The 143774-nt window shown below is 44.8% G+C and overlaps 4 protein-coding genes across 4 annotated transcripts; 3 read left to right on the forward strand and 1 right to left on the reverse strand.

The window, feature by feature from the left end:
* Positions 1 to 16085: 16085 nt before the first annotated feature.
* Positions 16086 to 19096, forward strand: TMEM61 (transmembrane protein 61; the record flags this gene model as incomplete). Its single annotated transcript, XM_082483531.1, has 2 exons — positions 16086 to 16458; positions 18811 to 19096. The coding sequence occupies exons 1-2, from the start codon at positions 16109 to 16111 to the stop codon at positions 19094 to 19096; spliced, it is 636 nt and encodes a 211-aa protein (XP_082339657.1). The 5' UTR covers positions 16086 to 16108.
* Positions 19097 to 20729: 1633 nt separating this feature from the next.
* BSND (barttin CLCNK type accessory subunit beta) lies at positions 20730 to 23711 on the forward strand (the record flags this gene model as incomplete). Its single annotated transcript, XM_082483605.1, has 4 exons — positions 20730 to 20906; positions 22036 to 22115; positions 22513 to 22755; positions 23384 to 23711. The coding sequence occupies 4 exons, from the start codon at positions 20730 to 20732 to the stop codon at positions 23667 to 23669; spliced, it is 786 nt and encodes a 261-aa protein (XP_082339731.1). The 3' UTR covers positions 23670 to 23711.
* A 4896-nt stretch (positions 23712 to 28607) lies between these two features.
* Positions 28608 to 33540, forward strand: PCSK9 (proprotein convertase subtilisin/kexin type 9; the record flags this gene model as incomplete). The annotated part of the gene is made up of 12 exons (XM_082484070.1): positions 28608 to 28781; positions 28875 to 29063; positions 29211 to 29334; positions 29535 to 29668; positions 30288 to 30429; positions 30534 to 30730; positions 30883 to 31066; positions 31363 to 31533; positions 31784 to 31932; positions 32046 to 32211; positions 32901 to 33082; positions 33373 to 33540. 12 exons carry the CDS (start codon positions 28608 to 28610, stop codon positions 33538 to 33540), a joined length of 1980 nt encoding a protein of 659 aa, XP_082340196.1.
* A 3884-nt stretch (positions 33541 to 37424) lies between these two features.
* Positions 37425 to 102593, reverse strand: USP24 (ubiquitin specific peptidase 24). Its single transcript, XM_082483401.1, has 67 exons — positions 102182 to 102593; positions 90186 to 90351; positions 89152 to 89219; positions 87545 to 87688; positions 86913 to 87035; positions 85997 to 86032; positions 85343 to 85408; positions 83728 to 83793; positions 82666 to 82740; positions 81731 to 81889; positions 80279 to 80393; positions 79650 to 79753; positions 78349 to 78456; positions 77757 to 77852; positions 77473 to 77634; positions 75518 to 75625; positions 74696 to 74845; positions 73853 to 73984; positions 73262 to 73373; positions 72922 to 72998; positions 71905 to 72045; positions 71697 to 71750; positions 71387 to 71502; positions 70651 to 70717; positions 70409 to 70519; positions 69905 to 70003; positions 69653 to 69823; positions 68933 to 69018; positions 68695 to 68788; positions 68282 to 68437; positions 65837 to 65934; positions 64966 to 65061; positions 64582 to 64810; positions 63498 to 63657; positions 63052 to 63207; positions 62406 to 62476; positions 61485 to 61645; positions 60563 to 60624; positions 60017 to 60208; positions 59597 to 59714; positions 58116 to 58260; positions 57546 to 57665; positions 57179 to 57304; positions 56909 to 57007; positions 56615 to 56697; positions 56245 to 56386; positions 55707 to 55826; positions 55100 to 55320; positions 54543 to 54667; positions 53733 to 53874; positions 53232 to 53382; positions 51799 to 51894; positions 50666 to 50769; positions 50128 to 50241; positions 49266 to 49362; positions 47633 to 47749; positions 46913 to 47005; positions 46462 to 46564; positions 45197 to 45318; positions 44564 to 44677; positions 44220 to 44285; positions 43882 to 43948; positions 41677 to 41755; positions 40993 to 41068; positions 39867 to 39953; positions 39451 to 39561; positions 37425 to 39282 (listed from the first exon to the last, which is right to left on the reverse strand). Exons 1-67 carry the CDS (start codon positions 102515 to 102517, stop codon positions 39220 to 39222), a joined length of 7824 nt encoding a protein of 2607 aa, XP_082339527.1. The 5' UTR covers positions 102518 to 102593; the 3' UTR covers positions 37425 to 39219.
* Between the last annotated feature and the right edge of the window lie 41181 nt (positions 102594 to 143774).

Consider the following 143774-nt stretch of genomic DNA (forward strand, 5'->3'; position numbering starts at 1 on the left):
TCTGCGGTGGAGTTCACCCCACAGATGCTAGTGTAGCTGGGGATCAGGGAGCAGAGCAGGGGCCTCTCACTGACCATGCCGGAGCCACCCATCTCCTTGGCGAGAGCCGACCACAGATCGCCCTGCCGATACTGTGCAGGACTCTCTTCATTGCCAAGCAGGATTTAATCATAACGACGCAAAAGCTTTTGGACAAAGAAAGAATGAAAAGATGCAGTGGTTTGTCTAAGGAGACAGCTGAAAGGGACATGATAATAATGTACAGAGCATTTGAGCTGCAGACAAAAGTAGGCTGAAAAATTCTGTCTCTGTAAGAAAAGTATCAAGAGGCATTCAGAGGAAGCAAAGAAAGGCACTGAAAAGCGTTAGAAAGCCCCTTTTTTTTTCATGCAAGCTCTCATAGCCCTGGTACTGACTGCCACAGAGCTGCTGCTGAGTGGTACCAGGTTGTCAAAAGGATGGGCGTTTTAACAGTAATAGTTATGAAAACTAATCAAGAATTTTAGGAAGGCTGCAAGCCTTCTTAATTCAATAAACAAACAAGCCCGTGGTTACTAGGTGTTAGGAGTACATTTCCCTAAACTTTTGGGTTTCCCGCAGGTTGGTTTGGCACAGAGCCGGCGCTGTCAGAAATGGGACGTGCTCTCAGAGGGTTGTAGGGATGTGTTCAAACTGCCGTGTGAGAAGCTCCCTCTGCTGAGAAAACCAAAGTATATTCGGTTGCCTTGAAGGAAAAGCCCGTTGGGGGACGTAGGCTGGAGTGGGGCTTTCTGTCTGACACTGACAAGTTGACGTGTGTTGTTCTGGATAGGGGCTGAACAAATCTTGAGAGCTTTTGTACATCCAGCAATTGAAGAAAAATGTCAAATTACAGCTTGAGGGCTTTAAGGAAAAAAAATACAAGGGGATGTTATCAGCTGTTTTACCGACTGATGATATCAGAACAACTGCCAGAATATTCCAGAGGGATGACACATACCTACCTATTACCTCTGAAGGAAAAAAGTCACTTTGTGGCACAGCAAGATGGTCTGGGGAGAGCTCTGTGCCTTTCTGAGGTAAAGCAGGGCTGTACTGGGCAGGAGAAGCACGTACCCCACCTAACGCCTGACAGCCACATGTGGGATTGGGGTACGCTTCCAAGGAACGTGAGGGAGGGCAGCCAAACGCTGCTAAATCCTTCTGATGGTGTAAACCTGAATGGAAACTGGCTGGTGGGACGGTCCTACCTGTCTGAAGACTTAGGGACTTCGGAACTGGGGTGGCTCCGTATGACCTTTCTCCGCCTGGATGCACATTTTGGAGGCTCAGGAGATTTCAAGAGACAGCAGTGACATTTTTATTGATGTTTGATGCATCAAATGTGCCTGATTTACCTTAGAAAAACCTCTTTCAGAGGGTGTATGGGAAGAATGTGGTTTGCCTTATGTTGCTCAATTTCCCGGCTTCCAGAGGGTGTTTTTTGAGAGGTGTTTATCAATAGAATATCCAGGACCCGCTTCTCAGGTTTGACAAATATTTCATGTGAAGGAGTAAAGGTGCATGATGACTTGAGGAGGAGGAGGGCAGAGGGTTTAGTACAACAGCTGTAGCTGTGGTGGCTGTTGGAAAAATCGACCAAAAAAGGGACAATGGCATTATAGTTACTTTAGAAACTGCCAGGTAGCTCTCAGGGAAAGTGAAACGCCATCTGAAGGCTTAGACAAGGGTCTTTAGGTTGAGTAGGCTATTTTAGGTGTATGTGGACCCAATCTAATGTGGAAGGACTTGTTTAACATCTGTGATGGGGAAGGGTCTCCAGGTGACTGTAGCCCAGCCTGCTCAGCACACCTTGTCCTCAGGATGACTTTGCTTGTTCTTCCTTGCCTTCCCCTTGTCCTCTCAAGGCTGCAGTGACCGTGTCTGCACTGGGAAGGGCTTCACCAAGAGAAGGAATAACTCTGGTGCTGCAAAGCAGGACAAGGAACCAAGTAATGATGCCTGGGCTGTACCCTATGTGCTTGCATATTGACTGCGTTGGGTGGCCCCGCTCCTCCAGCAATGAGTTATCGGAGACGGCTGGTGGGACCTCAGTCATCGTCTTGGGAGGAAGCAGATGTATGGGTGTGAAGTGAAATCCAGAGTATTAACGATGGCTAAATGGGGCCTATCCTTTGGTGGCTGTGCACTGCGTCAGGAGGCAAGGTCAGCTGCCGGTCAGCACGTTCGCAGAGCTGCCGAAAAAAAAACCACCCCACACCACAGAACGTGCGAGAGCTTTCGCGTATTCTCTCTGACGTGTATTAAATCCAGCTTTACAACTGCCTGTGAAAAGACGCACTGTCTGGGATTTATAAAAAGAATCACTTGTCAAAACAGCAAGCTGGGTTGGGAAAGGAATTCAGCCCTCCCTTCATTGTCACTGGGGCCGGTGTCCTCAGCGGCAAAAATGAAGTGGCTGTGGCAAAGTAGCTGGTTGCTGAAGGACCTGGGGATCCAGCGCTGAAACTACAAATTGGGGGAGGCTGCACTCCTCTTGGATGAGCCGTGGAGGAGAGCGAGCTCATGGGCAACCATCAATTGGCTTCACGGCCCTTCTGGGCATGAGGCCGTCTGAGAGTGAGGAGGGGCAGCAGTCGGCGAGGTGGTGGTGGTCCTCTGTCTCCTTCCATTGGTGAGATCCTGGAGACACCGACTGTGCTGGGCATCAGAAAGGAGCTGCAGCCACTGAAAGGCAATAAATAGATTTATTTTGGACTCATGATATAGTGGACACGTGTACCAGTGGCCTCCAAGATGCCCAGGGTGAAGTTTGTCATGAAGGCAGTTGTGAACCACAGCTGGTGATGCGTGACCCCAGGGCACCCTCTCCCACCACTTGCCTCTGCCCTTCTCTTGCCTGGGGTGGCAAATGCTGTGGGAACAAGCGAAAAGCATTCGGGGCTAGCGTGACAGTGAAGGCTCGCCAATGTCACTGGAGGAAAACACTGGAAGTTATTTTTCTGTACAGGCCACATTTTTCTCCCGTTTTCAGCTCCCAGCAAATCCGTGTGAGTGTTTAACCTCCCGGTACCAGATGTACTTGCGGGCCCTTTTTCCTCCAAATAAAGCTAAGGCTTTCGCTGCCTTGGCCGTCGCCATTCTCCTCCTGGTGCTGTCACTCCGTCACCTGTCTGCTTTCATTTATTTCAACGTTTTAAAAATTTCATGGGCCCACTCCCAGATGACGTAAACTGATAAAACTCCAGGCCGTGCTCCAAAAACATCAGTGTAACTGTAGGATATAGCCCTTTGGGTTTACTTACCTATGCCAAAGAAAAACAGAAAAGCTGTATGCAAAGCAAAAAAGGAGAAGAACGGCTGAAAAAAAAACCCAGTTAAAAATGTTGGTTGTATAAGAGCTGTATAGCTACAATAGTTACCTCGCATATCCTTTTCATAAGTGAAGCAATCGCAGCCAGATAAGTTAATAATTAAGGGTGACAAAAATATACCATTGTTCCAATAATAAGGAACCGCATTAGTCTTATCGAAGATAAATGGGGGTGTATTAAATATGGTTCGGTGCTATGCTGATAGACTACCAATGCCCCTTTTTTGCTAGAAAACTCAGTACGAAATCAGGTCAAAATCTGATTGCTGCTCTCTGTTAAGCCATTTTACTTCCCTCCGAGTTGCCCAATGTGCTTTTGTGGCAATCCCTGTTGGGAAGTGACTCCCACGTGGACGGAGCTGAGCAGAAGGAAGCTGGAGGCTTTTAAGAAGAGGTTCCTGCCCCTTCCTATCAAGAGCAGCAGGATGTGCTGCCACGTGTGGAGCATCTCATGGAGATATGGAACAATTTCAGACCGAGGACTGAGTGGATGGACTGGTCCTCACCCCTGAAAATAAGTGATTTGCAAAGGTCTCTGCATGGGAAGGTGACGAGGGCGCGATTGTTCACTCTCTTTTAATACAAGACACTCCTGTAAAATTCAGTTTAGTGGTCTTGATTATAGCAATACCTCGGAAAAATGAGACAGCAATTCCAGTAGCTCCTGACACAATCAAACCCCAATTTTGTCATGCCTCTAGCAAGCGCAGAGATGCGGTGGCCACAAAGCTCTGCCGATGGGGAGCAGTGGCCTTTCCTTACCCACATGCAGAAACCCTGTGACTCTCAAAATAGACCTGAGAACGGGTAAACGCACAGATCCCGTCTCCAGCTCTCGTTAAAACCTAGGCGCGCTTCTCAAGCTTCGAGTGCTGAGCTGGAGACACACAACTGCTTTCTGTCTCCTTCTGCCCTCTCCATCCTCAGCAAGCCCTGTTTTTTTTCCACAAAATGCTTAAGAAGAAGCATTGGGCAATCAGGCAGCAATAAACCATTGTCATCCCAGAGCAGTTAATTACCGTTATCTCTAATATCAGCCAAGAGCCTGTAATAAGCTCTGAACTTTTATTGGGTTGAGGTGTCCGTTCACATCCAGAGCGACGCGGATGATAGGGCCGGGATGAGCTCTCCCTCCCACTGGAAGTGGCGCAGTGACTCACCGAGGGAGGAGAGTTTCATCCCTCTGCGAGGCAAAGAGTCACCCGCCAACAAGAGCTGACAGTTTTCTGGCACAGGAGTATTTACACCTCCGGGGAAGTGAAACTACGTTCTTTCAAATAAGATGAGTAGCCAGACTTTAGCTCCTAGCTAAAGAAAGGACCTGATACGTTTTGGAGAGGAAGATTAACTCTCTGGGTCCTGGAAGACTTTCCAGGGAGGTGAAGCAGGGGAGGTTATGTTCTCCATCGGGGATGGCAGATCTCTGTCTCAGGGATGCTTTCCCTGAGGTCCTGCAGCAGTCTGAGATGCTGATGGTAAGTCATCTTCATATGGGAGATAGAGACCTTTATTTTCAGTCTGAAGGTAAGTAATTTAGACAATGTCTTCCATCTGTTTCTTCATGTGCATCTTTATAAACGTCTGTTACTCATCTTCACGACCTTCTCTTTCTCCCAGACCAGTATAGGGTCTGTTTTTCTCTGACCCATCGAGTGAAGAGATAGGAGCAATCTGCTCCCACACCTCCATGGGAGAAATCTTCCACTGCTGCTGTTTCTTTCAGGAGTAAATCAGTAGAATGTGTTTGGATTGGAGCCTTAAACTACAGAGCTGACTGTAGCACCAGCCAAATTCAGCGTTGAGGGAGCCGCAGCGCTGCCCTTGGCTTCATTGGAGACAAGTGTCGATATTTGCGGTCAGCCTGGCTCTGCCACTTTTAATGCCATGACGGAGCCAAGTTGCAGCCCTTCATTTCCCAAACTCACCTCCTGTCATTTCTGCAGGACTTCGAAATTGTCTCCACCTGGGAACTCAGGTAAGAAGAAGTGAATATTCCAGGTTAAAAGAGAGGCAAGGTGTGCAGGCACAAGTAACGGCTTTCACTGGGTCAACAGACGACCCTGAGACAAGCTTTGAAGAAAGCAGACAAGCTTTTGGGCGCAGCCGTACATCTCTGCCGCTGGAAGGAAGAGAGTGACATTTGCTGTTTGAAACGGAGCCCATGTGGCAAGAAGAGAGGAGAAGCACCTACTTCCTAAGCTGGAATAAAAAACACACATCACCTTTCCCGAGCGCCTCACCAACCACCTATAACCCTCAGACACCAGGTGCTGCCCCAGATACTCTGTTTGGATTTTTTTTCCAGCTATATATATCCCTTAGACTAATAAAAAGTGCTCCCTCTCCTTTCAGCCATATCTTGCATTATCTCCTCCGGCTGTCACACCTGCAACAAAAGTTGTGCAGGGTTTTCTGGCAGCGTAGTATCCCTCAGTGACCTCCTGGCACAGCGCACTGATGTAGGCACATGCTCGTGGGCAGCTCGGTGCCGGATCAGGAGATGACATAGAATCATAGAATCATAGAATTGTCTAGGTTGGAAGAGACCCTTGGGATCATCGAGTCCAACCGTCTACCCTACTCTACAAAGTTCTCCCCTACACCATATCCCCCAACACCACATCTAAACGTCTCTTAAACACATCCAGGGATGGTGACTCAACCACCTCCCCGGGCAGTCTATCCCAATGCCCGACCACTCTTTCTGTGAAAAATTCTTGCACTCATGATGATCAAGCTGATGCACTCATGGGGGGCACTGGGAAAGGAAACCAGCTGTGGAGCATCTGGGAGGGGAGTGTGTCAGACACCAAGGGCTTCCTCATGGCTCCACACACGGTGGCAACCAGAAAAGCTAGATGGCTGCTCTGTCCTTTTTCTAAAAAAACATAATTAATGCTGCTTTTAAGCTTCTCTTTTGCATTTCTGTGCTGAAAAAAAATATTAAAAAGCCCATTAGATGCTCCCCGGAGTCCGCTGTAACAGCTGAGTGCAGCAGAGACATGAAGGCTGCCCAGGGTCTCGGGGATGCCAGCGTAGATGGAGTAACGCTGAATTTGCTGGAAAGCAAATTTAGCCAGTTTTGTCTTTGATTACAAGTGCTTCCTACTTTTTTTGAATATCAGCATTTGGACTGAAGGATACGCAGGAGCTTCAGCCTCGGATTATTCAACAGTGCGGTAAAGCTAATGCTGCTGCGTTTCAGCCGCCAGCGCAGATCTTCCGTAGCTCTCTCTGCTCAGGTCTGATGGCTGCGCTCACCGCTGGCACCAAGCTTGACTGAAGAACCTACAAGGCTGAAAATCGATGTTTCTTCGCCATGAGCCAAATGGCAGCTCGCGCTCCAGCAGAGCCGCGACATCTGCAGTGTGTAAAACACGCTGGGCGGTGGGTTACCACAGTGGTTGTGCCTCTTCCCGGAGAAATAAGCTCGGACCTGAAACATGCAGAGGACGCGAGGTGTCCCTAAGGCAAAAATCTCCAGGAGCTCAAGAAAAGTTTTGCCTGACTGAAGATTGAGCAGAGGCATCAGGATTTAACTCTTTCCCTTTCCCACCCCTTTTAAGGCAAATTTCAAATCCTTTGTAGGTTTTGATGGAAAGCTCCCAGGAGGCTCTTGCTGTCATAGAATCACAGAATCGCTGAGGTTGGAAGGGACCTTTAAGATCATCGAGTCCAACCATTAACCTGCCCTGACAAAACCACTTCTAAACCATGTCCCCAAGTACCACATCTACCCTTTTTTTAAACACCCCCAGGGATGGTGAATCACCACCTCCCTGGGCAGCCTGTTCCAATGTTTAATAACCCTTTCAGTGAAAAAATGTTTCCTAATATCCAATCTAAACCTCCCCTGACATAACTTGAACCCATTTCCTCTCGTCCTTTCGCTTGTCACCAGGGAAAAGAGGTCAGCCCCCACCTCTCTACACCCTCCTTTCAGGTAGTTGTAGAGGGTGATAAGGTCTCCCCTCAGCCTCCTCTTCTCCAGGCTAAACAACCCCAGTTCTCTCAGTCGTTCCTCATAAGATTTGTCCTCCAGACCCTTCACCAGCTTTGTAGCCCTTCTCTGGACACGCTCCAACACCTCAATGTCCTTCTTGTAGTGAGGGGCCCAAAACTGAACACAGTACTGGAGGTGGGGCCTCACCAGTGCCGAGTACAGGGGGATGATCTCTTCCCTAGTCCTGCTCACCACACCATTCCTGATACAGGCCAGGATGCTGTTGGCCTTCTTGGCCACCTGGGCACACTGCTGGCTCATATTCAGCCGGCTGTCCACCAACACCCCCAGGTCCTTTTCTGCCAGGCAGCTTTCCAGCCACTATCCCCATTTGCAACACAGAAATTTCCCTTGCAGGAAACCCACAGCTTTATCACCCCCGTTTATCTACCCGACAGCCTCAGAGGGACGTGGCACGTCAGCCCGGTACCCCTGTACTAACACAAGTCCCAAACGAAGAGCAGAGGGAATTTAAGATCATTGCTCGTCCATAAAGCTCTCTGTGGATGAGGGTATCGGTACTTCTCCCTTTCCAGGACTTCCCACCACAGCCACGTGCCCCAGCGTGGTGCAGCTTTACCAACTGCTGGTTAGGATACCATTATGATGCACTTTTAAGCTTTAAAACACTCAGATGTTTTGGGTCCAGAGTTTTGCTGGATGATGGACAGCTAGTGCAGAAACCCCTTCAGAAACTGATATTAAACAAGCGATGGAGCCAAATACACCTCTTGCTCTTCTGTTATAGTTCAAATCCAGCAAAAGCCATTGCAACTAAATAATAAGGGGCAAAAAAATAGCTGTCCCCAGAAAAAGCACATCCTGGTGCCCCTGGCCACAAAAAACGAACACCACTTTGTCCTCACGGGGATGATCACCTTTCACGTCCAAATCCAAACTTTTCCTGCTGGAGAGCAAGGATGAGGAGATCCAAACCCTCCAGCTGCTCATTCAGCAGAACTACGAAATGGCCAGCTGTAGGTTCAACCCAAAACAAGCCTAAGGACACTGGTGAACGTTGCATCATTTGAAGATGTAGGACAAATATTTTTGGCGCCTAGATTTACTTACTGGATTAGGTAGGAGTGCCGGAGCCAGTATTTCAACTAACGCAACTAACGAAGCATTTTAAGAAGATGCAAATGAAGGCAAAGATAAACAGCAGGAGGTTTCTCCCTTGCTTTACGTGTGCCGGGTGCAGGAACACCTTCCCATCTGCACATCCTCACGGCTACGTGCCGCAGCCCTTATCAGCTTGGCAAGCTGCACCCACCCCTGCCGTGCCCAATGACCCGCGCTGAGGGGACATACAAGGCATGCCAGCCCCTTGGGAACAGCTTCCCTACGGATCTAGACAACGTGGGCACCTTATGCCTGCTAGGACGTGTCCCCTGAGCCCTCACGGGTGGCTCTTTTGTGGCTCTGTCATGGGTGGCAGCACCCTGCCGAGCGGAGCTTGCCGGGGGCAGCTGGGTGTGGGGAGAGTGGTTCGGGTGCCAAATCACCGAGGGAGACCTGCGACCTGGTCCAGGGTGTCGACACTCCCGTCCCAGGTATGAGGGCCCTGGCAGGGAGCCTGAGCTCTTCTTTGCTGGGTTGGGTGCCCTGGTACACCCAAAGCCACCCTTGACTGGGTGCTCTGGTGTCAACCACCTTGTCGTGCTGGGGCAGAAAGTGCATCCGTGTGCCCCCACCACCACCACGCAGAGGTATTGAAAATGCTAAATTATTTAGCCTGATTATACAGTGAAATACATGATTATACACGTGATTTGCTGCAGCAGCAAAACGTGGTGAACGGTGAGTCAAAAAAGCAGCACTTTGCCGTGCCAGCAGCACGGCATCCTTACCTGGGGGAGGCAATTACTGGAACAATCTTTCTCCGTTCCTCCTTTGTTCCTGTTCTTGCAGGGGCTGTAACCGGCTTTTATATCTTCTTGTTTTCTCCACCGCGGTTTCACCGTGCATGGGGTGTTTTACATATTTCGCACAGATATTCTGTCTTTATTCTGGAGAAGCCCCTGTGCCTGTGCTCCGTGATGTGTTGCAGCACCTCATCCACCAGCAAGGGAAGTTCTCAGAGAGGGAAAATGAAGTTTGGCTAAGGTGCTGCTGAGCAGACAGAGGTGCTGGCGCCACTCGGCACTTCCATCCTCTACTTTGTTGTGGAATATTTGTCCTGGGTTTGTGGCTGCCTGTAGGCCAGCTCTCTGGGGAAGACAGAAGATCACAGATGGTTGTGGGGCTGGAGGACCAAAGGGCCAGAGCAACGCGTTGGCATGTAGCCACCTCTCTCTCTGCAGCCCGGTGCTGGCACATGCACACAGAGCCGTGTGCTAACGCTGCCGTGAAGTGCTTCAAAAGCCATTTGACAATCAAATTTCAGTTAAATATAACATCTGAGCAGGTAATGAGCAGCAGAAGATGTCTCATTGTCCTTTAATCAGGGAACTGGTGATTCACAGTGCCCACATCACTCAGGGATGGCAGGTGCTGGTAATAGGAGTACTCAGCACCGGCGTACCTGCGACAGAAGAATCCAGATGTTCTCTCCTGCGATTCCCAGGGCCAAACTCTGTCCTGCCAAGGAGGCAGGACCATGGTCTTTGGAGGACACCTGGGATTTGCTGTCAGGGATTGCACTCTGGGGTTTGAGGACCTTGCTGCGTCCCAGCCCAGGGGGTGAGACCATGCTGGGGCGCTGGCCTCGGGGACCCCTGCCCCACGCTCCTCTGTGACAGAGACCCAACCTGCTACCAGGCCAGCCCCATGTGAACCAGCCCTCCTTGTGCCTCAGTTGACCATTTGTAAAACTCCACGGTGTCAGCGGGTACAAGGGGCTGCACAGCCACACATTTTCAGCCAGGCTGAGTGGCGACCAAGTGTAAAGATGGGGACAAACTTTTCAGCAGGACCTGTTGTGATAGGACACAGGGTGATGGCTTTAGAGGGTAGATTTAGACTAGATATAAGGAAGAAATTTTCTACAATGAGGGTGGTGAAACACTGGCACAGGTTGCCCAGAGAGGTGGTAGATGCCCCATCCCTTGAAACATTCAAGGTCAGGTTGGATGGGGCTCTGAACAACCTGGTCTAGTTGAAGATGTCCCTGCTGACTGCAGGGGGGTTGGACTAGATGACCTTTAAAGGTCCTTTCCAACCCAAACCATTCTACGATTCTGTGATTCTATATATGAAGCAGATACGAATTCCGCGATGGGGCTTTGCATCGGTCCCTGCAGCCCGTGCAGGGAAACCCTGAGCTGGTTTTGAGCCAGCATGGCAAGGAGCTGCATGCAGCGCAGGAACAGCAGCCCAGGGTTCAGCTGCAGCGCAGATGTATCCATAGAAATGGCTTTTTGTCAGCGATGTTCAGCTGTAGCTCAAGAGCAGCGCAACGGATCTGTGAGAGTGCACAGCGACAGCACAGCGCGGCACGACAGCTCTCGATAAAATCTACCTCCACCTCTGTGATGAGGAACTATGCCTGAATCCAGGTGCCGGTCATACGAACCATCCTGGACCTCAGATTGGAGCATCCTCAGCTTGTTTAACATCCAGGTGCCCTCATGAGTGCTGCAGGGTCAAAAGATCCAGATGGAATAGGGGGAAAGGGGCGATATTGGCATTTGGGGAGAGAGGTGAGGAGAACTGAAGTGGTCACAAAGCAAGCTTGTGGCAGAGATGCCCCTCTGCTGCGGCGTGGGTGTCCCACCCATAGGACAGTGGTGTCCCACCCATGAGGTGATTGTGTCCACAGGATGGTGGTGTCCCTCCCATGGGGTAGTGATGTCCACAGGGCACTGGTGTCCCACCTGTGGGGTAGTGATGTCCACAGGGCTGTGGTGTCCTACCCGTGGGATTGTGGTGTCCACAGGGTGGGGGTGTCCCAGCCACAGGGTACCTCTCATGGGCTCTGCAGACCAAAGCTCTCTCCAGCTCCGTGGTATGTCTGTTCCCCGACTCCTGTGCCCCAGGGGTGACGGGGCTGTGTGCTCCCAGTCCCTTGGGAGCAGGGCCAGTGCCATCCCAGCCCAGCTCACCCACCACCACCCGAACCAATGCACCCCGGGCGCTTCCAGCCTTACCGACCATGAATTACCCTCCCCCACCAGCAAGTCGCCTCCTTCAGAAGCAGAATACAGCAGCACAGTGCATGCGGGGGGAGTTTCCTTTGCCTTTTTCTTTCTCTTTTTTTTTTTAGACTCTTTTATTTTTGTTTGTTTGTTTGTTTTTTCTCCCCCCCGCCCCCCCTCCCCAACACCGGGGCTGCGGGCCGGGGCCAACGGGAGCGCCTCGCCCCGACGGGACGGGCCCGGAGGGATGCTCGGAGGAGAGACCCGGCCCGCAGCCCCGACGGGCCGGGAGGGGAACGATGGGCTCCCTGCCCGCCCCGCCGCCCGCCCCCGGCCCCGCCCGGCCCCGGTCCCGCCCGCCCCGCGGGCCGGGCTCCGCGGGAGCCGCCGCTCGGCCGGAGCGGGGCTGGCGGCGGCGGGTGAGTACGGCGGAGGGTCGGGGCGGGGGGTGGGGGTGAAAGGGGGACACAGGCACCCCCCTACTTGTGGCTTTGCCAGAGGGGAGAGGCGGCGGGGGCACCGGTCGCGGAGGGGAAGGGTCCCCCGGGGGTGCAACCGGGTGACAGCCGGTTCTTTAGAGGGGACGTCGGGTTCAGGTATCGCCGCCGTCGGGGTGGCCAAAGAGGCGGCTGGCCTTGCTGGGGGCACAGGGGTTCGGGGGGTACATGTGCTTCGCTCCGCCAGGGCTCCCCTCCATCTCAACCCGCGTTTGGGAGGCTGACGGCACCAGAGCTTCTCGGATGCTCTTTCAAAAGCATCATTATTACTATGGTTAGGACGGGTACCAAACCCCTAACTAATACTACTACTACTACTAATAACAGCAAATGCAGTAAAGGCAGGAAGGAATCTTCCTAATGACATGCTCGCACTTTGGCGTGTCGCTCCCCGGCGTTCCTCTTGGCACATCTGTGCGTGGTTAAAGGTCTCCAGCCCGCCCGGTGTGGAAGGACAGGCTGTACGTGCCGTGGAGGGACGGGGTGTGGAGGTGGATTTCTGCTTTATGGCGGTGGGAGAGATTCAAAACTCTTTTCGTTTCTTGTGTCGCTGGAAAAGAGTGTTTTTCTGAGTAATGCTTAGTGGACCCTATGAATCACCATCTGCATAACTTTATATGGGGGATGCTATTCTCAGCATCTTACTGAAACTATGTAAACTATTAACATTCGTATCTGTTTGTCCATGCAATGTGCAAATCTATTTCCCTGGAAAGACTATTTCAGGGCAGGGCAAAGGAGGAGACAGGGCAGAACATAATGTCAGGGTGGCTCGGGCAGTGGAGATGGGTGTCCGGGAGCCGGCAATTGCCATCTTTGGAGGGGCAGTCCCTCCATGGAAATCTGTGCTGGAAATGCTCACTGGGAGATGCGATGCGCAGGATGCTGAGCGCCCCTGGAGGGGAGCCAGGGGTGGGCTTGGGGGAGCAGGGACTCGGGTCCTGCCCTGGCCTCCCACCTCCCCTCCCACCCCTGCTCCTGCGGCCTCTTCTTCCAGCGGTTGGTGCGCCGAGAAAAACATCATGGGTCTTTTAAAGAGTCTCAGGAGAGCCGTGCCAGCCCGAGAGGGGGTTTGGCAAGGGGACGGTGCGATGGCATTGTCACCCAGTGCGGAGGAGCCGCCCCCGCACACGCGCTGCGGGAGCACGTGCCGGGTAGGCTGGAGGAGCTTTTAGCGTTGCTCCCCGCGCTGCGCTGGTTTTGTCAAGAGAGAAGAGTTTATTCTCTCGAGCTGTCAATCCGTCACCTCCCAGAGGCTCTCCGCCTTCCCTCCACGTCCGCCTCCCCCTCGCTGCCACCGCTCCCAGATGTGCGCAGTGCCAGGGGCTGCAAAATTCCCCATGCCCGGGCAGGGGAATTGCAGCATCTCCCAAACCTCACCGAGGGAATTACAGCCATCTCCCAAACCGCACCAGGCTCACCCCAAAATGAGGAGAGTATTGACTGCAGGAGCTGAACACGTCAACTCTTGGTGCTGTTTCAGTCCAGGCTTTCAGTCTGGAGCGACATGTCGTTTCCACACAGTTGGATCGAGAGCTTTGCTGTAGGGTTTTTTTGGATTGTGAGTTTTGTTTTTTTTTTTTTTTTCTTTTTTTTTTTCCAAATAATATTGGCTGAACATTTTCCAGGAAAATGTGATGCTCTCAAAAGGAGATGGATTCATGGGTCAGTAGGGTCCTTGCGCTCTTCTGAACATCTACTGCTGCAAGGCAGCATAAGCCCAGCGTGTCTGCTGTGTCCTGCTCGCGTTCAGTGGTGGGCTGGAGGACGCTGATCCCTAATACAGTCTAATAGCATCTCTAACCAGTTTTTAACAGTCCTTTCTCCATCTCAGCTCAGCCAAGCCCCTGCTATTTATGAGTGAGCATCTAAACATGTCCCCTCGCTATGGGGGGAAGCTCTGCCTCCTCTCAGCCCAGGAGCGCCACCTCCTTCCCGCTGGGTGACTGCGGCTGCTGGTGAGGACCATGGTCCACCACCAGCCCAGGTAGCACTTTAGGCTCATGACCGTGGGACGAGAGCCGGAGCATGTTGTCGGAGCTCCCAGTCCTGCAGCCTTCCTGGCGGGTTTCCTAAATCCCACTTCTCATTGGATTCCTTCATTAAATGTAGATTAGATCAGGTGGTGTTTCTTTCACTACAAAGTAATTTGGCTTTCCATTTAGTGGGCCCATCTGATAAATAACGGCTTGAAATAATGTAATTCCACCCGCCCTCGGTCCCACCGAGTCTGTGCTGGACTTCTGCTCCCTGCCTAGCTCCAGCTTGGTGCTTCCAGATCTTGGTACAATTTAAGTCCCCGCTGTAGGAGGTGAGCCCTGCCTGGAGGAATGGAGACCATAGCCACCAGATTTCCTTCACTTTACTGGCATACAGGCAAAGTGATGAAGGCAGAGGTAGCAGCTGAGTGTGGATCATCCAGCTTTCCATCCACCTCCGCATTTGAGCCCTCTGTCCGTCCTGGTCGTCCCCTGGCATGCAGGTTCTCCACGGGCACTGCCACCACGAGAAACCCTCACAGAGGAGTCACCCGGGACTGAATCTGTAAGGTGGTGGTGGTGCTTAATTCCCACGTGGTCCAAAACTTTTTGTCTGTCAAGAAGTGGGAGCTGCACCTCCATCTTCTTGCTGGGCAGTGAGCAGGGCCAGAGGGGATGTGGTGGGACCTCTCTGCCTCCCTGATTGCTGGTGCTGTTTGCTTAATTGGGGGTTGGGGATCCCCCCAAGCCCAGGGAGCAGATGCTTGTTGTTTGCTGGAGAAAGCAAGGGAGAGTAAGAGTCCCATAGAGATCAGAAACCAGCTCCCCCCTCCCCAAGTTTTCCTGAGATGGGGATGGACGGTTGCTCTTGGTGTGTGACATTGAGATAAGAAGTGCCACCCAGCAGCAAAGCGTGGTACTGCCTCATCTCTTTAGGTGTCAAACCAACCCCAAACTCACCCTGGTGAAGGTGGTGATAACACCCGCGGGATCGATCGTGCCGGGCAGCTGAGAAGCTGTGCGCTGGAGCTGACCCGGGGGAGCAAGATTTGAGGTGCAAAAGCTCATTTGGATGAAGACTGAGCAGACTCTTCCAGCGACAGGGCATTTACCCCACCTTCAAAACAAACTGAAGCCCCTCTCTGCTTCTGGAGTGTCTCGAAGTGGGATGTGGCAGCTGGGTCAATAGAGCCTCATAGATCTCAGTGGCCTTAGTTGCCTTAGTCCCCCCTGACACAGCAGAAATACTTACTTCAGCGGTAGGTTGTACCCTCTCTGAAGGTTTAGCTTGCATCCAGCCCATTCCTGACGTTTAACTGCGATATGGATGGGGTCCTGCTCCCATCCTTGCCCTGAGCTTGGTCGCAGCGGGGAGCACAGCTATTGCGGGCTCCATCAGTGCTGGGAGAGCTCACTGGGGTCCCCGCTCACTCGGTGTCTCAGGAGCCATCCCTACGTGAGGTCCCCTGGGTTGCCGTCATCTGAGGTTTTATTTTTTTTCCCCCGAAAAAGCGGCTCTGTGACTTTCAGAGATGGTGCTTGGCTTTTTTCCCTGAGAAAGCAAGAGGCAGCGCAGCCCCGAATCCCCCGAGCTGTGGGCTTTCGAGCGGTGATGCCGGACACCTACTGTCCCCGCAGGACTGATTTACGTCCGGTTTCAAAGGAGAACACATGCGTGCTGATAATTCGGAAGCGATGACATCTCAAATTTATGTCCGTCTCCCTAACCTCTTCCATAAGCCTGGCTTTGATCAGAAACCCAGCTGGCGTTCCTCCGAGCTTGGAAGGAAGTCTGGAATAAAACCCAAAGACAAGAGCTATGCAAGTCCCCGGCGCCGTCTCCGTAGCTGCCCTGGCGGAGGTTTCCACCCTGCCTCCCTGGGAGCGCTGCGTTGTTTCTTGAAAATAAGGATGGCTTTACGAGGCTGTTGGGAAGTTTATGGGTCCAAACTGGTGGCTGACTTCGCTCTGCCCCAAGGGCTTCCCATCTGAGATGGTGGACATGCCCCTTCTGATGGTCAATAATAAGTAGCTGAAGAGCGTGCAGCCCCCAGAGGGGTCCCAGCTCAGTAGTTTTCTCCTCTGGCAGGTTTTCCATGACCTTGTCCCGCTCAAACCTGGTTTCTTTCTTGTCCTGCAGGACGTGGGCTCTCCCATGCCTTGTCTCACTCTTCTCCCCTCCTAAAACCTCCTTCCGAAGGATGGCAGCTGCCTCTTTCCGCTACGGCATGACCATCACCGGGGCCGTGCTGCTGGTGACGGGGACGCTGTGCTTTGCCTGGTGGAGCGATGGGGAGGTGGGGTCCCCGTCCGGCAGCGGGGCTCGCCTCCTGCCTCCCCGGGAAGCCGAGGCTGTTCCCAGCTCCTCCTCCAGCGCCCTGCTCCGCTCCGTCAGCTTCTTCTGCTGCGGCATCGGTGGCATCCTCCTCCTCTTTGGGCTCCTCTGGTCTGTGAAAGCCAACGCCAGGGTGGTCTCTCGCCGCTACCAGTACCATTTCCCCAGGGACCTGCAGTACTTCACCGCGGAGCCTCTGGAGAAGTGGAACTGCAGGTGGGTGCCACGTCCCCGCGCGGCGCTGGGGTGGGAAGAAGTCGAGGGTGGGTTTGAGTGTCCCGGCACGGCCGTGTGCCTAAGCCTGCTCTCAGGCTTGCTCGCTGGCGAGCTCAGATGAGCGGTGACGCCGCCGGCCGCCGCTCAGAGCCCGTGCTGTGCTCTCCTCCTGCTCCCTGAGCAGATGCTCTTGCTCATTAGTGTCGACCTTCACCCAAGCCCCCGCAACCTGCCCTCCCTGCAGCACCCTCCGTGCCCACGTGGGCTGCTCCCGCAGCTGGTTCAGCCGCAGATGGTTCTCCTTGCCCTGCGGGGCCGTCACCGGCCGAGGCAGACATCTCCTTAGCAGAGCCACTGAGCAGAAGACCGTGTCGGTTTTCCAGCAGAAGGTCTGGATTTGGGGGTAGGAGAGTCATCCAGCCTCCAGCTGATGAAACCTTCCACGGTGCCACAGGCCTGCAGTGCTCTCCGTAAGGATGAGGGGGGTTGTGCCATCTTTAATGAAAGAAAAATCTATATTAAAAGGGGATTAAAAGAAAAAAATAATAAATAATAAAAGAAGGAAAATAATCCTTGGATTGGCACTGAGATGGGAGCGCAGGTGAAGAGACCCGCCACGGAGCCCACTTTGGGGCGTGGGAAGACCCCTCGCCCCCCACCCAAACACCGCTGCTGCCTGTCGGGTCCCCAAACTCTTCCTGTGTGAGCCTGAGATTCATTCCCACTCCTTGATTTAAAAGTTTTTTGATCAAAAGGGTTGGGTTTTGTTTTTTTTTTTTTTCCAGAGATCGCTGTGGAAGCCGAGCCGGCCGGCCCTTCCCAGTGCTGTTTTATGGGGTCACGGCAGAGACCTTGGCTCCAGCGTAAATCGGGCTCTGGGGAAAAGCAGCACTAAAAGAAACTCTTAAGAACATAAAACCATAAAAATTCAGAGGCACGTTCCTCGTCCTCTCCAGGGGTTTCAGTGCCCGTCTGAATATCTGGGGGTAAGACCGTGAGTTGGTCTGGGAAATCTGGGAGGGTTTCCTCCTCCCATGGAGGGCTTTGCTGTGTCCCCTGCGGGGAATGTCCTCTTCCCTGAGCTCCTGGTTCCCATGCTGGATGGGAAAGCATCGCCTTGGCGTTGCTGGTGCTGCGGCAGCTCTGGCTGCACTGGCATTCGCACACCAAAACCCTCCAAAGCAGAAAATGCCCCTTTCCCAGAGCATCGGCGGGGTGACATCCTGCGCCGGGAGACACCTCCCTCTGCATTTCCAAGGCAGCATCCCTGTGCAAGCTGAGGCTGTCCGGCAAAAGCCACAGCGCGGATGCCCCGGGGGTGGTAGATCTGGGAAAGGGGGCTGCCGAGTTCGGGATGGAGACATCCCTGCGGACCATCTCAGCTTTCCCTTGGGACCAGCTGACACCCACAGCCTCCCCCAGCTGGGCTTTCATCCGCAAAAGCACGCGGAGGGTGGGTTGCTTTCAAAGCCTCCCCGTCTTTGGGGCTGCACCGTCGGGTGCTGAGCGGGGCCGTGCGCAGGGCAAAGGTCGGCGGGAGGATTTCCCTGTACACAAACCGTGTTTGCTCAGCAAAGCGCTGCTGGAAGTGGCACCAGGCTTGGCCGGCGCACGGAGGGCTCCAGCGGGCACGAGGGTGGGGTGTGACCGCATTGAACCGGGATGCCCGGCTCTCGCCCGGCTGCTTGTGTCAAACCGCTCACTCGGCTGCCGGCAGCCCCTGTGCTTCGGGGGGTGAGCTGGGGGTTAGGCAGGTGATGGGGATGTTCTCCTGCCCGTGGGAAGCAGCGTGGTGCAGAATGAAGGGGCAGATACCCCGAGAGCTGACTTCTCTGCTGCTCTGCGGTCGTTCACACCTGTAGTTGTAGCCCTTAATGCCGGAGGTGGCAGGTCTTCGAGGCTGTCTTGCCAGGCTGCCCTTCCTCTTCTTGGGCCAGGGGTTGATAAACTCAGTGGGAACTGGGCGACACTGCCTTGTCGCAAGGTCTGATGGATGGTGTCCTTCCTCCTGCATGGTTCCCTGCCCTCCTGGTGCCGGGAAGTGGTTGACGTGGTCTACCCTTGACTCTGGGCATGCAAAACCTGACCGTGTGCTGACCCCAGCACACATCTCCACCGTGCTCAGGGGATGCTCCAGCGGATGGGGTTGATGGGGTGCTGGGCTGCTCCAGTTGATGGGGCACTGGGATGCTCTGGTTGATGGGGTGCTGGGATACTCTGGTTGATGGGTGCTAGGACGCTTTGGTTGATGGGTGCTGGGATGCTCCGGTTGGTGGGGTGCTCTGGTTGATGGGTGCTGGGATGCTCTGGTTGACGTGGTGTGCTGCTGGGTTTCTTCTCCTTCCCTCGCAGCACCTGGGATGCCAGCGCCATCCCCACCTATGAAGAAGCCCTGACCTGCAGACCTGCCCACGGTGCCCCAGCCTACATCCAGCCCCCGGGGAGGAAGGAGGAACTCACGCCGCCCCTGTACCGCTACCTGGAGGAGGACGAGAGCTGGCAGGGCGGCCGTCGCCGCAGCTCCTCCGACAGCGCCTTGTTCCGCCCCAGCCCGTCCTGGCTGGAGACCCAGCAACCCGGGGAGCCGCAGGCAACGCCTCCTCCCAGCTACGAAAACATCAGTGTCCGGGGTGTCTGAGCTGGCGGTGGCAGGGGGCCGGGACTCGGCGGGTGGCTGCCCGGTCCCTCGGCTTTAAACTGAGCCCCTTCCATTGCCAGGGTGAGAGGAGGGTGGTTGAGAAGGGGGCAGGCAGAGGGGTCCATCTGGCTTTCCGAGCGATCCGTCGGGGGCTGTTGGGTTTGCAGGTCCTGTGGGCGATGCTTTCGGAGCGGTGGGGGTAACTGGCATGTTTGAAAGCCTTCGTATTTTTAATAAAACCACTGCTGGTTGCCGATGCTTTGCGTTCCCTCCTCTGCCCAACCTTGGGGAAGGTCCTGTCAAGCCAGGGGCTGCCCACTCAAAGCAAGATAAGAAAATCTGCAGCAAAGAACGAGGAATCTGGCCAGAGAAAAAACAGGTCCGTGCCACCCTGTTCACTCCTCTGCCTTCTCAATGTCCCTTCCAGCCATATCTCCATCCCTTCCACCTTGCTTTCCCCGCGTACTGACTTCCCATGCCTCGCTTCATTTGGTCTAGAGATGTTCAGTGGCTCGTGCGTGCGTTCAGGGCATCCGAGCGCACTTGGCGTTTCAGGCAGTATCCTATAAAAAGACAGCCCGAGTGGCTCACCCCCTCCCCTGCCCACCACGGAGGGGTTTGCAGCCTTGCCCAGAGGAAAGGCCAACTTCATCGGGGGCTGCTGCCGGTTACTCCATCCCACCAAAATAACGGGCTGCCCTGGACCCCCTGCGGACCTGCAGAGCTGTGAAGCCGCAGCCAAATGTAACATATTGTATATATAATATAATATATTATTTTTTGTAAGCCAAGTACACGCTTTCCTACACAGGCAGGCAAGCAAGGCAACAAACCGAAGGCTAATTGAAGCCACCGCTACCGTCTGGCTGTCGGATGTGCGGTGGGAAGGGGACACCTTTTCACACCCCTGCTCCGTCTCAAGCAAACACAGGGCACACGGACACTGTCCTCACTCCCCCTGGGGGGACCGACCCTGTTCCATCCTTCTTTGCCTTTATCCCCCCCGGTGGCTGCCCACCAAGGCAGCCCCACTGGTGGCTCCCCAGCACCCAGCTGGAGAAAGCATGGACTATTCCCAACCCACCACCCTCCAAAAAGACCCCCAGAGCGCTCCCCTCCTCCCCTGCTGCAGCCTTGCAAGACTTGAAAACATGCTGTGCCCCGGCGTCCCCCTCACCCCCTCATTTTGGGGCTCTGCCAGCTCCCATTTATGGGCCAAGTCCAGCTCCAGCCCCCAGGGCTGGGAAAGTCCCATTGGGACCAACCGCTCTCCGGGTCCCCGTCTCTGCTGTTGTGCCCCCCCCCCCACCTCCTTTCCCTCCCCGTCCCCTGCCCGGGCGTGGGGTCCGGCCGCGCGTGCCCGCAGGGAAGGTTACCCGGACACGTGCCGGGCGGCTGCACTGGAGTGTGAACGGCGGGGCAGTGTTTGCATTCATTACAAACCCGTTAAAAACTGGCTGGCTCAGCCCTGGGCAGGACCGGGCTCAACGCACAGCTGATCCTCAGCCCTTGGCAGCCTCCGGAGAAAGAAACCACTCCTCGCCTTACCCCGGAGGTGCGCTCAGCGGGCAGCAGCGGCGGGTAAACGGGCTTCCCGGCGGCTCTCCTCCCCTGCCTCTCCCACCCGGCGCCCATGGCCGAGGAGAAGACCTTCCGCTACGGCTTCATCATGCTGGGTTTCTTCCTGGTGATGACGGGGATGTTCATCATGAGCGTGGAAAAGCCCCAGATCTACATCACCTTCTGCGCCCTGGGCGTCCTGCTCGTAGCTGTGGGCATCACCTGGAGCATGTGCCAGTGCTACCCCAAGGTAGGGTCCATCCCGCTGCCGCGCATCCCAGGGGGGGGCTCGAGGGCTCAGCTGAGTTTGGGGGGGGCTTCGGCTGCTGTGGACGTGTAGCCTTGGGCTGTGCCTCAGTTTCCCCATGCGTGGGGTGGGGTAGCGGCAGATCCCGCGGGAAAGCCGGTTGGGGAGATCCAGAGGGGAAAGTGTTGTTTTGGGGGGCTTGTGCTCTACTGCGCCTCCCCACTGATGCCTGCAGGATGCGGCCCCGGTCCCTTGTCCCCCTGCACCTCCCCAAACCTGGGGCTTCGCTGTCAAGCACGCAGCGGGGAATAAACCCAAGGAAATCAGCTTGGGTTCATCTCTCCCATGCATCCCCCCCTCAACACCAGCCCCTTCCCTGCACCCGTGGGGTTGGGGGCTCAGCAGGACTTCAAAGAAGGGGTTGTTGTGGCCATGGAGGTCTGGAGGGGCCCGACCCCCCCCTCCCCAGCACAGCCCTCACCCGCCGGTCTCCTTGGCAGAGGGCACTGCTGGCGCGGCAGGGCGGCCATGCGTCCCTGCCCCGGGAAACCGAGCTGCCAGAAAAGGATTTTTTTTATTTTTTTTTTTCCCAAGGAGATGGCAGCTGTGGGGCTGACCTCCGTGGTGCAGGGTGGCCCGTCGACAGCTCGGCCGCACCCCAAAATGTGTTGCGGTAGATGGGACCCCAGGACCTGGGACCAGCTGGGACCCCCGGGACCGGCTGAGTCCCTCGGGACCGGGGTGAAGCTGACTCCAGGTCCCCCCAAAAGCCAAGCTCAGCTCCGGTGAGGAGGGAGATGTGGCTTTGTCACCGTGCTTGGGGCTCAAGGATGGGGCACCCCTGGTGTTGTCTTCAGCCACCGACCTCCTCCACAAGTCCTGGGACCTCCCTGGGCTTGAGGACATGCATGACCCCACTGGGGACAAGGTGCTGAGAGTGGGACCGTGCTGGGTTCCTTCAATCCCTTATTGGTTTCCCCCCCCCAAAAAACACATTTCCAAGCAAGACATACAAACATGTTGAGAAAAGACCAAAAACCCAACTAAAGGGACACTCTGACACTAACGAGGGCTGAGGGTCCCCGTGGTGCCCAGCGCAGCTCCCCGGGCTCTGCGTTTCTTTTCCCCCCAGATAACGTTCATCCCCGTAGACCTCGAGGCCGAGCGGTTCCTGGACCACAAACCCATCGTGCTGCCAGAGAGGAACACCCGGTAGGTCCCAGCGGCCGTTTTCCTTTTGGTGGGTGTTTTCATCTGTACGCACGGTTATCTGTGTGCCCCCGGCGACAAGGGCAGTGTCTGAGCACACTGGCACCGGGGACAAATACACCTATTGCAGGAAAAAATGAGAAGCAGGGAGCGGGGTGGGGGAGGCAAGGGCTGGCTGAGCCCCCCGCGGGGCTGGAGCTGGGGTGATGCTGGGGGGTGCAAAGCATCCAGCTGCCTTCCTGCGGGCATCCCTCTGCAAGGACCTGCTGGTGCGGGCAGTGGTGTGGCCTCAGTGGCCTCTAAAGTACCCGATGGAGTCCTGGTGCATGTCCCCGAGCATCTCCTGACCCCATAGGGTGTCCAGGTCCTGCTCAGCACCCCGTTCCTCCTTCACCCACAGCTTGATTGGACCCTGTCCCAACCAAGAGGCCACCAGCACCTATGAGAAAAGCCTGCCGTCCTACGAGCAGATCCAAAGGCAGGAGGTGGGCTCGGACCCTCTCCCACCCATGGCCCAGCCCAGACCCCGCAGCTGCTCCCAGTCGGCCGTGCAGGCGAAAGCAGAGGTCCACCGGGAGCTGGGGGGTGCTGGAGACCCCCCCCAAGAGCCGGTGCCTCGGCTGGAAATGGCAGCAGGCAGCTGGTACGTGATGCCCACGGGGCTGGGGTGGCACCGGCGGGATGCGGGGTGAAACTGGGAGGGGGTCAGACCTTCGGCATGGGGGGAGGGAGAGGTTGCATTTTGCTTTTATTTCATTATCTAAATATGAATAATGCCCCTCACCAGAATAAATCCCAAGTTCCTGGTCAGACTTTGATAGAAATGAGACACTCGGTACGCATCCCTCAAACCAGATGCCATGTATGACGCCCATGCATCGGTCCAGCGGGTCCCAAAAGAGCTTTGCAGGTGACGGGGGGGTCACCACACAGCCTCAGGGTGGTGGGACTCGGGCACCCCCTCTTCTGCACAACGTGGCTGCAGCTGGGACAGGGCGCTCGGCTTTCTCCCCGGGATGCGGGCACAGCGCGCCAGGGCAGCCGCTACTTCATCCCACGGGCAGGAGAAGAGACCTGGCAGGAAGGTTGTCCCCATAACGGCAGGCACCGGGGGCTGAGATAGGGTGTGCCTCAACCAGCCAGGAAGGGGACTGGTGACACTGGGATGCTGGCTGAGCAACGCTGAGCCCAGCGGCCACCGGTTCCGGGGGAAACCCCAGCTTCAGCCCAGCTGTGTTTAGTGTAACCCTCAGCCCTCCCTGTTCCCGCAGCCCCCCCCAGCCGTCCCCGGGGGACGCGCCGCTGGCGTCCCTCCTGGAGGACATGGACACACCATCGCTGGAGGGCTCCGTGCCCAGCAGCCCCGCGCCACGGGGCCGGCCACTGCCATCCGCCACCTGCTCCGGCTGCACCCCAACCAGCTTCCCGACGGGGGGAGAGCGCCCCGGTTCCCCCCGCAAAGGCACCAGGGAGGAGGATGACCTCTATTATGGGCTCCAAGAGGGGCCGGACACTCTCCTGGAGGATAGCGACCAACTTTTTGAGCCTGAAAACTGATTTCCTGGAGAGAACGGCCATCTGGGCATGGACCCGTCTCGTGGAGGGGACACAGCCGTCGCAGCCTGGAAGAGAGGGGGATGGTGCTGCCCCCCTCCACCCCACGAAAGCGCAGCGCCCGCAGCGTGGAGGAGCCCCCAGGCTCCTGCCCGTCCCCCGTGCCATCCTGCGCCCCCGTCCCGCAAAACCTGAGGGGAGCACCGCCACCTCCCGAATTTCCGCAGCAGAGGGGGACAAGACCCCTCCTGCCGGAGCCCTTTGGGTGGGCGCAGATAAGTGCGAGCGCCGGGCTGGGCAGGATGCCGGCTAAATAACGTGCTTGGGAAGGGAAAAGAAGATGAGTTTTGCTGCTTGAAACAGGATCGGCGTTTAGGGAGGTAAAGATGTGTTCCCCTCAGGTAGGTTTTACGAGGCGGAGATGTCCACAAAGCCTTTTCCCTCACTTATCAAAGCCCCCCCTGGATTTAAAATTAGATCCTGAGGCTCCAGCAGCCTTCATGTCTCCCGGGCGGGAGAAGGCTGATGAGGGGAACAGACTGCGCTGTCCCCCATCTCCTGCATGAGGACCAGCGTCCAGCGCCAGCGGGGACAGAGGGAGGAGGACTCGGCTGAGCCAAAGCCCCGGTGTCGGCTGTGGCTTCCTCGAGGGCTGCTCGAGGTGGTGGCTTCGGGCAACATTTTCTCTCTCTGCTGGGTCGGTGTCATCAGCCGCGGCGCTGCAGGTGGCTTTGCGTTGCCGGCGTCCGCTGCCCCCAAATTCCCTCTGAATAATAAGCGTACGTTTTGCGTCGCGCTGATGGAGCTAAGCCTGGTTTGTCACTATGACGGGGGCAACGCAGCGGTTTTCCACAGCCTGTTCGCCACGCGCGGAGGTGGGAGCTGCGACCTCCGCCGGCCCTTCGGCTGCTCGGGGCCGCGGGGATCTGCGTGGCTGAGCACCCCCCCTTCCCCCCCCGGGGCAACAGGGTTCGGATCAAAGCATCGGCGGATCCAGCAGCGTGGGGATGCTGAGAGTCCCTCGCCCTGTTTTGGGAAAGCTGGGCTAGATGCTGCACGTGCCTGGTATGGCCCCAGGAGGATTGGGAGCACGTGTCTGCTGCCAGAGCGGCTCTTCAGCAAATTTCTAGCCCAAAAGTAGGGGGAAAGCTGTCTTCCGGCACCTGAGGGGGATAGAGCATGGGAGCCCTGGGAACGATGCTCCCTGCGCTCTCCTGCCTCCCAGGGAGCGCTTCACTGGTGCAAGAAATCACAGGATGGTCAGGGTTGGAAGGGACCTCTGGAGATCGTCCAGTCCAACCCCCCCGCCAAAGCAGGTTCGCCTAGAACAGGTTCACAGGACGGTGTCCAGGCAGGTTTGGAATGGCTCCAGAGTGGGAGACTCCCCCACCTCTCTGGGCAGCCTGTGCCAGTGCTCTGCCGCCCTCACAGCAAAGAAATCCCTCCTCGTGATAAGATGGAACTTCCTATGGTCAAGTTTGTGCCTGTTGCCTCTTGTCCTGTCACTGGGCACCACTGAAACAAGACTGTTCCCATCCCCCCGGCGCCCTCCCTTTAAGGGTTGATAAGCATTGATAAGATCCCCCCTCAGTCTTCTCCAGACTAAAAAGCCCTGAGTCCCTCAGCCTTTCCTCATAAGAGAGATGCTCCAGTCCCCTCATCATCTTTGTAGCCCTTTCCTGGACCCTCTCCAGCAGTTCCCTGTCCTCCTTGAACGGGGGAGCCCTGAACTGTGGCCCCTACCTGGGGGCTTCATCCCCCTGTGACACCCCTCCTGGCGTGGCCGTGCCCTTGGCTCACCTTCGCGTCCCCGCAGCAGCGAGGGGAGAGGGACAGGCAGCGCCCCGCGCGCTCGGGGTGTTTATGGCCAAGGGTGCCGTCAGCAGGGTGGGGAACGAAGACGTCGGTGTTTGCTAAATATTGCCGGCGGGATTGCGAGCGGCCGGCCAAGAGGAAGCGTTATCCGGCTGTTTACACTTGCTCCACTCCTGCCTGTCCTTCCTGGTGGGGTTGGGGGGGACCATGATGGCTTCGGGGACGCTGTTCAGATGGGGTCACATCTCGCTGGGTTCCGGAATGTGCCTGGGGGCAGGACGTGGCTCTGTGTCACCGTCTCACATCATGGAGCGTAGGAGTCTTGTGGAGACCCAAAAGCTTTTGCCCATCTCTTGTCCTGAGACTCACAACCACTTTCGGCAAAAGAAACTCAATTTTCAAAAGCATTTTCGTCGGGCAGGGACAGAGGAGGGGGCTGAGATGGGGGGGGTTGAAGCCTCCCCCACCTCCTTCCCCCCCTCCAGGAGCCCTTTGTGCAGCTGGATTTGGGTCCCCGCATCCCTCAGCGAAGCATCCTTGCCGTGCCCCACGCGTGGGAGGAGGAGCCCGGGTACCGAGGGCTGCCGGAGCCGAAGGGTTCGGCTCCCCCGGCTGAGGTTAAACATTGGGAGAAACGGGACATTCCTGCATGAAATTAAGAGCTCCGCGGAGCCCAAGGCGCCGTCCGCCCCGCTCGGCTTTTCCACGCGTTTCACCCCACCCGCGGCTGTGGGGGGACGCCCACGCCCCGGCCATGGAGCGGAGGGGACCGCGGCTGAGCGGGGACGGGGAGGGGGTCCCCCGCTGCCCACGCAGCCCACGCGGGAGGGGTGTGGGGGGGTTGGGGGGGTGGTGTGTCACGCCACGTGGGCTTGGCAGCACGCGGGGCGGTGCGGGACCAGCGCACCAGTGGTGTAGTGGTATCATGCAAGATTCCCATTCTTGCGACCCGGGTTCGATTCCCGGCTGGTGCAGAAAAAACTCTTTGATTTTCTACGGCTTTTAAATAACTTAAACGAAGCTCAGCTGCCCTAACTGTATGTGGTTAAAGTGCGCTTTTTTATTTTACTTTTTTTTTTTTTTCCCATTATTTTATTTTGTACCAACGTCTGACGCTGCTGCAGTCACAGTGGGATGTGGAGGGGGGCCCCCATCACCCTGCCCAGCATCACCCCACCAGCACCACCCCAGTGCTCCGTGCCTGTCCCAGGCTTGGAGGGCAGGAGGGGATTTAGGAACTCTTTCCCCTTCATTGGCGTCTTCGCTGTTGCCTTTTTTGCTCTCTCCTCCCCCCACCCCCAAATAGGACCCCCCTCCTTTACAGAGACACCGCCGGAGGGTACCTTTGCTCTCAGCAGCACACAGCTGCTTGAAGCTGCCCTGTGTGCCAGGATGGGGGACGGATCTTTTCTCTACAATGTGCAAGTTTTTGGCTATTTCTGAATATTTTTTAATGAAAAAAAAAAAAAATCTTTCTGCGGGTATCCACTCCTTCCTGAGCGCTCCAGGCCTGGGCATCTCTCTCACTGCCTGCCCAGGCTTTGGGGTCGGATATTCATGCCAAAACCTCCCTGTGTTGCTCAGCATGTGGGGCCGTGCGTGGGGCTGGGGGTGCTTGGCCAGCCCCTCCTCTGTGGGCTCCCCCCCTCCTTCCCTCGGACACGGCTCTTCCCCGTGCAAAAAGTAAGGGAGCGACTCTGCAGGGGGAGGGAAGCTGTGTCCCCATGTGTCCCCCGTGCCCCGAAACCGGGTCCTCCAGTGCTCGGCTGCCCTGAAGGTGTCCCGAAGCATCAGTGCCCTGTTGCAGGACTTAACGGCGCCTCATTAAGCTGAGCCAAAAATCAGGGGGGGCACTTGTCCCCGTGAGGAGCCTGCTGGACACCAGGACCTGGTGATGGCAGCTCACCGCAGCAGATAGTGGGTGGCAAGTGGGGTCCACTGTCCCCCCAATTACCCAAACCACGGTGCAGGCACCCACTCGAGGTGTCATTAGAAATAAAATATAGAAATCCATATAAAACATGCACATTCATATGAAACATATACATCCCTATAAACCATATACATCATTCTAAAATGTACACATCATTATAAAACATACTCATCCATAGCAAACATATACATCCATATAAACCGTATACATCCATATAAACCATATACATCCATGCAAACCACATACATCCATACAAACCACATAAGCTCTGAGGAGCTTATAAATAACCAGTAAAAAAAAAAATAAAAATTAATCCCTGTTTCCCTCAAAGGAGGGAGCAGGGAAGGGGTTTGCCGAAGGTCACTGGGGGCGTTGGGGCCGCGCGGGAGGGGAGAGGTGGAAGGCAGCGGTGGGAGCCATGGGAAAGCACCAACCGCATCCCGGAAAAATAACATTTGCGATGTGTGACGGCTCTGTAAAAAATGCCTAAACAGGATTAGAGGCTTTCGCGGCAGTTTATCCCCGAAGTAAACCAGCAAGAGGCACATAAAAGCGTGCAGCCCTTTCTGAAAATAGTCCTTGAGCGGCAGCGTTGCGGCTGGGTCGCTCCCGGGGACGGACGGGGGGTCCCGGGGGCAATTGGGCGCTCGCTGGTGAGCGGCGGCTGCTCCTCTCCCCGCGCCCCCACCCGCGCCCGCGGCCCCGTTAATGGTTAACCCGCCCCGGTGGGACGATGGGGCCGGCGGCGGTGGCGTGATCCCCCGCCCCGCCGCGCCGGGCAAAGCTCCGCTCCTCCGCGGGCGCGCAGCGCTCCTCCGCGGGTGCGCTCGGGCTCCTCCGCGGGTGCGCTTCTGGTCCTCCGCGGGCGCGCTCGGGCTCCTCCGCGGGTGCGCTCCAGCTCCTTTGCGGGTGCGCTGCGGGTCCTCCCCGCGGGTGCGCTCGGGCCCTTCTGCAGGTGCGCTCCAGCTCTGTCTGCCCGTGCGCTCCGGGTCCTCCGCGGGCGCGCAGCAGTTTCTCCGCGGGCGCGCAGTATCTCCTCCGCGGGTGCGCTTCCAGCTGCTCCGCGGCTGCACTCCAGCTGCTCCGCGGGCGCGCAGCGGCTCCGCGGTCCGGGCTGCGCCGTGCCGAAGGGGAGCTCGCTCGGAGGTCGCAGCATCTCCGCACCCCCCGCCCCGTCGGGGGTGCGATCCGGCATGTCCCCGCGGGGGCTGGCGCTGCTGGTGGCGCTGCTGGTGGCGCTGGTGGTGGCGGGGGCGGCGGCGGAGCTGGCGGAGGAGCTGGTGCTGTCCCTGGGGGCAGCCGAGGAGGAGGCAGCCACCGTCGGGGCCGAGACTTGGGGACCCGCTGCCTTCCATCGCGCCGCCAAGGTGAGGAGCGTGGGGCGATGGGGGCGAAGAAGGTGACCGGGTGCGTCTGTGTGTCCCCAAACTCAAAGTTGGTGGTTGCGTCCCTGCATGCAGGCGTCGTGGCGGCTGCCCGGGCGCTACGTGGTGGTGCTGCAGGCGGGCAGCGGCGAGGCCGAGGTGAGAGGTACGGCGCGGCGGCTGCAGGCCCGGGCGGCTCAGCGGGGGTACCTGACCGAGCTGCTGCACGTCTTCCACCTCCTGCCCGCCTTCCTGGTGAAGATGAGCAGTGACGTCCTGGACACGGTACGGGGAGCGGGCGGCGGGGCCCTGGGCGGTGGGTCGTGGCGGGGGGCAGCAGCGGAGGTGGGCACTGGTGGAGGGTGGCAGCCCCAGTCCCAGAGGGGACAGGAGTTTTGCCACTGCGCCGGACACTGTGTCTGCTCCCCGCAGGCACTGAAGCTGCCACACGTGGTGTACGTCGAGGAGGATGCCTATGTCTTTGCCCAGAGCATCCCCTGGAATTTGGGCAGGATTGTGCCGCCGCAGCTCAGCTCGGGTGCCTACAGCCCTCCCAGTAAGCGGTGGGGTGCAGGGGAAGGACCGCCGGGGTTTGGGGAAGGGTCAATGGCCCCATCCCCTCTCCTGATCTCGGGGGGAAGGGATTATCCCCCCCAACTCCACCGTGCTGCGGGTCTGGAGCATTTTGGGAGCATCCCAGGTAGCCTGGGCTGACCCGGTGGTGGTTGCCTTTCCCCCTGTCCCTGTCCCTGATAGATAAAGGTGACCTGGTGGAGATTTACCTGCTGGACACCAGTGTGCAGAGCACCCATCGGGAGATCGAGGGCAGGGTGCTTGTGACCGACTTCGAGAGCGTCCCCGAGGAGGATGGCACCCGCTTCCACAGGCAGGTGAGCTCTGAGGTGCCGCACGCTGGCAAGAGCATCCCTCTGCACCCACCAACCCTGGTCAGGCTCCTGGGGCTTCCCAGGAGAAGAGGGACACTTGGCTCACAGCAAAATGCTGGGCAGGACATGCAGCAGTGGGAGCTGTGGTCCTGGGGGATGTTGGGACCCTCAGCGTGGTCTGTTTGGAGCTGTGGCTGAGCGGGACGGGGCTTCTTTTGGGGGACAGCAGTCTGGGGGGGGGGCATGGGTGCGTGTCAGGGTGGTGTTGCAAGAGGGAATTGAGGTTCACCCCGCGGCAGGTGCTCGTGCTGCCTTGCACGGCTTTATCGCTGCTTGCGTAGAAGTTCCCAGCGGTAGAACAGCCCCGGGGAAGGCTGCCTGCATCCCCCATCCTTTCTGCCAGCTTTTCTCCTTCTGCACAAGATGATTATTTTTTTTTTACCTTCTCCCCACCCTGAAATATTTTTCAGGATTTATTCCGTGGCGGGATTTAGCTGGTGTGAAGCACAAGGGGTGGGATGGGGTGGGGTGGGACGGGATGAGGTGGGGAGGACGTTGGGGGGTTGCAAACCTGCTTGGATGCAATGGGGCCGGGGGCGTAAAACCCCGGTGCCTGCGCCAGGCCAGCAAGTGCGACAGCCACGGGACCCACATGGCCGGGGTGCTGAGCGGGCGCGACGCCGGCGTGGCCGCCGGCGCCAACATCCGCAGCCTCCGCGTGCTGAACTGCCAGGGGAAGGGCACCATCAGCGGGACCCTCACGGGTGAGTCACCCCACGCCCCGGAGAGGGGCACGCTCCCTCCCGGAGCCCCCCTGCCTCGTCCCCCTCCTGCGATAGTTTCCTGTCCCTTGTCTTGTCCCTCCCAGGCCTGGAGTTTATCGAGGCGGCACTGAAGGCTCAGCCCCACGTGCCACTGGTGGTGCTGCTGCCCTTCGCCGGCGCCTACAGCCGAGTGCTGAACGCCGGCTGTCGGCGGATGGCGCGGATGGGGGTGGTGATGGTTGCAGCTGCTGGTAACTACAAGGATGATGCCTGCCTGTACTCGCCAGCATCTGAGCCGGAGGTACGAGCTGGGGGGGTTCCCCGAGGTGTGGGGACACGTGGGGACACGCTGCCACCTCCCCGGGCGCATCCGCTCCAGCACCAAGTCAGCCGAGCGGGCTGGGGCTGCGCGTCCCATCCCTCCCGCGTCCCCCTCCGTCACCGCCCCGGCAGGTCATCACGGTGGGCGCCACCAACAGCGAGGACCAACCCGCCTCCATCGGCACCCTGGGCACCAACTTCGGCCGCTGCGTGGACCTGTTCGCCCCGGGGGATGACATCATCGGCGCCTCCAGCGACTGCAGCACATGCTTCACGGCGCAGAGCGGGACGTCGCAGGCGGCTGCGCACGTGGCAGGTGAGCTGGGCTACCGGGTGGTGGGCAAGGGCTGGCCCTCCCCTTGCTGGTGCTGGGCACGTGTCCCCGCAGGCACAGGGCATCAGGGCTGTCTGCGCCGGGGACGTTTTTGCATGCCACGGTGCCGGGGTTTTGGCATGTTTGGCTCATTTGGGTGCTGCGCATCCCGTGCGGGGGGATGATGGGCTGCAGCGATTCCTCTCATGTCTCTCTGGAGCTGCGTTGCTCGGGGGGAGTCGTGCGTAGGTGTCTGCGCAGCCCCCGGTTCTCACCGCGTCCCCCTGGGCTCTCGGCAGGCATGGCCGCCATGCTGCTCAGCGCCGAGCCCCAGCTGAGCCTCGCCGAGCTCCGGCAGCGCCTCCTGCGCTTCGCCACCAAGAATGTCATGGATATGGCGTGGTTCCCCGAGGAGCAGCGGCTCCAGACACCCAACAGCGTGGCCGGGCTGCCGACCCGGCTGGGCGCAGGTAAAGACCTCGGCTGCCTGCTGGGCGCCCGGCAGAGCTCTGCCCTGACCGGGGACAGCGGTCCCTGGGTGAAGGCACGTTCCTCCCGGAGCTGTGCCGGGGATGGCTGAGCCCGAGCGCGGCTGTTTGCACGCAGAGGGTAGCAGGGAGACACGCCACCCCTCATCGGCATCCCGGTCCACGCCGTGGGCTCTGGGTGCTGCTGTGGGTGTCCGCCCCGTCGCCGCTGACGCCATCTGCCCCCTTGCAGACGAGCAGCTCTACTGCCGCTCGGTGTGGTCGGCGCGCTCGGGGCTCACCCGGCACGCCACCGCCGTGGCGCGCTGCGCCGACGCCGAGGAGATGCTCAGCTGCTCCAGCTTTTCCCGCGGCGGCAGGCGGCTGGGGGAGCACATGGAGGTGAGCAGGGTGCGCGGAGACACAAGTACCGCCCCGGGGGTGCCCGCCGGCCTCGGAGGGGTGTCCCCAGTCTCCCGAGCACCCTCGGTGACGCCGTGCTGTCCTGGCCGCAGGACAAGGACGGGCAGAAGCAGTGCGTGGCCCACAACGCTTTCCGGGGTCAGGGTGTCTATGCCATCGCCAGGTGCTGCACGTGGCCCAGGGCTGAGTGCCGGATCAACGCCAGCTCGCCGGCGGCCGAGGGGGCCGGCTGCTCCCCAGGGGACCACGTGCTGACCGGTAACGCCCAACACGGCGGGTTACAGAGCCTTGAGCCCAACACGCTGATGGCCGAGGGTGTTTCTTCCAGAAAAACTCTGGGACTGGGGGGTAAAAGGGTGGGTGTGAGCACTGGGGTGACAGGGAAGGGCTGGAGCGGAGCACCTCTGCTGTGAGGACAGGCTGAGAGAGTTGGGGTTGTTCAGCCTGGAGGAGACAGGGCTCTGGGGAGACCTTATAGCCCTTTCAAGTATCTGACGGGGGACTACAAGAATGCTGGAGAGGGACTTTTTACAAGGGCATGTAGTGACAGGACGAGGGGGAATGGTTTCAAACTGAAAGAGGGGAGATTTAGATTAGATATTAGGAAGAAATTTTTCACTCTGAGGGTGGTGAGGCACTGGCGCAGGTTGCCCAGAGAGGTTTTGGCTGCCCCATCCCTGGAGGTGTTCAAGGCCAGGTTGGACGGGGCTTGGAGCAACCTGGTCTCGTGGGAAGTGTCCCTGCCCATGGCAGGGTGTTGGAAGTGGATGAACTTTAAGGTCCCTTCCAACACAAACCATTCCATGATTCGGTGATTCTATGACGCATGCTGCATGCATGGAGGCAGGGAAGGCTCAGGGCTCAGCGGGGACATCCCATAGCGCCTGTGTGTGCACTGGGATGATGCTGCGGCCGCCCCACGCCGACAGCCCCTCTCCCCTCGGCAGGCTGCAGTTTCCGTTCCCCTGCCACAGCGCTGGGTGATGGCGGCAGACCTGTCGTGGGGCCGGGGAGCAGGTCCAGCCACTGCACTGGCAGGATGGAGGTGATGGCGCACGCCTTGTGCTGCCCCGCGGCCGCCATCGAGTGCCGGGTGAAGGAGCGTACGTCCCCAGGCTCTGCGGAGAAGGTAGGGACGGTGCAGGCACCTCCACCATGGTGGTGTCCTCATCTCTGCTCGACCTTCTGCCACCCTGGTGGTAGGGTTGGCTTCGGCATCTCATTGTGGCCACCCCAACCTCAGCCTTCACTGGTGTCCCCAGTTGCCCACCTGTATTGGGATACACCCCCCTCTCAGCTGGGGTCCAGTGGCTCAGTGTGACACTGGCCACATCACCCTGAGCTCTGGGGACCAACAGGGATGGGCAGACCCCTGCCCCTTTGCTGATCCGTGGAAGATGACCTCTTCTCCCCCGTTAGGTGACGGTGTCCTGTGATGACGGCTGGACACTGACGGGCTGTAACGCCCATTCCCAGAGCCCCGGCATCATGGGAGCCTACGCCGTGGACGATACCTGTGTGGCAGCCAGTGTCCCGGGCAGCAGCGCGGCCGTGGCCATCGCCATTTGCTGCCGGAGCCGGCAGTAGGAATGGGCTGAGCCGGAGACGCGGCCACCCTGTCCTGGCGTAAGCAGGGACAGCTGCCTCGCTGGACCGCCGTGTCACCAGTGTCTTCCCGGGGCTGAGCTGCCGCTCCCAGCACAGTCCATGCTCTGACACGTGGCTCTGATGACCTCCACGCTTGGGCTGCCGTGGTGGTGGGGTCCAAACTCATCACCTTCTCACACACGGTGGGGCCAAGACCTCGGGTGGCTCTGCCCCATCACAGGAGCCACCCCAGCATCACCGGGTCTTTCTATAAACACCCTGACTGTCCCAAGGCCGTTTGTTCGTGTTGTCACCCAGCATATGACAAACCCACCACTTTTAAAAAAAAAAAATAATATTGTGGTGAGGATTGCTCTTTCCTGGCTAGTTGCTCATTAGATGTTAGCTAATGCCGCTTAGCACCTGGAAAATGATAGTTTAGACATTTTTGGATAGTTTTATAATTGCCTCTCTCAGCTAGGAGACTTCTTTACTTTTTAGTCAAGTGTAAGGGCTGTAGTTTAAACAGTCCGCTTGTTTAATTCGATTTTAATCTGCATTGCTACAGTCAGCTGCTGCTTTGTTAGTGTTTTTTTTGTTGTAAAGTTAAAGTTAATGATCTGCTGGTGGCATGCGTTGCTTTAACAGTTTCCCTTTCAGCTCTTCCAGAGACACACAGAACTGGCTGTAATTCCTTTTAAAAAAAAAAAAAATACGAAAGAAGAAAAAGCTTTCATAGTACCTTGGTTTTTACATTTGTACCTTAAATATTTATTTGGAATTTTATAAATAAACATTTTATAAATGTCTTTTTAAAATAAAATTCACAGACCAGTGTTCAGTAGGTACAATCCGTCATCTGCCTTTGTGTACATCCCCGCGGGGAACCGGTCTGGAAGGGGGAGCTGGCACCCGTCCAGCAGGGACGCTGCTCCCCCAAATGAGCTCTGCTTCGTTAGCGAGCCAGCCGCAGGGCTCGGATCCCTGCCTCGGGTGCGAGCTGCCCCTGTCCGGCCGCCGGCGTGCTCAGAGGTCGGGGCAGACAGCGCGGGCGCCCTCCCCTTGCCCGCAGCTGTCCTGAGCTCTGGGACTGGCGCAGAGGCCGGGGGCTGAGTCGTGTTGTCCCCACGCACTCGCAAGAGCAGAAGTTTGTTTTTAAAACAGTGGTGGAGGACAAGAGCTCCCAGTTACGGAAACAAAGCGGCACCCAGCTTCGGGGAACGTGCCCTTGTGCTTTTTGTCGCTGTTGCTAGTGACATTGGGCTTCACCCGATAAGCATCGAAGCCCCAGAAAGGAGATAAAGCAGAGATCCTCAGAGAGAGGCACAGCAGCAGAGGAAGGCTGAGGACTACCAGAAGCCACCAAAGCTGCCTCTCACTTTTTTTTGGGGGGGGTGATTATCTATTGTAGTACCAGGAGGCTGGTAATGTGTGTGGTGCTACCTGAGGACAAATGAAAAAACAAAGCTCGATAGTACAAGCACCATGTTAACCTGTCAAACTTTGTCTATTGTGGGTTGGTTATTTTTTCCCCCATCAAAAAGCCCTGTTACAGAGGTGTTACTCCAGCTTTAATTGGCAAGAGAAGACAGACCCAGTAGGAAGCACCACTCTGAAAGGTCTAAGCTATTTCTAACTTGTTACCTAAAGACGGCAGAAGCTCAGCCCAAGTCTAAACATGTAAATTACATAACGTGTATAATTACAGCCCCTAATTTTATCAGCTATAATCTGAATTTTGCACAAAGAGGGGGGGAAAGAAAGAAGGATGTTAGCCTAAGAGTTCCTGCATAGCTCTGACATAGCTGGTAATTTTTCAGCAGACTTACTAGGCTGTAACCTCGCAAAACACGCATCAGGTATTTCACCTCTGCTGCCTTCCCTGCCAGAGGGGAAGATCACAGAATCATAGAATGGTTTAGGTTGGAAGGGACCTTAAAGATCATCTAGTTCCAACCCTTCTGCCATGGGCAGGGACTTCTCCCACCAGCCCAGGTTGCTCCAAGCCCCGTCCAGCCTGGCCTTGAACACGTCCAGGGATGGGGCAGCCACAGCTTCTTTGGGCAACCCGTTCCAGTGCCTCACCATCCTCAGAGTTAAAAAATTCTTCCTAATGTCTATTCTAAACCTCCTCTCTTCCAGTTTGAAGCAATTCCCCCTTGTCCTATCAGTACATGCCTTTGCAAAAAGTCCTTCCCCAGCTCTCCTGTAGCACCTTTAGGTACTGGGAGGCTGCTATAAGGTCTCCCCAGAGCCTTGTCTTCTCCAGGCTGAACAACCCCAACCCTCTCAGCCTGTCCTCACAGCAGAGATGTTCATCTTTGTGGCCCTCCTCCGGGCCCACTTTAACAGGTTCACGTCTTTCCTATGTCAACATCCTGCTGCCTGCTCACCCGCCGGTTCCCAGCAGAAGGTGTGAGCACATTCCATGCACAGTAAGCCAAGACACAGCTTTCACGGCTTAGTTCAAGCATACATAAGCCTGGTGGAAGGAAACAATATTGAAAGAAGATTAGCCCTTGCTTAGTATCTTGTCTGTGGGTAGGCAGAAAAGCCTCTCTCATTCAGGAGAAAGCAGCGTTGATCCCAGGTACGCTGCAGACAGTCTCATCAGCACCTGGTTTGCGATACCCAGTCCGTGTGCCCAGGACTGGCACCACCCATGGACATCACAAGCTGGGTCATGCTTGAAATGTAAAAGTCTTTGTCCTTAGACTGGAGGACGAAGGCACCTGCCAGGAAGGCAAAGTCGGGAGGGCTCTAGGGTCTGTACCTCCTAGTTCCGCTTACGAAGGCAGCGGGCAGGTGAGTAGGGCAATACCAACGCCGTGGCACTGCTGCACGTCCAGCTCTCTGCACCTCGCACCAACAGAAAAGGCAGTATTAATTCAAGTCCAGATCACCTGCAAATCTTGCTATCTGACACACAAAAGCTGGTCTAATCCATGACTCCAAGCGTAGCCAGGGTAAATCGTTCTGCTAAGAAGGTCAGGAGAAAAAACTGCACACAGATACAAATCTGAGAGCGCAGCAGAACGTGCCACAGCGTAAGGATATACAGCGGCGCAGCTACAGGGGCCATTCAGCCGCTTTGATTTCCTCTGGACAGGAGCCAAAATGGCAATCAGGGCAACCTCTCAGAGCTTATCATCTGCAGGACTGGCCTAAGAAGTTTCAAGATAAGAAGATCAATAAAGACAACAGCATAGCAGCATATGCACAGTCTAAAGATTACACTAGTTTTCTGTGAAAGGAATAACTTTATTCCATTGACCAGGAATCCCAAGACTGTTCATCAAGACTGCCTATTTTTTCAGTGCCAAATGTCTACATATTAATCGGACAATATCTCCCCGAATGCTCACAGGCAGGCTGCGGCTGCTCTTCACCGAACATTTTGTAAGCTGTATAAAAACATTTTCATCCAAAAAGATTGGCAGTAAAAATTACAACATAGAAATGCATCACAATTTACACAAAAACTAGTTTTGTTGAACTCTATTTTCCAAAAAATAATCTTCAGCAGGTTGAAATGACAGCAGCTGGAAACAAAAATAAGTGACCAAGTATCATCTTATTGCAAATTATAACCATTGACTTTGTACAAGCGTGAGCAGAACCATGAAAAAGTTTGTATTGGTTTCAAGTATACAGTGGTGATGAGCCATCCTGATGCAATTCTCTTATCAATGCTTCTCTGGGCCTGCGGTAATCAAGGACGTTGTTTCCATAGGAAATAACAGGAACCTGAAGTGACAAGTGGTGCCAACCCATAAGAACATTACCGGCTTCTTCCATCACCATCACCGCTGTGTACTGACTTCTTGTGATGATTTCTGACCCATTAACAAAGTATTAGGGATGGGGGAAGAAAGAAGGGGGGGTATCTGTAAGAAATGGTTTATTCAAAATTAATTTAAAACATCACATTTAAAATGTCCCAGCACATTATCAGAAACATTTATAAAATGCTAACTCTGCCATGTGTCTATGAAGACATTGTTTGGAAAAGAAAAGTGAGAGATTCACTACAATGCCACCCTTACTTCTTTGCACACGCAATTTATGACAACGGCTCTCTTAACCCGCAATAAGTTATAAAGCTGTACAGCTGAAATCAGATCAGATGTTTACTTTTGACAGTGAAATGACTGGTTAATTTCAATATTAGTGCACAACAGTGAAAAGAGCTGTCTGCTGCTTCTTGTTTCGGCAACAGTATGTAAAAAGAAAAAAAAAAAAAGGCACTTTTTGGCTGGTTGTGCCTTTAACTTGGCAAATTTATCTATTCTGGAGGTACCCAGGCACTCCTTAAGATGTCCCCCATTTCTGTGCATGTTTGTTTACATAATTATTTTTTTTTTAAAGTAAGGCAGAATCCATAAATAAAGGCAAAAAGCAGTGCAGAAAATGTGACAAACGCAAAATGTACAAAAGATGAGTTAGTTGGCACAAAAGAAGCTAGTAGCCAGAGCCAGAAATCACTGAACTGCACTTGCCACGGAAAACAAAACTGTGCTCAAATCATCCCAAGTGGTTTCCAGTTGTTTATGAGCAAATCAAAAGAGCTGTGATATTTTAAACGTTGCCTGGTCAAGTGAAAATACAAAGCCAAATCATTCTTTCCCCGTGTTAAAACTGCTATAAAATCCGCACAACAGTGTCTCCAACTCACTCAAGGAGTTATTCATATACAACCAATACCAACTTTCTCAGTAATTTCAAAGCATAAGCAAGTGATTGCAGATCACATGATTGAGACTACATTTTATTCAATATGTCTCCAAAGGTTAAAAAAATGTAATGAGTAAAACTGCAACAGAATTCCATCTTAAAGTGCTTTTTTTTTCTTTTAAACTACTCATTAACTTTTTTTTTTTTCCAAGAAAATCCACCAACATCCTTTAATAATGAACACTTGCATACCTAGAGAACAAAGCTTTTCTTTTATTGCCCTTCCCAATTGTCTGTGGTTTTCAGAAGGGTACCAGAAAAGACGACCCATTGCAGAGCTCCTTGACCAAACCATTCTGTAAGGAATCGCTCTCCTTACAGAGCAATCTTGCTGATCCTTCTCATAACGAGCTTTACAAATTAGCAGGGAGACATATTAAATACAGAAGTCCTTATGTAAACCCATTCTTTAACTAATATTTTACAATGAAATGTAAGTCATCACACATCTTTACAGAAATTTGAATATTCCTATTCAATATTATCAGAAAGATTAAAAATTTGCCCTCCATACATAAGGGCAAGTCTGTTTGTTTTTTTTTTTTTTCTTTTTTTTTCCTGTATAAAAACCAAAAGAATTTTTTTGCAGCATCACAGAAAAGCAACAGTTTTACATTCACTCATTTAATGTTCACATAAAAATTCAACCACTAGCGTTTGTGTATTTGATAAAATCTTCTTGACAAACTGTTTTCGGTGTCTGGACTGTCATAAGCTACTGGAGGTGAAGCTGCAGTTTTCTAGAGCATTTATTGATCTGAAGCCTTCGTGGCTAAAAATGCTTTTAGCTTTCAGGGAAACAACCTCCTCCATCATGGACTCCGGTCCTATAAAGCCACTTCTCTTCCAGACTCTTCTAATGGCATAAGCAACGGGACTCCAGTTTCAGTAGGTACCAGGCATTAAATGTTTGAGTTGATCTGGTTTTGTGTTCATAGGTATCCTCTATGGGTCAACATCATCAAGGTCACTTTTAGGCTCACCAATCATCATAGGAGACTCTGAGCCCTTTCAATACACACAAGAGATGGGGAGAGAAAGATACAGCACGTTATTTTTGCAAGGGGCACAATTACTGTGTCTACATTCATTGATGGTTCTGACCCGAGCCCCAGCAACGAGGTGTCTAACAGAGCAATGCAACAGAAGATCAACATGCCCTTATATTCTTGTTACCTGCTGCAGATGTCTCTCTCCGTTCTCGTTGGCTGGACTACTTTCTGACCCATTACTGCTTCCAGACTGATCTTTCTCATTCAGCAAGGCTGTGGCGTAGGCCAGCGTGTCCTGAGTTGGAAACAATCCAAAAGAGTGTCAGGGGCCACGGTGATACCTTCATCTCATAATCATTTTTTTTTTTTTTTTAAAGCTGATTCTGAAACAATACAGCTGCTGTAGTGAGATAGTTGAGTCACCACAGGTAATTGCGAGGTACTGACTAACATCATTTAAGGGTTAGTTTTTTCAGGAAGAACCACAGGGTCCTTTCTCAATGAAGAATGGTCTTAAGTGCACTGGAAAATGCTAAAGTTGCCAAAAGCAAAAAAGGAAATAATACAAGTTTAACATCATCTCCCGAGACTGTGACATACCTGTGCTGAAATAGTGCGCTGGAAGGTTTTTGCTGTTGATGTTTCATTGGATACGTTACTCTGTGGAGCCCAGTAATGTTCAGACATCTGCATAAAAAGCCAAGAAAGCCACAAAATTACCATATGAGTTTTACATGCACAAAGCCTCATGCACTTGAGACAGGAGGTGAATTAATAAGTCTGGAGCAAGTTTCCTGAACCCTTTGGCAATGAGCTGGAGATCTGGGGCACAGACAAGTATGTACTTTTAATGCAGCCAGAACAGTCAGATTGACTATTGCCCCTCAGATGAAAACTAGCAACCGACTCCCTTTATTTGGTAACTGTACATATGTGCAAGTTACTGGATGCCAGCTGAAGAGTGGTGGATTCAGGGTTTACGTAAGCCAGTACAAAGCAAAAATGGGTACTGCAGGACTATCCAGACCCGTCAGTTCACTGTGTTTCAAGAGAAGAGATGCAACAAGTTGTGCCAGCTGCACTGCAAGCATCCCACTAATTCTGCTTCCAGTATTCAGTACAGTACTGGTTTACGCATCTGACATCTGCCTGGCAGCAGCTGCCGGGACAGGAAGGCAGCCTGGAGCTGGGATACTGTTGTGTTGTACGCGTAGTGCTGGGAGACCAAGATTTGCCGTTTGACTCCAGGCAAACTTGGGCCAATTCTGCTGAGCTTCAAGTTTCTAAAGTGTCCTCGAGTATTTATTAAAGATCTGTTGGCTAACCTACGCTAAGGGAGGGAAGAACAAAAAATACATGTGTGGGAGGAAAAAGCCGTATCTGTCAACAGCTATGTTTTGTGCAAAGCTGCAGCGATTCTGCAAGGAATGCACTCATTTACGCGTTCCCTTGCATCGACACGCAGGCAATGGAAAATTGTTTTTTTAGAAAAGGGAAACCTGCATAAATGCAGTGGCACTGAAAGCTTCCCACATGGCAAGGAATAATAATTGTTACGACCATTCACACTTTGTTTTATTCACTGTACATACATCTATGCCCGAAACATGTGGGGGCCTCCTGAAGTTCTTGTATGCATCAGAAATTCGTAAATTCGCATCAGAAATTTCGTAATTCTCACTGTAAACAAAGTAGCAGTCTTTCTGTAAAGTTACAGCCAAACTACCTTTTTCTGTAGCCACTGCACAGCCCAACTCCAGTGGTGGGAATTCTCCTTGAAATAATCTTTCGCAGTAGGGCACCTTGGAAATTGAAACTACATTAATTAGTCATGAACAAGGCATTCTGGCAAACTTAAAAAAAAAAAAAAATAATCCAAAGACTTCTTGTTTTGTGCTGCTGCCCTCTGTATGCACTGTTATTATTGCAAACTCTGACCTAAAAGGTACAGCCCTGTTATTAACTGAATTAGCCAGAGCAATAATGCCTAGTAAAGTTTACATGAAGTAGTCTACTACACAGATTCACATATGTCAGAGCTATGCTTTATCAGGACATATGCCAAGTTCCAAACAAAGAGAATTTATGAATCATAATATTTAAAAAATCTGGGACAGTTTCCTTACACTTATCTTGGTCTTAATGCTAGGCTCCTGCTCTACAGAACGTAGCTGACCTTTGCCTTTATATAAGCAGCAATTATCAGCTTTTATATGAAATCCATCTCAGGTACTTATCAGTAAAGATTTCGCATCGTACAGAAGTGTGTAGTATCAAGACCTTTGATCACCACTTATATCACAGTAACAAAAGATAAAGCTGATCAAAAATAGAAAGAGTTGCAGCCTAAATAGTCATGGAGGAGGCTCAGGTAGGGATGAGGTTCAATTTTGAAAACCATATTACTCACTTCTGAGCCAAAGTAACAAGGAACTTGACACACTGGTAACAACGGCTGCTGTCCACATGGTTGCTGTGGTGCATCAAGGCTGTGGGGAGGAATACGTGGATTAAAAAACACAATTCAGATTTCTGTGTACCAGCCAGTCCAAAAACATAACAAAGATGAAGCTAAAATTTTAACTTAGGTGGTGGGAATTATTTCTACAGATGTTGGCATGAGTATTTGTGTAAACACACTGCTGTACTGCTGGCAGTTTTGAGTACTTCCACAACTCTATTGGATTAAAAATAGATCAAAGTGAAAATGCAGTAATTCTTTCAAATGCGGCACCTGAATTTTAAAGAGTTTTCTCCTAATGCATTTGTTCTTCCCCTATAATCCATTCTATGTCAGATAATCGCTATGGTTACATTTATCTGAAGGAAAAAATATTTGTTTGAAAGCGCTATAAATGGACCAGATCACCGGCTTCCACCTGGATCAAAACTTGCAAAGCTAGAAGAACATTTAGAGCTTCTTCACACAAACAAACATAGCAAAATTCAACAACTCTGAATCTCTTCTATGGGAGACTTAGGCAAAACCCCAGGCCATTTCTACTGGGAAGTTTTCTACACTGTGAATTTCCACTTCCTGTAACAAAACTCTTTGACTGAGGAGAAGCACAAAGATTTCCATGGAGCTGCCACAATCAGATTTGCTACTCAAAAGCTGCTCTGTCCCTGGAAGTCAGTGAAGAACACCTCTAAAGTAGGCAATCAATTGCTAGGGAACTGCAAATTGCCAGTTTTTTCTACCATGAAAGCAAAGCAGATGATTAAAATTACAGCACTGGTGTAGTGCAAATTATGCACAAACATCCTGTTGGGGACCACAGAAAACTATTTTTTTGCTGATTACCTTTCTTGGAGTAAAACTAGCCAATGCGACTGACAGGACAGTCCACATGCAGAGAGACTGGATGCTGTTCAGTGCTGTTGCAAGGGAACTCCAAGGTAAAACTACAACCTTTGCTCCCAAAACTCACAGCAGTTCTTGTAAAATATGTATGATTTAATAACATTACACAAAAAGCCTTCAACATAAAGATCCAATTGAATAATTGCACCTTTCCTCTGTAAAGAAGGTCACGTATTGCTCAAGTTACAGAACTGGATCGGTCCAAGTGGGACCAATTTGTTCAGAAATAAAATAAACACTTAGCTATTCTCTTACACTGTTGCATATTATCTTCTCTATCAGTCATACATGGAAACTACTAAACAGAAGAGCACTGAAGATATGAGAGAAGAATAAAGCTAAATACTCCTTCTCACTAAAACAGAATCCAAAATAACTTCAGGTGAAAGCCACAATCTGAGGCAGCTCCTCATCCAAACAGCTATGAAAGAGACACCTAAGCTGCACTAACTCATCAGAGATGCTCTTTGAGCACCATGTGGCTACCCCACATTTCTCTTGCACACAAAGCATCTTCTCCTGATTCACACGAAGTAAGCTCTCTTCACTTCTGGGACTTTTCTGTTGCTTTTGAATGCTTTAGTAACTCCACTTTGGTGAAGTTTCTGTATCAAATGGAGAGACAACACTTTGTATGAGCAGCAACCTGCTCATACAGGGAGCCACCTGTCAGATTACGAGGCTATCCTGCAGTTAGTAGTATTAGCATCCTTCCACGCTGAAGCAGTTTCATTTTATGGTAATGAGGACGCTGGCAAAACACAAAGATTGGCAATTTCTTGAGATACGTAGGGGATAAAAATTAATTTTTAAGGTTACAGAATTCATAGAGCTACTCTGTTATATTTATCCAAGGTACTTTTATTTCCCCCTCACATTATGTATACACTCTGATCTGCTTATTTCAAAAAGTTGCTCTCTTGCCAGCCTCTTTGTTAAGGTCCCTTAAGGTCATTTTTTAAGTACGTAAATACCACTCTTCTCTGGGTTCACTGACTGCTGTTGTTGGAGATAATTAATTTTTCCCAGTTAAATTCCTTTCCAGTTTGCTGTTACCATCATATTCTAATGCTTATTTTGGATTTTCTTAGAGCATTTTGTGGGGTGGTGGTTGCTAAATCAAATAGCATCCCCTTGTTTTCCCTGAGAAGTAAAACAGTTTAGAAGGATTAGAAACTAGGAGATGATATGAACCATCAACAACATAAGGGTCAGCAGGAGACAGGAGCGTTCACCCACTGGCTTACTTGCCTATTAATCCATTTTCAGTTTCAAAGGCAAATTTGATGCGCTCTACTTGTAATGGGTCTTCAATAACCTGTTAGTAAAGAAGATCATCAATATAAGTAAGCTGTGATACCTGTATCTATTCTACAAAATGGTTTTAATCATCTTAACATGAAAAACAAGTAACACTTCTAAAGTTTCATATAGCACCCTATTATCAAGACGGCCATTTAAAAAGTAATAAAAACTCCAAACTGAAAGATTAAAAGATATGTGGATGTTGAAAACTACCAGTGCAGTCCTGACTCTTTTCATTATGCATCGATACAAAAATCTATCCTAAGTCTTTACCCTTCACCTACCAGTATCTCATGGAGTAACTGGAATATGTTTTTCAGTTCGTGAGGTGGAGCAGTTTCTAGCTGAGTCTGCATGTAAGAAATATAAAGTTACTTAGATAGTAAAATATGCTGATGGTGCAAAGAATTACAAGACAGCTTTAGAGACTTTTGAAAATTTGTTGTTTTAAACAGTAAAAGCTTAAAAAAAAAAACCACCCCAAAGCCACCAACCGCCGCCCTCCAAATCCAATGAACTGTACTGATTGTTCTGCAGACCCCTGAGCCATTGTAACCCATAAGACACCATATGACCAAAGCACAGGAGAAACACTTAGGCAAAAAACTTATCTTGATTATCTCCATACCTTGATGAAGTGTAGCACAGTAAAGGAAAAGTGCTCATTACAAAAGCAGCAGTACACCACCATCTCAATGAGAACCGACAGAGATCCAGTGAGCTCTCGTAATGCGTACATCACCTAATGGAAAGGTGCAAACAGTTTCAGACACAGCCATATGATTATTTCTAAGCGATAGATCAAGTTTATTATAGAATAGTCTTTTCCAGGGAGGGTGCTGGTTTTCCTCCCAGCACGGCCGAGTGAGGCGAACTCCCTGCCCCCACAGCACTCCATCCAGCTCCTGCTGCCCACCTCCAAGGGTCTGCTCAAGCATGATCCATTAAGTCAAAGCAATTCAAGTTAGTGCCTCCCGCTGACATACGGTAACTGACCGCATGGGCACATACAAAATGTGTTCGGCTGTCTTTGCTAATTTCATAAACTCTCTAACCAGACCCCTAAGTCTAGAGATACACTGGAAAATAAAAAGGTGTCAAGAAGAAATGAAAGCTGCCTTCTTGTTTAGGCACAAAATAATAACCACATACTCCTTGGCTGGCTGCTTTTTAATATGCAGTGTTTTTCATGTAAGAACACTTCAAAGAAATAACATCAGCAGCTTGTTGGTTCAAGCAGGGCAAAATTTAGAACCGATACCTCCATTAAGTAAGGTTTTCCCTCAGACAGGAATAACAAGGCTTCCACTTCTTCATGGAGCGTCAAAAGTGGACCTGAAGCGGCGATGCTTAGAGGTGGACGCTGCTTAAAGAGACCAGGAGCTATAATAGCAAATACAAAAACAATCCACTAATAAATCAGATTGTTCTACACACCTTTAAGACACTGCTACTCATTTGGCACCGTGCCATCTCTACTGACATTCATCTCAACTAGCTCACAGCTCGAACGGTACCACTCCAAGTAACAATCTCTTGCACACCAAAGTGTCTTTTACATCAATGACAACATAGGGAAACAAACTGCAAGAAGATCAAAGCAAAACATTTGTATTTACTACCACTACTTTGAGCTTTAGTTTCACTCCCAATCACTGTTGCACGTTCATTACATTCAGAACATTTATCATCCTTCTTTTACTTTATGTTTTTTGACTGCTTCCTACTCCAGAAACTTTTAACTCTAGACAGAAATCAAGTTATTTTTTTTTACAAAGACAACTTTAAATTCCTTCTTCAGGAAACTTGATATTTTAACTCATTCCTTTATCATCTTTATTTCAAAGAATCATAGAATACCAGGTTGTAAAGGACCTCAAGGGTCACTTGGTCCAACCTTTCTTGGCAAAAGCACAGTCTAGACAAGATGGCCCAGCACCCCATCCAGCCAAATCCCAAACTGTTCAATGTTGGGGAACCCACCGCTTCCCTGGGGAGATTTTTCCAATGGCTGATTCTTCTCAGTGTGACAAATTTTCCTTTGTATCCAATGGGAATCTCCCCAGGAATAACCTGTACTCATTACCCCTCATTGGATCTCTGTCTATTGTAAGAAATACCTAGGAGAGTATTTCACTGCTTGTTATTCAGTAGCTCTGTCTACTCCCCTTCAGATTAGCAAAAGGCATAACAAACCTAAGCAAAATACAGCCTGTTAAGCTGCAAATCTGTCCCAGCCAACAACAACACAGCTCAATTTACATGAGGAAAGAAAGACCTTGTAGGCATATGGAGGAGGGTGCAAGGCATAATAATGCTAATATCAAGATTCCTGCCCCCCCCCCCCCGCCTGTAATACTATGTTTACCACACAGAGCCTCTCAGTTCATTTACAGAAAAATAAAGAGGAATCAAACATATGCCTTAAATTCAAAGTGACTGTATTTTTCCTCACTGATATTAAGTTACTCCCAGTCAAAGTAACTGAAACGCAAAGCCACCAAAATATAAAAATGCAATTCTTACCAACATTTCTTTGTGAGGAGACATCAGAGTGCAAAACAAGTAGTGCTACAGTATTGTGAAGGTACCCAAACTCACGTGCTTGTGCTGAGCTCCACCTGCGATTCTGTTTGAGCCAAAAGGAGAGAAATAATTAACCTTTGATTGGTTGATTTAGTCAACTTCTGCTAAGTCAAAACAAAGCAATGTCCTTAACAGTCCACCTCCATGTTCTAATACTTTGAAGTTGGTGAAAATTTTTTTATTATCGAAAGCATGATGCTCACTTCTGCCAACACAGCTATTTTCACGTTAACTACATATAGGTAGACTAAAACTTGCATGAAGTTTACAGAATAATCTAAGGAGTAGCCTTATACTAATACATGAAAAGTATTTATCCATAATTTAAACATTGTAAAAACACGGGGATGGACAAACTAAAGCACAAGAACACATGCTATGCAAGGTTTACCTGATTACTCTGCCGGTTGGGGCCAAGGAGAAAGTTGATCATGTGCCTCAAAGCAGAGTGTCTGAGAAGAAGACTGCTAGCCCTTATACCCTGCTGTTTAGACAACAGTAAAAAGTTACATTCCTGCACAGGTAAAAAATGAATGCTCTAGAAAACAAAAGTAACATACGTAGGCTAAACACTGCATTTCCTACTGTAAAAGAAAAAGTCACACAAATCAACAAGCTACACTTCTAAAACCTGTCTCATTAGAGCACATTATGTAAACCAGACCAGAATCAGCATTGCAGAATAAGCGTCATGTAAAAAAACAAAACAAAAAAAGAACAGGGGAACAGAGAGAAACCATACTGGGGTGAACAGCCCAGTCCAGTCAGTTATTTTGTTTCCTACAGGACAAAAATCCTGAACACTGATTTTTTTGTTTTGTTTTTAAATACCAACAGCCAAAAACACCCTCCCAAAACAGAAACCCAACATTCAGACTTTGGAAATGACATCTTCAATAGGTATACTTTACTTGCATGTTTTTGTGTGATTTTATCCTATTCCAGTGTTCAAAGTCATTTACTTTTCAAAAACAGGAAAAAAAAGAATAGTCTAATAAAAACTCTGGAAGAGTTTCACTGGGCTGCTTAAACCTCCAATGCGTATGGATGATTAGCTGTTCTACTATTGTCCTTTAAAATTAAATAACATGAAAAAATAATGGTTTCTTACCTTCTGTACAAAGTTGTTGAATAGCAAAAAGTACTGAGCACAGTTTTTACAGTTTTCAGGTACATCTTTATCCAGTAGAGCTAGTAGCACCTCCAATAATTGATGTAGACTTTTTAACTGTGAAAACAATTAATTTGAATTTGAACAGTCACCTACTGCTTAAAAACAAATGAGTTTCACATATCACAGTTAAGGCACGGTTAACAAAATCACATGTATGGTCAGATATGCTTGCTGTGATGAATACGAACAGCTAACAGGATTGCAGCCTTCCCGTTTTCAACTCTCCTGAATGAATGCTGCACATATTAAACAGGAAAGTAACGAAAGCATTGGCATGTAAGTTCCTTGCTTAAAGAGGTGGAACTCAGCAGTTACGCAAGTTTGCAATATTTTTAAAGCAATTCAAATTACTCCTCAGAGTGAACTGCTGTGCAAACGTTCCAGTCATTACAGTAATGCAAACCAAACCAGATTAGAAGAAGTAAACTGTCACTTGAGGTCTCAGCGTACTATCACACTCAACTATGCAAAAAGCAGTGGTAGCAGTTATTTGGCAAAGCACACTAGAGGTATACGCACTGGTATATAATCTATTACATCTCAGTTAACGGATAGAAACTAACAGTCAAGAAGAAGAAATCCAAAACTATCAAGCTGTATTGTAAATATTCATCTCCCTTACTACTGTACTCAGCTCATAGGACCTCATAGCAATCTTCCCCAAAAGCTCTAAATAAGATAAACTTTCTTAACAGAAGCCTATACAACTGTAGTGCCTTCCGTCTATGACACTGGATGGAAAGAAATACAAACCCCATAAACTGGACAGGAAAAACAAAAGTCTATTTAATCAAATATTAAAATCTGAATTATAAAAAAATATTATTTCAGACTAAACAAGACTTAGACATTTAAGTGTTCAAGCTCCCACTGACAACTTACAAAAATACGCCAGAACACAGATAACACTTCTGTCTAAGTTCTCTTAATACAAATTAATACAAATGATTTGGTGCAGGTATCCCAAGGGAAATAAGCGAGTGTCAGACATTTTACAAACGACTCCTTTTCACAGATTTCCTGCTGGGTTTTCCTACAATATTAAGATCGGTCAAATGTAACAGAGCTGCACTTCCTGAACTTACTCGCCAAGATTTTCTAACAGAAAATGAAACCTTTGAACAATAACCATAGCTATGGTCTCTCTCTAGAACAAGATAACTCAGTTACTACTGCTACAGGCTTCTCAGTAAGGAAGGAGAATCAGTTAAAAATTAAGCTGATTTCTGGAATGTCTCAGTTACAGAAAAAGAGAATAAATCTTAAGAAAACACTGTTTCCAAACTATTAAAAGAATACGTGCTGTCAGTTTATACGTCAAGCTGATATCAGGCAGAATTGTTTATAACTAACACTTTGAACTTAAATTCTGAGAATTACAGAGCGTGTTACCTCCTAGGGTAAGGACAGACAAGCATTAATCTATTCAAGAAATGAAAAGCGACAAGCATAATCAAGACAAGAGCCTTTCCCCTTGTCATTTACAAATCACACAGCATTGTCTGCAAACACAACAAGAGCCATCAGGGTAGAGACAACCAACAGGATCATGGGATGGGGTGACACTAACCTTCTCCTGATAAAGCAAGGCACTGTCAAGGGTTTTTTCAAGAATAGTGGCTACAGCAACTCGCACCTCTCTTACGCTGCATTCCAGGAGGAAAGTTCTGGAAGATAAAAGGCGAAGCTGCAAAGAGAACTGGAATCAACGTGTACACACAGTTACTATGATTAAGTGTGGTGGTTATTATTTTAGAAAGGGTAACAGTCCGGATACTTCTTGTATTGCACTTCTGTGGATAAGCTTTAACTTATTTTCCTGCACTCCTGCTTGTCACTAGAAAGGCCTATAACACTACTTTATGTTTATTCATTCAAATAACAAAAGAGCTAAAACTAAAAGCTGTCATAGGATCCTGTATTTCAATACAACTTCAAAGATAAAATTTTATTTACATTGACACATGTCTAACTTTGTCAGTTCTTCAAGAATTTGCCTTGGGTGTTTTTAAAAAAAACATTATCTGATCTTGAGCTTGCTGAGAAAAATTCTTTCCAGTTTATCTGTGATCTTTGTCAGGTAAGTATCTATCTTACCCCAAACACTTTGACCATGTTCTCCTTTCCCACCACTTGCAGGAGTGACCAGGCAAACTTAAGCACATTCCAGTGCACTCCACTGAATTAAACATCCACATCCTCCTCCACGTACACTGCACTATTTTATTAGATTTTCAGAATTACTCAGAAAGCTGCACAGTCAGAGAAAACACTAGAAATAAAAACTTAAGTGAATGTCTAGAGTGTCTGTTTAAAGAATGTGCACACTCAACTCTTCAGGAATACATCAGTATAGGCCAGATCATGTTACTAGGAAGCTTTATCCATCCATGAAACACAAAAAACCCTAAGACAAAATCACCAGTACTTACTTTACAAGCTCCCGGCCCTCTGGCCCGACGAAATACCCAACTAACCACTGACAAGCATCAATGCTTTTGGAGAGCAGTGCATCTATGGTGGCAATCCATTCTTCTGTATCAGCCCTTTAACAAAACAGGGACAACTGTTGGTAATGAAAGCGAAAAACCACCTCCAAAACCTAAGCCATGTTTCTTGTTTGCCAAATAGAGAGAATTTTGACTAAGTGAACATACATTAGATGGCTTAAGACAAAAACACTTACAGAACTATTTTGAAACAACCTATTGTCATTAAATCCATTGAAGCCTTTCCATGCCCAAACCACTACCACCAAAACGATGGACAGCTGGGAGAGGCAGTAAACCGGCAGGTTTTACATGACTCTCCTTCCTCAGATTTCTTTACAATGGGATTCCAATGCAAACCAGATGTATATTGCTACTCTTGTGAACGTCTATGCTACTGATAGTATTTCAAGGTGCTGTAGGTATGACAAGCGCAGAAACCTCAAAATGTGTTGTTACAGCACCCAGAACAAGGCCTCACCTGAGTTTCTTCTTGGTTCGGAGATAGGTTTGGAAGAGGAATTGGACTGCCAGCTGTAAGCTCACCTTTGCCATGCATGGATAATAAGGATGCTTTACCTTAGTCTGAAAGAAATGTCAAATTTACTTCACAGTATCACAGTATCACAGTATGCTAGGGATTGGAAGGGACCTCAAAAGATCATCTAGTCCAATCCCCCTGTCGGAGCAGGAACACCTAGATGAGGTTGCACAGGAAGGCGTCCAGGCGAGTTTTGAATGTCTCCAGAGAAGGAGACTCCACAACCTCCCTGGGCAGCCTGTGCCAGTGCTCTGTCACCCTCACTGAGAAGAAGTTTCTTCTCAAATTTAAGTGGAACCTCTTGTGTTCCAGCTTGAATCCATTACCCCTTGTCCTATCACTGGTCGCTACTGAGAAGAGCCTGGCTCCATCCTCATGACATTCCCCCTTTATATATCTATAAACGCTAATAAGATCACCATAAACGCTAATAAGATCACCAAAGCTCACTTCAGAGCAGAAGTATGCCTGTAGCATATATGCTGTCTCTTAAATACATCAACATGTTCTATTCAAGTAATTTACTTCATTTGGAAAAAAATAAAACATTTTTCTGTGTTAAAAACAGTCTTCAGTGCCAATTATGCTAGTTAACGAATGCGCTAAAACAGGAACAAACTTGCTGTAAGGCCCGCTAGATCTGTGGATTTAATAAATTTAATAAATTCTGGTTTGTTTATTACTCCATTTAGAAAAACTTAATTAGTAAACTGTATTTCCAATGAAAGACTACTGACTTTGAGGTGACTAATACCAGCTTTTGGATCTTCCATACAGAGAGGAATTTCTGTCCCTTTAGAGCTCAGTTTGCATTATTAAAAAAGGTGTGTGTTATTTCAGAAATTTTACTATGGCACAACGATGTTTCTCCCACTACTCGAACAGCAGCTTTGAGTCAGATGTTATCAGTTGGAGTCAGCTTTGAGACAGTTGTTATCAGTGTGAAAAATTATTGGAGACAATCAACGTCAACCCTTCCCTTTCAGTTTTGCTGGTTGTGACATAAATAGCTTCTGTGGCCCTTTCTACCCAACATATTCCAAATACTCTTAAGATTAAATCTAGGTACTTACAGCATTCAGTGAAGCTAATGACAGAACAAAACTGAAGTAGTCACTACTGTACACATCTCTGTTCTTCATAAATTTCAAGTTTTCATCTCTCACCATCTGTAAAAGTAAAAGAAGGCAAAAAATTAACATGTTGTCAAAGTACATTTCTCTAACTAAAATTGCATCTTTTATGTAAATATGTGTGGTGTTTAAAAACCAGTGTCAAACCTATTTTGCTAATGCTCTGCATCACTACTTCAGCAGAGGGAAAAATACATACAGGAGATTTAGAAGGTTTGTATAAACTAGTGACTTTCTTCCAAGGATATTACAAAACGCAAGACAACAGATGACAGACTTAATCATTTGCCCACTAAGGGAAAAGAAAAAGGAAGAAGTTGCTAGCAAGTTCTAATTTTCGCTTGTTTTTAATAAAAAAGCCAAGAGAACATCCTTTGAACCTGAAAGGCTTGCTTAGCAAATTTACATGTACAGAGCAAGGAGCCATGGTATAATTACAAGCTGCAGCCACAATAATGTACTTAAATGCCAAGTCCCTCTTTTTACAAATGAGATTTTGCTGAAAGACTCTCACTAAATTCGAGCCAAGTTCTGTTCATTGTAATAATACAACTCTGGACACAAGAAGGCCTAAAGTGACTATGAATGCCCTAACACAGCTCATGCAGAGGGCCATACATAGCTCGCACAGTTTATTCTGTGTATGTGACATAGGCTCTCATGCACATGTGCAGATCAGCAGGAAGGTGTGTGCTCAGAAGTGTTCATACGCAAGACTGGTAAGATATATATCCTCTCCTGTATGGAGGACCAGAGCTGCAGGGCTGCAGACTGAGAGCTGCCCGAAGAGAAAGGTAACTGATATCCAGGTTCTACCACCCTCTCACTGCTCTGCCAATGCCATCACACCTCCATTTTCAGTCCTGACTTGCAAAGTTGCCTTCAATATCCTTGTTTTCCCATTTGAGAACATATTCAGTATTACATAAGCTAAGAGACACGAACAGAATTGAAGCTGGGTTTGGTTTCTCTTCTCCCCTTTTTACATTCTTGTGAACTCAAGAACTAGAGGATGACTGTAATTTGCCATCTTCTCCATTCTTCCTCGTGTTCTTCAAATGAAGCACCTTCTCTGCTTTCATCTCTCCCTGCTTGCATGCTGACTGCTGCCGTTATCTCATGTTTGACTAACTTGCCTGCAGTTTCTTCAAAGCAAAGAATGATGGGTCCGTTTTGTGAGAAGGGACAGCAAAACTTACAATAATATACCACTGAGCAGCTTGTTAATAACTTTATGTCAGAATCCTGAATTATCTTCTAGCTTTGCATTCAAGAAGGGAATTGCTTCATGGCCACCTTCAAAGGTGTTCCTCTTACTGTGTGCTTAAGTTTCCTGTGAGTAGGATTTAGTTGCCACTTTCGGAGTGCTCTACCTGATATATCCGCACAGGCATTTTCTCTACAAAAAGTCCCTTTTTTTCTCCCTTTCGAACCAGCTTGGTCAGGATGGAGAGGCGGTCACTGTTTGGCCTGTGAGGTCGGGGTGATGACTGGGGTGAAATTTCTGGTGAAGATGGAGCAGATCTGAAATATATACAAGCTCAAGGTGAGCGATGAAATCCTACAACAATTCTACAGGTCAAGTTTAAAATATCAGCACAGCCAGTATAGTCTTAAGAAAAATTTAGATGACAGTCTACATACTTCTTGTAAGTCAGCTTCATCTTCTTACTGCAATAGTGACAGCAGTATGGAAGAGGAAATTACAAAAGCAATAAAAAATATTCATTAAGCAGCTTAAAAAAAAACAAACCAAAACAACAGAAGGGTCAGTATATTCCTTTGTCAAACAGGAATTATTAATTTCTTAGTTCTGGAGATAGGGTCTAGATATCAATGTAAGAGAAAGCTTTACAGATCCAAGAGGAACTTACAACGAGAGGTCCTCAGCTTCTTGACGCACAACACTCACTCGACTTTTCTTTGGTAAGACTGGAGAGTTCTGATCAGACACTCTCTGGTAAAACAGCATATAGGCATTCCAGTAGCGCCGACGCACATCAGGGTAAGGGTTAGCTGAGGGGAGAAAAGGCATTCAATGAAGGCCTTTGAAGGTCTAGTACCTTTTTCCTTCCTACAGGGAAGTGAAACTGGGTGTGCAAGTAATACATGCCGTGGCAGTATGAAGTTATTTGTCAGATCAAAACCTCAGCCAATATTAGTTATTAGCCAATAACGAAAACCCAAATTATAAAATATCTTTGCAAAAGGCATATGTACTTTAAAAAGATAATTATCAGTATTATGAAACAAGTGCATATTGGTGGAAATGTATTTGGAACTAATTCCTTAAAGCGTTGAAAAGTTTAACTATATGATGCCACACCATTTTCTATGCACAGTCATTTCCACTAGCCTAAAATAAGGCCTGGTTTGTGGGTTTTGTGGTTTTTTTTTGTTTTGTTTTTTTTATTAAACTATTTTAACAAGGTGCCATTTTACTTTTGAATCTACTCTGCCACTAAGTCTACAGAGCACTGAACAGTGAATAAGGTTCAATCAATATTAGGCCGTATACAAGCTGTTATGTCCTTCAGTAAAGAGAAGACTTTAGGAAAAAAAATGCTGTTGAATGATTATTAGACCAAGTCACTCAAAATAGATGCAATGGACTGAGTTCTACCTCTACTGAGAACCAGTACGAAACATAAAGCTAATATAAATCAATCAGTACTTCTGCTTACATTGATCATAGACTTTAGGTCTATACTCTCCACCAAAACATTCATATTCCAAGGTTTCATCAGTTAAATCAAATTCTTCGACAACGGTGTCATTAAATTTATACCACTTTCCTTTTCCACACCCCCTGTGATCAAAACAGAACAGAAACACAATGGAAAGTTACTTAATTGTCTCATAAAAAACCAAACCACCCTGAATACCCTAAAAATGACAATCCTGAACTCACATTTGTTTTGACAGGAAATAGAAAGCTTAGTTCAATTAATGTCAAAGGTACATTTTAAAAGAATAAGCTTGATTAAAAATATGAGAAACACATCACCTGCAACTAAGTGTCACAGGAAGCCCTCAAACTGCAATACAAGGTATGTAAGAATTCCTGAGACTTTTTTAATAAGGCATCCCATGTTATTGTGCTATCGTCTTGACACCCACAATGTTAGGCATTAAGAAAGAGTGCTTCCAATAGAGCTCCGAATGGCTCACTATACCTTCCCAAAACAAACAGTCTTTAGACTGCTCTCAAATCCACCACGCAAATCCTCTCATCCGTTACCTCCTGTCCTTTATAAAGGAGTAGTAGTGCCCTGCATGTGCCTGGCCACTGTGAACAATCACACCAACAAGCTCATAGTTTTCTGTAGGGGCAACTTTCTTCCTCGGGGAGCCTCCGCCTCCTTGATCTGTGTTTCTGCCATTGTCCCCCACTTCTGAGGATGAGTCCTGGCGAGCCATTCCTGACACAGTGTAAGGTTCCATGTTCAGCATCCAGGGAAACTGTTTGAAGAGATATCTGAGATTAACTGAGTGATACAATTAGTGTAATTTTATGAGAATTATATTAATACTTCCCACATTGGGAACATCAAAGGAAAACATGGTACTTTAAGATTTTATTCTTATGAGACAGAAGTTAAATAAAATGTCTTTACAAAGGTTTTTGCTCTTGCTTTCTGAAAGGACCCTGAGAGCGTTGCAGACAAGGAAAACTCTAAGGAAAAAAAAAATATTTTCTGTAGTGTGATCACATTGTAAATGTACCATGTACTCAAAATCCCCGTATCAAAATGTGGGGAAAAGAAGAATGAATAGGAAGAGTGAGAGTCTACTCCACTAAGCAGTGGGGTGGGGGGTGGGGGTGCCATACAGAAAAGTTTTCTTACCCTTATTTGTTCATCATATTTAATAGAACGTCCGCTCTCCCAGTCAAAGCCAAATCTCATCAGGTGAATCACCAAAAGGCTAGGTAACACCTTAATGCACGTGCGCTTCACAGTAGTTCTCTTAAAAAGGAAAAAAATACCACCTCTATCTATATACCTCAAGCATTCTGTAGGATTATTCTACAGATGCACAATTCCAACCATCTCGAACTGATGTACAATACAGCCACTAGAGGCAGGATGACTATAATATGTACAGATAGGGTACTATTACAGATATTACAGAGTTTGTGTAGTGGGCTGCTACGTTACAGAACACTTTGCCACCCTGCCATCCCTCTAGGTGCTCAGCCTACAATACGAGTTACAGGGAACAAAGAATGCTATCTGCATGGATTTATGCATTTAACCTTTTGATTATATCTTCAACACAGAAAGTGTTAAGCAGTACCTAAGCGTGGCTTCTATGACCATGTAATGCTTAAGAAAATATCAAGCTACATCTGAATCTTCTTTCACATACATTAAGAATTAATACCTTTTCTTTGCACTTTTCACAGTAGTATGCATTGCTTCCTTCCAGAACTTCTCCTCTAACAAACTGATCCAATGATATTTCCAGACTTTGACATGACGTCACACCTAGGTTGAGAGCCATGAAGGCTTCCTCACGCTCATACCTAAATTCAAGAAGAAAAATAGTCAAGGCATTGACAGAGTAGAATCTATCCAACTTGCATTAACAAGACATACGCTTAGGAAGAATACTGCATTTACCCCATAGATATCAACAGTTGCGATACTCACAAAGGCATATATGTCTACTTTCTTGTATTATTTTGACCTACATATTTTAATAGTTATGGGAGCACGTAACTTGGTAACTATTGCACTAAATTTAACATTACCTGTGCGGACAGTCCTTGCAGATCTTCTGATCAGAGAAGATTCCTTGAAAAGTATTCTTAAATATTTGGTCTCTTCCTATTTTCTGTTGGAGGTGTAAAGTTAGGCATAAGTTGGATATATTGCAGAGTGAAAGACCACAAAAACAACAGGAACTTTAAAATTCTGAATACTATGAAGATTATAAAATAAGCCAAGTGGCTCTCTGCCTTCTTTTCTGAAGAACAAAGGAGAGAGAGAGAAAAGGTACCAAGGAGATCAATATAAACAAGGAAAGAAATCCTTGAGGTTTTTACCTTGAGATACTCATCCATTTGATCTATAAGACTGGTGAAGAACTCATAAGCATCTTGTTGCTCTCTAACATAGAGTTCCTTGTTCCACATCTTGAAAATCTATATGAAGTATAAATATACATAGAAAAGGTGGTTGTTCCATATACATATCACTAAAGAACGCAATTTTTTAAAGAAAGTTGTTATTTTTACATGTTTCGACTTTCTGAAGTAGAAATTACTTTATCTCTAGAAATTCTGCAATGAGAAAAGGAAAAAAAAAAGTAATACCTTCCAAAAGTTCTCAGGTACATAATACTGTAGTTTGCTTTCCATCAAATGACCAAAAAGAGACTGAACTTGATAGAACACATTGTCATCTGGATTGTCTGTATCATCATCAATGGAAAGCAAGGCCTGGAAGGAAACAAATAACCTTATAAAATTGGTTCTTGGCAAAATGATTACTGTACGTTGTCACTACACACAGCACAACAACTTATATATTTATCATGTCTATAAATTTATGCATACACATGTACATACACAGTTTTATTTTTATTTAAACAATTCATTTACAAATGGTGCTAAGGTGAACTTGCAGTTCAGGTGACAGTAATTCCAAAAAGACTACTTCGCTGGATGTTGAACCAATTACCTCCGGGAGACCAGGCTGCATATACAGCTGCTGGAAGACGGCATTCATGTAACAAGTAGCACCACCGTTTTTCAGTCCCACAAATCCTGAAATGGAGCGACTATCCACTGGTGGAAGATACTAGAATGACAAACATTTTTTGTACCAGTAAGTTATAAAAAGCATAAGACTCCAACAACATACTATAGCTTTTATAATCACCTTTATATCAGCTGTTAAGAGCAATTTATTCGAAACCCAGGAATATAAATTCTGAAAGATCGCAAAAGGGCTATACTTGGTCATTTATATATATAGCACTTTGCACAAAACTGTTAAACATGGCCTAAAATGTATTTAAATAAAACTTGATATTTAGGAAATACTTCTTTCTTATCCAGATAATAACTGAGAAAGACTCGCTGGAGTATTTGCTTCTGAGGAAGATCAAATGGGTCTGCATTTACCCTTATCTGCTTTTTGTCATTTTAAATCGAAGACCATGGAAATTTAACGAACGGAGCAGTTAAGCAGATCATATGCAGTACTCCAAACCACGCTAATACAAATCAAAAAAGGCTGCTTACTTACATCAAACTCCTTGGTAAGTGCAGGGTCACACTGGTGATGCATAGAAAGTAGCTCTTTTGTAATAAGCTGGAGATTGGAAGGTGAGCTATCAGCTAGCATTACTAACACTTCATAAGCAGCTAATCGGCTATCTGCTGTACTGCACCTAAAAAGAAAACCACATTTGAGATCTATTTTGTAGATGACTCAATTATTTCTAATTCCAGAAAGCCATATTACTCAGAACAAGTAACAATTAATGTTCAAAAGGAACACTTTAAATGATAAAACACTCCTGAGAGACTGCAGAATGCTTTTTTTTCTTGGAAAGGAAAGAATCAGAAGAGCAGCACCAGAAACACTCCTTTAAAAAGGCCTCCCTTACTGACACAGAGACACCTGTTGTTAACATTCTGTAACAAGGAAAATTAGGTGCCCTAAAAAGAAGACACAGAATTGGTTGTATGTCTGAGGACAAACAGACAGATAAACTCTATCACTGTAACACTGGTGGAGACATAATGACTTCTTTGTAGGGAGATAAGCTTTGAAAGAGCCAGACCAGATAACTTACTTGCTACAAGAGATGACCTTAGACCTAAACTGTGCTAGACCAGTACAAACCACTTAACTCTTTTCAGTGCATCAAACACACTAGCCCTTTCTTCTAAAGGCCAAAGAAAAGGCTCTATTTACTTTAAGCAAACAAAAGAGCACGTTTGAGCTGAACTACAATGGAGGAAAGCTGGAGCAAAACACTAAGGTGTAGCAAGTCCCATTCAATTCAGGGATTGCTAAATGCTCCACTGGAACTTTCCTCAGGGTTTGTGGAAAGGCAGTGCAGATATGCCTGATTCAACTCTAACACCAACTAGTTAGTGTAATGTAAGCAATCTGGCTGCAGAAGCACAAAGCTCCACATGAGCTAATTTACCCACCCCTTCAGATATTGTATGGCAATAACAGAAGGCAGGTGTGACAGGAAAGAGAAAGCTCTTTTTTCCCTTTTTGATATATTCTGGGCTATGATCAGCTATCTCAGGTGCAAGAAGACTTGCTCAGCATTAGCTTTTTACAACAGGCAATTCTTTTGAAGGGAAAAAGAAAATAGCAGAATTTTTGAGGTTCTCACTTACAAGGGGCTTGGAAAGTTAATTTTCTGCTCGTGCTCCAATTTAGCCAATTTTCCAAGTGATGTTGAGCTAAAGGAACACTCTTTGGACTCATGAAATCAGCACTTAAGTTGTGCTTGCACATTCATCATTGATGTAAATCTAGGCACAGACTTTAAAAGTACAGAAAATCAAAGATTTTTGGGTCACACAAGAACTCTCAAAAATGCTACCTGGACACTTATGTAGGAAATGTATAAATTAGAAAGGTATGTCCTGGAGAAATGCTCCAACATGTGTATTAACTCCTAGTATCTGTAGCCCCAGTATGACATTTGCATTCATAAGAACTAGGACAAAACCTGACATGAACAAAAAAGCAATTTTTACTTTGGATGAAAGTCTTGCTGACTGATTGCAGCACTGCCTGCTGGAGAATGGCTATTCAGAATAATCCTGGATGCTCGGAAAAGGAAATCATCCAACAATGGCTTAATCAAAGACGAACCTGTAACACAGTAATCCACATCTACTGTTAAATGCTTACATTATCACTGCAAATGTCCAAAGGTGCTCCATAACAACAAAACCACTTAATAGCACCATATCAACAAAAAACATATCCAAATATTTTATTGAATGTCAAAGTTACAACAAAGGTACTCCTAAAATTATTCCTTATAGTTCTGTATCACTTCTGCTGATGTATTATAATGTCTTCACACATAGTGTCTGCTGATGAAGTCATCTGTTAGTGCTATGCAGAATTCACGCTAGTCTAGTCACTTTAGAGTAAAAAGGAATACTTACCAACCATTTCCTTCTCTGCCCCACAAAGTGACAGAAGAGTCTTGATGAGCCTCAAGTGTCCTGCTAACAGGATGTTATCAGCTTCACTAGTCTCACACTCAGCTGTGCGGTTGGGTTCAAAATTGTCTAGCCAGGTGATCTCATCTTCTAACATGGCAGCTGGGCTTATCTTTAGCTGTTCCATTTCTGACGCTGCAAGAGAAAAAGCAAACCCCGAAAAATTAACAGTTCTATAAATGTAGAATGTAAATACAAAGAATTTCAAACAGTTTGGTAATGGTCTTGTTTCCACCACAATGTGTACAAAGTCTACTTGCACAGAGGAACTCATTTCACTTTCCAAAAGGAGTGAGCTGCCTTGCTGTTACTGAATGCCAAGAACAGTCCATGCCAGGCACTAACACGGGACAGCCAGCATGCTGCCAGGTCACACTGAGTTCATGGTATAGTAACCCTTCCATGAAGGCAATTCCACATCTTGTCTATGGAAGACAGACATGCTTGGAAGCTGCAATCAGCATGACACGTGTGCCTGTATATACTTACATGTGAGGTCATCCAATAACTGACATCTCAGGTCAAAATACTCTGTACACTGGGACAAAAGTCTGAAACAGGTACAAATAGAAGAAAGGTTTAATTTAAAACCAGAAACTTTTTTTAAGCAGTTGCCTTGAAGACCTGTGTGCTCTGTCCATCTAAACCAAAACAGCATATCTATCTAGGTATGCTTCTGCATGCACACGCTGCAGCTTTAAAACAAATATTCCTTCCCAATGGCTACTTCTGAACATTATGAATAACATTTAATCCAGCTTTCTTCCTTCACCTCTTAATTTTATTTTATCAGACAACAATAAAACAACATGTTTTAACTTCTCAGTTAATCCTCCATTCAGCTTCCTCTAGAAGTTGCTGTTTAAAGTCACTCTTAAATTCAACAACCTTTGGCCAGTCAGGGACAAGTTAACAGGACTAATACCTACAGTCTTTACAGGTGTAATGGGTAACATAAGCAATAAGAAATCAGGTGAAGTCATCGGTCCAGACATCACTGAAAAGGCTGGAGCCTTTAGGATTGGTTTCTGATATGGATCTATGCATTACTATCAAATAAATTCAATGTACTGTCATACGCCCTATGGCCTCTATGCCTCATGCAGGATTCCAGCCAGGTTCTGACTGCCGTGACCACATCCTAGGAAGAGTGGGACCGTTTAGCAATTACCACCCTCCTGAATGGAAAGTCAAATAAGCTGAACTGTAAGAGTTCCCAGACGTAGAGTTTCGCCTTGAGAATTCAGTTTCATTTCCCTTTGGTTCACATACTTACAAAACTATCTGGGGTGTGACAGGGATGCCTACTTTCGACTTGCAAAGTCCCACTTCTCGTGCCTCAGAGCTTCCACAGCTCTACTCATTTAAAAACACGAGATTTGCTTCCTCAATAAACACGCATCTGACTTACCTCTGGTTGATTCCTCTCATGATGCTGGTTGGTGACCAAAGAGGCAGTTGGGCACCAAGAACAACACTCAGGAGAAACTGGTTTGGCTTTTGAACATCTGGGTGAGCTGATGTGTCTGTCTGACTAAGGGTGTACAACTGGTCGCAGGCAACACGACGAATCTGAAACAGTGTCATCAAACACTAGCAGCTGAACAAATGTTGCAAAAAATACACTTCTGTTTTGTTAGATTTCTAACAGAAAACACAGACATTGCAAAGCTTGTGTAAACCAGACAATGAGCTCTGCTCCTGCCAGCCAGGGTTTCTCTATTTATAGGAATTTAGCAATCCACTTTCATCCCAGAGCTAAAATCTCTGATGCTTTATCAAACACAGATTATAAATTCAGATAAGGGGAGAAAGATGCAATGACTTCATGCAAAATATATGAGATGCAATGAAATGAAGTAAGTGTGACTTGAAAATCTCTAGATTTTAGAACATCCAGAATAAACTTAGATCAGAAAGAATGAATTTTAGTAGGGTTCTGACATTTGGAAGAACTTTTCCAAAGTTCAGAAGAGTCCATTAAATCTTACCCAAACCTTTTGAGATAAACATTACTTGGAACTTTCCCTAAAGTACTAGTTTTACAGTATTTGTCTCACCAAAATGAGAGCATTTTCTTTAGACTAGCCACACCACAGTCCTGCGTGACTCATGGATTAAACAAGCCTAATGAATGTAACACTTCAGCATTTTCTATCAACACATCACTAGATACTGGAATTACTAACAATTATACAAAGGTTATTCATTCAATACAAAAAACTCTGCAAATATTTGTAACAAAATTTTATCTTCAGACCATATTAAATGATCAAAGTGCACACATTTCAGAAACATAACATTTAAGAAGTTTTCAGAGAAAGACCCTCACCTCAGCACTTGGTGATCCAAGCAGTATGTCAATGATGAAATCGGCAACGCAAGGCAAATTATAAAAAGATCCTAGAACAGAAGAGTGCCAGGTTATCTTTTAAAAAATAATAATTACTTAAAATAAGTCAGTTACAGTCTTGCATTACAATACCATAGGACCTAGAGGACATCCCCCATCAACAATGAAAAGCAGTAATGGCTATCTGCATTATTTCCCCATCTCCTTCCCGCCTCAGAGGCTCGCACCTCGTTATTATAGCATTTTCCTTTGCCTTCCACCACCCTTTACACTTCCTGTACACAAAGGTTCAAGTACTAAACAGTAGCTATGCAAACAGCAGCACTTAGGGAACTACATACTTCAAAGCCAGTGCAAATATTTATATACTGGCAGTAAGTCAGCTTTCCCAAAACATTTCACTAAGGCACAGCACTACATGCCTTGTTTCATGCCACCTGTTCTTCAGTCCTGGAAAAAAAAAATTCTGTACTTTTTAATGAAATTTTGTGGTTTTACCTTGAGCTGTCTCAGCTTACAAAACTAGAAGTTTCTCATGATTTTTTTTTGTACTTGGCTGTCTCCAAAAGCCTTCCCCCACCTCACTTATATTCCAAGTAGTGAGTAATCCAACGCTATTTCATACCTAGTTGCTGACTGCGTAGCTGAAGGCAGGTTACTAAGAGAGACAAGGCTTCTCCAGCAATCAGAGCATCTTTGGTGGATACGGACTGCTGTCGCACACAGATACCAGCGTGCAGTGCAGTTGGCTCTCCTTCGCTTCCTGAACTGCAATTACTTCCTGCATTAAGAAACGAACAAGTGCTTTCATTTTTCAGATGTTTTCAGCTCCTGGTCAGTTCTCTGCAATTTAAGAAACTTCTCCAAATGCCATGTCGCCAAATGCCACACGAATGTTCAGCATTTTGCTCAGATTTGTGTAATTCAATCATAGAATATCCTGAATTGGAAGAGACCCAAGAGGATCATCATGTCCAACTCCAATGAATTCAGCTTCAGGTTTCAAAAACGTGCAATTAAGAATAAACCAAATGCTTTCTTTAGATAGGTTTAGAGACACAGTTAACCTACCTGAGCTGCTAAGTCTGTTTCGAATCCCAGCAGGAAATAAAGTGTTGCTCTCTTTTATTGGCTGACTACTTCCCACAAGGTCCAGTCGTCCTGCAGCAGCAGCCCAAGAGAGTCGCATGAAGCAAGCCACTGTAGAAGTGAAATCATTCACCTCCATAGTCTGAAGGAACAAGAAACAGCAGTTACTTCTGCGATATTCAACAGCCTTTGTTAATCATAGGGATAAGAGGAATGTATCTTCTGGATCACGTCAAATTGACATTTGGATTTGTATTCCTCTCTTCTCTAAGCAGGCTCAAGGATACAAGAGTCTTTTTGTTCCCTTAATAGGAAGTAATTAGTTTTTACCACTAGGGTAGATACCCTTTTCACCTATCTAGAGTTAGGCATGCTGATTTCCATCATATCGATCCATTTGGGAAGCACTGCCCAAGAGCCTAACACAGCATACTCTGTTACATTAACTGTGAAGTTTCTTTCAACTGGACTCAACTATCAAATGGGCTGAGTTCTTGTCAGAATAGATTGTTTTAGTAAATAGCCAGTCTCAGATTAATTACACTGACAGGCCTATAAAGGGGGAAAAACAACATTTTCTTGAAGTACTGAAAATAAAAATTTCCTTTTTCCCTCAGATACCATCAAGCAAATTTAATTTTTAATGAGCTATCTGAAACAAAAAAACTTGCCCAAAATTTCTAATTCAAAGAAACATGTCTATAAGCCACAAGTTCAAGCAGGAGCCTTCTCCCTTCTATCAACAGAAAATTAGTAAGAGTAAGACCTTAGAGTTAAGTATGACTGAAAATAAATCACAAGTAAGATTTCTGTGTAGATCTATTTCTGGTAAGCACTTTTGGGCTACTGCTTCCCTTTGTACTGCCAAAACAATTTCTGAGACTATGTTAAAATTCAGATCAAGATCAGGAAGAGACTGATGGTCAGCATTTTCAGATGCTTTTAAGTGAAGCCTGGGCAAGAATCTGTATAAAAGGCAGACTTTTGATTAAAAATCCAGGAGTTACACGGCTGGCACTGGAGACGACACTGCTACATCACCATAAATCATCAAACACTTCCTTACTTGTATGGCAACTCTTGCTGCTGGTATAATTTCTTCTACCCTAATGGAGGATCTATCAGACACAGAGAGCTGTCGGTAGGATGACTTCTCAGGTGTTCCACAAATGGACATCTGCCTACTCGCTTGTCGGCTGACATTACGGAAGGGGCGTGAGGACAATGCTTCTACCCCATCTTTAATGAAATCCTCATCCAGTAACGTAGGCATTGTCTGGCCAACAAGCAAGAACCTACATTCACAGAGCAAAAATGTCAGGCTCATTTTTGAATGTTCACAGCAAGTGAATGAAACAGAACTCAAAGTATCAATTAATCTTAAATATTACAAGCCGCACTCTAAAAGCCAAGAAAGCAGCACTTTCTCTAATGAAAGGCAATTACATACCTTGCAAGTTGCAGGCAGATTGAATAGACTCCTTGTCTTGTTTCATAGTCTACTTCTGATGGGATGGAATCTCTCTGCATCACGTTCACCACCAAACTTAAAAATAAATCAATAAGACAGACTCCGTTTGAAAATATTTTACATTAGGAGAGAGCTGCAATTAATTTACCTCTATCCTTCCCTCATCCTATTCAGTCAGCTGAGTGCCAGTTAAAACTGCCAAACTGGTGTCTTCAGAGACTAACATCCCCATTTTCCCCTCCTGCATCTACAGATGGAAGTTTTCTGTTCCTGCTGGAAAATGTTTCAGGATGTGTGTGTGGGGTGTGTGTGTGTGTGGATAGAATTACTAAGAGCAACATATATTTGACAAATCTGACACAAGGACAAGCAGTATTGCCAGGTCTTCTAAACCACTCACACTGTGCCTCAACTCTTATCTGAAGGGTCTGAATTTTGGAGACTGTAAAATTTAATTTGGTTCCCACTGCATGATCTATGCTTTAACTGCTTAAAATTTTAAGTATCTATGCAGGACACAGTGTAATGTACACACTTGCAAATTTGAACAGAAACACTTACATGCTAACTATTCAAATATCAACTACCTTAGTAAAAGCTACAACTTCACATGCTATCTGTGCCTAACTTTATTTTGGGGTTTAACAACATGCACTCTGTTACATTACTATGGCAGCTACAGTAGCTTTTCAGACACTGGGTAATGAAAAAACAGCTTTGGGTGGATTTTTTTACTCTGAAAGAGAAGCTGACAGGTGTAATAGTGTGCTATAGTGTGGAAATCAGAAACCACATAAAACTGCTAACTAAATGAAGTGTTATAAATTGAGTCAAGATTTTGAAATCTAACCTCAAACCTCCTGCTCTGAGGAAGTTTTCACAGAAAGACTTGGCACAGTTTCTTGCCATTTCATCATCTGCAGTTGGCATCAGCTTGGAGCTCAGTACCTATAATAAATAAGCATGTATACAGACCTCCCCTTAGTATCCTTTCATCTGCTGAAGGTTAAAAGTATAACAGAAAAAAATCAATTACAAATGAAGCAATTAACAATACACTTTTGTGAAGTTGTTGTCAGTAAAGGGAAATCACATTAAAAATGTTCAGGGTAGTATGGCTATTACAGATATTTATTCTGTATCAAAGTGCTTTTTTTTCTCATTTCAGTTTACCTGTTAAGGGAAAGGATAAAGTACATACTCTAGCACATGAAATGTTGTCTTTAGGCTCAGTTGGTGCTCCTTAAGAGCCCAAGTCTTTCTCATTTCTATATTTTCAGTTGATGGTATCCCATAAAAAAAACCTACAGATGGCTTACTTATTGATTCATGCCTTCTGAAACATAACCCTATTGCTATTACTGGGGGTTTTGGGTTATAATTTTTTTTTTTTTGTAAAAGATAGTCCAGGTAATTCTATGGCCTTATGAACATCATCACTGTATCATCCCTCCTGTTTTAAGTCAGCACTAAAGTTCACAGAATGCAATTACGCTCAGAAACATGGCCATAAGGAAGTCTGTGGTTTCTGTGGGTCAGATCTCATGTACATTTACAATCAATTTCACTTCACTTTACATAAAGAAAAAACAAAAGAACACCCAAACAAAGGAACCCCGGCCCCTCCCAAAACCTCAGTAAACCCCCAGAAGTTATATTATTTCTTGAAACGTCCCTTTGGCATGTACAGCCAACAATGCTGCATGTGGGAAAACAAAATAACTCTTTTTCAGGTTCACGGGTCAGAAGAATGGTTTACAGAGTTCCTGGCATGAAATCTGATCACAACACTGCATGATACAACCCTGAACATCTGCAACATTTAATTTTCATCTCTTTCATATGCTCTGCAAGTTTCCTGTGCACATTTTTTCAGAAAGCAGTTCAGACTGGTTCCCATATTTTAAACAGATCACCAGTTGAGGGGATAAAAAAGCACATCATCCTTTTCCTGACAGAAATCATCTTCCAATTGGCTTGATTGGACTTGAGGAGCAAGTACACTCATGTAATCTACACTTGTAATCTAATTTACTACTTCTCATCCATTGCCAGAAAAGCACGCAATTTATTACTTGCTTTTATTCTTTTCTCTGGCATAGAAGCAGCAGATAACTGTCTCGTCATACAGTAATATAACCTACCAGTTCAACAAGATACCCTTGCTGTGATACGCTAAACCATTTGCTTTCAGTTGTAGAACTTCGTAACATATTTCAAAGACATCATCAAGTATCTTACGTTCCAGCCATACAGAAAAGGGGGGAATCCTAACGCTGCAGTGTGATAACAGTGTAGGAAGATGAAGAGCTAACAATTAGACCGCAGAGACCCAAAGGAAAGCAACTACAAGAGAATTCCTACGATAATCTTGGCGCGCACGGAATGAAAGAGAATAACTTTGCCCGCTGTTTTTGTAGCTGCTGGCAATAACCCCTCCAACTTGTTCAAACCATATTTGTAATGAGTCCTTATAAACAGTGGGACCTGTGAGTAGAACTAGAAACTGTCCAGCTTCCTAGAGTGTGCAGATTGCAGTGTCCTAACGACATCAGCTGAACTCTCTTATACTCTTTAAAACCCATGAATTGAACACTTGGAAAGAACCTTTTTACAGAGTCCAATCCAGAGTTTTGGCTAAAGAAGCTACTCAGGAAAACACTTAGGGGTAAAAAAATTGTATGTATTCCACTCACTTTGCATGCACAGCTAAAACAGGCCAGAAGTGTCTGGGTAAAAGCCCTGCACATTTGGATAGTGAAAATTCTTCACAGTTGAATGCTTCTCAAAAAATATTCCCCCTTAGCCTCCACAGGCAAAATACGGTAGACTTACATAGAAGGGAAGTTAGCATTCTTTTTTTTTTCAAATTGAATTGAGCAAACCCAATCAAACTAAACAGCTCGCATTCATTTTTAAAAGTGCCAACTTTTTTTTTTTTAATATATTCTAAAAAATCACACAATCAGAGGTTCTGGAGATTCAGGCAGGAATTTTATCTAAACAATAAGGATTTGATGTTTCTTTGCTCCTCTCCATTTACTTCAAAACACTCCTTCCGCCTTGCAAATCACAAAAAGTGGGGCCTGGCTTCACAGTAAAGTCTCTAAAGTGGAACTTTTTACTCATTTCATTCTGTGTAGAATTTATCACATACATGAGAGCAGACTATGACATGACATTTGCATTTTGTGTAATGACCCTGTCACGGTGGACTCCTGCCCAAGAAACTTAGAACTACTTCAACCTTAGTGCTCAGAAACACGAGTAGAAAGTAGTAAATTTGTTGTCTTACCTCTAAATTGTAGAGCACTCTGAAGGTGGACATGCCTGGAGCAAAAGATCTGAAAAGACTTTCTAGTATTGAACTAGCACTGGGCTGATGTTGGTGTTTCGAAGACAAGGACGGTGATTTTGAAGACTGAGAACTTGATTCTGATAGCAGTGTTTTCTAGGAGGAGTAAAACACAGCAGAAATATTTTGAGACTACCAGATTTTGTTGAAATTGGCAATGTTTCATATAATCCCTGTATTAACTCTCTCACCTCCAGCTGCTTGGAAGTAAGTCAATAATCCTTAACATGAGCATTATTTTGCAGTAGAGTTTCAAACCCTTCAGAGATTATAATCTGACAGGGAATTTAAGAAAACTGGTAGTAAAATCCTTTTTGTAAGATGACCAAGATTAGCTAGTGTTTAATCCATACCTTTCTTCCCAGGGAATCAAGCTGATCAAGAGCCTCCTGAATAGCCGGGTCAGTGGGAATCAAGAGCAGAAGTTTCCTCACTCGCAGTGTTATCCTGAAAAATTATCAGAAGTTACTTGCACAAAACAGGACTCAGCCACTGCGTGGCCTGGTGGGTGCCTACACACTACAAAGTAAGTAGCTATTTAAACTTCGCAGTGTATTTCTTCAATATTTAATAGCCATTTAGTTTGTTTACCTTGGCTCCTCTAGATTGGCAAGCTGGTAAAGCATATCAAACACATTACACACGAGAGCCATGACTACTCCAGGGAGGGATTTCTCCTGAGAATTAAACAGAAATACAAAGGTCTTTTTCTCCCCTCTCTGTTGCAAGCAATTTAAGAGAGCTCTTTGCCAAAGCAACTGACCCAGATGCCAACCTGGCTCACAGAAATCCCAGCTACTTTCTAGACTGAGACAACATCTGAATTTTTACATTACCCCATTTCCCTTTTAACAATCAATTTTTGAAGCCAACTGTTAGTTAGGGTTGACATACAAAACAGACCAGGAGTGTTCTGAACATGCTAGTTGATGCTTCTTAATTTTCATACTGCAGCTTTATTAATAGCGGAAATCTCTCCCCCTGACAAATACATCATCTAAAAATTAAATTATATGGGTCTTGTTTGTTTAAAAGACCTTGTAGAGATTAATAAACACCAAGCAGGCTACAGTAGGTGACAGAATACAGATCATAAAGTCCAATCTGCATGCATAAGGCAACTGTGTATTTAAATGCTTTGTTTCAATTGCAATTTGAAAGCAAAACCAAACTACTAAACACTGGATACTCAAGCTGATGTGAACAGCTTCTGTCTCATCTTACTGTACCTCTTCCAGCCCAGCTGTGTCATCCCCAACTACCACCCTCCAGGAAAAATCTGAGGGAAGGTTTCAGGCTATTATGCTGTACCTGTTCCATTGCATAGGATGAACTAAATACACTGCCGCTGTTGCTGGAACTGGTTGAGGAATCTGCAGAGCTCCCTGATGGAGTCCCACTTCCTGATGTTTTTACTGTAAGGACTTGTTCATCAGAAAAGCCCAGCTGGTGGAGTAGTTTCTGATCTTTGTTTACAGTTAGCTGCAAGAAAATATTTGTCATTTAGTTCTGGAAGAGAGACTCAAATTCATGCAGAATTAGAATTCTTTGTAGCTAACATACCAGGCTGTCATTGGCAAATATCTGTATATTATCCACAGGCGAATTCAACATCTTTGCTATCTTCCACCTGACGCTCCCTACAGTTTCATTGCTATGAGCCTGCAAAATTAAATGACACTGGTTCAGTAAATCCACTCAAGTAGTAAATTCCAAAAGAAAAATAGAGAAATCTTCCGTTAAAGTCTTCCTGCTCCTCTGCATAAGCTGGTAAAGGTATTGTCCACAAAAGAGACTGACAGGGTAGGACAGCCATAGAAATGCTCCATCACTGACAGTAAGCAAACAACTTCTTTTTCCCCACCCCGGAATGATGATCAAAATACATTTAGTCTACAGACACTTCCATTACAGTAGCCTTATAAATACTTCTAACATTTTCAAACAGTTTTCAAGTTGACTGGAGTCCCTAAAACCAGCTCACTCTGTTCAGTTCAGGCATCCAAAAAACCTAAGATTAGCTATGTCATCAACACCACATGACACACATAACCTGCGCACACATACCTCTATGGTGAAGGTATCTTTGGTAGACTCATACGTGACATTAAGTGTTAAAAGATGTCCGTGGAAAGAGGCACCATGAGGTAGAATAGTTCGGGGAACAGAGTAAAGGTCCTACAGGAAGAGAATGATGACATTAAATACCACCCTTGAAAACAAAGACTTTTCTACGATGGTATGTAACAAAGTTACAAGAATTGCGTAGGTTTTAATAACCTTGCCTAGTAAGAAATTACAGATCTTACCTCTATTGTTATCACATAACGCTCTGCCAATAGCAGCAGTCTCTCAATTATTACAAGTTTAGTTGACCTAGAGATAAACATTGAAAACAAGAGTAACTTGTCTCAGAAATTAATTTTAAACGCCCACCGGCAACTACCATGAATTAGACGTCTTCAAATATAACTCCTTAAACTTGGAGTTAATTCAGTTGAAATTAACCAGGAAAACAGGCCAAGGAACTTGTGTTATACTGCTTGAGATGTAGCCAGATCCAGAAGAAGCTTCATGTTTCTAAAGGTCCCACCCTGCACACATATATTTAAGCTACATACATTTAGGTATGAGTAAGTTAAGCTAGAGGACGAAAACCCACCGTTTTCTCTCCCAATTAAAAAAAAACCACAAAACCAACCCCAAACCCTGCTGCCCCAGAAATATAACATGACTAATAGGCTGGTAATAGTTTGTGGGTTTTTTTTTGTAGGTGGTGGGTTGGTTTTTTTTTGTTTGCTTGGTTTTGGTTTTTGGGGGGTTGGAGGGAGGGTGTTGGGGTTTTTTTTGCTTGCTTTTTAAAACACAGGTTTTTCTAAGTCTGTTTGGAACTCAAATTGCATTGTAATTGGAATATTCAATTGAGAAACCACCAGAATATACAGCTACCTATACTGAGAATTTCAATAAGCGCTCAAAATCACAGGAGAAGTAGCTGGGAGCAAACGTCTACTGTGATATGTATTCTTCTAAAGCCAGGCCTACCTGTAAGGAGACTGAACTGATGTTGCTACCGTAGGCATAGCAGTTGCTGTAAGCATTTTTGTAGCTCTCGTAACAGCATGTGTTAACGTTGGACCACCGAGTGCAGAGCTGGCTGCCTAGAATAAAAAGCAGAGTACAGGTGCTGGTTTACATGGACTATTAGTATGTCCTGGAGAGCTAAAAGGACAAGAAGTATTTGTGGAAATAAATTTTTTCTTTAAATAGAATTACTGTGGTCAATTATTCTAATTCTAACATACAAAACTGAAAAAGGATATAGGTACAAGAACAATTAAAATTTGTCCTATACCTCTAATCGTGTGTAGCAATCAGCAATGAATTTCTTGTGCAGTGATACAGAATCCTGAAGATAAAATGTACAAATGAATTAGAACTTAAACCAAAATCATGGGAATTACTCATAAACTGACAGAACCCAACAAATTACATATTTTAACATGCAGAGTATAAAGGCTCTACGAATGTCAAAGCACTTTCATGTACAAATATAGACCGACCTTTTTCAATCTAGGAGTTAAATTAATGTAGCTGTAGTTTATTATCAATTGAATAGCTTCATTGGCAATTTCTTCATCAGGTGACTCCATTGCAATCTTCCAAATGAAATCCATTCCTATTAATTCCAGTTTTTCTACACTCTACACAAGAAAGAACAACAGTAAAACATGACTGGATTTACACACTAGTGAGTTAAGCCACAGCAACAAAACAGTCTTCCATCTGCTGGAAAAGCATCTTTTGACTGAATCTTAAACATTTTCTTTTCCAACACGCTGCCAAGCTTTGGCACAGGGCAGTCAATAGCTGCGGATTTGTGTATTTAAACTAGAAAAAAAAAAAATTGTTTACAGGTGGGTAAACAGGTTCCAAAGAACACTCTCAGTCAAGCCAACTGAAAAATGAAAAGCTTCAAAACCACCGTGAAATTTAATTGGGAATGGAATTTGTTTCACTAAGGTCAACATGGTAACTAACCACATAATAAACCATCACAAAACCTACTATGATATTTGGCAAAAAATTATGCGTTTGAAGTAAGTTAACTCTCTGTGATAAAGATCTAAAATGCCTATGGAAAACTACTTAACATATAACCATTCATTTAGCAAAAACATTGAAGGATCAGAATTAAAAATTATTGTAGGTTAGAATTTGAATATGATAAGCCTAAATCTCTTGTAAAGAAGAAAAATAAAAGAAGGGAGTATTTCCCCACTAGGGAGAAGCAAAGAAATGCACACTAGAATTCATGATTACTAACAAAACAGTGGCCCACTCATTTGTCCTGCAAAGGTTTTTTTACACCAGCTTCCAGCTACCAGTTATTGAATTTTAACTGTTGTAATTATGGAGTTTGAGCTTCGGAATTTAACAATGTTAATGCCAGAAGGACGATCTGCATATTAATACAAACATGACCATGTCAAACAGCTGCTGAAGAATCCTTGTCTCACCTCCTCCCATCCCCAAGAGCTACCGGTAGTACAGAAGAACAAACTTGCCAGAACACTCACCAACTGAGTTCCTTGCCTCTTTAGTCGATGATCACACAGGTTCACATTTTCAAAGAAAGTCTTAAATAAACTAAAACCTGAAAGTGACAAAAGGTGCAAGCTTTTTATTCAGGTCAGGCTAAGTTTCCATGTTTTTTTGAGGGAAAAAAAAAAAAAGAAGATATCAAACACAGGAGACAACCTTTTTCCTCTACAACTATTAAAACTCAAAATGATAGAAAAAGACCCCTGTATTATATTGATTTATGGAACTGTTTGGATATTTAATTTGAAGGCTTAGGAAGCAAATTTCTGGTATACATTTAAAAAACAAATCTGTTGACCAAAGCCATTTTATTACCATTCATAGTAATTTCATATGACTCCAGTTTAAGAATTTTCTCTTTGAAGAGCTGCTGCTGTACATCACTCTCTAGATCGTGCTGTCCTTTTGTGAACCACTCAAAGCACATCTGTGAATGAAAGGCAGGTGTATTTTTACCCTGTTGTCATGGCAAATATTTTAGGTTTATATAGCATTGGCAAACTATGTCAGATACTACAGTAACTCAACTTACAGAAGTTTTATCTACAACAAGAGGTTCAAAATCTAATCTCCTAGTAACCTCACATATATATATGTATATATATACAGACTTTACTGCAGCATTAGGGTACTTCATCTTCATAGCCATCTTTCACCCAAATAATGCTGAATGTCTCTCTCATGACTCTGCAAACTTGCACGTACTGCCTTTTCAAACCAGCATCCATAAACCTGCAACCAACCTCCTGGCCAACATCCCTCCTTCAGTCAAATTTAATGTTAAAAAAGCATCGTTAGTTTGTGTTTGCTACTTATGTTTCACGTCTCAACAAATACATGTGCTATTCATGATCCATTAAGCTTAATTCTGCAACCACAGACACCAACTTTTCAAGTTTTTCTTACCTCTCGATCTAACTCACAAACATCCTGGCCAGTTACAAGGCATTCCCATATCTCCCTGGCACGATTCCAGCCCAAATAAAGGGTGGCTTCTTGCAGAAAAAATGCCAAAAATTTTAGATGTGCCTCCAAGTACTGAGAAAAGAAGAAACAAAAACTCAAGCTTAAGACTTTTCTTTCCGAAACAAGTACTCTGAACATTCTTTTTATTTTTTGCAAACTTAGTTGTCAAATAACAGTACACTTTGCAAAGCCTGGAAAACAGAAATCGTTTCTGCAGTGAGATTTATTTGTATTTTACACAATCTTTAACATTACTTCTTTTTGATTATCTTTCAAAAAGGAACATTGAAGTCCCCTTGGATTTGCTATTACTTTCTGGATATTGGTATTATTTGATGTTAGTTACTAAGTCACAACTAGTATGGAAAAAATAATTATCAAAACCTTCACACCAAATTCAAAGGTATAGTCTCTACAAATGTAGCTGAACTGAAGCTGGTGGAAAAGCTGGAAGCTGCACAAGCTTGGACACAGGAGGTCATTGGGTGGGGAGATCCAGCTCTCGACCAGTTTAAGACTTTGCTAAGAAACTTGTAGACCGTGATGTTCACCCACCCATACTCTATAATATAACAACAAGGCTACAACAAGGCCTAATAGTTAAGTGTCAGAACTATGTATGAAAACTTGTGTAAAACTCTCTCTGGTGAATACACCAGAGAGAACATACATACCAGTGAATTGCAAAAATGAAACATCATCTAATCTTATGCAACTCAGTCAGTGATACACTACATTGTATTTTCAAAAACCTAAGGTAGTAAGAAATTCAGGTTTCAGTACCTCTCGGTAAGTGTATCGGCCATCCACTAATGTTGCTCCAACAAGCCCTCCTGGACCGGCCACAGATGCAGCCAGACGGTGGCACGATATTAAGCTTCCTGTCACCAACTTCACTATTTCAAAGTTTTTCTTTAAATCTTGAATAATGCTCTTGGCAAAAAAAAAACCCAAAACACAAACAAAAAAACAACATTGAGAAAAGAGGTTTTTAAGAAAATACACAAACAGGCACGTGCACATAGCAGTCTGCTCTTCTACAGACACGTCTCTTATCAGGAGGACTAACTTTCCCCCCTCACAAGAGTCAGCTGTATCCCTTCCAAGCATCCAAAGCCCCCTGACATTAGTGTTTTCAGCGTGTGCTGAAATACATGTGCTGCAGGTTGCAAACAAAGTCCCAGGCTGCCACTCAGCCACTGTAAAACACGTGTGACTTGCTGGTATTTTAGTCTGTTTTCCAAGAGTCAATGTCAATTCAATTGCAAAGCAGCTAGTTTAAACGTTAGCCATTGTTCATTTCTTAATGGAGACATGCCTGTTAATTATGCTACAAAAAGCTCACAATAAAACAAATTAGTCCTGAGAGAGCAAACAGATTTATACACATATATATGCGCGCACAGAAACGGACAGCACACAACACAGCATCTCTACCTGAACAGTTCATTTATGGTACATCACTGAACTGTACTTGTCAAAGTGTTTTTTAGTTTGTTCCCTCCCCTTCCTTCCACTTCTAAATGTAAACTTCCATATTCTACAGAAGCAGAGCCACACAGATGTAACAAGGGCTTCAAAAATCATCCCAACATATATTCTTACCTTGTCTTGTTTTTGGTAAGTTTGCTTAATAAACGAACGTGTGATTTCATGGAGCTGACGTAATGCTGGCACCACCCACACAAACTGAGGATTATTGTGCTGGGATGACTAGTAATAGGAAAGGTAAAAACAATTACACATGTGTACATGCTCAACAACAGATTAAATTTCTACTTAGACTCCTAGAAGCCTAACGATTTTTATTAATGCCGCTGTTTCACAACAACAGCTACTAGCTCTGAAGGCTCCAGTTACTTGTTCCTGGTCCCTTTCCAAACACACTTGAAGGTGCTCTTCTTCACTTTCTACAAGAAGTCCTCTGACCCACAGATATGCCATTTTGCTATCCGTATTATTAAGCCCAAAGTACCACCTCCTTGCTAGAGAACATGCAAATTAAGTAGACAAAAAAGAACTCAGTTGCACCAAGGAGAGATGATAACCACCACCGTCCTCAATTATGGGAGATAAGCACGCCTGTTAGGGCATAAAAGGGCAAATCCAGTCAAATGATGTTACTTATTGCTAAAGCAAGAATAATAGAAGAACAAACCTGAAATACTACCGAGGGTTAAGAGACCAGAAGAAATTTCTGATTGGTGCTGCAAGGAGCCCTCTGATAGGAAGCAAAGGATACTTAAGCTGCATTTTGAAAGAGAACCTGCAAAGAATAACCCTCCTACCTCATTGTTAGAACTGCTCATCACTTTTCTGGGAGGCTTCATTTTCTGTAAAGTTTGACCACACAAACCAGTACTGAAGTTGCTTGTTCAGAGAAGTGATGTCTGGTTAAATACTGACAACAACCAATACCACTACACTCTTAGAGAGATTAAAGTAACCTGCCCATAACGGAGAGCTCCCTACTGAAGACTCCCTCGTGTATTTGAGAATGCTGCCTTAATATTACATTTCCTCCCGGTTTATGTCTTAATTTGCCCTAATAAAGGGAAATAAGAAAATCATGTATTTTTCAACATCTGCTGCATGGTGAGGCCAATCCCTTCCAACCTACGATGACAGCTTTCCGTTAGTGTTCCCCACTGCAGCACCTCTGTTAAGGCCCTGGCCAGAATGTAATTAAAAAGAATGCAAGAACAGGAAAGGACAAGAGAAGATCCAAAAGAAAAGACTGCAAGTTTTACAGAGACTGTGTTTATGAATACGAATTTCAAAATTTGAGTTCTCACACACAAAAAAGCACGATCAATATCAAGAAGCAACATACTATGCCTCCTAAACAACTAAAATCCTCAACAGATGCTGCAAACCAGACCAAACTTAATTTACCATGAAATAAATGAATGGAAAATGTACAAGCCTTTTTCTTTATTTACAGTTATACTGCAGACTGAAAAAAAAGAAGACGGGAGCATTCCTGCAGACCTCAAGAAAAACTGCCTGCTATGTTAACAGTGCAGGATAGAGTATATGCAGTCTTAAGCCATGCACATCTCAGGTGCTGCCAGGAAACACCTTAGCTCAGGCAACTGAAGGAATGGCTTCTTCATGTTAGATGAAAAGAGTTTAAGTATTTAATAAAATACAAAACTACCATGATTTAAATACGGATTTGCATTTTGAGACTTAATGGCCATGCCAGAACACATGCTTAACTAAAAGAAAACTAATCTAGGCTTTCACATGAAAGGGACAGTTAAAATACTGACATACCTTTATAGTGGTTCCATTTGCAAATTCTAACCTTGGGCCCGTCCTGGTAGTTTCCCATAAACTGATCACTCCTTGTGCTGAAAATTTGCTTAAAACAAAGGCAAGAGACTTACTATGAGTCTCATGGTCAACAAAGTGGCTCACACAAAGCCTACCCCTCTCGTGGACTCCCCAAGGTAAGAACTTACAGATGGGACGCACAATTTGTGCATCTTGAAAGAAAGGGCAACATCAAGGCTAGATAACACTTCATTTTGGAAAAGATAAAATAATAAACCAACCCTCTTAATATCCTCTATGCATTTGATGATATAGCTTCTTTTGATTGCCTCTTTCACTGCATAGGCATCACTGAGGATTGTCAGATGTTCCTCCAAGGCCTGCTGAATAAGACTACATGGTAATGTTGGAAGATGAGCCAGCTCCCAAAGTACCTCCAGAACCTAGAGGAAGACGTGCAAGACTAGTTAGGACCTAGAAAGCACAGAGACTAGCAACCCTACATTTAATAAAAAAAAAAAAAAAAAAAGAAAAAAGAGAGATCTTTTATTTCGCATTCACATGCCTTTCCAGTGGTTGTCTCCACCCGTGCTTCTCGACCAATGCGCCCTATCAGGCTCAACAGCTTCTGTCGCACTCTATCACTCTCTGTCTCCCAGCTCTGTGTGGCAAAGAAATAACATCCACTATTACAGCAGCAAGCACTGTCAGTCTGTTAAGTCTCAAGTGTATACAAAAATACAATTTACAACTGATTCACTGCAGGAAAATCAAAATACGAACAAGTATATGTTTCCACAATGCCTATTTCCTTATTTTTGTTACCAGGAGTTACAGTAATAATTTGTACAACTCTTTTTCAAAAATAAACTAGAAGAGATTAAATTTAATAACAAAAATCTCGTATTTTAAGCAGCTTAGCACTACTTATTTAATGTACTTAAAATCTAAGTCAATTAAGAGTACCAGTAGCAGATCAGGCTTTTTGAACACAAAAACCCCAGTATTAAAGGTGTTATTTTATAGCCAATTTTTTATACTTTCTCTATCAAAACATAAATATATGTATCAATGCATTTGCCTTTTGGGAGGCTGGATGCACAAGTACATCTCACCAATTCTCTTCCTAAGGAATGTAAACTCACGTGAAAACTTACCTTTTGGATTAGGACAAATAAATGATTAAGCTGATCAGAGCTAAATTTCACAGCAGCTGCAGCAATAATGGTATGTATATTTTCAATCACAGTGGAGGATTGTCCCGACTGAAAAGAGGAAGGGAAACACACGAAGGTAGGTCTTTATCCCAAATGAGATAGAGAAAAACCTTAATGTAAATATTATGCTACTATTCATACTAATGAGAATGAATATCAGCTTTTGACACGTTAGAAACACAAGGTAAGAATAACTGTCTCTGCTCCTTACTTTACTGGCACAGAGATCTTTGAAGTAATTCTAAAACAGGAAAAAACAAGTTAGTCTGCCTTGATTACAGCAGCTTCAAGATGCTGCAATGGCACATACCACTGTAAGGTGTGGTGACAACAATGCAAACATCAACATTTTTATTGCTTGGTTAAGTTCATGTGTGTGGTGCTCCAGCTCTGACACTCTTTAAGGCTTTACTCAAAAGTGAGCAATACAAAATCTCCCACACTGATGGGAGCACCATGGTAACAAGAGCCAGAAGGGGAGAGGAAGCATTGCATTTTATTAAAGAGAGTAACAGTGAGCAAGCTAGAATCATACTTCAGCTCTACTAAGCATGCAAGACTTGCTACCATGCCCGAACATACTGCAGATCTGCCAGCGTCCAATGATTTTAGTCTAAAACTTCAACATTTAGACAGAGAAGAAAATGATTTCCTGCAGCAGAAGGTTATGTTTCTGGTCAAAATTTCCACGTCATTTGCATTAAGCAGTCAAACCACCCTTCCTACACAGCAATAAGCTGAATATACATAAAGTGAATGTGAAAAGATGACTTGTCATTCAATTATATGTATGTACAGGAAGTTAAATGGGAATTCATACAATTTGAGCCCACTCTTTAAAGTCACGCTGTAAGCTGCATTCAAATTTATACCTCCAGCCATGAAAATTAATATCCTTAGGCATGGTCTTTGGTCTAGACAAACACTCTATCACTTATTTCAGGCTGACAACTTCTTATTCCAAGTCAAATATTTTTGCAGCCCCTTAACCCTTGTTGCAAAGAACTGTACTTCATCATAAGATTTAACAGCTGTGTTACAAGACATTGGAAAAACACGTGATTTTATCTCGTAAAGGAAGAAGTAGAAGAAAGCCTTCGCGTTAATTATACTGTTAAAATCTCAACACCTCCACTTTGCAATAAAGAGATGCCTATATTACAAACCAAAAAAATCCCACCACTAGAATGTCTGCTTTTGTAAGACAGTCTAAAAGCACCTGCCTAGTCCTGGTTGCTTACCTGAATTCTCCAAATTTTAGTGAGCTCATCTAAAGATAATTTACTGCCCAGCAGTTCAATAATTCCCTTTATACGATCACAGTATTGAGCTTGGTCTATATTACCTATGAAACAAAGGAAGGCAACTAAATTAATATATTTAAAGCAATATTAGATACACTAAATGCATAAGAATTAACAAGCTCTCTTAAAAGGCAGGAACAGTTACCTTTGAAAATTCTTCCTCTACTGTTACAGACAAAACTATTAGTTCAAAGAAAAAGAAAAGCCTCCTTCCATTTTTATTTTGTTTCACTTCATACATCTGACAGCAGTTCACGCCTATAGGGTCTTACTACCTGGAAAAAAAACCCAAACCCTCTGTCTTTTCTAGAGGCTAACAACATACAAAGATAAACTGAGAGTAAAAACCCCAGGTACAGCAGAAGACATCTGCACAGTAGTCGAAGGGAGGACTAGATGATAGTAGCAGAATTTGCAGGGTTTTCCTTACTCTATTTTGAAGTTGACAAAAACCTTGAACTCCTTTGTTAATAATATTCCATTAAAATCTATAGGAAAGGACAGACAAAATTTTTAAATTCAAGACATTCAAAGCACATGCGAAAAGTCTTTGCAAAAGTGCTTACCTTCTAGAGCAATTGACAGGACAGAATTTTCTACTAGCCAATTTAGTAATCTGTCTGTATCTATTGCGTTCTTCACTGACTTGGATACAGTGCTGTCTTCTATTAATTTCGTTACCTAGAAATTGAAAAACGTGAGATTCTAACAATAATGCCCACATGCATTATACATGCACACAATGAAATCTATTCAAAAGGCTTACTGTGAAGCTTAAGTGCAAATCCTGAAATATTTTGAGGAAAGGAGGCGTTTGGGGTTTTTTTTTGGTTGGTTGGGTTTGTGGGTTTTTTTTGTTTGTTTGTTTGTTTTGGTGGTTTGGGTGGGTTTTGTGTTTGTTTGGGGGGCTTTTGTTTTTATTTTTTCATAAGCTATTTAAAGGCAAATTCCTAATCAGAAACACCTCCTTGTCATCAATTGCTGATGCAGTGGATTCTTATTCCCCGTGTGACACAGAAAAGCTGTCCTGTGCTGCCAGGTATATTTCTGCAGATATACCAGAAGTAGGTTATCTCAGGCTCTGCTTGTTACACTCAAATCAGTGTCCTATTTTTTATCCAATACAGAACCAATGCAGGCTCCTCACTCTAGGGAGGAAGAGTGCATTTCTGCTAAAGCCTTCAAAAGTCACAGTTTCATACTTTCACCAGATACATGTCATTTATGATTAAGAACCACAATGAGGTTTAACTTCTCTATTTTCCCATAAATAAAAGAAGCAGAAAGCACAAAAAAGGGATGCTAAAACACCGTACAATGTCTGCATACTAAAAAAATGCCTTTTTTTGGAACACTGAAATTGTACAAGTTCTGGAAGGAAGAGATGAATGGACAACTCTGTACTTAAACCACAACTCCCATGAAAAATTAACTGTTTTCTGCTTCTACTTAGATATAAGATTCTAGCATAAAGAGCCCTGGTCCATAAACTCCAGCTCCTAGGTGCTACTAAAGTGTCCATGTACAACCATAATAAAAAACATACAATTACATACTGTAATGATCTGATATAACTGGACTGAGACATCAATCTAGGATTAAGTCCCGTTTGGGTGGTTTTTCCCCTTTTCTCTCAATGCGAGGAGGAGAGAAAAGAGATATCCTATAGGATGCTCTGAATTACCAGGGTTATCTCATAGTGAATATTCAATGAATAGGATAGAGCATTGCTTATAAATCAATCTGAAATTGAAGTTCTTAGAAAACGTTCAAACTATGTCTAGTTGTTTTCTAATTGGGAGGCCATGGTCCTTGCAGTGGCCACTAGTGTTACAAACAACTCTTGTCATATTAACATGTTTTAGTGTTTATTACAAACTAAGCTTTTGCCAAGGCAACATAATTTGTCAGGAAATACTGCACCATCTCTTTTTTAAGGTTGTGGTTTCAATGACGTGCTAACAACTCATCCCACCTACACACATGCACACGTACAAACACACAAAAAGCAAACCTACTTCTTTGAGGGAATTCATTTTTGCACTGAAGTGAGGAGATTTTAACATGCGCAACAGAATGTCCAGACGTAAGTCATCTACTGCAGTTACCAAATCAGGTTGGAAGCGCATACATAGCAGTTTGATACCAGACAAGAGTTCAGGGATACTGACTAGTCTCTGTTTAAAACAAAACAAAACAAAAAATAGGAGAAATAAAAGCACTGCTATTTTTGCTATTCTGTTTCAGACTTCAATGATTCACAAAGAGTAGGTTTAGAGACCCAATAGAGTGTTTAATCTATGAAATGCAGTACCATGTACATCTGAAAGTATTACTTGTACACTAGAAAATCTAAGACGACAAAACCTTTGGTTAAAGTGGACTCTCCTGCTACAGATTTGGTACACTAAATCACTCCTCTGTCGTCACACAACCTATGTGTACTTTCCAGTTTAAATTAACAATTTAAGTCTAAGTAAAAAGTCAATGCTCAAAACTTTAATAGAACTGAGTGTCAAATTCAGGGTTATAAGGAAGTAGTCACAAGTTACGCAGACATTTTATCAACAATTACTAAATTCTCAGAAGGAAACGCTAATGCAAGTTGTATGCACACAAATTAGAAGAATTTAACAGGCTGCAGGACAGTAAGCATCTTCAAGTCAACTAGAGAAGTGAGCATTCTGTACACTTCAGAAGGGGACCAACAGAACAATATTTGATCGCAAAAGTAGCAAAATATTTTAAAAATGGTCATGACATCAGATATCTACTGAAAAGGGTATTGAATGGAATGGAGTAAATGTATTTTTTTTTTTGTGTCATTCAGTCAGAATTCAGAACAGGCTGTATTTTTGCCAGTGAAAATAAAGCTATTGTTCTAGTCTACATTGCCAGCATTTCCAAGACACACATTGAGTTCTTCCTAAATATTTAATATATAAAACATTACCTTGTCCTTCAAGTCCTTCTCTTCTACGTTCTGTACATATTTAATCATTTTATGAATAATTGGATCCAGCATGGGCTAAAGAACGTGAGAAAAGACATGACAATCATTTTATGTTTCCTGAAATCAGTTACATTACTCAGAAGATCTGGCTGCAGCAAAGTGAAATACATAGCTGAAAGCTCACAATTATCTTAGACATAAAGCAACACCTACAACATACATAAAACTATCCTGCTAGGTGCATCCAGAAAAAGAAGCAATTAGAGCAAGAAGCCATTTCAGACCATCAGAATACAGTTTAAAAAAAAAAAAAAAAAAAAAAAAAAGAAAAAAGAAACAGATCTTTCAAAAAGCATCAGTTATTTGACACATATGCCTCTCTGACTCCCAGTGGCTTCTAAACTACCTCCTCTTCAAATAAAGACTTTCAGTTACTTATTAAATTGATAGCTTTTGTTAGTGAGTGTAGGTGTGAAGCCTGGGGTATATTTGCACATACAAATACGTTATGGCCAATTCTTTTTTTCTGTACCACTATTTTTTTTCCAGTGTAAACTCTCATATATATGTGCTTGACCTCAGCCAGAAAGCTAAACTTAAAATAAAATCCATCCATCAAGCCACTTTCTTTTCCCACATGCTGTATATGCTGATGAAGCTTACTAATGGCAGTGGCAAAGCTGCTCACTGTTGCAGATGTAGATAAGTGACTACAGATCACCGTGCTTAGAAAATGAATCTGAACATTGTCTGAGCCCTCTATCCATCACTCTCAGGATGCTCAAAATGATTCTTATACTTTATGCAAAGTGACTTTTGAAGGTTTTTCAAATTAGTCACCAGTTTCACACCAACACAGTTGTAAACGAATTTTCAGTCCTCTGTTTTTTCAAATTCCTATGGTAAAAAGAACAGGTTCTCATACAGTTGCCTTTCTGATACTGTACTGCCCAAAGATCTACTTTAATGCAGAGGGATCCATCTAAATTTGAGCAAACTACTACAATCACATTTCAAGGCTTTTCTGTTTGCTGAAAAGAACTCATACCAAAGGCATTTTACCTGTACTACAGAAGAGTTAAGATATTCGGCACAAACTCCAAATGGTTGAACTAATGCAGAGATTGCCTGAAAGAAATACAGCCAGTATTTAGGTGCACATATAAGAGATCTTTTCAGAGCTAGTGATCTATAGCTTAAAAGGCAAATTAGAGTGAATAAGTATTATTTATCTCATATGACAATTTCCAGTTATTTGCTACAAATTGATTTTGGTGGGCAACACCCTTACAACAACACATGGTTCAGGAAAGAGATTTACTCTACGCCATACAGTACGTGTTATATATTTTTGCCTGAAATAAGAAATGCCTCCCCAGTTTTCACTAATCCTGGTCCTCTCATCATTCTGCTCAGTTTTCTCTGCCTAATCATGCCTCAGTTACAGAAGTAAAGAGACGGAAAGGGACACATCACATTTTGGTTGCTCTCTACAGAAATGAGAATGCAAGACTTAAGGTTAAAGCCATATGGCAAATTACTTCTCCAAAGCATTAAGCAGGAGAAAGCTTTTGTAAATGTGTCATATACATGTCAAGATCTCTTCAATGAATGATTTTATTCTTATTTACTTTATACTCAAAATATACACCTATACTACCCAAACTATATTTGGGATTAGGTACCCAAACTATTCTGTGATTTTCAAGTGATATCTATCATCAAGAAATTAAATATATGAAGACATTTGTTTGCCAACAAATAATATCAAAATTGGTTACTTCTCACACTGGATCAAGAACTGTGAAATAGAGTATGTACCACTGCAATCAAAGGCCTAAATTAAGTAATGCTGAACCAGACTTCCTTTCTAAGCAAGCATTTATTAGCCATTAAATAAAGTAAAAGTTTCTATCGCAATATCAGGATTTAAATTGAGTTTCCTTATTCTTCTGTTATGGTCATACATGAACCTATCTCTTTACAAAGTAGCAAATATCAATACCCCAAGAAAAGAAGCTGAATTCTCTCCACATGGCATTTCACTGAAAGCAGACTGATTTTATACTGAGGGACAAGATTCTAAATGACATGGCTTTCCCTTAGCCTCCTTGTTCTTCAAGCCTTGAAAGAATATGAAGTCTCCTAAATATAGGTTAGGAATCTAAAACTAAACAAGTTAGGCTTTGTCACCAAAAATAGTTTAGAACTGTTGAACCAGTCAGTTTTTAGACACAGCTCTTGAAAAGTTGCTTAGGATTAGACAGTGTCTGTCTTCCTAAAGATTTTTTTTCCTTAAACAATGATTTCTGTAATAAATGACTGAACTCAAGTACACTTCCAGATAAAGGCACCTACAGCTGAAGTAAAACGAAAACCAGGGACATACTTGTGAATTTCCAGCAAAACTAGACTAGATTAATGTCTAACTGGAAGGCCAAATGTTAGCCAGAAAGATACACTAAACCTTCCTCTTTTCTATGATGTCTCAAAACCTCTTCCATCAGGATTCAAACGCACAACCTCATTTGACCTCCAGTCTGACTGCACTTCTCCAGGGCTCTGTGGGAATGTTGCTCTGGTACCAAAGCAAAGGTACGAGCACTGCCAAAAGGGACCCTACTGGTTCTACAGAAAGTAAGGGAAAGGGAGAAGTCTCGTGACAGAGAGAACTCACCCCAAGTTCAATATCTTCTGAATTGAGTTTGGACTGAATTGCTGAAAATCCACCCAACTCTGCAAACTGAAATAAAATAACCAGTATTATGTGAAGTGAACTACAGTATTTTATCTTTAAAATACGTTATAGAAAATACTTCATTGAGAGTTGCTGTGTTGCCAGCAAGTATCTTTCACTGTGGAACATCACATACAACATAAGCTTTGTTTTCATGGAATTCAGGGGCACGTTGGGGAACTCAGTTATACCCAGTACCAGTTTAAACAGCAAGCTAGAAACTCTGTCTTAGGTGAAAACAGATATAGGGAAGAAAGCTAGACCACATATAGAATGAGCTGATTGGCCCAGCACGTTTGACTGGGAAACAGCACTGAAGCCTAAGCTGAACTCTCAACTTCCTCTAGTCATAGCTATCAGGTTAGGGTAAAGGTGCTCAAGGGAGAAGGCAGCAACTAAACAAGATTTGTGTAGCAAGGCCCCTTCTCTACATGTAGACACGATTAACATTTGAAACTATTTTTTTTGTTGTCGTCACAAAAATGAAGAGTGGAAAAACAAGGGGGGGGAGGGGAGGGGGAAGAAGAAATTATCTCTGAAGCCCAATGAATTCAAACAACAAATAACAATTCTGCTTGGTTTACATTTACCTACCCTGTTTACCAGATCCACCAGCCACCCATGAGGTTCCTTGAACAATTAAAATATTAACAAATTAGTAGCTGCAACAATCAATTCTAAACATTTATCTTCTGAAACAGAGACTTGGACAGAAACATTCAGCTCATTAACCCACACCCCAAATGCATGCACTATTATTTCAAAGAAAACAGCAATTTGTTTGTAACAGCTCCTTTACTAAGCGTGTAGCTGGAGCTCTGGGAGGTTCTCATCAGCATCATCCTTTTTTGGACTCTGCTTGACATCACTGACCATGTGCTGTGGCAACAGTACGCACTGTGGCTGCTGACTCACAACCAACTATATTTATAGCACATTAGCAGTGTGGAACATTACTAAAGAACATTTCCTAAAGCAGCTGATGTAGAATTTTCTTTCTACTGCCACAAACTTGTTTCCTGAAGGAGATATCAACACCACTGAAGCTCCTTTTTTAGACCCACCCATCTGGAACAACTGCAACAAGACAGTGCAAACCTCAAACTGCCTCCTTGCCAATGTGTCCGACTTGACAATATCCTATCCTTGGCTGTAGAAAAGCAGGAATTCTCTGCTAGAACTGTATGCTTTGAGTTCTCCTGATCATTTCACACTCAACAGCCAAAATGACCTCACTCCTTAGATACAACAAATCTACCTGTCTGATTGTTGTGATACATTAGACATTAAAGTACACCAATGTCTAAATCTAGCCACCAATAGAGATTTGGGACAATTTGAGAGGACAAATTAATTTCTACAGTCCAACATATACTGAAGATCTATTTGCTGTAATTCTTGGTGATACATTTAAGCCTCCTTGTGTCATAAATACCTACTAATCAAACAATCTTTTCTGAAACAAACATATCTACACTAAAAGTAGGTTTTAGGGCATGGCCATGCTCACCTTCTGAAAAGTGGATACGGGCGAGACAGCATGCATGTTCCCCTCCCCGAAGACTTCTGCCCAGTTTCTCTGGCATACCTTCATTCGATTCTTGAAATGATACTCATTGTCGGGGTTAAATGCCTTGAAAGAAAAGCCCATGGCAATGAACAGCATGGCCTATGCCAGTCTCAAAACTTATCTTGATAATGTCTGACTATCAGTTTAGCATTCTCCTGGTCAACAGTTAAAGATCTAGCAAAAAATAAAGTTTAACAGAAGACCCCTGCTCCTGCGTCTCAGTTCTCACTGTACAAAGCATTCTGAAGTTCCCATACTGTATAGACAATATCCAATACCCATGCAAGTCAGATATCTGTATAAAGTGGAAGATGAATTCAAAAGTACCAGTTTTAAAAAATAAATGAAGTGATCGCAGATATGATTCTTTTGAGAGCACTAGTTTTCAAAAGTTTTGAACAGCACTCACCCCTTTATAAATTGCATACTAGATGTTAAAAATCTGCAGCAAGCAATGGCTGCAGATTGTAAGATAATATATTGTAACTTAAATAGTTAGGAAAAGCAGCAGCAGCATAAATATGAAATAGCAAATACCCAAATATTAGAAACTGCATCAAAGAGTCAAATACCATTGTAAGCACACTGAGCAGGCCCACAGGAATAGGATCTTGTTTTACTCTTTCTGCAACCAGGTCCACTAGCAGCATAAGCATGTTGTATATTCCTTCATGGATTTCAGTTCCCCATTTGTGAACAGCACTCGATGTCAACAGCTTAAAAAAAATATATATTTTTTTTAAAGTTTGAGTACAATCACAAAACAAAAGAACTTTATCAATCACTGCATGTTTGCAAATCATGTATTTCGTTAGAGTGTACTGAACAGTCTGGTGTGTTTTTCAGATGCTCTTCCTGCAGTAATGGCTTAAGAGTTAATTAGATTTGTAATTTCATTGAAGAATACCTTAAATCACAGTTTATGACAGAAAATAAAATGTAGCAAAGCAAAATGTTGTCTATTTCCACGCACCAGTAAAGATTGTAACCTTTGCAAAGAGCAAACTAATTTGTTTGCGGATTGAGCCCACAACTATTTAATCTCCAAGTAGGCGTGCCACAAAGCTGCACTGATTCAGCTGTAATAACGATTTACCAATTCACACCATTTGAGCACTTTCTATTGGAAAACAAAGAACGTGTACCAGGAGGAGAGAGGTATTTAATGCTGCCTTCCCACCTACTGAAACATGCTCTCTAAATCTGGCGTAATGTGATTGTTTATAAAGGACATGAAGCTTCCATCTGCAAACTTCATTTAATTTCTGCTAGCTCTGTCTGAACATAAGCAGTTAAAAAGCTTAACACTTTAAATACAATTACCTTTTGTACCATTTTAAGAAACAATAGAGTTTCTTGCAAATATCTCAACATATTGTAATTCAGCACATTCTGAACTTAGATTTCTACAGAATATCCTTCTGGAGGAGCAACCCACACTGTTTATTTAATATGCAAAAATATATCAAGTGATTTAAAAGCATTATATGTAAGGTTATTACTCTAATAACCAAATGGAAAAAGATTTTTTCCCCTTAAATTTCTGTCTTCCTTAAATATATTGTCAGCATTTTAAGATTAGGACTGAGTAACTTTTTAAAAGGTGTGGATATATTTTATACATATGGTCTAAAAACTGTGCAAGAAATTAAGCAGTATCCAAAATGGACAGAATAGTGAGAAGTAAATTGGTTTTGGGAGCTCTGTAGAGAAAATTCACAATAACACAGAGAAGAACAGCCAGAGAGGCACATCAGGCATAAAGCACTGAGGGGAAAGACAAATTCTAAATAGATCGTGCAAAGAGGCAAGAAAGAATTTAGCAACCCTCCAAAGAAGCAGCAGAAAGAACAGAGCTACAGGAAATCTGATTCTGAATTTGCCATTAATGGCTGTATCAAAGGGTCTTTAAACCTGTCTTTAGGTTCCGCTAATTACTATAGAGCTCTTCATTTAAGAAAAGAAAAAGGCTATGTGCTAGAGTTGGCCAGAGTTGCAGAACTGGGACATTGAGTGATTTTAATCTAAGTCTATGTATGATTTTGAGCTAGTAAAATAATGATTTTAATCTAAGAACACACTCAGCGGTTACCAGTTTCTGAAGTCTGGATTACAAAACACTATTTTCCACCATAAACATGACAAAGAAACATTGAATCGATCTATTGTACCTACTTACCTTTTTAAAGGCTTCAGGCATGCATCTGTCCATAAATCTCTTACAATTCTCATCAGAATCAGAAAGACCTTTACAGAAAGAAGAGTGCTTTTTTAAAGTATTTTTTTAAAAAACTTTTAAAGATTACCTCAGGGAGCTCGTTGCAAGTTTTTGAGAACACCACTGAAAACCAGCAGTAATAAGCGTGCACTGTTCATTCATAACTAGCGTGCTTTTTCAGCCACAGTAAGACGTGAGTCAAGAGAACCTGCCTTTTAGAAACAAGAAGTTTCCCAATGTTCCACTTTTTACAAGTTCTTCAAGCATTATTAGCACCAGAAGTATTTCTCCCTTCAAAGTTTATAACTTACACTAACTTCAGATCATTTCTGAGGCTTCACAGCCTCCACCCAAATCTAAGAACAGACTTTTAGGACAGGTTAGAAACAACAAAGCAAACTAGAACCACCTCACAACTTCCATTCTTCCTACAGATTAGAACATCCCTTTAGTGTGCCATCAGGCATGATGGAAAAAACATCTTACACTCTTATTATATACCAGTTGATGGGCATGATCCCTCCATAACACTCTTAACCCCAGCCAAAGTACTGAATACAGAAAAGTCAAATTCAGGTCTAATGCAGTATAAGCATTTCACTAGGGAAAAACAACCAGTTATACAAGCGTGGTACAGTGTGGATTTAGATGACAGCTTGTTTTTACGAATGGAAAATAACCAGCACAATGAAAAAAAGAGTCAGTAATTCAGCTTTGAAAAACAGTAATTCCTACAATCATCAGAACATAAAGAAACATGTGCTCCATTTTTAAAAAAAAAGCTTAAGTAAACAAATAACTTTAGAGGGGAAAAAAAAAAAAAAAGAGACCGACATTCTTTTTACAGCATTGGGTAGAACTGTTCACTGTTAACCACTTTCACAGAGATGTGATCATTCTGCAGGGTGGTAAGTAAACAACTGCAAGATTAATATGAAAGACGTAACTGAATCCTTTGAACAGATAATCTTTATATGGGTAGAAAGAGAACTTACCTAGTCTTGCTAGGTAGGTAGATGCAATCAGGCACTTGCCTAGAGACTCTTCCCGCTTATAGGGTATGGACCAGTGATCTGTTAAAACTCTGCTCTCCAGTTCATACAAGTTAGTTGTTGGAAACTCAATACCTTCACCGGAGCAATTCCCATTTTCATCATTTTTCTGTGAATAAAAAGGAAGTCCAAGTGAAACAACTTTTATCTCTGTCTCCTAGACACTTTAAAGGATTTAGTAGCTTCAGAAAAAGCTGCTGTGCTCGTAACAAGCATGTCAAATTCTCAACAACCCTGAGGCTGCTTGTGTTTTTCAAAGCAGAACTTAATATTTCAATTTGAATTGCAGGGATTACATACCTTTATGTATTTCGTGTAAGTGATAACAACTATGTTTACATAACTAATTGCTAACTAATTGCCTATTTAAGTGGCAAATCTTGTTCCTTAGAATATCAGATCCTAGAGCCAAGTGATAAGTACTTCCAGTCCCTGTGAGACTGCAGAGTACAATCCTTGATCTTCATAGATCTGCATATTAATCCTCTGCCCAACAACTGCTGTAGAATATGGAATAGTTTATTCTAAGGGAGGCCAATTTCATCACCCTCTCACCCCATCACATTAAGAAACAAAAGACACTATACAGTGCATTTTTTTTTACTAGCTAATAATCTGAAGAAAAATTTACATCTCAAATATAGTTGTCCAACAAAGAAACAATAATTGTCCTTCTCCTGAAGTCAAAATGAGTTACTGGAAAACGTTCTGGAAGGCAAACAGGGAAAAGCAAGCAGACGTCTGCAGCTAAGCTTTAGTTTTCCTTGCTAGTGCCACTAAACAGCAGCTATTGATGTGTACCGGCAGAACACAAAATTAGCCCCATGTTATGTGCTGAGTGCCACATGACGTAACTGCCTCAGTAGCGCCAAATGAAAGAGTAGACAAGTTATCCATTTATTTTCTTTTATTTATTTTTTAACCTCACATAGATCCTAGCTACCCAATACATCAAAGAGATCACATGGACTAACTTTTCCTGCCTTCGCAAGCGCAGACAACTCAAGCAGGAGCAAAGACAGAATGTCTGGATCAGGCCTGGCCGCAACCAGGAGCAACTGTCAGAGACAGAGGAAAAAACAAGTTCAGTGATGGTAAAACGATCCCCAAGAGAGAAGCCAGGGACCCACTGGGAGGAAGGACAAGCAGGAAAAACATTCAAGAGTGAAAAAAAAAGTTTCAGAAAAGTGAACGGAACAAATAAAAAGGAATAAAGCAAATGAAAGAACTGAACTCGGGAGGACATGGGGATATAAAGAATGGAATCAATGCATGCAGACAAGCACGCTTCCAGCTCTCTCACTGCCCTGGCTATTTGCAGGATTAGACCTGTTTATTAAAAAGTAAGTGTGTCATATTAACTTTCATAATGATTCAAAAATATTAAGCCAAGTGCAGGTGACGATAGCACACAGCAGCTGGACTTACTAACAGGTTCTAGAGAGCAGCAGTGAAATTTACAGAAATGGAACACAAAATAGTGTTCAAGAAAAAAAACATGTCAGTGTTTGGGAAATAACTTGCCACCTTTCTCCAACCCTCTACCAAACAAGTTTGTCATTATGGGAAGTTGTACTTTAACAGACCCGAATATCAACTCCTGAAACTGTAGTCATCTGATCCAGTACTGTGCATGGAAGTCTAATGTAATTCACATCTAGGAAATCATGCCCTGTTTAAATACTTCGACTTTTGGACATATTTGAAGGTCTAAATGAAAAGACACTGAAAGCTTTTAAAGCAAAAGTTTTCTAGGAAATATTCTGTTGTATTGATTAAACAAACAACAGTTAAGTTTACAGCTTTTGTAAAGGACACTCACCCAGAACAACAACAACAAAAAAACATTTCCTGTAGAAAATAAATGTGCAGTTATAAAGAAAGCCCTTGCAGTAACAGTAGGGGATACAATCATTAGTCTAATAAAAGTAGACCGAGTATAATAAAAACACCTAAATGCTAGGTGTTCAGCAATTTCAGTTCAGTAGCAAAGGAAAGCAACGTTTCAACAAATGATTACAGTAACTGAGCTCTGGTTGCTCCATTCCCTGGAGGAAAGTGTCAACGTTAAATAAAAGTAGTGTTAGCAATGGATAGTTTAAGAGGCACAGGCTAATGGCAGTGCTGACCTTCAACTGCTGCTGAAAAACCCCCCTTATCGTTCTGCCTCCCCACCTGCATCTAAGCAATGTTGCTCTTTATTTACCTCTTTCCACACAAGTGATTGTCAGTGTCCATAATACGGGAATTCATAAGGAATGAGTGAAATAACACATGTTCTTCACTGTACACTCAGCTCCCTCAAATAAGGACATTATCATAAATTACACTAAGGACACATTTGGCCTATTGCTGGATTGAGTCTACCAACGTCGTAAAAAGATGTTTTTTTTTTTTACAGAAGAAATAATGAGTGCAGTACTGGGAATATTGCCCTGATAACAATGGGAACTATTTGCATTGAAGGAACACATCTTTGGCACATGCCACTAGAGACAACAAGTCTTCTTGCTTGTCGGTCTTCTGCAATTAAAAACCTGCCCAGAAAGTATCAAGTTTAATTATTTATTAATTTTGGAACACATCACATACAAATAGCTTCACAGCTACCGTGAAACTTGCAACAGTCTCAAATAAATGCCCAGGTAGTTTAAAACTCAAATTCCCCATCAAAGCATTAATAAATTTAATACCATGCACTTTTTGGAGATTACCACTAAGTTCAGTTTGTATTACCACAGACTCAGTCTCATTTCTTAAAACATATCTAGTATGAGTGAGAGTCTCTTTAAAGACTTATTGCTACTCTTTCATAATTAGTGCCCTTCCACACAAGAAACGCCCCAAACCATTCACCATCCAACTTTTAAATCGATTGTGTACTACTCTTTAAAGCGAGGGGTTTATTAATAGCAGCTAGCAGCTGCTCTAGCAAGGTGCAACACCAGCTCAGCTCTTTCGTAATGTTATGTTGGCTCGCTAACCAGCACAGGCTGAAGATCCTACCTGCTCTGCTGACATTCACAAATGCAACACAGCTCTGAACAGGTAGCCACAATTAATACATCGTGACTGAGGCACGAGGAATTGTCACTACAGACTCTACTGACACAGGTCCGCAGGCGAAATAAAAGCTTTTATAGAAAGAGTACGCTATACATAAAAGTAAATAATACACAAGGCTACGTCAGCCTCCCCAACAGTGGTTTTCTGGGTCTCTTCTCTGGGGGAACTACATGTTTGTGGGTTTGGGGTTTTTTTTTAAATATATATAGAAATTACTTCCCTCCCCTCAAATATAAGACTTAAGAATGGTGGCTGTGAGTTGTTGATGACCTAAGTCAGGGCTATGCAATTCTGGCTGAACAGACTTAATACTGGACTAGCACCTGACACGTTAAGGATTTGTAGGGATATTCTCCAACAAAAGAAGAATAAAGAGCAAAAGAAAAAAACCTATTTCTGACAGTCAACAAGTCATCCAAAGATAAACTATCTAAAAGTCTGTAAGAATCAACTGTTTTCTGAAATAGAAAATCATAGTGCACATCACACATTCTGTGACTCTTCCCCCTTTGGCAGTTTTGAGACCAAAAAACATTTGGAGGTAGACCTTTAACATAATTTTCCATGCCTTCTGATATCTCTTATTATATAAAAGCACTGAAGATTCCCCCATTCTTGACTCTTGGTTTATTTTCACGGTCTGAAAATGCAGTTATGTCCAAACATACACACACAGGTTCCCAACAGAAATATCCTCACATGAACAGTCTCGAGCACTGATTCAAGATTCTCACTCTGGGGACCTGGCACCTCCCAGAGATGGTTACAAGGCTGAATAAACAAAAATTGTTAAATGTCTGATCAATAAAGCATTGTGCAAGCCTGTAGTATAAAACTTTCCATGGAAGATTAACACAGAACAAAGATTAGCCTTCACACACAAAGTGAAATATAAATTAACTTTAATTGCCAAAAGGTCACAGTTCAAAGCTTCAAAATGTATTCTTGCAGTATTCAGCTAATTAACTCAAACACTATTTAACTAAAGCCAGTGATGTTTACCATACCAGTCACTTTACATAAAATAACAAGGAGTTTAAGAAAGCGTTTTGATGCTAATTGGCAGTCTTAGTAATGAAATTACAGTCAAATTAAAACTTAAATTTGTTAATTTCATTTTGATAGAAGGCTACCGGCAGAATTTATCACATTATGTACTCTTGAATGTAGTATAACTTACAAAACAGAACCCCAAAGTCATGTTTCTTTCAACAAGCAAAAGGATCAGGTTTTCTAAGATACCAGCAGATCAAGCAGTTCCCTTCACTCTCATGCCTCTCCAGCAAGTGATTTTCAGAAAATGACCACCATTTTATAGCCTAGAAAACACATTTTTGATGCTTCACTGTTTTGTTAAAAAACAAAGAAACCGTATTTTGCTACTGTGTACCTACAAACAGGACCAAATACAGTTGCTCCGAGAAGCAGTAATGAAAAAAATGCTTAAAGCCAGAATTAGAAGCCAAAAATTCTAGGTCCACCTTTCAGTTTTTATCACAGACATACTAAGCAATAATGAGGAAATAAGTTTTTCAGTGCTTCAGCTTCCTCAGCTGTAAAGTGTCTACAGTGATCCGCCCCTATGCCACAGCATGCTGATGCACCATTCACCAGTGTTTGCAAAGCACTGCAAGATGCTCAGGTAGAGGCAAAGTAAGAGAAATATATCAAATACCCATAAAAACAGACAGAGCATTTCTCTGTCCTCTCATCTATTATGTCCATCAATTTGTGGGAGAAGATATGAATACTGAAGTCATGACTTGACAGTCCCCCTATCTGCCAGACTACTGATTAAAGCAGCTTTTACTTTCACGCCTGGATATCAACTCTCTTTCCTTTTAATTAACTCCTAAAAGGAGGACATTCTGTTACCTAGAACTGAAGCACAGGGGTAGGAATTTAAAGGCTTTCAAATAAATCAAAGCTACCACCTTGCACTTATACTTGAACACACTAAGCATGAGGTACTGAATGTTTAAAAAAGTTACATTTTCATACCTGTAACCTACTTGCTTTTTATAAACTGATACTCCAGGAGGCTAAAGAGCTTCTTTAAACTCATGTTAAGTGGCAGATGAGGGAACAAAACTGAAGGAAAATACCCATATGCAAAGTTTCTGAGTACAGAAATAGATAGGAATGCTTTTTGTTATTTATGTTCTACTAAGAGAAAGTAAGCTAGTTGGGGAGATATATGGATGTTTTATTCTTTTTGTGTAGAAATTACGCTCTTTAGTTCAAGTTTTCACTATGCACTACTTTACACAAGCAAATGTAGTCCTTGTCATAAGAAAAAATGAGTATTTAATCATGTTAGTATATGGGAATGATACCAGTCTATCACTAAAGGAAAATAAGTCCTATGTTACAGACTGTACCTAACTGAAGCGGATTGGACTATCACCTCACCATAAAGACATCCTAAGAAAATTCTCATTTATTTTGTGAAAGTTCTCCCGTAAAGTTTTGGACGCTGACCTTAACTAAGAGTAGTACAAGTGCACTATCAAAAATGCATGATTAAACTAAACCCTTCCTCACAGTTGTAAGGGATTATAACAAAGCAATTACAAAAATCCTATGACTTCCCCTCCTTCCCCCATCTCTCACAATCAAAAACTGTATAAGACTGGGAGTAAGAGCACAATATGAATTTAAAAATAAAAATAAATTCAGTAAAGCTAGAAATTAACTAGGATTTTCTAAAAACATTGCTTGTACTGGTCTCCCTGATTTCTAGGGTGATGGTGTGATGCTACTAAGCAGTATTCCCCAATGTACTTGCCTAGTCGTTCAGAGATAAACACAGTACTACGCATTACAGCAAAACAAAATAAATGAGGCTCTGTAAAAATCACATTTGAACTAAAAGATTCATTTACCTTAACAAAATTTAATCTTTGCCCTTTAATGCTACTATAACAGTAGATTCCACTACAGTGAAATCTGAGACTACAACCACTTTTGGCAATGTATTTTAAAGTTTGATAACTACTTTTAGGCCAGGGAGAGGTCATGGAAAGCACTGTTAAGAATGCCATTCATAGGGAACCAAGGAAAACACACTTATCTTGCACGTGTTTTCAGTATTGTCTGCGGTTATATTAAAAAAACTTATTCCGTTAGCGTAACTACAAACAGCTAGACTCTAAGTTGATACCATTATTCCTCCCAACCCTTGAGTTTTCATAAGCACAAAACCCCATGCTTATTTCCAAGTAACTCAAAACAACTTTGTGTAGTATCTGATAAACATCGTGCTTTAATACAATAAACAATGAATCACAAATGCTTAGCATTTCAGTACCTAAAACTAAGTCAATACTTCTACCTCTCTTTGCCAAAACACCAGGCATTAATAGAGAAGTGCTGCAGAAACACTAGATAAAGTATTTATTATAACATTTTAGTGACACTGCTAAACACTCATCTATACTTCTGTTCTACGGATGCATACTGACGTATAGTGAGACAGAAAGCAGAACTGACAAAGCAAATGACGATGAGTTTGAATTCTGATTCTACAATGTATTGTTACAAAATTGTGATTAACTAATAGGAAAAATCTTTAAATGCCTCTTGAGACTGTTCTGCTGGGCATCAGAACAAGAGGAGTCAGAACTGCTGTAAAGTAGTGAGCAGGGAAGATCAAGTGGCAAGAAACATTGTGTACATTAGCTTTTTTAAATTTATTTTAATTTGGCCCATGAAGCATAGCTGAAACATACACACCAAAGGCTATTCCTACGGCAGCACAAATACATGGTTTTTTTTTCAAAGTAAGAGCATAAAAAAGAAACAGGCACTTCCTTTCCATCTTTGCCCTCCTCATACAAAGAACTACTGTTCCTTAATCCAAGAGCAATCCAAATGATTTGCTGGAATTAACTTCTAACACTGGCTAATTTGTTTTTATTCTCGTTCTTCCTCAGTATTTCACTTCCTTATTAAACAGCTGCCACAGAGTAGCACTGTAAACTGGGAAGATGACCAGAAAATGCCTCCCGAGAACATTATATCAAAGACACTTCCTGCCCAGCTGAGAAGTTGGCTACAGAGCCATCTCCTACCTCCACTGACCCAACAGACATCACCTTCACTGATGAACCAGTAATTATAACCTGCTAGTCTGAATCCGAAAATTACTCTGACAATCACATTACATGATAATGGGTTTATAAATTATTCAAAACAAAGCTTACTTTTAAAATTAACCAACTGCACCTCCCAGTATTACCCCTATTTTCTCTAATTTCATGTAGCATCTCTATTAGTCTGCATTATATCGAGAATGAAAACCAAGATATTTTCTTTCAAAATCCAAGAAAGCACTAGTGTAACCAGAATCTAAACAGAGGTTCTACACCAGGACCACTAATTTTTGAAAACAGTGATGCCGAAAACCAGGAGTGCTAAAATACTAATGCCACTTGACATTCTGATGGCATCCAGCCAGGGATGCAATGCCAGAATCCACCACAGAGCTTTATTTGATTGCTTAATTGTTTTATGAGGCCAATTCCTAGACAAGCCACACTGTAAAACTTCCACATGAGAATGCCAGAAATATTCCCTTTTGCAAAGCTCAACACTACTTACAAAACAGGAGACTGACTTTAAATTTATAAAATCGTAGTGTGAAATCCATCTAATTTGCTTGAAGGCTAAATACATTTTTTTGGGGGGGTATTTAAATACAGCTACTTCCATTCCAGGATCAAAGAATTTCCCAAGCCTGATGTCCATGGTACTCCTAATAAAGAACACACCATTATCCCCATTTTACACACTAGAAGCTAAAACAGAGGGCAAGTTACACACCCACTGTGATGCAGCACATCTGTGGCAGATCTACTTTCAGTACTGAGCTCTAATAATGAGGAGAGATAGGGTTTTGAACACAACAGTTCTGCAGCATGACTAGTGAGAATGTTTCTGGCACTGTTACTCACTACAGTCGCTGGCTTGTTTCTTTTATAAAATCCCCTTCTTTTGAAGTCAAACAGCATCTCTAAAAGCTATCTTGGACAAGTTTTATTATAAACCTTATCTAGTAAAATCCGGCGTATATGAGCTTTTGATTCAGTTCAACTAAAAAAAAAAATAAATCAAAAGAGCACATGCTAAAGGAGACAGGAATAGCTAGAAGGTAATATAATCCGTTAATCACAATTTACCCAAAAGGTCATAGTAATGACTCTCAGAAGCTGTTTAAAAACAAATCAAGATAATTTTAGTAAAGGTTATACAAACCTTTGTTATATGTTCAGTAAGTCTAAGTGAGTTCCTACCCCTTACTGCAATTTTAGGTTCTCTGTTCACAATCCCCCTGTTCACTTGGCCTGCTCTTCTCCATCCCATTCCCCCTCACCTCATAAAAGTCAGCACTTGTGCCTCTCATGCAATTCATGGACAGACTGACAGACATTGTCATCATATCCATTTATAGTCTTATCTTAAATTATAAGGATTTAGCAGCAGTTCATAAGACATCTTATCTGTCAGTCATACGAAAAGATGAGTATACCATCCTTCCACACCCCCCACTCGGCAAAGAACTGCACCATAAAAATCTGTATGTTGTCTAAGGAATAAACACAGAAATCCCAGATTCTTGCCAAAATGCACTTACGAGATTTACTTCGGTTGACAGACATAAACATTAGTTATGTCAAAGAGGCAAAGATATTTCTTGCAAAAGCAGGTGATCTCAGACTATCAAAGTGGTTTGGCACTAGACAGGGTAAAACTCCAAACCAACTGTAAACCTAAAGCTGAACTTCCAGATTTTTCAGGAAGACAATCGAATGTGAAAGCCACCTTCGCATTTCCAAATTTGTCTGGTCCTTTTTCTTTTAATGAGTTAAGCATGGTCATGCTAACAGCATCAACTCCAGAGGCACACCACAGCTATTAATGTAAAACTGAATCAACTCTATGCTCTTTGGAAGATATTAACCTGCTGAAACTAAAGTTTCAGCCCCCGTGAAAATGGATTTACGTATGTCTTCAGCTCAAGTCTCACAAATAAAGCATCGAGCGTGTGTTGAGACAGCTCATAGCAGCTATCTTGCTTCTGGGCCAGTTATTCCAAATTTAGGCTTCTATAACACTTCCAGACACCCCTGAAGACCAGCAGTCTGGACCCCTGAGAGAGGATTCACACTGGTTTTACTATCTTATCTAGAGAAAGAAAACATGTTTTTACTAGTATATGTATCTGGTTGCTGTGCTATTCTCAAAGAAAACCAACAGACAAGCCTTGCTTTGATCAACATGCTTACTGAGCAGAACAGATTCTAACATTATGTAATAGAAACCAAATAAGCATATGCAAACATAATGGATTCATTACTGATTAGGGAAAATGTAAGTGTTTAATCGTTCATAAATCTGTTCTTATATGCATGGTAAACTGTACTCAGCCAAAAAAAGAATGTAAATACAAAGTACAGACCTGTTACACACACGTCTTTGAGAATGGCTAAAGCTTTCTTATTTTTAAATTAAAAAAAAAATAAATCTAATTCTAACTTTTGTTCATGAAGAAGATTACTAGACCGGAAATTTTTTTTTGGGGGGAACATTTCTAATAATTGTGCTCTTTTGATTTATATGTTCATGTACATTGCCCATACATAAAATCCAAAAATGAAACCAAAAATCTAACATACCACTACCTCCCCCCTAAATAAAAGTTCAAACTGGTATTATGAGGACAAGGAGGAATACACACTCTAAGAGCTGTTAGAAAGAGAGATCACACTGAGAGGAAGATAAGCAAGATAACATCTGAATTATCACAAGGTAGAATGGGGTACAATATGTTTCAACATAATGTATGTGACTACAATGAATAATATAGCTATTTGTGCAATGGCTTTCTGTACAGCTTCATATGCCATAAGCTTGTGCTGAAAACTACTTACTGATGAACCACCTAAATAATAGCTGTAGTTTATTAAATGTAGTTCTAGATTCCAGTTGAAGAATTAAAAAACCAAGAACTGATCACATGTGATAAAAGGGGGAAAAATTATATATGTCAAAAGCTCTTAAGTTGTACTGTGATATTAGAGAAATAAGTACAGGCAACAATTCCAAGTCTTCAGATTTTTACAGGTATAACTCTTGTGTTACAAAAATATTGTTTTGCATACACATGCAGGAGTTGACTGATGCTCATGCAAATGAATCCAATTACTAAATTGAGGCCTGAATTTATACAGTTTCATGTAGCAAGATACTCCAATCCTTCTGAAACGCCTACTTTGTGGATTCACAGTCATTTGCCTATATTGAAATGTTTTGGTTTCCCTCCTGCGGGTTAACAAGAACACAAGTCAAAGCAAACATGAACATGAATGGCAAAGGAAACTACAATGCGTAAGTAAGTTTGATCAAACACACAAGCTGAAATAACAGGGGAAAAAATCCTCTTAGTCAGAGTTGTCAAAGTGTCGTTTGTAATAGGAACGGGGGGGGGGGGGGAAAAGTGCTTCTCTGAAGTTTACACTGACAGCTTCTCTTGAAATGTCACACTGACAACCCAGATTGTCCCAACCGTAACTATATCTGATAGGAAAATCCACTCACTTGATGGCTACAGAGATCTGAACGCAAACAGGCAGAACTCTCATTCACTCCCAAACGTTCAAAGCAAAAGTTAGAAACCAGTTCCCTATTGCTTCAATCAGTGAAATTAAACAGCGACTCCTCTTCTGCCCAGCACGCATGCTGTCCCACAGATCACCTTACTCCACAAGCATACATCATCAGCTTATACGAGCTAAGGATCTAACCCAGTTAATTCAGTAAACAGGATCACGCATCTTTATTCTGCAAGACCGGACTTTGGTATACTTGAGACCATGGATGCAGATGATCTGTGCAAGTTTAGCGATGTACAAGAAGATATGTGCATGTATTGTCCATATACATTCTTAGAGATACATACACACACATCATTTTATTCACGTGCTTAGGCATCTGCCATTGGCCTCTTAGGACAGAGGCTATGCAAGGTGGCCATTTGGTACCACACCGCAGGGCTGTTGTTCTGTCCTCATCCCCATAGGTTCCATAGTCTGGACACTATTAATTAGCTCTTTTCATACGAGCACTCTGAGAAGTTTTGGAAAAAAGACCTGAAGGAGGAGAAGGCTTTACAGGTAAGCGCTATAAGACTGTTCCAGGCAGCAGGAAAAGTGCCATGAGCATATATGCTGGCTGAGTTCAGAGTTCTGGAAGAAGATGGAAGAGAAAAGAGAAAAAGGCAGACAAGGAGGAAGGAGAGAAACTGGGAAAGGCTGGCGTTCTCCAGCACTTCTATCTACTTCAGGGCCGTTTTCAAACACAGCTATAATTTATGAGTTAAAGCCTTTGTTTTGAAAATATCTGAACTCACTGTATTTCTACTTCTGAACTTAGCTTAGCTTACCCAAATAAAACTGCGCAAAGTAATACCCCGATTGCACTTTCCTTCACATTGTGCAAACAGTCGAAAAAATTGACAGTCATTAATCACTCGGATTATGCAAGAAGGCATGAGGGGGGAGAGGGGGGAGAGGGGGGAGAGGAGGGGCGGGGGGGAAAGTCCTACGGTAGCCACACATTCCTAGAATGCCAAGGAGAAGCCCGGGTGCTCTTCACCTTGCAGCGCTGGCCGGGAAGGGGAACGCGGTGGAAGCGCAGCCCCCGGCCCGCGGGGTGAGGGGGGGAGCCGGCCCCCGCAGGGACACCCCCCCGCCGCCCGCCGGCCACCCCCGCCGCAGGGGGGGGGGGGCTCCCGGGGCCCTTCCTCTACTCGCCCCGCTGCTGACCGGAGTCCGGCCCCCGGGGCAGCCCGCCCGGGGCAGGCCGCGGCTCACCTCGGTCTCCACCACTTCGTGGTAGGCGGGCGGCGGGTCGAAGCCGCCTCCTCCGCCGCCTCCTCCTCCACCACCTCCTCCTCCTCCGCTACCGTCCCCGTCGCCGCCGCGGGGGCCCTGCCCGCCGGCGGGGGAGCCGTGCCCGCCCGACGGGCCCTGCCCGCTCTCCATGGGCTCGTAGCCGCCGTAGTGGAGGCCGGGCCGCTCGTTGGTGAGCAGCGCCACGGCCTCGTTGATGTCGTTCTTGGCCAGGCGCAGGGCCTTGCGGATGGCGGCGGCGTCCGAGAAGCCCATGCAGAGCAGCGTGGTCATGTGCTGCTCCTCCTCGCTCTCCATGGCCGCGCCGGGGGAGAGGAGGGGACCGACGAACCGAGCGGGGCGCCGGGGCTCAGGCGCTGCCCGCCCCGCCCGCCGCCATGTTGACGGCAGCGCCTCTCCCCTCAGCCGCCGCCGCGGCGGCCGCCCCCGCCCTCCCCCCGCTCCCCGCGCGCGCCCTCACACACACACGCGCGCGCGCGCGCGCCCCCACCACGCTCCGCCCCGCCCTCAGCCCGGAAGCGGCGGCTGAAGCCCCGCTGGGGAGCGCACGCCGGACCCGCGTCATGTGAGGAGGGGGAAGGCGGAGCAGCGCGAGCATGAATGGACTGGCAGGGGAAGCGGGGGGCGGGAATGCGAGGGAGCGGCCGTCGCCGTAGCAACAGGAGGCGTGGCCAGCGAGGGTCACGTGAGGGGGAGCGGCGTTGCCAGGGCAACGGGACCCCCGGGTCGGGCCTGGCTGCGGCCTGGCGGTGCCTCAGCGGCCGGGTCGGCCTCCTGCCCTGCCGGTGGTTTAATCACGGCTCTCCTTAGTGAATAAGACCCGCCGGGGCGGTGGCTGGGCTGTTACAGTGAAACACGAACAGGCCTGGGGGGAGCTGGGCGAGGCGGGAAAGCCGGCGGGGGCTAGGGTCGGTGGGCAGGGAGGGAGCTGCTCGGGCAGGTGTCCTCTGAGGTGATGAGGATGGGTTTTAAGGCAAAAAGAAGTCTTGGCCCGTGCCGAAAGCTCCTACCTTGCCTGCAGTTGTGGGTGGCAGCCGGACAGCGAGCCGTGGGACAGAGGAGGTGAGCAGCAGCGTTTTGGGCCTGCCTGAGTGGAGGATGTGCTTCACAGGAATAACCTAGAGGTTACTGACTGACCGCAGGGTTGCCCTCGGGCCTGCAGATGATTTCTCTGCAGAAATGTGTTCTTTAGGCGTATAATACAGCAAACAGAGATGCAAATCCAAACAAAACGAAGCAGAGTGTGATCAGCAAAAGAAAAAAAAATTAAAATTGCCCGTGTCCAAAGCAGAAAATAAACCGTCTATGTTTCTTAAACACATTTAGTGAACTCTGTTACTGTACGAAGGTCAGTAGATCTGGATCTCTTGGCAATCTCCTTGGCAAAATTTATCACCATGTTTTAACAATATCTTTTCAATGTCCAGAGAAAAGGAGGAAAGAGGAAACAGATAAAAGATTTGTCAAGATCAGTGCTGATATCTGCAAATATATATGTTTTTGGAGGCTTGTGTTTTCTGGCAAGCTATTTTGTCTTAACAGTGGCTGACATCACTGAAAACACTGGGGTTAGGAATCTAAAAACAGCTGTCTGAAGTCTTAGATACAAATCACGTTCAGTGTAAAGGAAACTGTCAAGTGTACGGGACACCCAACAGTATTTAGGTGTCTACCCTACATGAACTTTAAGAGCTCAGTGTCTGTCTCTGCTCCTGAGTTTGTAGAAAGAGACAAACCAATGGATTGGTCTGTTGGACTGGCAAGGTTTCAGGTTAATTTTTACAATGCAGTATGCCACCAGTGGTCTCATATTCCTTATACACTGACTCAAAAGACAATCACGACTCTTTAATCTTGCTCATTCCTCTCTGATTATTTTTTTTCTTCTTTAGGCTGACATTCAGTGGAATGGAGGTAATGTGCATATGAGTCTCAACTTCAGCTTCTGGATCAAAGGAAGGTCTTTCATTCATGCTGATCTCCAGTTATAAAATAAACTGTTATGGCTCAAGCTTGGCAGGCTTCAGAAAAATTCCAGCCCTTCAAATGAATTCAATTAATATGCTGAATATTGACTCATTGCTTGCTCACGTGACCAACATTTAAATTACACTTTCTCATTTTTGAAGCATAAATAATGGTTTAATCCTCACAGCCTGATGAAGTCAGTTGGCATCATTTTCCCCTACTAATGGAAGAAAAGTTTGTAGGAAAAAGTAATATATTTTATTAGATGTCATTATTGCTTTCAGGTTTATTTCAAGGAAGTGCTCCTGTAAAATTGTGCTGAGCTAACTAATGAAAACATACCAAAAGTAATGGAGGAACTGACTGTAATCCCAGGTGACTAAGAAAGAAGAGAATGCTTTACCATTAAGTTACCTGTGCTCTATAGTGCAGCTATCCTGAAAGAAGTTTGAAGGGAATTTGAATTTACCAATATGTAAGGGTAACACTTGGACACAGCAGCTCAACATAACTTCGACAGTGAGGTGTACTGGTCCTAAAGTTAGAGTTTACAGACTTCCCTGACAGCATCTCTCTTGAGACTGCTTAAAGGACAAGATCGTATATTCCAGCTTACAGAAGGAATAGGTGAATCTTTTTCTAGAAGTTATTCAGCCTGGAAGTCCTGTTTTGTGAATGTTTTCCATGCACTGTCACTTCACGAAAAGTTGCAGGGAGAAGCACAACAAACTTGTCTAACAAGAAAAGGAGCCAGTGAGTCTTTCCTGATGGGGCACCAGGAGGTGCAAAGAGACAATGCAAAGAAAGAAATTGAAGGGGGGAGCAAATATCCTCAAGATCTGCCTCTGGATAACTTGGAGTTTGTGCCTCTGTAGTTGCCAGTTTGATATGACTCATGTTCACTAGTTATTCGATCACGTTACTTTATGGAAGGTAGTTGCTTTCTACAGAATGCATCATATATGTATCCTGAAGCATGTCTGGACACAAGGAACACCTATGTTACAGAAAAGAGAACAGAAACTATTGTTTTGGTAAGTGGTCATGCTGTGATGTTGAACCTGGCTTTTTGGGTTGACCACGGTGTTGCCAGGTAGCCTAAAAATAGAATTTCTTCTGCAGGTATGTTACAGTAGGAGCGTTTGGTTAATTTTTCTTTTTAACTGAAAAGGCTTTTATGCTTTTCTTTATGAGGATGTTTTAAAGACAGTCCTGTGTTTACAGTGCTCTCACTATTTAAACAGTGAATGCATTTTCCCTCAGAGACAGCTGTATTGTTCTGGTGGAACATACACATGCAGCCAAACTAAGAGGTGACTCTCTGGCTTGTTGAACTTGAAGATTTCCCTTGAAGTTTACAGCTGTTGGGGAATGCCAACAAAAATCTCAGATGTAATTGGAAAACATCCTTTGACACCCTGATTTTTTTTCCCTCTTTGTTGTACCTTTCCAGCCACAATTGTTACATACATACTTAGAGACTTTGATAGAAGGGAATGTAAAGTTTATTATGTTGCCACCAAATCTTTAATTTCATTTATATGTTTTACTCAGGATAAAAGAGTATCTTTCTTATGTTTTGTTAGCAGTACTATAGGAATATAATTCCAAGGGAAGTTTAGTATGAGCTAAAACTTACTGTTCATAAATCTTTTATAAATAATGACTAAATATGGGAAATCAGGACAAAATTTAATTACAGGACTTCACCACTATATGGTACATAAGAACAGAAGGAGTTATATGAAAACTGGAGTTACAGTAGCTGGAAGAAATTCCTCTGCAGTTGTATGAATGAGGAGTGAGTGTGAGCCTGTATGAAACTCAGCTCCTTCATTTGGAAGGGAAGAACGCTCTTCTTCTCACTAGGTTTGGGATTATGCACCTAATATAGTTGGATCTCATGATGATAGGAAGAAGCTTCTGTCCTACCTGCCAGATGAACAGAAACACTCTTCACAGGCTGCAGGGTAAATGCTTTTTTTTTTTTTGTAGACTTTAATTAGATTAACAGAAGAGGCAGAAAAGGAAATGGTATAGTCTTGCAGGAAATCTCATCACCCAATGGAGACAAGAAGGTAACTTGCTGATGAGAAATGTCTTGTCCCTGTACCCCTAAACATACCAAGCACTGACAAGAAGAACATGTGTACAAAGGTTTCCCTAATCTTATGGTTTGGATGGGCAAGGCACATCTTGCTATTCAGTATAGCTGGCTATTGGGGCAAAGGAACTCTTTACTACCTGGAGAAAGAGTATCTGAGATATCGCAGAGCCCAGCTTTTGTATAGTATTGTGAATAATTAATCTACGTTTTCTGGAATTACTTTATCTTTCCTTCCTTCCTTCCTTCCTTCCTTCCTTCCTTCCTTTTATTCCTTGTCCCACCCAGTCTCTTCCAGTTTCCTGCTTCTGCTTTGTTTATAGCTAAGTGTAATAGGTGGGTTTTAAGAAAGTGCCTTGGGGACCAGATAGTGCAATTCCCCCTGAATTATTGAAAATCACATTTCTTATATGTAGATATTGATGAATGATGTTTGGTTGCTTCTTGCAAAGGGGTTAAAAGCATTTGTGTGGTGAAGAACTATGTAAACCCCCTGAAAAGAACAGTTGCAATGGACAGATAACAAGATGCATTTGACTCCTCAGGTACCTGTGCAGCTTCACACAAACCAAAGATTTTAACAAGAACAGTGAGACTCTATTCACAAGCACCAGCTGACAGATTCATGCGACATACTGTGAGACTTTGTCTACACTAGAAGTTTTTGCTGCCTTCACAGCTTTTGGCCAGCTAGAAAGGAGATTTGTACTGGGGTAACCGCCAAGGCAAAGCCTGCTGTCAGCATTGATTTGCAAAGAGACAGTTTACCTTGGTTTCAAGCTGGGACTCATGTACACTAGTAATCATAATTACAATATTTAGCTTTAATCCAATGCTTTTAAGATGGGTATCTAACAAGCCTTATAGGGGGATGGAGGGGTATCATTAGCTCCTCAACATGTATTAAGTTTTACAACTGCTACAAACCATGGTGAGGCTGAAAGGGAAAGAAGAGGGGTGAACAGATCTCGTGGTATTGACTTGCCTCCTCCAGCAAGTCTGTCCCTATTGTTATTCTAGTGTCCAAAGGGAACAGGAGCTGAACCATGACCATTTTTTCTGCAGCAGAAGCTGAGTACCCGCTGGTCTCCTGAATAGAAAAATGAAGTTTCATACTGTTTCCCTTGAATGGAAGCAGCATGACGTGAGCGTGAAAAGAGTGGAACAGTATGTTAAGGGAAACACGACTGAAAGGAGGGAACAGCTGACTCCAGGGGCTGAGCAGATCTGCTCCCTCTGCTTCACTGTATGGGTTTGTTTTCAGCTCTTCAACTCAGACCGTCTCGTGGGTCTCACAACACATCTCCACAGCTCTGGGCTGGAAAATGAAACAATTGCAAAGGAGTTGTTCATTCTTCCTTCACAAGCTGTGGAAAATGAAAGCTAAGGCTGAACTTTAAAACAAGCTGAAAGCACTAAGATGCAGAAGTGCAGAGTGAAGCCATTCAGTAGAACCAGATTTGGAACTGAGCCCTGAAAAAACCTGCAGTTATGACTAATCCATTTTTAATGTGTGTGGTTGTAGGTAAAATCACTTCTTTTAAAGATCATTTCTCTCCCTGTGTTGGTTACAGTTCTTTACTCTCATTTTAGATAAATGATGTGTTGACATGGGAGTTCAGTATCAGATGAACTGCAATGACAGAATTATTTCTGATGGTGGAGTGGCCCTGGCTGAACTGCTGGCTAAGGGGAGAAACAATACAAACAGGATATTCAGTGTCAAGCTGCAGCGGCACCCTGAGAGACCCACCCAGGGGCAGGCACTTGAATGCTCACTCTATCCTTCAGCCAAGTTAGCTGAGAAAGCTTGACCTAAGAGCAGACTGTAGAGCTCAGTTTGTGCAGGGACAAACTCGTGCAGTGACATTTTAGAAGTGAAACAACCTGAAATGGAAACTTCAGATCTTCTTGCTACACTGAATAAGTCTGTAAGGCACCGCACAGTTTTACAGGGTATCCTTTGGGTGCTTTTATTTTGTTTCCAAATTGTTCCAGCCTTGCTTGCTGATCCTTTCTCAGGGGTCCCTCTGATCCTGTGATACAGAGCCACTGAAGTTAACAGACTGTAGGGAGGGGAGATGTGGTATGACACTCTGTGTTTGAGTGTCATGGCTGTTGTGATACCAATCCAATGTTTACAGATTTTGCAGTCTTACTATAATCAGTAGAGCTGTGGAATAGGAGTATGAATTCAATGCAAACAAGTGAGAGATGCAGAGGGGAACAGCATGTAGACTCCATTTAGGCAGGTAGGAAACAGTACAGTGAATCCAATGCTGACAGGATATGCTCAACTTACAGACTACATCAGTCTAGCTGAGGGCAGTGTGGTGTGGCGACAGTGCTTGCAGTAACATGCAGTACTCTTAAGGGTGAAGGCTGTTTTCTGTAGTGCGCGTGTATCTGATATCCAGGAACAAAAGCAGTTGGCGTTTTCCTGGTGTAGGCTGAAAGGTGGTGCAATGTGATAGAGCAACAGAGAACTCCTTGCTGGCTTTTTGCCCTGTGCAGATTCCTTTTGAATTAGGTTTTGACCTTTAAAGCAAGACCTGTTTCTTCAGTTTCTCATTGTCTAAATTCTGCATTGAAGCTCGAGAAACAAGTCTGTGAAGCTGGAGGATTTTTTTAAGCTCTAATTAATGAAACACAGAATAGGTAGGAAGGAGTCTGCCGAGGGAGAGAATCACTGAATGGAAACTGTTTTACAGATCTGGTGCCTTTTATTTTTTTATTTTACTCTGCTCCATGTCAACAGAAGGCCTGTGTGGTGCTGGGCTTAAATCAGAACAAAAAACTGGTTTATAATAAAGACTGGTCCACAACTCCTCTCCTGCTCTTAAGAGGCACCCCTACCTCCTGATCAAAACACCGCCTTGTTTGCCCTCACTGATGTGGAAACCTGAAGTCATGTTCCTGCTGCCAGGGTTTTACACTAGAGCACTGCAGCTGCTTGTCACCAGCAGCCCCATGCAGGAGTTTGGAGGTGGGAGAGGTAAAAACTACTATCCTGACTGAAAATCTGGGGGTATATAGGCAGAGTGGCTGTGATGGAAGAACCTCTTTACCTTTTCAAATTTCTTTTAACATTACCATTGCTTCAGTTGTATTTGCACAGGATTTCTCAATTTGTCATTCGGACAGATTCTGTCATTTCATGGGGATTATTAAGTGCAGACTGAAGGGAACTGAAACTGAAACTCGGCTCTGGGGTGGGAAGCAGCAGCTGTTCGGTACCAGAGGAAGGCCTCAGTGCTGTGCTTAGGGATCTGCAGATAGGACTACAGGGGAGGTGGAACCATGTGATGGTTTTTGGTTCAAACACAAGGCTTAAGTTTTCAGAAATACCAAGAGGTTCTTCAAGGCTGTGAGAGCCTAAAGCCTTGGATTTTTCCTGCCTCATCTGCCTGCTGGCACGCACAGCCATGTTGTCCCTTTCACAATGCTTTTGATCTGTCAGTGACTCATCTGAAGGCTCTCTATCTTCACCAGCAAGGTGCTTCAGGGCTAAATCACACCCATGTTTCACTGCTGTTACTGTACCCTGTTATCAGGTACTCCTTTCGCTCCTAGGGTGCTCCCAGCCTTTGATCTTTTACCATACTGCAGCAACAACTTCCCTTGTTTTTTAATGCTGCATTACACTGTGCAAGGCCATCATCAGTCCACAAATGCTGTAGTCTCTGCTGCCTGTGTGCTGCTTTCACAAGTACATCTATACTTTTTCTCTAAAGCATGAAATAAACTGTTGTTCCCCTCAATCCTCAAATAATCACTCTACTATGAGATGGCAATTTCCATCAGACACTACCTGGAAGTATAATGATATGATTAACTCATCCTTTCCTTCTCCCTATTACATTTCTCTGGCTGCTGCTTTTAAAAAAACTATGGGGCAGGGACTGTTTACTCCATCCGTACAGCGCCTGGTGCTGTGGGCTCTGACTGGTCTGTAAATCCTAATGTTACTGAGCAGTGATTAATCCTGTCCTGCAGCAGTGAGTCCCCTTTTGCTGACCAGGCTGGATCTTGTTTAATTTGAGGTTGATTCTGTCAAAGCTAGAGACCTCAGTGGAAAAAAAGGTGCTCTGTGTGCAGCAGGACTGAAAACATTTTCTGTGTTTTACACTTTTTTCACAGTGACAAATGGGCAAAAGCAGGGACAACAGAATGATTTAACACTTATTTGTTTAAAATCAGCTAAATTCTTAGTAGTGTTGGAAGTAGCAGCATCTGAGCTGGTTCTGCTGGAGATGTTGCTTATCAGATGACCTAGCAAAGCCTTCCTGACTTGTAGGATTTGGGGCAGAAACTCTGGCATAAGAAAGACATGCCATCTCACAACCTGCAGAGCAGTCAGTTCCTGCTGTTGTGGTGTGTATCACTGATCATTTCATCTGTACACTCAAGGGTAGGCCTTGGCTGGGCTAAGGGGTGGAGGACATGTTTGCTGCACTTGGTGGTGCAATGCAGGGAAGGTGGTGGCTATGGTGTTTGTCTCCTAATGGGGTCCAGCCAAGTGACATAGCCCATATCTGCATCACATCCCTAACACTGGGAGTCCTGACCACAGTATGCTGATCCTAACGTGATTTAATAGTGACAAATCACTTTCCTTCCACTGGCCAGGTTGGGCTTGTTTTATTTATGCCTTGAAACCTCTCCTCTCTCCCACACTGTGATCTGTGCAAAACTGTTTGGCGAGTTAAAAGCTCTGCCTGCTGAGTGGGCAGGAGAAGGGCCGCAGTCTGGTGCAGAAAACATGTGAGATGCCGTCCAGGCTTGTGTGGAGAATGAGGTGGGGACCAGAGGTGCCAGTTGTGTGCTCAGTTCCTATGACTTGCCCAGCCTGTTTCACCAACTTGTAACTACTGGTCCTTGACTATGCTACAGGCCTGGCCTACAGTCACTAATTGTCAGTGTCCTGGGGCTTCTTCCAGGTTTTAATTGTCCTTATTAGTATGATGGATGTTGGAAATAAGGACACATTGGAGGAAGGTGGTAGTGTTTTTGTTGCTGCTATTGTTCGTGCTGGGACTGCCGTTAAAGCTGCTTACTGGCATTTGCCCTCCTGTGAAATGTGTAGGTGAGCTATTTATAAATGTGCAGAGAGATCCTGCATCTCTAGCTGGTGCTCTGATTTAAGGGTAATCCCCATCAGCAGGGGAGAATCTGTCCAGGATTGCAAAGGAGGTTAGTGGCAGAGTTGAAAATAACCCACCACTTCTGAGCCTCAGCGTTGTCTTTACGATGGAGTGGATTTATGGGGGCGGGAGCGAGAGTGGAGAAGCAGCATACTGTTTCCCTATTACCTCTGCCTGTTACAGCATGATCTCCCATCCTCAGGGTGAAGAGAGGCACTTTTCCTGCTGCACAGCCCCCTCTCCTGTCTTCCCCTCCCTCTACACAGCAGATGCACTGCAGCTCTGTCCTGGGCTGCATTCAACCTCAGTCTTTGCTTGCTTTAACTCTTCGTGTCTGGAGCTGATTCAGCCTGGTGTCCAGGGGGGAATTGATCTTTTTCCTGGAGCAGTCCAGTCCCAGGCACACAGGAGTTAGCCTCTGTACCTCTCAAATACTCTTCTGAAAGTACATACAGCAACTTGCTTTCCTTACTCCTCTCCTATAAGGTGCAAATTACCTCACTCTTTAAAGCATGCAGTTTCTTGAACAGTGAGATTAATATAGCTGGATTTCTAGTGTATCTGATTGTCTTTTACCTTTCCACGTGTGGATGTGCTGATAACTAATAACAGGCAAGCTTCTCAGCCTGTCTGCAGTGGGAACATGATTCTTCTGCGTGACTCCCAGTTTTTATGAAGCTGAGGGAAATTATCTACCTTTGAAGCCTGGAACTCAGTGGCCAGCTTGGTTAGGGCTGACCAAAGGACTCAGGATTAGACGGGCACAGATGCACCCCAAATGGACACCGTGAGGCTAATTGCTATAAGAAACAAGGCTAATGCTATGTGGTTGCAGTGAGGAAATGAGACTCATGCTTCTTTCCTTGAGAGCTCCTCCCATGCTGGCTGTCTCTGCAGGACAGGCTGCCCTCTCTTGGTCCTAGGTGGGCTCTGGATCTGGGCTGAGGAACCTGCCCTTCCTGAGTGTCCCGTTGGCTAAAGGATGATTGCTGGAGCCTTGTGGGGGAATTTGATATATGCTGTGATTTATAAACTCAGTCAGAGTTACAGACTGTAGGTGATTCCAACATCCCCCCCTGGACCTCATGAGAGGGTTTATTTGGAGCTTCAGCACCACATGAAATCAATTGTGGGAAAAATAACTTATGAGTGATTTTATCACTGTATGCAAGAAAGTGATGTAAGAAACTGCAGAAATCTGCTAGCTGGATTCTTGAACATGTGGTGGATGACTTTCATCTGTTTTTTCTTGTAAATGAGAGTTTTATGTAAATGTTGGAAAATCATAATTATGACATAAACATTTCAGAGAATTTACACTCCCAGATATAATGGAGTTGTGGGAGCAATCTGGGAACAGAGACTTGTTTGAAAGAGACATCTCTGGCTCGATCTCAGTGGTGCCCTTTGGGGTTTATGCTAATTCAGACCCTGTCCCTGGCTGCTGCCTGAGTGATTTAGTGTGAAGCTGAGCACCGGACTGCTCAACACAGGTATTTTAACAAGTGGGATGTAATGATTTCCCATCTGCACATTTCTGTTGCACGTTGTGCTTGTTCCTGCCCTTGTTATTTTGTACTGGCAGTGTCTGACATTGTGTTCAACCTTTTTTCTGTCCTGGAGAACCTCATTAATCTGCAGTATCTCCTTTTTGGATTACTGACATTTCATGTTACAGCAAGATGGGGGGGTAGGAAAAGTTAGCTGTTTTTCAGAGTGATTGTGTTCTTTTGTTTTGTCTTTTATCAAAATAATTGTTGTCAGTAAGAAAACCCAATGTGACTTGGAAGTGTATGTACTCTCTGCATGTACTCTTGAAGGATCAGCAGACAGGAATAGGCAGTGTTTGGGTCAGAGCGCCCCAGAATGGTGAGTGTCTTGGGGCTGCACAAGTTGATGGATATCTCCCCTTTCATCTAAAACCACATGGACCCACAAAACTAATTCTGGGGAAAAAAAAAAAAAAAGAAAAGATACTGTGATCCCAAATATGTCACCTCTTTTACCCATCTTACTTGAGGGGTCAGCTCCCCTCCTTGTGCACCTCCTGTATGGTTGCAAATTGCCCCATGTTCCTATAGCTCTGTTGCCACACCATCCCAGTACTGCCTGCTCTGTGCTGTCACTGACTGGTTCCCCACAGCTGGAAAGTCCCTGGAGGCTATGCCCGCATCGTGAGTCAAACCCTAGGCAAAGTCAAAGTCTAAACACCTACACAGGGAGTGGGAGAGCTGGGTTTTCCGCCTCGTAGGGGAGTTGGTACACTCCTCCCAGAGACTGCCTGAAACCACAAGCTGCTGGGGAAGGCCTGGACAGGCTGAGGGAGGGCTTGGGGCACTCTCGCTGGGAAGCAGAGGGGTAGAGCGGGGCAGAGTTACCCATATGATAAAGCCTCGTGTGCTTGGACAGGAGGAGCTGGCTCTGGGCTCTGCTCTCAGTACACTTTTGCTAAGACCCTGAGGAGGCAGCTCTGTTTTAAGTTCTTAAAACCCACTATCCTGGGGCACAGGACACCCACTGAGTGCTCTGCCAGGCTGGTGCTCTTTCTTATGCTTTTAAAAGGAAAAAATCACTTCTGATCCACAGTACCACACAGCAGGGAGTGCCTGCCCTTGAAGAGCATTCCCAGCTCCGGATTTAGAGAAGCCTGACAGCACATAGTGTTCAAAGGAAAAGGCATCCAAAGTGATGTCTCTGCTTGCTTGCCTTTTCTGGTTTGCTGGTTCCCACTCCAAGAACTATATTTTTTTATGCCTGATGCTTACTACAGGGGCTGAGGCACCTCATTTGGGTTTCTGAATCCTGGGAAGGGGCATGGGGGGGCTGAAAGTGCAAAGACACATTGGGTTAACATGGAGCTGGTTACCTGACCAGCTTTTCTTGACCTATGACAGCTAAGACACAGCATTAGGTGGGAGAGCATACGCTGGCTAGCAGAACTCGGCTGACATCTGCCCCCATAATGCTGGGGAGCATGGGTCAGCCACAGCCCCAAAGCACTGGGGTCTCTCTGCACTGCTCGGACTGACAACCATCTGGCATGTGGGTTTGGTGAGCAGAGGAGAAGCCCCATGCCCACTCCTTAAACTTGCCTTTTCCTCTGGCAGCCCATGGGTTTCCTCAGGCCATGGGCTACACCTGGCAGTCTTGGCCTGTGGACCACCACAAGTCAGATTATGGTGGGAGGAGTTGGGGTGCCAGGAAGGGGAACCTTTCTGTGAAAAAAATTCAGCACAGATTTGCCATCACGGGAAGAAATGGCTTCTGTGTTGCTGGGTCTCCCCTGCCTCTGCTTCTCCATCCCTCCTTTGGGGAGGGTGTATGTCTCACCTCTGTGATTTCTGAGGTTTGTGACAGTTTGCCACGCTATGCCTGCTCACGTGTATCAGTGGTCTGCTGGCTGTGTTGTGATTTCCTTACTCCCGTGCCAGTGAGAAACCAGCCATATGAAAGTGGAAAGTTCCTGCCTTAGTGCCCAGCCTCGCTGCTTCTTTCCGGGGCCTTTCAAGCTCACTGCTGGCTCTGTGTCTGTCTGGGCTAGCTTGAGGGAAAGGCACTCTCCAAGCCTAGTTGAGTTCACGCCAAATATCCAACTGGTATTTTTATAGTGATTTACACCTTTCTGAGGTCGGGCCTTTGAACCAGAATTTTCTTTAAAACCAAACCGAAAAGGGAAAGCTGGAAAAACAGCCAAAGATTTTTTTTTTTTTTTCCAATGCAACAAGCCAGGTTTCGAAGACAGCCTCAGGTTCCTGCTGGCCAGCTGCATGAAAGATATTGTACATGTGGCAGCCTCCTTGCTGAGTGATTAGCTTGTGCAGGTCCGGCTGTCGGTGACCACCCTGGTCAAGTCTGCAGGTAGCCACGGGCAAGTCCAGAGTGAGAGCATGTGCATTCACGTAGACAATTTGTTTTGCAGTTCTCACGCTGCAGCGTGACCAAAAGCATACCCTGACCTTATAGCTATAGGCAAGATCAAAATGACTTAGCGACTGTTATTTATCCACTTACATTAGTCACTCGGGTAATTAGAAGATAAAGAGACATGCATTTTACATCGGCCGTAGGTGACGGGTGGGAGCCCTGCCACCGCCGCAAGCTTTAGTTGCTGCCACCAGGGGACACTGTTGGACAGTCTATAGACCTCTCCCGCCGGGCAGGTCGCGTTTCATAGATTCGTAGAATGGGTTGGGTTAGAAGTGACCTTGCAGGTCATCTAGTTCCAGTCTCCCGCCCATGGGCAGGGACACCTTCCACTAGACCACGCTGCTCAAAGCTCCGTCCAACCTGGCCTTGAACACCTCCAGGGATGGGGCATCCACAACTTCTCTGGGCAACCTGTTCAAGTGCCTCACCAGCCTCACAGTAAAGAATTTTTTCACTCTCTGGTTTGTCTCAGCTTGTCCCACACTCCCAGCCTCGGCCTCCCTCCCTCCACCACCCTCTGCTAAGCTCATTGTCTTTGGCACTCCTTGCTCTGGCACTGGTTTCTGTAGAACTCTTCCCAGCTATTCGTTTTCATCAGGCAGTTTTATCGCACAAGGTCACCGTGTTGCAGTGTCTTGCGTTTCGTTCTGTCTCTCCTCCCCAGAGGCAGGTAGCCAACACACCAGTTTGCTGGGAGCGTGTCAAGGACCTGCGTGGAGCTGCAGGACTTGGCATGCTCGGGATCAAGAGACATAAGCCAGACGCAACCTGCCCTGAAGTTTAGAAGCATTCGGAGTAGAGATTTGGGTTTGAGCCTGTTTAGGAGATTAAGGTCAGTCTGGGTTCAGACCACTCCAGTTCTCCATGTTAAAAAATGTCCTATAATCCTATTCCCTGTAATAAGAGTGAAATGTAAGATTCATTGCTTTTGAAGTTTGTGCCTTGATGGTTTGTGCAATAAGACAGACATGTCATTACTTGCTTGGAATTAAAAAAAAAAGTTGTCGGGTTGCTTTTACAGATGGAAAGAGGCATTCCTTAAGGAGCCTGAACAGGTGGGCATGTGAGTGATGTGGGTTCCTGCAGGTTTCCTTCTGAGAAAGGCAAGCTGAATTACTTGTGTGTAAAGAAGGGCCTCCTCTCAAGGCTGATCGCTAGTCCTGGACTTGAGGCAAGGCAGGGAAAGGCAGTGTCCATTGCTGCCTGTGACAAATTCCTCTTGGTATTCCACCCCAGGGAGAGCAGCTTCACTGTGCTGCCTCTCATATAGGCAACCTTGGGGATGGGGAAGTGGAGGAGAGACATGAGCAGTGTCTGGGGACTGTTCACTCATGGCACACTCATGGGTTTTGCTCCTTACAAAAAGAAGGCTTCCTTAGGTCCAAACTCAAATGGACAAAATCACTCTTGACTGATTCTCTGTGTTTAAACCCATGGCTTGTGCTTCCCCTGGGACGTGCTTCAGTACTGGCTGCCCCTGGCTGCAACATCTCAAGACTTTTGGAGTCACTTAGCAAAGTGATGGAAAACTGTACCCTGCCCCAAGCAGCAGAGACACTTTGCAGGGCCTTGTGCTGAATGTAAAACTGCTTCATCTGTAAGCAGTTTTGGGATGATTACGATTTTGAAGGGGAAGCGCCTCTGTTTTAGAATCCTCCATGGCGTGAGGTATGTTCTGATTTGCAGCGTTGCCCAAAGGACAGGGTTGTTACCAACTACTGTTATGCTTCTGCTGCTAAGACACAAATTTAGAGGAAACACGGATCTGTATCTCTGCTCATGTCATTTGGCATAGCTGCCTTGAATTCAAAGAGTTTAGTCTAGTGAGAATCTGGTCCATCTTGTACACACAAGGCTTTGGTTTATGTAATGGTATTTCTGCAAACATCTTTGCCAAGTGCTAGTGGTGCACCAGAGAGAAAGTTCCCGCTTGTGCTTTGATGCGAACTAGTGTGCTGCAGAACGCCATGCATTGTGCTTACACCAACAAACAGGGCTTCAAACACCTCTGTGACGGGGAAGGATTTTTAGGTGGAAGTTTCCTTTCTGTTCATGAGATGAAGTACAGTTACTGTAGGAGAATTTAGCTGGTCAGCTTATGAGCGCTTTTATATTTGAAGTGTTTAAAAAAGGGGATGGTGATTTTAGAAGTGAAGCATGAAAATGGTCTGGCAGTCAAGTGATGTTTAAGGATGAATGTAGTGTAGGCAGTGTTCCCTTGTAATACTTCAGGAGGCGGGAGGCAGCAGTCTGTGTTAATTATGCCTACGGTTAGCAGCCAGTGCCTGTGCTTCAGCCGGGACTAACTATGCTGATTACGATTGATTGGAATTCCAGAGAAGACTCAAACTCAGTGTGTCTTCTCAAAGGGGTAGATAAGTATGCTGAGATGATAAAAATAATTCATGAGAGTTTTATATTCTTTATGGTACTTTTTCCTCTGCGATGGTAGAAGCATTTCTGTAAATCAGACCGTGTTGGAATATTCCTGGAACATTTCTTTCCTAAAGAGTATACTCATTCAGAAGACTGCTTCATCACATTGGGAATGAAACCTTACTGTAGAGGCCCAGATTTCATGTGCATGTGGCAGCCTGGGAATTGACGGAAAGAAAAGGAAGGTCCTGAAACTCATAAGAAGAAAACACCCTGCACCCCTCCATCCCACATTGCTTCCTGAAGTGGCAAAGGAGTTTGGCAGGGCCTCCTGGTTTTCACAGAGACACTGAAGGGTCTTCATGTCGCTGAGGTTTAGGTCACGTATTGGAAAGGTAGTTTCCTCCTGTAGTTGAAAGAGATATTCTGACATGAGAATGGGGGGGGGGGGTGTCGACATTTCACCGCCATGTCACACCCAGAGAGCAAAAGAGATCTGTGGCAAGAGTGGATGTGCTTGCATTTTTGATGAATTATCCAGAGCAGATGAGATGGCTTTGTCTTTACCTCTTACTTTTGCTGCAGGGAGACAGCAAAGTCCTGATCTAATGTAGAGCCTGCAACAGCAAAAGGTAAAACTGTGAATTTCTGTTGGCTCATCACTTTTGCATCACATAGCTCTGTTTTTTTCTGACCCAGTATTAGAATCATAGAATCATAGGGTTGGAAGGGACCTCTGGAGATCATCTAGTCCAACTCCCCTGCCAGAGCAGGGACACATTAGAGCAGGTTGCACAGGAACGCGTCCAGGCAGGTTTTGAATGTCTCCAGAGATGGAGACTCCACCACCTCCCTGGGCAGCCTGTTCCAGTGCTTTACCACCCTCAAGGCAAAGAAGTTCCTCCTCATGTTTAGGTGGAACTTCCTATATTCAAGTTTGTGCCCGTTACCTCTTGTCCTGTCACTGGGCACCACCGAAAAGAGCCTGGCCCCATCCTCCTGGCACCCACCCTTTAAGTATTTATAAGCATGGATCAGGTCCCCCCTCAACCGTCTTTTTTGCAGACTAAAGAGACCCAATTCCCTCAGTCTTTCTTCATAAGAGAGGTGTTCCAGTCCCCTAATCATCTTGGTAGCCCTATGCTGCACCCTTAGGTGCAGCATAGGAGTCCTTATTAGGAGTCCTAGAGTTAGGTTTCAGGGGACAATGGCTTGGACTACTCCAGTTTTGAATCCTTTTCTATGATTTCTCTTGCTTCCCACTGGCTCTTTGGCTACATTGCTGAGTAGAGTATGAAAACTGGGAGTCAGAATTGGTTTGAATACACTCTCCTGGCCCTGCCCCTGCATCCTCTCTGGTATAGCAGAGTAAACCAGGAGCAAGGGTGGGATTTTGCCAGTGGAAAGGTGGGATCTGATTCTAGTTTTTAGATCCATTGATTGATTTCAGTGGATATCCATATGGATTGAATTACCCATTTATCCTGATGGGTTCATATACCTGCTAATAGGTCTGGTCTGGTGATAAACTTCTGTTGAGGGTCTGCTTAGAGTTAGCAACCATGCTGTGGAGGACAGGCACCCCCACCCCTTTTTTTAAGTAATGCTTTTTGTCTGAATTTACCTCTTGCAAATATCTTTGTAAACATGCACAATATAGACATAAGGAGAGACCAGGGCCTCACAGATGAGATCTGGTGCAGAGGAGCAGGAGGTCACCAATGATCTGTTTTCATGGAGCGAGCACATGGAAGCCACTCGCTCTTGTGCCTCAGTTTCTCCCTTTGCAAACAGGGGGACTTGGTAACAACTGCCTTGCAAGATGACTCCCACAGTGTGGCATTGGTGTCTCTCTGTAACTCGGGGCTCCAGCAGAACAGCTCTTGCAGTAAGATATGATTTAAATTATTTAGGGTGTTGTCATGTGATCAGAACTGATTGAGTTCCTGTGGCTTAACAAGTTGCCATCTGTTATCATCCCCATTATGAATTATGCATTAGCTTAAATCAAGGCTCAAACCAAAGGAGTTCAAGCAAAGTCCTCACCCCTATGATACCATAAAACTGTCTTTAAGGCTGTTAGTACTGGATCCAAAACACTGCAGCCATACGAGAGAGCATGCTGGTCCAGTACAAGCTCTCTCTGCTGGTTCAAACCATCCTGGCAGATTCCCTTGGTAGTGGCAGACTATATGCTGGGCCAGGTGTCATCTGCCCTGCTGGTGTAGGCTCATCAAACTGATGAAAACTCCATTGCCTGTGTCCTGGCTGGGTGGACAGAAATGAGACCGTAGTCCCACACCAGAGTCCCAAAGATCTCAGGATCGTGTGGTCAAAGAGCTGCTGCTGAAGAAGGCACAGTGACCACATGCTGAATTGCTGGTTAACTTGATGTGAGGCTTTGTGAAGCTGTCAGCTCTGGAAGTGCCATGAGCCCTACTGTAAAACCTGACAGTATACATGTGTGTGGTGGTGTGAAACTGGCCATTTGCAGTAACACACTTCAAGCCCACCTCAGACATTCATCTGAGTCCTCTGGCCTGGAAGCACTGTGTCCAGAAAGTAGGCTTTGCCGGAACATTCCCATTTCTCAAGCTGATCCACAGTGCGTCAGCTAGTCAGTGCACTTTCTTTGTGAATGAGAGGTACCTCAAGCTGCTCCAGCTCTGTGTATGGGCTACTTCCCTTTTTGGCCAAAGTCCTGTTGCTCCTTCATAGCTCAGGAAACTCCTGCTGGCCAAGCTGTGAGGTCTCTCCCTTTTGGTTGTGCAGCTTAGATTGGATCTGCAGTGGCAAAAGCAATTAGGACCTGCTGTCCTTCCAAGGGTGCAATTTCCTGGTGTCCTGTCATCTCTGAAGTCACATTTCTCTGGCTTTCTCTGCCTGCGATACACCAACACAGGGCAGTGCCCTTGGCAGCCCAGGGTGATTGGGTCAGGCTTGGATCTTACTGCAGTTCCGGGATTGGCTGAATTTATACACATTTGCTGGGCAGCAGATTGGGTCAGTAACCTTGTTCTGATGCAGAGGCAGGCCATTTACTACCATCCATTTGAGATCAGAGCCTATAAAATAAACATTTCTCTTTGTGGGAACAGGCAGCAGAGATTACTGTAGCTAAATCAAGACTTACTTGGCGAGTGTGCGTAGTAGGGAACGCAGAAAATTCATGGCATCCACAGAAGCCAAGTGCTTTCACATAGATTGTGTGGCTGTCCTTAGGAGGACCACTGGGATCTGTGAGCCAGACAGGATGGATAGGCAAGGAATGAATGTCTCCTGACATCAGCAGTGGTTGCAATGATAATTCTTGTTTGAATTTTGAGTCATAAATCTGTTTGTGGCTAGAAGGACACTTCCAGTGGCTCCAGCTTTATTCCAGTGTTCAGAGCTATTTCAGAGCTATTTTTTTTTTTTTACAGCTGGAGGGTGCTTGTTCCATCAGCTGGCACAAAGGCTGACTCTATGGCTCCCGGTTTCTGCCCTTGGATATCTGAGGGCAAAATCCTTTGACTTCAGAGGGATTTACTCACACAATGTCCCTGCTAGAAATAGAACTATGTCTCTTCTCTTTAAAGCAGGGCCAGATTCTCTGTCTTCAGCTTGATGTGCAAAGCCCTTCCCCTGGGAGAGAGCCAGCCTGTTTTTTCTCCCAAGTTCACAAGTATCTGTACCCTGGCAGTTTTACAGAGGGCTGAACAGTCTCTTCAACTGAGACAGGAATTCAGAGTCTTTCTTAAACTCCTTTGGAAATAGGGAGGTGGATAGGAAAGCAATAGTGCCATCATTAAGATTTGTGTGAACTGAGTTGGTCAGATTGGACATCTCTCACATTTTGTCCCAATGACTTTGCAGTCTGAAGGTGAAGAAGAAGAGTGGTGAAGGTCTGGATGCTTGGGTCATAGTGGATCAGGAAGAAAGGAATAACTAAGCAAAGGAGAAAGAGTTGGGATTTAGTGTGGACCACCAGGATGGGAGAAAAGTGAGACAAATTCTTGAACTAAGTCTTAAATTGCTCCAAACCACAGGGTATTGTGCTTGGGGGAGAGGCTTGGAGGGATAGTTATGCAATTTCATCCTCAATCATGCAAAGGCAAATTATTGGACAAAGGGATTGTATTAGATATATTGCAGTTGGAGCCTAGTAGAGCATTTGATACAGGGTCTTACAAGATCTTGCCCTCCCTCCAAAATTGTTTGGCTTGTCTTGGATAGGAGCTCAGTCGTGTGGATTAACAGAAATGACGAATGATACATGGCTCTGATCATGCAGATTTTGGACCAGTCTGACTGATGAAAGTTGTTGGTGCATCCGTTTTATTGAGGACTCTTCCTGTGCATTAGCAAAGCAGTAAAGAGCATTGTAATGAAAGTTTTAGGTGCGATGTTTTGCAAACATTACTGAGTACCTTGCACATGAAGCATGACGGAAACCAGAAATTTTGGTAATTTTGGTGGGATAAAGATAACGAAAGCTATTGGAAGTCAGAGGAGGAAAAGGAGTTTTCCTATCTGGGAAAAAGATCTGAAAGCAAAATTCTGAAAGCTTTAATGTGAGAGACAGCAAAGTAAGCAGTGTATAGTTTGGACTTGCATACTTGGGTTCATGTGATAGACTAACAACAAGGTAACTGAAGTCAGGTTATTGACCCAAACTGTAAAGTGGGGTAAGCAGCGTAGCTCCATGGAAGTCCATAGAAGTCTGAAAGTTTATCCCGCTGAAGATACAGTTGGGGGTAGAATTTACTGCCAAGCAATTACCTACCAACTGGATTGAAATCAGAGCTGAAAATGGGAAGGATGAGTTAAATGAGTCTACTTCCCCCTACATATTAAAGAAGAGAGTCTGCTTACCCCAGGCCAGAGGAGAAGGAGAGAGGCTGTACAGGAGCCTGCCAAAATCATGGAGGTGTGGGCGTATTGCTGATCAGTATGGGAGGACTTGGCACACTTGAAAGGAAATGGAGTATGGCACTAAAGCCCGTTCCGTAGGAGCAAGACTGCTGGCTGGGAGGGAGCCTTGATGACCAAATCAGTCTTTCTACTTCTGTATAATTGGACTCTGTGGATTATGGCTAAGATTTCACTACAGTCAGGTCATGAGATTTTACTCAATAGTCCCACAGAAGAAGGAATTTTTCCTGTAGTAGATGTGAATATTGACTAGCCCAGCCAATTGTGGCTCAATATGAGAGTTTCTTTCAGAAAGCTTCCCACTCATGATCCAAGGAGTCCAATTATGATGACTTTACCATTAATGTGTAGTTCATACTCAGCTCCTATCATTAGAGATGCACACATGCAGGTCATTTACATACTATAGCCAGTTCAGGAAGGAACCCGTGTGTTTCAACAGTGTATTTCTCCATTCAACTTGCATCCAATCAAGCTCTGACCACCTGGTTGGAGAATAGGAATACTTTGTTCATCATTCTCCCTGCTCTGGGTGAGTTTCCACCTGCATCATCTGCAACACCATAAAACAAAGTCAGCGTTGTGAGAATGGAAGTGCTAAACCTGAAGCAATCCTGCATTGCTGCTCTTGGCTTGCTGCTTCTGGGACTGGAGAAGGATGAAGGGTTTCCTCATCCGATTTCCACAGTTGGTATCAAATGTTACCTTGGCCCTTCTCAATAGCCACCAGTAAGGAAATTGCAACTTTGTGCTACTCTTCATTACATTGCACGAGGTATGGCTTTCTATATCGCTTTATATAGCATTTGGCTGTTTAGTCTTTGGGGGCATCTGCTGATAGCAATGTGAAGCAGTGACTTAGGTATTAGAGCATTTAAATTGATGGCTAGTGAAAGGATGTACAAAGCTGGTCAGACTATAATCTTTGCATTGTAGGCAGTAATGCTAATATGAGATGCATCCAGTGTGAAAGCCATTCAGTTGAAATCTTCAGATCCAAGCAATTGGTAGTTCATAGGATGATCTTATACTGCAGCTTCAAACTTCTATACTCATGCCATTACCTACCATGTAGGTAATTATAGCTACAGCTAGTTGTCCTCTGGCCCGTCTTGCGTGAACTGCAGGGGCTGAGTTCACATGGTGGAAAGCAGAGTTCTGTTCTTCCTCTCTTCAGCCTCATCGCAGCTCTACTACTTGTAGTGGAATTATTCCTGGGTTACACCAGATTTGGGCCTGCTGTCTTTTGATTTGATAGTAGATCAGGGTGAAGAGGAGTGACTTATCACTCCCCAGGAGAGAACTGGGTGTTCAAAAGGTTACTTTTAAAAAAAATACTTAGTTTTTTATCTTCATTTGCTCCTGTCTTTGTGATTTCATCCCATAAAAATAGCTCTGTGATTGTTAAAGGCTGTTGTTTAGATAAGTGACATACAGCAGAAAAGGCAGCATGCCTTAAGCAAGGAATAAGCATCTAGGTTTCAAACACTCACTGAGCTTGGTCCTTCAGGCAACTCTTAAAGAGTTTTGCACCAACAGAAAAGGAGAGAAGAAAGGAGAAAGTAGAAGGGAGTGTTTATATTGAAATCTTTATTTAGTTCCAAAAGCCTAGAGCAAAGCATCAAAATACAGAGTGCCTCGTACAAGCCAAGACAGGGAACAGAATTTCCATTTTATTCCAGATGAGAAGTAGGTCTTGTTATAAAGGGTTTGGGTGACAAAGCTAAAAGTACTTTAAATTTCTACTCCAATCTATTTTTAATTATTCATGTGTAGATTCTTTTGTAGGGTTAACAAGGAATTTGCCAGAAGCCAGCCCACAAAGGCTTGAGTTGTAGTTTTCCAGCAGACATCCTGAAAAAAACACTGTCACAGGCAATCAGCATCCTTGGGGAGGTGGCCTGTTAGCAGAGTGTTTACTAATTGGGATCATTCTGCAGCAGATAATTGTTTGTGACACCCACGCTGATTGGACCCACAATATCTTCCCATTCTGCAAATGGTCCGTGACAGTTTTGATGAGTTTGAAGTTTGGAGTCTGAATAAATCTATGGAAGTAAAAAAGAAATAAATGCTTGCACTGGAAAATACATGTAGAAGAGCAGAGCTCTGCCCTGGGTCAGCCTCCAAGAATGGAGCCACATGAGCCCACAGAAAGAGAGGCCACTTGGTGGGTCTTGTCAGACTTTCTATTTTTTCCTCTTGCATTTAATTAAGAGACTGGGGGAGGACCAGCCATGCCAAATTAAAAATGTGAGCATTGGTTTAGCTCACACAGGACATGGATGTCCTAACCAAGGACTTTTGGGCTTACTGGGAAACTGCAGATTTATTGAAATATCCCTGGAATGAGTTCAGATGCAGGTCAGACCTTCTTGCTGGCAGACAATAGCGAAAGTGATGCAGATGTCCCCATCTAACAGGCAGTTCTCTGGGCCTGGGAGCAGTATATGAGGGTTGCAGGCATCATTTTGCAGAGGAGCTGTAGAGATTGTTTTGTTTCTAGGGTATGGACCAAAATGTATTTTACGTTTTTGCTACGTTTGAATGCTACATTGATATGTGCTTTATGGCCAGATTGAGGATCACAGAACTGCAAAAGCATTCTTGTCCAGTCCCCTGCTCAAAGCTATATTTGTCCTTCTGGCCCAAGCTTAAATTGTGTAGCCAGGATAAACACCATATAATGTATTTTCACTCATTTGACAGAAATGTGGTTGTCATGCTTTGTCTGGTTTGCATCTGTACTGCTCCAAGGTGAGCTGGAGATGCAGCAGGTTTAGTCTTTGCTGTTAAGAGATCAGAGCGTCAGTTGGATTCTGTAAGCTCTGTGCAAGTGCATAGCATTTGCCAGATTTCAGACTGAGAATGAAGTTGCAGGGCTGATCTCAGGCCATGGATTAATAATACGATATTCTGGGCTTCTCTGCTCCTAAAAGGTCCTAAGTGGTCACTATTTTTTCTATACATATTTCAGGGAGACTCTAGCAAAATTAGTACTGGACATACATCAGGTCTAAGAGTGACTATTACAATTCCCATATCCACTCTCTGGACCTTTTGATCAGGAAGTAAAGAATTAAAGAAGCATTACTCTGTAATAAGTTTTGTCAAGCCAAGAAAGTTGTTAGTGCTGTTAGGATAAACCTATATGCATGTCCTGAAATCATAGGGCTAGTAATGGCTAAAGCATAGGAGACAAGGATTCAAAGGTTTCCCAAGGCAACAGAGTTCATATTCCTGTTCAGAACAAAGGTCAATCGTCTTCCTGAGCCAGAAACTATTTCTGGAGACAGAGCTCTCCTTCTGTAATAGTCTTGCTCCGTTCCACAAGCAAATGAACTTCCAGATGCAAATTGGTATGGAAAATTGTGAGAACACATCTAGATCTCAGCTTTGGAAAAGAGGAACTCTTTATATCATCTCTCATTTCTTCCAGATCCTACCTGCCCAGCCCAGTATGGGGTGTCCCATGAAAGGCCATCTCACTGGACATTTTAATGGTGGTTCCTGTAGAATTAACCATAGCAAGCTGAGTGGTGGTGTATGATACAATTGCAAATCCCTCCTCCCAGTAGTCTTACCAAAATGCAAAGAGTTCTCTGAAGATTTGGCTGGGTACTGAAGAATGATCTCAATAAATTCATCACCCTGGGGCCTGTGATTACGCTGCATGCATTCGGTACTAGTTGACCGAGTTAGATGGCAGGAGAGGAACTAGCGTCTTGTCTTTGAGGCAAAGCTGAAGGTGGTTCTCAGGAGATCAAAATTGTAACATAGAGTAAAAGTGTAAGGACTCTGAATTGTATAGCTTCATCATTTATGCAGACATGTTGTTCAATTCTATATAGAAACACTAACGTAATGAGAACTCTCCCTAGCACAGCAGGAGGCTGGGATGAATAAATGGAAATGCACAGGGCATGCAGAAGGAGATCCATTGCCACAGAAAGGCAGGTAGTGCATATCAGATACTGGCCATTTGACACTCTATATTTAAGATTTCTCCAGGGAAATCCTCTAATTAAAAAAAGAACTATATTCCCTAAAATAAAATTTTCAAGTATTTCTCGGCACCTTTGTTAAGTCTTGTGTTATGTTGTGGTAAAGTCAGAAGACTTGCCCAAAGCCATACAGAGATTGAAAAAGTCCTGACTGGAAGTGTCCAGGTGCACTTTAGAGTTGCCCCTTGTATGTAACAAATGGGGTTATTAACTGTTTCTAAAAATACATTAAGCCTTTCCTCAGTAGTAAAAGCCAGGATACTCTTCTGGTCATGCAGCATTTCACCAAAGTCAGCAGGATCATACAGGAGTGGTGTGGTCCAGCTTTCTGGCTCCTTTCAGAGGATTAGGACTTAAATGGGATCAAGGACTCAGTCTTTGAGTCGGAGCGCTGGTTACAAGAGATGATCATTTTTATGACTCTTACCAGGGGCAACCTGTCTCCTCAAGCCCAGCATCCTGCACATTAGCTTAACTCTGATAATCTTCTGGAGCTTTAGCAGATTCACAGGAAGGGGTGGACCTGGAATGATTCCTGGAGGCTGTCAAATAAGTATCCAGCATTTCAGTTGCAATGAGCTCCAGTGCATCTTCTCTAAATCTGTTTCAAGTTGTTTTTTTCGGGGTCAGTGGAACACAGTATAAATCCCAGCTCGCTCAAGTCCTTCAGGCAGAGAATTTGGGGAATACATATGGAAATACTTTTGCCTGGTGTTCTCTACTCTGCACCCCTCCCAAACAGAACATACATTTGTGTTGCAGTATAAAAGGGAAAAACCTCCGAGCCTGGAGTAATGTATACAATTCAATAATACATGAAATTCAAAGCCACACATTAATCACATTCATGTTTAACTTTCAGATTTAAAACCCTGCAGGTTGGCTGGCCTTTGTTCTGCTAAGTGGAAGGGGGCATTCCAGCCTCTCGGTGCAGAGTTCAAAAGCTGCCCCGGGTAACAAGTGCAATTGGCTTTATAGGTCTTATTGTATTCTCCCTTTGGGGCATAGCGAGAAGCTACTGCACAGGTTGGCCCCTTATCAGGCTGTTCAAAGGAAGAAAAGTTTGGATAGCAAAGGTTTGGCAGGTCAGTGAGAGGGGCTGCTCGCAGGTTCAGGAGGCCAAGACTGGAAAAGTGATGATGCTGCAAGTCAGAATCCAGCTGCATTGGCAGGTCTGGGCAGGAAGAGCAAGTTATACAACAAACTCCCCTTTCCTCCCACCGCCATCCAGTTTCCAAGCCCCTTGTTTTCATTAGTGTTAGCTCATTTGCAGATTTTTGTGAAAAGCATTTCATGTTGGAGTGCTTGTCTCTGATGTGACTTTGTGTTGGATTATTATTAACTGTTCTGGGTGGTTACCTTTGTCCAGGATTCACTCACTCATCTGAGTGCCGCAGCTTCCTTGCCTCTGGCTGTTCAGACCCCCATTCTCCCCTCCCCTTTCAGTTTACTCGAAATGCCGTTGCAGTATGCCTTTATCTTACCATTTTCCCAGTCAGCCTGGCTTTCCAGGGCTCCACACAAGCAAATTAAACCACAGGGAGCAAAGACTGCTGCCCTTTAGCAGCCTGGTGCCATAGGAACCTGCCTACTTGCTAATATCTACACTGGCCTTAGTTATAAACACCAGTGGGGTGCTGTGGCTAACCAGATAATAAATTTATTTGCAGTAGCCGATTTATATCAGGGTTATAGTCTTGGATGATCCGGTCATAGCAAGATGCAGCAGTAGCAATGGTTGTGTTGTGGCTGCAGATCTATTGGAAGTAACTTCAGGTGGACCAACTTGGCGGCTGGTAGCAGTCCAGCTGTAGTATTGTGGAGGTTAAGAAGGTAGCAAAATCCTCACCAGAAACCTGGTAAATGGCAATTAATCTGCAATATTTTGGCCATTGGTTAAAGTGCATCCACAGAGCTGTAATGACGTGTCCTCCAGCTTCCAAATCCCAGTATGTCATCCCAGGTAAGACCTGAACTTAAGATGTTCTGTCTGAGTGGAGATGCAATGAACATCCCAAGAGTGCTTATAAACATCCCAGAAAACAGGATACAGGACAGACTTTTTAGAAGTAAACACACCAGGCGACTTAGTGAGACTACCAATCACCAGCAAATGAGCCTGAACTTTGAAGTTAAATGGTCTAAATTCCAGAGAGTCCAAAGTTTTTACATAGTGGAGTGAAATGCTGAATTCTGCAGGCATATCAGAGGTATAACGTTGGATTAAGAGCTGTATACACACTGGTGACCTCTTGCTGGTGGGTCATCCAAGGACATTTTCTGTGCTAAACTCAGCTTCTCATGGTGCAAATCATGAATAGCCATCAAAATGGTGGAAGAGTTTGATCTTGTGAGGTCCTCTCCAAAACGTAAGCAGGAGAATAAAGATGTCTTTTAACAGGGGGTGGAATTCAAATGCCTGTTAAGATCAAGTAGTAAATTCACCACTCTCAATTGCAAAAATGGGCTGAAAAACAGAGAAAAGACAGCATGGTCTGAAAGACTTTCATATAGGATACAAGTACAGAGGTGCAACAGAGGGCATAATTTTCCTGTGCTGTCAGCTGGAGACAAAATATTTTACACAACAACACTGAATTTAACTTGCAGTTATAAAGTATATATTGTTCTTGTAGGGCCACACCGGGCTTTTAATGAAGCAAATGGCAAAGCTCCCACTGACAGGGTTTGGCCCTCAGCAACTTCGGTTCCGGAAGTTATTATATTATGTATTATATGTAGGAAGAGGAAAGTTTCCAACCTATCAAGCTTTGATGCAAAAAAGTTTTCCTATTTAGGTCAAAAGGATGAAGTGTGTCCTGTAAGCAGCATGCAAAAATTTCTGAAAGGCTGGATTATTGAATAGTACCTTGGAGTTTTAGTGAGAAATCACACAAGTGACTTTCCAAACTTACTCCCTATGCTCCTGCAGTCTCCAAATATATGGCAAAATGTGGAGCAGGCTTTTCAAAGGCATTAAGCACTCTGCCCCCATTTTAGGGGCTGTGTTAACTTGAAATGAGTATAAAGCCAGGTGTCTAACTTAGACAATCCCTGGTGTTTCATAGTTAAAGGTTGCCATAAAGAGCAGTGTTAGTTAGGACATAGTGAAAGATCTCAGAGAAGTTCTGTTGACTTAAAAAGGAACAGGACTCAGCTCAGCTTCTGATCTAAAGGGTTTGACACAGAAGCAAGCATCTGTCAGCTGCCCAGTTGCTGTTGGTGTATTCTAACCCTGTGACAATACACAATAAATGGAAAATAATTAGATTTAGTGTTTTTCTCTTTAACTCGTGGGAAAGCTACCCCATATTTGAAAAAAAAAAGATCCCCCAGGAATACGAGCGTGCATGTAGACTGAGAGAAGCTGGTGTGTGGTAGTTCGTTACATTGCAATCACTCATTTCTGCGTCAGAGCTCTGTGATACAGCAATATCCATTTTTTCTAACTTCTGTTGTTTTTTATGCTGCTTCCTTTCAATTGCCATTTTCCCTAACAGAAAGGAGGGGAGGTTTCTGTCATGGCATTCACAGGCCAATACTGAAATTGTAAGTTTGATGCCCATATACCATTTCTTCTTTCTGTTTTCCTGACTGATAAGCTATATCCCCACTGCCCTAATGGAACAAGACCCACAGCGGTGGTTCACTGCTGGTTCTCTCAGCTTAGAGTAACATGATGCAAACTGCAGCTTTTGTTTACATCTGTAAGGGTTCGATGGATGCTCACTCAACCACTGAAGGCTCCTGTCATTTAAGGTGGCTTATAGCTGGAAGATGTCTTTATGATCAGCCAAACTGATCCAACTTCTGAAAACCTGGCAGGTGCCCACTGGTTCAGACTGTGGAAGACATTCACGCACAAATGATGGGAACATGCAGTTCTTTCATATCTCTTTTGTTTATATTATTTATTCATGTAAGGAAGGTGTCAAGTTTGAAGTGACACCTGTGCAAACAAAATCACATTTGTGATGTTGTGGAAGCTGTGGTGGCTCCTGAGCAAGCTCAGGAGGGATAAAGTGTTTCCAGAAGCCTGGGAAGAGCAGAGGTGGCTGGAACGCCTATGGAGAGAAAGGAGTGGGTCTCCCTGCCTCCAGAGCTGGACATTGGAGTGCCTACTAAATCTTCCAGTAGGTGGAGTGAGACCTGCTGGTGGTGCTGCACATGTCTTTTATCTCTCACAAAGCCTAATTAGGTGTCAGAGGTTCTCTGTGGAGAACCACCCGCCTGGTGAGATCCACCTGAGCTCACACAGCAGGGTGTCTCGAATGGAGGTGTGTTCAGGGTGGCTGAAGACACCATCCACTGTGAGCATTAGCTCTCTATGCTGGCAGTAACTAGTTATTGTATGAAAAGGGAGCAGGAGTGGGCACATTTGGTTCAAAGTTTATAATTAGTGGACTGTGCAGAGGAGTACAGTTCCCATCACACAAGGGGAAAACTCAGAAAAGAACATTTTTTCAATCCAAGGTGCGGGGAAATGAAACTCCAACAACATTCTGGAGAGGAGAAATCAGTGGGTGTTTGCTTTACAGCAAGACAGAGGTGACATTCCTTCTAGAAAGCTGTGTAGGGCCTTGCTTGTGTCATGCTCAGGTCCCTGGCTCCCAGACAGTGCTCTGGCAGAGCAGAAGATTGGTTCCAATATCCCAAATTGTTAAAAATATAGTTAGGAATACTCTTCGAGAGAGCCTGAAGGTAATGTGAGGCAACAGTTTATATCTAAAAGCACTTTTTCTTAAAAAGCAGTGTCTGATGAAAGACTTGCCTTCTCTCTTCAGTTCATATGGTGGCAAAAAATATTTTAGCCACACTGTAGGCAGCCAGATAGCTCATAAAAAGATTCAGTAACTTGACATGATCATACTTGTACAGAACTTGCTGTTCTTTGATCCAACTAACTCAATCCAGGAGGGTTTTAAAAGGAGAGAAATAAAGTGTTTCTAATTAAAATTTTGAAAAAAGTTTTCAAGAAAAAACCAAACCAAAACAAAAGAAGAACATCAATTGTAGAATTATTTAATTTAAATAGTATCCTAATTCTCCCCATGTTTCCACATGAAAGGTGGATCTATGGCCAGCTTGTTAAGTGGAATCACTTGGCTACTGGCCCACTCACATGGGTAGCAAGCCACTATCTGCCCTACCTCCTCACTGCACTGCTGAAGCGCTGCAGCATGGCAGGAGGAGACAAACGGATGTGAGCAGGAACACTGCAAAATTGGCAGAGTCAGCAGTTGATTGGATGCCATTTTTACAGCTGTTGGATGTTTGAATTTGGGAAAGGAAAGCCAACTCGTGATTTTAAGACAAGCTTAATTCCAGTGCTTTAGTGCCTCAATAGGGGAGTGACCGGGAGTGACAAAGTCTTTGAGATTTTGCATCTTGTGCACACGCCTCTTCTTCTCAACTTCTGAAGGTAACAAATTAGGAGAAAGGCTTTTTTTTGGTTGTTAAATCTTTGGGGGGAAAAGCATGTATGATATTTCTTAAGTAGGTTTAGGTCAGAGCAAAGCTTATTCGATCTCAAGTTTCACTGCAATTTCAATCATTCTCTGGCATCTGGTGCCCATTTATAAGGTACAAAATAAGGAATCACTTAAAAGCATGCACAAGCAAATGTGAAATTTGTGCTAAAACAATGCACTTGGGGATTTTAATACAATAATTGACCCCTTCCTTGTTTGTCTGTCTAATGCTCACTTTGTTCTCTCTAGATCTCACAAGATATTGAATTTACTGGCTAGAGAAGGGCTGCAGACTAGAGAAAACAGAAAAAATTGCTGAGAAAGCAGAAGAAGAGGTTAGTGGAAACATCTTGTTTTCTCTGGGCAAATAGTACTTATTCTCCTTGTGATCAACACCAGATACTCTCCGGCAATGGTTTCTTGCTTTTCACTCCACCCTGAAAGAGTTTGTCTAACCAGAACTGTTGTTTTACTGGTTTTACAGATTTGATAAAAAAATTCAGAGCACCGTATCATCCATTTCAGATAATGGCAGATCAGTACTGAAAACCTTCCACCTCACAAATTCCTAGCTACCAAAGAGATTTACAGACAGCCAGTGGTGACAGCCCTAAGCTCTCTTGCTCTTGTTCTGCACGTTTGTCATGCTGGAGGCTTTTTATGTTTTGCAGGTAGATCTTAAATTTGTAATGTAAAAGAAAGCTGGTGAGTGTTTTGTGGCTGGCAGGCTGGGAGGGAGAAAAGATGCGTATCTGACTTCTGGGTGAATCGTTGTGCTCAGTACAAAACAAATGCTCGGTACTGCAAAACCCCTGCGGCATGGGTGCTGTGAAACCTGCATACTGCCACCACGGTTTGAAGTGCTTGTTCTTTGGCCCAGAATATGCAACTTTTTCTGGAAACTAAGAATTTAGTGCTCTCCATGTGTCTGGTCCCATGCCTCAGCGTCGGGAGGGAGCTGCTAGTGGACTTCACTGAACTGTTGTGAAAGTGGAAACGGGGGCAAGAGCCACAGTTTCAGTGGCATCTTTTCAGTGGTGTCTCTTGTCAGCATCTGTTGCTTGTGTCCAGTCATCCCAAACTCTTCTCTTCCAGCCAGATCTGCCTGTTCTGGCTGAGACTACTTCAATCAATGAATGCAACGATTTCAATGTTTGCTATTCTAACTCTTGGACTAATGTTTAGGTCTCCGGCATCTGATTTAGTTCCTTGATTCTCAGATGCCAAGCAGCTATTTGGATCCTGTAACCAGTCTTTACTTATGCTGGCAGAACAAGTTAACAGCATGGCCTCATTCCTATCAGTAGGCATAGTTTATGTAGACTCTTTGTTTCTCAGCCTGTTAGTTTTACCTGTCCCCAGGAGCAAGTGTTCAGCAGAGGAAGGATTGCACAGCCAGGCCCCGATGCGTGACATCCATTTGTCTCGCTTGGAAATCCTGAGTTCTGAGGTCTGATAATTAAGTGTTTCATTAAGCCTGACGCTGTGGTGGAGCCTGGAAAAGTATGTGCTGTGTGTTAGAGCACTTTCACATGCCGGAGCGCAGGCCCCTCTGCTAGAAACAGCCACTGGGGGAGAGTTGCGGCTGCTGCGTCGGATAAAATCTTTGTCTGAAAGGATCCAGCAGGTCTCCAAGTGAGGAAGAGGTGCAGCTGACGGCAGCATGTCCCAGTGACAGGCTGAGCTGTGCACACGCTGTGGCCACTTCTCCAGGAACCTCCTGGGCGGAAGCAGAACAAGAAGAGAAGAGAAGAGCTGTCCTTGGGGGAGGAGGAGATAGAGGAGGATGTTGAGGAGGTCCAGAAAATCTCAGGGAGCTGGAAGGCTGTCAGAAGGGAAAGACATAACTGGACAGGTCCCAAAGACATTAAATGTGGGAAGGAGATTTTCTCTGCATCTTTAGATGAAATGGAAGGCATCTGAGCATGGCTGGTTCCCTCTCAGCTCCTTATCACCATATTCAGGCATCTCTCCAGACCCCATCAGGAAAAAGAAGTTTCTCAATGAATCATTTGCACTGAGTAGTTCTGCTGCAGATATTGTAGGTGCAAGGCACTCTTTCGTCCTGCGGTTTGATGCAGCTATACTGATCTACATCACATCTCCATTCAAAATCATTTTTGTCCTGAGAGAGACACTGCTCGTCATGATCAAAACAGTCTTATTTTAGAAAGAACAAAATGAGAATTAAATGGCAAACAGTTCCAGTAAGGGAGTTAAATCTTAGAAAAAGACTTATGCTCCCAGAGTATCTCACTGTTGTCAGGTTGTGCTGTAGTCAGTCATGTCAGCATTGCATTGGCTGGTCTGATTTTCCCAAGTGCCAGCTGGGTTTATGGGTTGTACCTGTACAAGAAAGAAAAACCTTATATGATGCTGAGAACTCCCTGTTTAGGCGCCTGTGCATGGACAGATGATGTATGCAGTCATAGTTAGATAAAGGGTATTCTGCGGTTGGAAGAAAATACTGTGTAGCATTTCTTTTACACTACTGGGAATGACCTGTGGTCTCTGCTTTTCTATTCAGCCTGCTGTTTATTGCTCACAAACAATGGAAATAGCTCACATTTAAAGTGCTTGCTCATCTTAAAACCAAGACCCAATCAAAAAGGAACTCTTTGAAAGAAGTTTTCAGCAATAATTTACTTCACTATAATATGAACAAGCTTGAACTGAAACTTTTATGACCTATGACTTGTCAGATTTTTCTTCACAGACCTTACCCTTTAGCACATTTTTCATGATAATACAAGCCAATCTGTTTATTATTTTCAATTTTAAAAAGTAAAAAAGTATTGCATCCTCATGAAAATTGCTTCATTGTTGGGCTGTTTGAGTGGTCAGTGTAATATATCATTGTTTGATCTGGCAGATCCATCTATTTATAAGCTAGTATGTGTCAAACTATTTTTTTGGCAAAACTGGGAAGACACCTGGTTTAGTTTAGATTCCTCGCTATGTAATTCCAAACATCTCTCAGTCCTCTTGGATTGAAAACGCAGGCTAGGATCCAGACTTGAGTGCTGCTGTCATTCACAAGATGCTCAAGGGCCTCTGCTCTCAAGGTTCATGAGATCATAAATTCTTTTTTAATTTTTCTTTTTTCATAGTTCAAGTCTAGGCACAAACCCAAAGTAGGGTACATATTAAATGTAAGTGAGGCGCTGTCAGTCCCGTTCACTGTTTCGGAGAGAGTTGCCTGTATTGACCAACAGAGGTAGCAGCAAGGCAGTTAATGCAAGTTTGCTGATGAGATCAAGAGGAGTGGGTCACCTTTGCAGAGCTGTCATAAAACTTGGGAAGACAGCACAACCCTGGGCCATGTTTGGAAATGGGAATTACAAACATTGTATTTCTGCTCTTAATAAGTTTAAGGGAGATGATGTCTTTCAACTTGCTGTTGAAAGACATTATCCAATAACAGCGTAGTAATGTCTTTACAGAGGTGTCTTTGTAGTTTACTAGTTGTCTCTTGTTAGAGCTGATATACGACATACTGTATCAGCACTGTATTTTAATACAGCGCCCCTTTTGAGTCAGCTAGATTGTGCTATTAGACAAGATTCAGGTGTACATGTTACTGTTGCTTGGTTGTAAAGTTCAAGAGCTTATATTGATGGATTCATATTGATTTTGTAATTGTTTACAGGTCTCATAAAGGGCACTGGGATCGTCACTGTCAAGTGATTGGTATGATGAGACTTGTAGTATGCAACACTGTGTGCATGTTCAGCACTTACATAAATGTAGTAGTAAAGATGAGAAAGAAGGCAAGGTGAGAGCGAGAGAAAGAGAGGAAGGTGAGACAGGAAAAATAAAGGTGTAGATCCTGACTATATGCTGTGTTCCTGGTTAAACCAGTGAACCTGGTCCTTTCTGTCCAATAACATCATACCATTGCATCATTGCCACGTTCAGCCTTTAGCAGGCTTTGTTTTTCCTCTGTAGTGGATCTTCTCTCTTCTAACCAAGAAAGAGCCCTTTGCAAGGAGCTGGCCAGTTGTCTAAATAGGCTCCAGCCCCTCTTGATTATTTTCTCTTCATCCTCCTGGTGAGGGAGATAGGTGGTCTGGGAAACAGAGTCCAAGTGAAATGGTTCATGCCCAGAGCAGCTAAGCAAAACTATGCTTTGAGGCCAACGTACTTTTCATAATTTATCTTGTAATGTAAGCCAATGCAGTAGTTTAAGACAAATTTATTTTAAGCCTTAAAGGGCAAAGGACTTGTATATTTAACCACAGGCTAAGTTTGACTTAAGTACACTCAAGTCAGCAATGACTGTTACCTCCGTGACCTCCTATCTCCTACTAGGCAAAGTCCTTCTGTTTCTGCAGGCACTTCAGACACTCCTCAGTAATACAACCTTGGCAGCGCTCTGTGAAGAAGAAATGTAGCTTGGTTGTGAGTGGATGAGTGGTTATTAGTGGCAGATGAACACTTATCAATGTAGTGAGCAACACTGTGTCACCATGTCTAATGTGTGTTAGGTACTCAGTTGTGAACTGAGTGAAGAGTTAGGCGGCCAAAACCAGCATTGACATCAGCCATCTTGCTGAGAGGGCTGTGAAAGGCTGCTAAGAGAAACATCAGAGAGAAAAGGGTGTCTGAAATATTTCCTGTCACGTTAATTCAGGTTACTCAGAATACCTGCAACCTGGATTCATCCAACTTTATGAGGCTGTGCTACACAGCCCAAAGCTGTTAGTGCACGGTGGTGCTGCGTTGCTCCATTGGACGGGCTTTCTGTTCATATACAGCCAGGTGGGGTCAGAGTAGTGACAGCCTTCTCTATAACAGACCTCAAGTTACAACACTTGGTGGAGTGGAAGAGGTATGCTTTAGACCTTCTTTAGCCCAGAGGGTTTCTGATCTACCTATTTCCATTTCATACTAGAAGATAACTTGGGATGAGAGAAGGGGATTCTCCAGCTGAAGCTGGAGCTGCTGGGGCCAGAGGGAGCATTACTCTAGCCACAGAAGATGTTACCTTGTTTTCCAGTGGATCTTGTTCTTAAAATTCTGTACATATTTCACTGGGTGGCTCTTTAATGCAGAATTCAGAAACTGTCTAGTTACATGGCATTTGTGTCTTATCTTCTTGGATTTTGATATCTGAAGTCCATCCAGCCTGCACTGTAGGTACCTAAGTGGTTTGCTGGATCTGGCCCTAAATATTTTTCCATTCAAAATATGAAGTGTCATCTTCCTATTAATGGAGCATCTTCTCTAATAAGGCCATTCCTTTTCTTAGTTGTCTAATACCAATTCCAGGCTACTTAAATGAATGGAAGTTACATGGATATGCATGACAAATACCTCCATTTAAAACCAGGCAGTAACTGTGCCAGCCCAGTCTCTCATGGTTTCTAGGTCTGAAAAGGTAGATAAGCTAAGAAGGTAAAAAAAACATTATTATCAGGAGTCAGTAAAGGGGCTGCATTTTCTGCTTTTGCATTAGAGATTCTTTCCTGTGACTTTTGCAGAAGCAACAGACTATCCCCGACTACATAATTTCTTTGGGTTTGAGTTGTTATCCAGTGAGAAAAAGCAGGATGTTGTGGATTGGAAGCATTTCATACTGACTCTGTGTGGACTGAGAATTCAGTGCTGGAGACATTTTCATTTTTGTTTTTCCCATGCTAGTAGATCACTGTAGAAGCAGCACTTTACAGCTTCTTAAAATATAAGAAAAATTGTAAGCATCTTTCACAGGTTTTAAATGTAATAATTTTTAAACAGTTCTATCTCTGTGTCCAGAGCCTGGGACAATTGCAGACTTTGGTAGATTAACATTCCTTAATAAATGTGAACATGTTGAGCTATTTCTTAGACCCTTACCAGCCCGTCCTTGAAGGATGTGAATGTCCTTCAGTTTCCTGTAAGCGATGGCATTTTATTTCTTGGTTTGTCTGTTTTCAGGATCCCAAGATCTTTTATTATCTGAACCTTGGGTTTTTGAAACACTGTGTCACCTTTTCCACTATTGGGCTTTGTGAAAACTTAGTATTTCTTGGACACAATGTGCGGGCACTTACCAAACAGTTAGAGAGCAGAGATTCACAGTGATAGGAATATGACTCAAAGTACTTGCTTCAGGCTTAAGAATATCTTTTTACCCTGCAGTCAATTACATATCTTTGTTCTGCTCCCTTAGTACTTACGACTTCTCCGCTTCTTATTGTACCTATTCATTACAACTAATGAGCTCAGACTTTTCTATTTGTTCTTAATATCATAAGGGCAAAGAGGATGCAGACCACTGGAACAACTGACTTATTTTGTCTTCCCTATGCAATATGGAGTCCAAATACGGGATCCTTGCTGCTCCTGAATGCTTGTTAGCTGAGCCCTGACAATGAACGCTACTTCCAGTTCTGTACATATTATAGTAAAAAGTATGGCCTGTTCTGGTGGTGGAGGCATAGATTTGTTTTATGAGTGTGTTACACAAAACACCACGAGCTAGTAGATTCTGATTTTTATTTGGTGGTAATCTTGATCAATAGCAGCTAAATCATTTACAGAAGAAAAATAAATGGGAAGAAAATTTCACGTTTATATTACAGCTGTGCAAAGGGATCTTGGGTTTCCCCCCCGTCCTCTTCTCCCAGAGCTTGTCGGCAGTAGGAGTTCATAGTGATAAAAGCCAGACTTATTTCCAATGCAGGTGTTTCTAGAGTGATTGTAATCTTTCTGATTAACTGCATCTGCAAGAGATCTCATCAGTACAAGCAAAGCAGAAGTTATCAAGGAAGGTGCCCCTAAAGCAGTGAACTGGCAATTAAATTATTATTATGGGCTCTGAGACACGGGATTTCAAGGGGACTTCGGAAATACAGTAAAGATAAGTCTGAAGATGTCATTATGCCACCAAAATCTTTGAAGCCCGCAACAGCATAATGGATTGGCAAAGGCAAAGGAGCCCAATGTGATTAGGTAGTGCTGAAATCCAGCTTTTGGAGATTAAGCTGCTTTACTTAGATCAGGGACCCTTATCAAACTCAGTTCCAGCAGACTGCCCTAAGTCATCTGCCCTAAGTCATGAAGGAAATGGCTGCAGAAACGTAAAGTGCTGATCTTGTGAAAATAGCATTTTACTGCTTGTGAAAGTCCCTAGGACGACAGCCTTGGAGACTGGGATCTGGTTTGCTCATGCAGAGCAGCAACATAAGGTTTGGTACATTACAAATTGAGTGGTCTCATGCTGTATTTGGAACAACAAGATTTAATTGAGAGGGAAATTTATTAACAGTTGCTAATCAAGGCCACATTTTCTTCTAGCCTCTAAGTTGGGGCACGTGAAACATTTGCGAATGGTTGTCATTCCAAGCTGAAGTTTTAGTGAGAGCAGGATAAATTTACACGTGTAAAATGCATATGCTGTAACCTGCCTTGAGGTTTTCATAGTCTTTATGGCCACAGTCTGAGTCAAATTGTCACAAAAGAGTGGGACTACGAAAGGTGGAGTGGACCTCCGCTTCCTGATGGCAACACTATCCCCTTCTGCTCACCCTTGCTGCTGACAGTTCTTATTCCAGATCTTGCTTGGTTGCCTGGGACTGAGATTTCTTTCCCCTAATGCTCATCACTACTCTGAGCCCTTCAGTCATAACAGGATATTGTCCCTACAGCAATCTTCTGAGGTGGGAAGTTACTTCCATGCAATCAGATGCAAAAATAGGTGATTATCCAGGACGTGTCAGGATTCGAACCCTTGAGTGACAGTCCAAAACCCTGTTTTTGAGATAATCCATCCTGCTTTGTGGTGTAAAACCAACCGACACATGGATGTGTGGCACAATTAAACTGTCCCTTCTCAACTAGAGGCACGACAGTCCTTTGGTTTTCCCATCATCGCTAGTAGAGAGACAAATGAAAGGAATCCTTCAGTGTCATACAGCCGTGACCTAAAGTCAAAAGGCTGTCTAAGTTGTTACTGGAGGAGATCCAGTTGTAGAAAGAAAAATTCTTGCCAAATCAGCTAGAGAAAGTTGACTGAAATATGTTTGAACAGACGGATTGTTCAGCCATCTATGCAGCTGGCTCAATAGAGGAAACAATTATACCTGGGTAATTGGAAGCAACTATGTGTATATATGTATAAAAAAATTATAAAATTATATATCGGACGGTCTTTGTAGTTGCCACCATTTCTCTAAGTGAGAAGTCTGAAATCCAAAGGTAGTAGGGGGAGAATTCAAACCTAGAAATTCAGTGTTGGTACCTTCCCACCCCACCTCCCCCAATAATCCCCTTTTTCATCATAGGAATACATTGCTCTGGATACTGCTGAGTACTTGTTCTGTGCAGTGGGAGATGGTGTTTCACATACACTAGCTGTCCCCATTCTGTCCTGCCTTAACAAGCCACACCAGATTTCCTTTGCTTCGTCATATATCATGAAACAGGGAAAGCCATTTGGTTTGGTGAACCTGGTTGTTAAATCCACAGATGGGGTTTCATCAACAGCTAAATATTAATGCAGAACCACGGCATGTACTTGTTAGCAAAACATTTCGAATGCCCCATTCTGCATTAATTTGCATTCTGGGACTTGGCAGCAGCACCAAATTTTGTATTTGTTTTGGGATACCGCAAGAAGAGGATCTGTTCCCTTCGAAGCATTTACCCTTCCCTGCCAACCTGCCTCTGTTGGGCTAATAGCAGGATGCAGCAGCTCAGGACCTGGCCTTTCGAGTGGTAACTGAAGGGTTAAACTGAGCCCTGAGCACTTGTTCTTCCAACATACCCTGCACTCCGCACTCTCTAGGATTTATGGTCATCTAGTCACATGTTAAAAAGATTATTGGAAAAATATGTAAATGAAAGTTAATAAGTGTAGCAGAGCGGTGTAAAAGCAGACTTATTAGCAACAGGATGCAAGGCTCTGCACATGCTACATTTCTGTTGCTGGAAACATCATCAAAGTACTTTCCAAGGCTGCAAGGCCCAGATGGATTTTACATCTTTATGCATCAGCCCTGAGCCAAAGCTGAATTCACAGGTGAAGCTGACACCACAGCACATGGGGAGGTGCCTGAGTTGCACGCCTGTCCCACACCCAGGCTGCAGTTCTGGCTCCCAGGAGAAGTGGAGGTCTCCTCAGAAAAGTGGTTTTGGGGACAACTTTGCTAAAAATAATAATTAAAAAAAAAGTGTAAAGGACAGCTTTGCTTCTGCATTGGGAATTCGATGAGGATTTGGCCTTTAGGCTGAAAGTACACATCACAGCTATTCCCTTTCCAGGGTTTTGCCCCTCTAGAGTCTACATGTCTTTTTGCCAGCAGACCGCAGGGCAGTGCTTTAACCTTGTTCTTTTCTCCCATTGCTGGGAAAGAAGTTTTAGACCCAAATAGCAAAACACCAGTGCACATCTGCTGTCAGCACCCATGTGGCTTTTAGCTCGGATTTCTGTGGCAGGTAGCGGCAGTGGCAACCAGTCTTGGCAGCAGAACACTGAGTAGAAAGAGCAGAAACCTGTTTTCCCTGGAGTATCTGCCTTCCCTGTTGCAGCTGTGCTCTCCTGAGAGAGCTATCCTCCTGCTGTGTAACTGATGGAGAGGTTTCACACAGCCAGTACCCCAGGGGAGAACCAGAACCAGGTCTGTGGGGATATTCAAGTTTTCAGGAAAAGGTCTAGATTTCAAAATTTGGGAATTAATATTATTGAAGTATCAGACAGTTAGTATACTTGAACTATACTCTGCAGAGCCCCTCTTGAATTCCATCCAGAGGCTGTATACGTAGCAGGCTGGATCCCGTTCTGTAGCTTAGAGATGTAGCCAGAGACCCCACCAAATTCCCTGTGTGTTATGGCACTTGCTCTTTGATTGGCCAAACAACACCGATCCCTTCTGCATCATGAGCAGAGCGACGGGCTGCTGCAGCCATCGGCTCTGCACTGCTCTCTGTCTGCTGGGAAGACAACGCAGCATGCCAGCAGGCTGGGTGCCCAGATCCACGCTGTGCACGAGCGGGCCAGGGTTTCTGCTGTACACATTTGTCTGCTCGATCGGGAACCAGATGGGCGTATTCAAGTCACCTTAAATCTGGTCTTTGGAAACCTCAAACTGAGACAGCCTTTAAAAAAATAAGCCCTCAAACAATAACAACAAAACCAGCATGTGACTAAAAGCTGGAATGAGGCACTGCCAGGATTTCTCTTGGCAACCCGTCATTCTAAGAATCTGCTTCTTGCCACACTTGTGCAAGGCACATTATTGAACATTTCCTGACTATTTGCCCAGGATGCTATAAATGCTGTCCAAATAGCAGGGTCTCGCCTGCCGCTTTGATACATCTGGCTAAATTGCATTAAGCAGCACGCCAGAGGCTGATGGAGTCCCCACAGGACGTGCTCCGTCTGTCAGGCTCTCCAAAGAGCCCGGGTGATGAATGATAGCGCTAACATTAAACAGCTTGCCTGTGATGTTTTTCAAGTGTCCCTCCCCAACAGCTCGCCTGCTGCCCTGTCTTCTAGGAGATAACCCAGCACAACAGAACATTACCTCATTAAGAAAGCTAGCTCTAATTAAAAACAGACAGGGCATCACCTCCCTTATATTAGCTTGAAGGGTCTACCCTGCCATTTAAATTCTTCTTTGGAAGATTAATGCCAATACACATTGTGAAGAGTGACGTTCTTAGAAGTAGTCAGTTTGGAGCAAATGTTAGACGTGATGAAAGTGAGCATCAACAATAAAAATTGTAATTGCAGGGCCTTCAGATGTTCACGCCATAGTCTGGAGGGGGTATGTGTATGCGGGGTGTGTGTGTGAGAGAGAGATCCCTCCATCCCCAGCTTAGAAGAAATGGAGATACATGATTTTGTCTAAACCCCATGTTAATATCATCCAGATGTATTGTTTAGACCCAAGTTCTGTGTCACTACAATATACCTGTCTGTATCCAAAGAAACAGCATACTAGCTGAGGAATATCAAGAACAATTCACAGGGGGCATATGGCATAGCCTTCCGCAAACATCCTGTCACATCAACTCATCTACTCTTCCCATTACTCTGAGTTTCAGGGTACAGAAAGGCCAGGTAAGAGATGGATTTGGCTGGCCCCTGAATGGATGGAAAGGAAAGGGGAAAATGAATCATATCCATGAACTCACAGCTCAGTTTTCATGGCACTCAGGTTTTTCTTCCCTGATGACTCTCTGGTTTATTTTAAACCAAAGGTTTTAAGTTCAAAAATGACTTAATTTGGAATAATTTGAAGCAAGCCAGTAGCATCACTTAAGTCACTTACTACTTATTTTGTCTTTTATTCCTACAGAACGTTTGGCACAGAGCCCTGCCATGATTTGTGCAGAATTCCCGTTGCAGGAGAGGCCTGACACAATGGAAGCACTTTTTACTTCAAGATTTTACTGCCACCACCTGACTGACAAACCTAAGAACCTAAGGCCCCCAGGCCACGAGCACTGCCGGTGACAGCAGCACAGGCTTCAGCGAGCCCATTCCATGCTGCCCCTCAGGTATGTCAATAAAAGCAGTTGTGTTGTCTGCTGGTGAAACAAAATCTGTTTTTTTTTTTTTTCTTGTGGATCAGTTTCCTGGGATGGTTTGTCATCCCGCCACCCCCAGCAGTGGTTCTGGCCTAAGTCTGGCAGGTGAGATAAAGTAAAAAAAAAACC

The sequence above is a fragment of the Vanellus vanellus genome, assembly GCF_965231255.1.
Source record: "Vanellus vanellus genome assembly, chromosome: 5".
NCBI classification, from domain to species: domain Eukaryota; kingdom Metazoa; phylum Chordata; class Aves; order Charadriiformes; family Charadriidae; genus Vanellus; species Vanellus vanellus.

Bases quoted from the DNA above. Each gene is read 5' to 3' on its own strand.
- USP24 (XM_082483401.1), bottom strand. From the start codon at position 102,517: ATGGAGAGCGAGGAGGAGCAGCACATGACCACGCTGCTCTGCATGGGC. The intron at 79,754-80,278 runs GTAAGCACTTTT...TTTGTTTCATAG, and splicing joins CCTGTCAATTGCTCTAGAAG to GTAATATAGACCAAGCTCAA. The intron at 61,646-62,405 runs GTGAGGGTCTTT...ACACTGTTTCAG, and splicing joins TTGGATCACCAAGTGCTGAG to ATTCGTCGTGTTGCCTGCGA.